General features: G+C 38.4%; 2 protein-coding genes and 1 pseudogene across 8 annotated transcripts; 2 read left to right on the top strand and 1 right to left on the bottom strand.

Moving 5' to 3' along the window:
• The first annotated feature begins 4,567 nt into the window (after positions 1–4,567).
• On the top strand, positions 4,568–4,972 carry LOC138875462 (uncharacterized). Its single transcript, XM_070154292.1, has one exon. The coding sequence runs from the start codon at positions 4,568–4,570 to the stop codon at positions 4,970–4,972; it is 405 nt and encodes a 134-aa protein (XP_070010393.1).
• Positions 4,973–49,650: 44,678 nt separating this feature from the next.
• On the top strand, positions 49,651–53,682 carry LOC138875461 (uncharacterized protein At4g15970-like; annotated as a pseudogene).
• Positions 53,683–62,981: 9,299 nt separating this feature from the next.
• On the bottom strand, positions 62,982–98,563 carry LOC104239904 (TATA-binding protein-associated factor BTAF1). 7 transcript variants are annotated; one of them, XR_011401646.1, is made up of 30 exons: positions 98,432–98,563; positions 97,981–98,176; positions 97,730–97,824; positions 94,168–94,382; positions 93,895–93,949; positions 90,820–90,901; positions 88,208–88,545; positions 86,041–86,149; positions 85,352–85,958; positions 84,847–84,979; positions 83,811–83,879; positions 82,782–82,993; positions 77,555–77,780; positions 77,191–77,361; positions 74,343–74,768; positions 73,750–74,193; positions 73,530–73,649; positions 72,973–73,455; positions 70,940–71,478; positions 69,180–69,672; positions 69,022–69,090; positions 68,621–68,725; positions 68,310–68,534; positions 67,985–68,245; positions 67,854–67,903; positions 66,740–66,849; positions 66,585–66,667; positions 64,473–64,682; positions 64,021–64,326; positions 62,982–63,587 (listed from the first exon to the last, which is right to left on the bottom strand). XR_011401646.1 is itself a non-coding variant. In XM_009794641.2 (29 exons), the coding sequence occupies exons 2-29, from the start codon at positions 98,030–98,032 to the stop codon at positions 64,156–64,158; spliced, it is 6,153 nt and encodes a 2,050-aa protein (XP_009792943.1). In that variant the 5' UTR covers positions 98,033–98,176; positions 98,432–98,563; the 3' UTR covers positions 63,786–64,155. The 7 variants fall into 7 exon arrangements, 6 of the variants coding, with proteins under 6 accessions (XP_009792943.1, XP_009792944.1, XP_009792946.1 ...); XM_009794641.2 differs by lacking the exon at positions 62,982–63,587 and having other exon boundaries at positions 63,786–64,326; XM_009794642.2 differs by lacking the exon at positions 62,982–63,587 and having other exon boundaries at positions 63,786–64,326; positions 97,981–98,186; positions 98,432–98,548.
• Between the last annotated feature and the right edge of the window lie 45,616 nt (positions 98,564–144,179).

The following is a 144,179-nucleotide window of genomic DNA, read 5'->3' as shown; positions in this document are numbered from 1 at the left end:
TATAGTATAGTATAGTATATTATAGTATTTATATATAAGCTATATAAAAAAATATATATATATATACATATATAGATATGTATATATAGTATAGTATAATATATATACTATGTGTATAGTATATAAGCTATATTCGATATAACATTAGCTATATTAAGATGTCTATATCTATATATAGTATTGTATAGTATAGTATAGAATAAATACTACCTAAATGTACAGTATAGTCAACCAAATACTGTACATTTAGGTAGTGTGATTATGAATTTAGAATAAATCATCGGCCAACCGACTTATGCTTAGTGTAATTATCAATTTATATAAGCTAATTGTCACTAATACACTTCTACGAAATGCAATTATCAATTTACGGTCGAATCGAACCTAACATTACCTAAGGATACTACTAAAGGACTTATACTTAGTGTAATATCAATATATAAGTTAATTACAACTAATACACTTACTAATTACTATAAGTGACCGGAAAAAGCCTGTCGGTAAACAACTGTTTTTTAGTAGTGTGTATAGTATATATAATATAACAATATATATATATATGTATATATATATATATATATAGATATGTATATATAGTATAGTATAATATATATACTATGTGTATAGTATATAAGCTATATTCGATATAACATTAGCTATATTAAGATGTCTATATAGTATAGTATAGTATATCGAATTATAGTATAATCTATACTATATAATACTATATATATATATATATATATATATATATATATATATATATATATATATATATATATATATATATATATATATATATATATTATTTATTTAAATCCTCTTTATTATTTACACACACAAATATTATTAAATTTATATTTTAATTTGCATAAAAGCATTTTTCCGACCGAATTCGGTCGGAAATTTGGAAAACTTTTAATAAATAATTAGTTTTGTACATAATATGCAAGTATGACCAAATATTTGACCAATTTTTGACCGAAATCGATCGGATTTTTTTTGGTTGGTATAAGTATTAAATATTGTTTATTTAAAACCTCTTTATTATTTACCTATACAAATATTATTAAATTTATATAAAAGCATTTTTCCTACTGAATTCGGTCGGAAATATTGAATTATAATTATTTCAGTTGGTTAATTAAATATATATAATTTTTGTCTTGTGTGGAAATGAAAAATTCAAAATTTCCGACCGAATTCGGTCGAAAATTTGGAAAATTATTAATAAATAATTATTTTGGTACATTATATACAAGTTTGACAAAATATTTGATCAATTTCCGACCGTATTCGGTCGGAAATTTGGTCAATATTTATTAAATAATTATTTTTGTGCCTAATTTATAAGTATGACCATATATTTGACCAATTTCCGGTCGAAATCGGTTGGAAATTTTATTTTTTGTTGTCAGGGAATTTTTGTTGACTTTTGCGACCAAATACTCTAATTTCTGACCGATTTCGATCGGAAATTGTTCCGACCGAAATCGGTCGGAAAGCCTTGGACGGAAATCACCTGATTTCTAGTAGTGAAAGCCATTTACCTGATAGTTAAATGCGAGGGGTATTATGTGAAAAGGGTCAAGCAAGATGGTGGTTCTGGGGTAGATATTTGCCCTCTCCCGACTCTGCAATGAATGGAAATCGGTACTGAGAGAATCAGACCCAAAAACGTATGTGTGCGTGCCTTTGATGGCATAAAGAGAGATACAATAGGCGAGATTGATTTGATTATGACTATCGGCCTGGTGAATTTCGAGGTGACGTTTCAGGTCTTGGACATGGATACTTCCTATAATTTCCTCTTGGGAAGACCTTGGATTCACGCAGCAGGGGTTGTGCCTTCTACTCTCCACCGAATGGTGAAATTCAAACATGAAGACCAAAAGATTGTAGTTCACAGAGAAGATGAGCAGTCGATCTATCGGGACCCGTCAATCTCGTGTCTTGAAGCTAGAGAAGGAAGTGAACATATAGTCTATCAGGCTTTTGAGATTATGGTCGCGGACCAATGTGAAGAAGGAAACACGTGCCCTCAACCCTTTTCTCTCAAATGCATCAATTATGGTTGTCAAAGAAATGGTCAGGCACGGTTACAAACCTGGGAAGGGGCTCGGGACTTCATTGCAAGGAATTACTGAACCTATCACCCTAGCTGCTAGTGAGAAGTTCTTTAGGGTAGGTTTCCAACCCATGCCAGCTGATGGAAAATGGGCAGATGAACGAAAGAACAATGGTTGGGTCTTGCCTCAGCCGATTCCGCCTCTTTATAGAACATTTGTCAGGCCTAAATATAATGAGGAAGAGGAAGATGAGGCCTTCACGGCCGAGGAAATTGAATAAATCTATGGGGCTATGAGGCAGATGCTGTATGAAACCCACATGGTCCAACCAGGGGAAGGCTCAAGCACCGCTGAGGTGATATACATGGGACCTAGTGCCAGACTGCAAAATTGGAAGGCTACTCCATTCCCAATCAGGCGGGAATCCCGGTAGTCCAGTCTTGCCACTTTTTCTGCATCACGAGTTATTTCAGGGTGTAACTCGGATGTTTTCTTTAGTTTCATGTCTTTAATTTTCAATGTAAACCCTGTTATCTTCAAATTCAATGAAATGAAATCAATATTTCATCGTTCATCTCTCTACTCTTTCTGATTTTTGTTATTTTTCTCTTATTTCAATTCTAATAATGCAGCTTTAAATAATATGATATGCTTGCGGACTTCATGCCCAGATCCAAACATGTTGTCTAATTGTGAAATAATGAACCAAGAACCGGAATATGATGAAGAAGAGGCTTTTAAGGAAATAAATCTAGAATTGGAACAATTTGAGAATAAACCTAAGCCGAACTTAAATGATACTGAGCCGGTTAATTTGGGTAGTTTTGAAGAAGTCAAAGAAACCAAGATAAGCATTCACACAGATGAAACAACCTGGGACGCATTGATCCAACTTTTGTTCGAATTCAAATATGTGTTTGCTTGGTCATGCGACAACATGCCAGGACTAAGTGTCGATTTGGTGGTTCACAAGTTGCCAACCTAGCCTGATTATCCCCCTGTCCAGCAAAAGCAAAGAAAGTTCAAAACCGATATCAGTGAAAAGAATAAAGAAGAGGTCATAAAACAGTTAAAAGCGGGGGTGATCCAAGTGGTTCGATACACCACATGGTTAGCCAATTTAGTTCCAGTGCCAAAAAAAGACAACAAAACTCGAATGTGTGTGGATTATAAAGATCTGAACAAAGCAAGTCCTAAGGATAATTTCCCTTTGCCGAACATCCACATCCTTGTTGATAACTGCGCCAAACATGAGATACAGTCCTTCGTGGATTGTTACGCAGGATATCACCAGGTGTTGATGGATGAAGAAGATGCAGAAAAGACATCTTTTACCACATCCTAGGGAACATACTGTTACAGGGTCATGCCTTTTGGTCTCAAGAACGCCGGGCAACTTATATGAGGGCCATGACTACCATTTTTCATGACATGATACACCAAGAGATAGAGGTGTATGTGGACGATGTGATCATCAAATCTAGGACCCAGGACGACCATGTTCGGGACCTGAGAAAATTCTTCGAGCGGCTGCATAAATATGATTTGAAGCTAAATCCGGCCAAATGTGCATTCGGGGTTTCGTCTGGCAAACTTTTGGGATTTATAGTCAGTCAAAGGGGCATCGAGTTAGACACAACAAAGATAAAGTCTATTAGAGATTTGCCTCCTCCAAGAACTAAGAAAAAGGTTATGAGACTGCTGGGAAGGTTGAACTACATTAGCCGATTCATTGCTCAGTTGACTTCCACCTGTGAACCCATCTTCAAGCTGTTAAAGAAAGATGCAACGATTAAATGGATGGATGAGTGTCAAGAAGCCTTTGACAAAATCAAAGAATATTTGTCAAACCTGCCAATCTTGGTCCCACTTGAACAGGAAGGCCTCTGTTCTTGTATCTAACAGTTTTGGAAAACTCTTTCGGTTGTGTCCTCGGGCAACACGATGTGACTGGAAAGAAAGAGCAGGCAATCTATGATCTGAGCAAAAAGTTCACAAGTTATGAAGCCAAATACACTTTGTTGGAAAGAACTTGTTGCGCTTTAACTTGGGTCGCTCAAAAGCTTAGGCATTACTTGTTGGCCTACACCACTTACCTCATTACCAGGTTGGACCCTCTGAAGTACATATTCCAGAAGCCGATGCCCACAGGGAGGTTAGCAAAATGGTAGAGCCTGCTTATTGAATTTGATAGAGTCTATGGCACGACAATGAAGGCCTAGGCTCTAGCAGATCACCTAGCTGAAAACCTTGTTGATGATTAATACCAACCTTTGAGTACCTACTTCCCGAATGAAGAGGTAAATTCAATTGAGGTAATATTCGAAGATACCAATGCTTGGAAAATGTTCTTTGATGGAGTTGTGAATGCAAAAGGTGTCGGGATTGGGGCAATTTTGATCTCACCCACTGGTTAACACTATCCAGCCATAACCCGCCTTCAATTTTTTTGCACAAACAACACTGCCGAGTATGAAGCCTGTATTATAGGTATGAATATGGCAATCGACCAAGATGTCGAAGAATTGTTGATCATGGGAGATTCAGATCTGATTATCTGCCAAGCTCAAGGAGAATGGGAAACTCGAGATGTCAAACTTATTCCTTACAGGCAACATGTGGAAGATCTTATCAGGCGGTTCAAGTCAGTTAAGTTCAGGTACATTCCTCGTTTTCGCAATGAATTAGCTGATGCGCTCGCTACTTTGGTCTCGATGCTGCCATACCCAGGCAATGCCCATATTCACCCGTTGGAAATCCAAATCTGGGAAAGGCACGGGTACTGTAATATGGTTGAAGCAGAACTGAATGTTCAACCATGGTATCATGATATCAAGAGATTTCTGAAAACTAAAGAATATCCCAATCAAGTCAGTGGAGACCAAAAGAGAACTATTAGATGATTTGCAAGCGATTTCTTCCTGAGCGGCGAGGTCTTGTACAAAAGGACTCCAGATCTCAACTTATTAAGATGTGTTGATGCCGAAGAGGCAGGAAGAATCATGTATGAAGTGCACGCAGGAGTGTGCGGACCCCACATGAATGGGTATGTTTTGGCAAAGAAAATCCTCTGAGCAGGCTATTACTAGATGACTATGGAAAAAGATTTCTTCCGTTTCGTCCGGAAATGTCATCAATGCCAGGTGCACGGTGACTTGATTCATGCACCGCCTACAGAACTGCATCGCATGTCAGCGCCTTGGCCATTTGTTGCCTGGGGTATGGACGTCAATGGGTCGATCGAGCCAAAAGCTTCAAATGGGCATAGATTCATATTGGTTGCTATCGACTACTTCACAAAGTGGGTGGAAGCAATTACTCTCAAATCTGTCACCAAGAAAGATGTGGTAGACTTCGTGCATTCTAACCTCATCTGCCGTTTTGGTATTCCTGCAACTATCATTACAGATAATGCTGCAAATTTGAGTAGTCATTTGATGAGGGAGATATGCGAATAATTCAAGATAACGCATCGGAATTCTACTCCTTATCAGCCCAAAGCCAATAGTGCCATCGAAGCAGCAAACAAGAACATCAAAAAGATTTTAAGAAAGATGATTCAAAGTTTCAGGCAGTGGCATGAAAAGTTACCATTTGCATTGTTGGGATATCACACTACTGTGCGCACATCAGTCGGAGCAACCCTGTATCTTTTGGTTTATGGAACTGAAGCCGTAATACCCGCAGAAGTTGAAATCCCTTCTCTTCGGATCATTGTTGAAGCTGAAATTGAAGACAGTGAGTGGGTCAAAACCCCTCTAGAATAATTAATCCTGATCGATGAAAAGCGAATGGCATCAGTCTGCCACGGGCAGTTGTTCCAACAAAGAATGGCTTGTGCATACAACAAGAAAGTGCGGCCTAGAAACTTTGAAGTGGGGCAACCGGCCTAGAAACTTTGAAGTGGGGCAACCTGTTTTAAGGCGTATTCTTCCCCATCATCAGGAAGCCAAAGGAAAGTTTGCTCCTAATTGGAAAGGCCCATACATTATAAGAAAATTGTTTCCAAAAGGGGCATTATATCTGGGAGACATTGAAGGAAATTACCCTAAAACAACTGTAAATGCAGACGCAGTCAAAAGGTACTATGTCTAATCCTTCTGCAGCAATAACATTACTTGATTGGGATGACGAAGGCTTTCATTCTCGCTACCCCAAACACTCCTACCCTTTGATCCGGTTACCTTTCTTTCATTACCTTATTTGGAACTTGAAGACGTTTGTTAAAAAAACAACAACAAAAACAAAGTGTTTCCCTGAACTACGTTCGACTTGATTCCGAAAGGATAGGTAGGCAGCCTCTCTCTAAGGTTCAGTCACACCAAAATAAAAATCCAATTTCCCCCAAAAAGTAAAACTGGGGCAGATGTTATAATGGTTCGGCGATGATCCCACCTGAACGGTTCCAAAGTTGTAATTCAATCCAAGTTCTTTTTACCCAAACCTTGTTCAAGTCCTTCCGATCAATCGATGAAAGGTTTTCAAAATCAAAGAATGTGTGGGATCCGATACAATCAAGATGAGAGAAATAAAATGAGAGAGTCTTATTGGTGAAAACCTACGGGCACCGTAAGGCGAGGGTGAGCAAAGAAACTGAAAAAATGAGAGAGCCTTGTTAGTGAAAACTTACAAAGAGCACTATAAGGCAACGATGAGAAGAGAAATGGGAGAGGTCGATTGGCGAAAACCTGCAAGGGCACCATTGATCGAAAAGAATAAATCCCTCACCGCCATTGGTATTGAAAGAGTCATGGCAAGGTTTCTCGGTTTTAAAACACGGGTCGCAATAGGTTTGTGAGAAGTTGGATAGTTGTGCAGATCAGGCATCCAGTCCAAGAAGCATGTCATGTCTATTGAAGTCTGCATGCACTCCAGATAAGTCCTTCTTTCCTCCCCGAAAGGGACACTTCTCCTTAAATTCACTTTCTTGTCCTTTGTTCACTTCCCTTTGAATCCCTTTTGGTCTAACTCTATTCTGAAACTAATACAAAGAAAAGGTGGAAAGATTGGTTTTACAGGTTTTTGTTTAATAAAAGCCAAGTCCAAAGAAAAGTACCCAGCCTCAGCGGATGCATCAAGTCGATCCCGACTGGCCATGATAGCTGATGCTCTGAAATCAGAGTTATTGAAAATGAAAAGAAATCCAAAAGCAGAATAAGGTGAAAGGGCCAAAGCCCCACACGGTTGAACCGTCATCTGAAAAGTTTGGAAAGTTGAGTTCCTCGGTTTTAGGAGAGAGATCAATCTTCAGAAAATCCAGCAAGCAGCAGAGGTTCTCACCAAAAGAGTTGGGCCAAGATCAAGTGATCAAAAATAATCAAGGCCACAAAACCAACCACTGTTTCAAACTACCAATTGTTCTTTGTTTGAAAAAATTGAAACAGGTGCAATCCAAAGCAACCGTACAAGAAGCAGGTCCAACCAAAAAGGAAAATAAATGCGCAAGTGCTAGAAACAGTTTTGCAGCAATAATCCATCCAAAAGGGAAGTCTCCTCCAAATTCTTTCCTACATTTTTACTAAAAAAATGACGAAAAAATGAAATGAAATGAAAAAAAAGTGATAAGAAGAAAATTCAAAAAATGGTAGATTAGGATCCCCAATCTCAATTTTTTACGTTTTTCCAACATAGGGTCTCCAATCCATAGTTGAAATTTTGTAGACATAGGGTCTCCATCCCCTAGTCGCCTTTTGCCAACATAGGGTCTCCAACCCTTAGTTAAGATTTTTAGACATAGGGTCTCCATCCCCTAGTCGCCTTTTGCCAACATAGGGTCTCCAACCCCTAGTTGAGATTTTTTAGACATAGGGTCTCCATCCCCTAGTCGCCTTTTGCCAACATAGGGTCTCCAACTCCTAGTTGAGATTTTTTAGACATAGGGTCTCCATACCCTAGTTGATCTTTGCCAACATAGGGTCTCCAACCGCTAGTTGAGATTTTTAGACATAGGGTTTTCGTCCCCTAGTTGCCTTTTGCCAACATAGGGTCTCCAACCCCTAGTTGAGATATTTAGACATAGGGTCTCCGTCCCCTAGTCGTCTTTTGCCAACATAGGGTCTCCAACCCCTAGTTGAGATTTTTAGACATAGGGTGTCCATCCCCCAGTCGCCTTTTGCCAACATAGGGTCTTCAACCCCTAGTTGAGATTTTTAGACATAGGGTTTCCATCCCCTAGTCGCATGTTGGCAACATAGGGTCTCCAACCCCTAGTTGAGATTTTTAGACATAGGGTCTCCATCCCCTAGTCGCCTTTTGCCAACATAGGGTCTCCAACCCCTAGTTGAGATTTTAGACATAAGGTCTCCATCCCCTAGTCGCCTTTTGCCAACACAGGGTCTCCAACCCCTAGTTGAGATTTTAGACATAGGGTCTCCATCCCCTAGTCGCCTTTTGCCAAATAGGGTCTCCAACCCCTAGTTGAGATTTTAGACATAGAGTCCCCATCCCCTTGTCGCCTTTTGCCAACATAGGGTCCCTAACCCCTTGTTGAAATTTTTAGACATAGGGTCTTCATCCCCTAGTCGCCTTTTGCCAACATAGGGTCTCCAACTCCTAGTTGAGATTTTTAGACATAGGGTTTCCATACCCTAGTCGCCTTTTGCCAACGTGGGGCCTCTAACCCCTAGTTGAGTTTTTTTAGACATAGGGTCCCCATCCCCTAATCGCCTTTTGCCAACATAGGGTCTCCAATCCCTAGTTGAGATTATTTTTAGACATAGGGTCCCCATCCCCTAGTCGCCTTTTGCCAACATATGGTCTCCAATCCCTGGTTGAGTTTTTATAGATATAGGGCTTCATTCCCTAATCTCTTTTTCCTAAGGACACACAATTCTTACTTTATTGCGTTCAAAAAAAAAAGAAGAAATAGTTTAGATTTTAGTTACAAATAACTCACGAAATTTTCCAAGTGAAAACTGGGGTAAAAAAATTTTGTTCGTTCATTTGTTTTGTGTCTGAGCGGGTTTGACCTCGAGGCACAGTGTTCGAGATGACCAAAAGAATGAGTCTCAATCCAAAATAAAGAAAACAAAAAAAGAGCAAAAAGAAATGAACTCAAAATGCAGAAGTGGAGAAGGATGCGGACTGCTCAAGATATGATTGAAGTCATAGGCTTCGCGCGCCCCACCTTGATCCAAAGCTGAAGAATGAACCAGCGGTTTACGGCTGATGAGCATCAAGATTCAGATCAGAGTCTGCATCAAGAACTAGATGAACCAGCGGTTTACGGCTGATGAGCATCAAGATTCAGATCAGAGTCTGCATCAAGAACTAGCTAAGACTCGAGATCACGCTCCAAGAGATTTATAGATAGGAATCTTGTAACTCGTAGTTGATAGGCTTAGCTAGTTTAGATTTTTACTTTCCATTTTGGTGTAATAAGGAGTTCAGCAATTAGTAGCAACAGCAGCAACAGTGAAATCACAGTTTTCCGGTAGTCTCAGCTACCAAAACTTCTAGAACTACACTGACCTGATTCCTTTATAGCCAAGGATATGTAGGCAACTTCTGAAGCAAGGTTCGGTCAGGCTTTTTCAAAATGCTTCTTATGGAGTTTCAAATGGGCAAAAATCTCTCATAATTGCTCATTTTATCTTTGCCCGAAAACCCTTCGTGTCTCCGAGCAAAGAGGGGCAGCTGTGAGCACGTGATTTCTGCCCCACATGAATTACTCCTACAGAATTCCAAGGAATTAGATTTTTCTTTTAAATGTTTGTTATTTTAGGAATTATTGTAGAATTTTCTAATTATTTTTGCATTTTCTGTGCATGTCTAATTTTATTTAAGTCATGAAAAATACCAAAAATACCATGCATCACATTTAGGCTTGTTTTTATATTTTTAGAATTAATCAGTAATTATTTGTTTTATAGAAATTTGAAAATCACAAAAATAGATCATTTTCACATTTTTTGTCTTTTAATTTTTAGTTTATTGATTTTTCTCTTTTAATTTAGAATTAAGTGATGTTTATAATTTTTGTAATTAGTCAATTAGTTTAATTTCACATTTTTAGATAATCAAGGATTTTAATTTCTAGGATTTTTAGTTAAAGAAAAACAAAAAGAAAAAAGAAAAATAGGAATAAGAAATTGAAAAGGCGGGTTTTTAATTTATGTATTTAGACTATTTCATTAAGCCAAAAACCAACCCAAAGTTTAATCTAAACCTATTCCCAAATCCAACCCAAAACCGGATCGACCCATTAACCCTTTCCTTCTTAATACCCTAAAACACACATTATCAGACTAGACCTAAGCGATATAAGCGGAGAACTTTAGACAAGAGCAAAACGGCGCACCCTCAGCCGAGTTCTTCTTCTTCTTCATTTTTCTCCAATCCACAACAAAAAAAAAATGAGACTCCCCTCCCAAATTCACATCGAATGAGACAAGATTAAGCACTCACCATCGGACCGAACTTTTGGTCCTTCGAAAGGCCAAGCCAAATAAAAAATGGAAAAACAGAACAAAAAGAAAAATCGAATGTTAAGATTGCTTCAATCTCTGCTCATTTTGATATATGTCGTGAGGATTTCAAGGCTCTTTTGATTCTAAAGATTATGCCTCCTTGCTGTATTGCTGCTGTTCAAGTTTGTTGGGCTTCTTCACTTTATCTTAGCCTTTATTTGGCTATTCAAGCTTGTATTTGCTGATGTTTAGAGGTATTTATCTCAAATCTCAAAAATATAAGTGTTGTTTGGATATTCATGTGCTAAAAAACTTGCTGAAATTGCAAGGAAATGATATAATTTTTTTGGTTAAAATCTGATTTTTTTTTACTTCTTTTAGTCTAGTTTAATTAAAAGAGAAAATCCTTAATTAAAAGGTTTAAACAAGAACAGAGCACCATTGGTCAAGTAGTTTATGTTTGGGCGATGCTATTCTTCTTGATATTTAAAAGGCTATTTGATTTTTGTTTTTCATATGAGAAGTCACGGGTGTTGCAAAATCTGAGATCCTGCTGAATACTGTTTGTTACTGATTAGCTTGAAATGGAAAGATGTTTTAGTTTAGAATGATGTAGAATTTGAGGCTCACAACTTTGAAAGCTACTCTTTGCCAGACAAACAGTTTGAAAAAAAAATGGGGTTGTTCTGTTGTGAATTTCATTTTAGTAGTAGGATGAATGAATCATGTATTGGTAATGGAAATTATTCAAAGCTTTTGTATGTAATCTGACTAAGTTTTTGATTTTGCTAAGATCTTTGTGCTTGTTGGATTTAATTCGGCTCAGCCCTGTGAGTAAGGCCTAATAGAGCCTCACTTTAGAATATTGATATAACCCAGTTGTTTTATTATTTTTACCACGTAACTGGACTAATTTGTTTGGGAGGCATCACATGACTAACTTGTTCCTACTTATTTAATTTGAATATGTTTGGAATTCTTTCAACCTGAAGGCTTTAACTTAATCACGCCCCATTGTAGGCTAGTGAATGTCCTAATTCTTTAAATAATCATACAAGTTAAAGTCTAGACCATTGTAATCCTACCAACGAAATCCTACTTCTTTAACCTTAACCATTAATCTCAAACATAGGAATTGAATAATTCAAACATCTAGTTTGCTTTAGGCGCTTAATAAAATTATCGTGGCTATGAGCACGGTTCCCGTGGCATAGTCGTGATACCTAATTCCCAAATTTGGGGGTGCATTTCATGTAACCCGATTATAACAACTTCAAATAATAAAACCCTTTGAAGCAAATTGAGGCGTGCCATGCCAAGAAAAATTTATAACCCATGGCCCTCATTTAATTAATACTAACTCTTTAAAGATGGAGGTGTTCCATTATTAAATTTTCCATGGCCCACGAAAACCTCTTATTAATTGGAACCATCATAGTTTGCTTTAGGCCCGATTTAGATTAGTATTGTGATTATATATACGTTCGCATAATATGATTGCAAATTTAACTCAAAAAAGACTCGAGGGATGCGTTCGCGCAACTTCAATAAATTGTTTCTTAAATAAATAAACAAGCACTATTAATCGTGGACACGTTCGCGTGACATGATTTTTGATGCGCCGAAGGAAAAGAGTATAAATACGCGTAACTCAATTCTTTAATTACGAATAGTCAAGTGATTTTAAAAGCGGTAAAAAGATAATTTCACATAGGTTTTAGAAATGAGTAGTTAAACCATTAAACCAAGTATAAATTCCTAAGCGACCGTGCTAGAACCACGGAACCCGGGAATGCCTAACACCTTCTCCCAGGTTAACAGAATTTCTTATCTAGAATTTCTGGTTTGCAGACATAAAAAGGGAAAGTCGACATTTCCTCGATTTGGGATTTAAAATAAAGCGGTGACTTGGGACACCATAATTTATTCCAAGTGGTGACTCTGATTAAAATAAATAATCTCATTTCGAATAATGTCACTTAAATTGGAAAAACTCCCTTATATACCCCTCGGGTGGTAAAAAGGAGGTATGACAAGTAGTACCATCCACCCTCCACCAGGTGATAAAATTCCCGACAAAGGACGGGATCAAAACCGTCTACGGGGAACAACACGCGGCAAGGGAAGTGTTCACTATACATGACATGGTACCAACGCTCATGCCTCCACCCCCGAATAAAACAACGAGCAAACCAGGTCTCGCCCCCGGTCGAACGTGACAAAACAGAGTAAAGATCCATGCCGCATCTCCGCCCCTGGGCAGTTATAATAGACCAATCCCAAGGCATCACCGACATATCTCGTTTCAAGGTACGACCATTCTTTTTTTATTATTATTTCAAATTTTGAATTAAGCTTCGTGCAAGCACCCAATCGAAGCTGTCGGGATGTTAGTACTATTGCAAGACCTCGAGGCCCCAAAAGTGCACCCGTTGCACTCTTTTCCTTCGACCGACTTTTTACCCCAGAAGAAGGGTTTTTACCGGCAAGGTTTTTAATGAGGCAACGTCTGCAAGCCGCTTAAGGGGGAACTCCGCAAAATAAAATATTCAAGACTATCCCTGCGGCCGACTTTTGAATAGGCGAGGGGAATTCCCCCCGAAAAGCTGCCCACTCGAAGGAGTTTTGAAAAACTCCAAGTAAGGTTTCCTGTAGGAAAACGATATATCGGACCAAATGGCCGATATAGTCAAGCCCCGTCGGCAAAAACATGTATTATTGTATCGAGCAATCAAAAAATACCTTTTGTCAAAAAAAGAGGGGGGAGGGAACTCCTTCTCAGAATAGGGTAACAAATCCTTTCACCAAAAACACCCCGAAAAACTCGGGAATGGGCCCCAGCAATTCAAACGCTCCAACAGCCTCCGAATCGAGGCTCTGAAATCACAAGAAATTTCAGGCAAGACAAACCTCCAAGTGATCGGCTTTGACCCGATATAGGTCAACTCAACAAAACAAAATATATTACGACAATGGATTGAAGGATGTATTCCAGCATCCCATTCTCCTAACAGGGAAATCACAGTATATTCCCGGCAGGGACCCCTTCGCCGGATGCATCCTAAAATGCTCGGAGACTTAGCATCAGCAATTCAGCACTCGCACAACCCCAGGGTTGGAACTCCGGACTCATAAAGCCCCTACAAGGCAACTCCGAGCTCACGAAAAGCGATCTTCATGCTTAAACAAATTCGATAAATCGGAGACTGTCATTCATCGCCAATCGCCATGCGCTGGAAAACCTAAAATTGTAAGACCCCTAGCGGGCAGACTCGGCGTAACCAGACCTATTCTACATTACAAAAACTGTAAGACCTCAACAGGCATGAAAAACTGTAAGACCTCAATAGGCATGACAAACTGTAAGAACTCAACGGGCATGAAAATCCCGAATTATAGGTTATACGTCGCATTTATAAGAGTCCCGAAAGGGCATACCCTCGGTGTAGACGCCTAAACTATCACTCAGGATAAAAAATGGCTCCGGCCAAATAAATATGACTACAATAAAAAACGGCTGATACAGCTAAACTAAGGTGGCTCGGGGATGCCCGACCGTCGCTAAACAAAAATCATAGGCCACTACTTCAAATATACTTCAGAAAGAACCGGTTAAAACATGCTTCCCTCAACAGGCAAAAACGAGCTTTGACCATGTCAGCTCCAAATCACAAGGCTTCGACCTACTCAGCCTACGAGCTATGAACCTTCCGAGGTGCTCAAACATTGCCGATAACGACTTGAAATCGAGGTTCTCCGGAACCGACGACGGGTCAGGGAAAACTATTTCAAAAGACCTTAACGAGCGGAAAACAAGCCTACAAATAGCCCGTGGGCAAAAACAGCGTAAGAGCCATTGTCACCAGCTAAGCAAGCCTCCGATCCACATATTAAAAAGGTCTCTACGGCCAAAACAGCGTAAGAGCCATTGTCACGAGCTTGAAAATATTGACAACTTGAGGATTAAAATAAGCTCGAATCGTAATCCGATTCGGAGACCGGATCCAAAATAGTTAACTATGCAAGCCTCCGGGCCACATATTAAAAGGTCTCAATGGCCAAAACAGCGTAAAAGACACGATCGCCTATCTAAAAATCAAAAGCACTTAAGGGTCAATTGAAGCTCGATTGAGGTCACTGCAACATGCACGACATAAATGCCACAGTCTCCGGCCGAGTAAGCCTCCGAGCCACGCACCTATGAGGTCACTTCGACCCGAAGAACAAGAGGTCACCATCGTCCGCCCATGCAGGCAGAAAGAGCTTAAGGGTCAATTGGAACTCGAGTCGCAATGCGACTTGGAGACTGGACTCAAAATAAGTAAACTACAACATGCTTAAGTGCACAGCATAAATGCCACTGTCGACCAGCCGAGCGAGCCTCCGAGCCACGCACCTGTAAGGTAACTTCAACCCAAAGCATAAAAGGTCATCGTCGACCGCCCACGCAGGCGAGAGAGAACTTAAGGGTCAAACTAAGCTCGAATCGCAATGCGACTCGGAGACTGGACCCAAAATAGTCGAAACAACAAGGTGCCCAAGGGCGAGAAATGAAGGCCACCATTGTCCGCTTATGCAGGCAGGAAAGAACTTAAAGTTCAGTTAAAACTCGAATCGCAACGCGACTCGGAGACTGGATCCAAAATAGCTGAAATAGCAAAATACCCAAAGGTAAGAAGTGAGAACAGTCACCATCCGCCCGCACGGGCACAAAAAGATTGAAGGGCAGGCAAGCTTAAATAAAGGCCTGACTCAGAGACCGAGCCTAAAACAGTTGAGCAACACATAGAGGCCCCAACACCTGGTCGCGTTAAGGATCGCGCTTGAAAGCCCCTGGGCCTGCCTGATCGGTTCTGAGTCCACGAGGATCCCGCCAAAGCATGGAAACCAGCCCACCAGATCGAAGGCGATACGGGAAGAAATACAAAAGAGGTAAAACTTCAAGATTTCTCTTATTTTATATATGTGCGAAAGGTCGTTTTCCATCTACAAACATGCTCTACATACAACAAAATACAAAGTGGCAAAATCTACACTCTACCCCTAAAGGGTTACGGCCTACCGGCCCCAGCCTCGCTCTTCGTGGCATCAGCAATAAGCAAACCGGGCATCACACCCTACCACCTTCGCTCTAACGAATCATGCTAGAAGGACAAAACCCTTGGCATGGGTCTCTTCAAAGCGTCCTGCCCAAAATATCTACGGCGAACGCATCCCTCGAAGGCTCATTCCAACCCGACTCAATTGTTGGTGACAAGTCGCCACTCCTTCATCATCCTCGGACCAGCTTAGTACAATACCAATCCGGGCACCGCTTGTTCTCAATCCGAAATTTTGAGGAATCAAGCTATAGCTTCACAATCATATCCACTCAGGTCGAAGCTCAAAGCCTGCATTTGATACTTCAGGTATTCCTATCTCTAACGGCTACGCTCCTAAGGTCGAAAGGCGAAATGCTTATAGCAAGAAGACTCATGCCTCACAAAAAGGTTTCTGTAATGCGAGCTCCGATATTTCCCGAATCGCTAGTGCACCGACTCATCCCTTTTATCCCCTCACCAAGAAGCCCAAGGGGCCTACCCTCATCCAGGGCCCTCCAAAGTATAGCCCCTTGACGGAATAGCTCAAAGTCTGGGTCTGTTGGAGCCTTACAGAGGGAAAACCCTATAAGAAAGGGAAGACCCAAGATATGGAGGAATCATGCTAAAAACTACCGTGAAGTGAAGCCGACAAACCTACCCGATGACCGAGCACCTTCCTGATGGCTTAACCCTTATTAGCCCAAAGGAACCGATGCTCGGGAACCAAGGACTCCAGGAACGCCAGGCTCGAATGATGCACTCTCCTCAGGAACACGGGCCTGTCTCGCCCCGATAAAAGCTCCTCCATGATTACAAAACACACATCTCAATTATCACTGTGCCCGGTCTTTGTCGTGCCCCAAATAAGTAGCTGCTAAGGGCATGACCTAGCACCACCATGAAATCAGCGACCCCCGAGGACCCTCGGGAAGCAGAAGCAACCTCACGACTACATCTAAAAAGGGAAAGAACGAGTCAACACCAATCAAAGGCATCGACCATCGGCACAGCCTCTAGTTTCGAGGTAATGCTCAACCCCGAAGACCTCCGCCATAGCAAGACAGCACCCCAACAGACCAACAATGCCTGCGACAAATTAGCGTATAGCTTCAAAGGCCTCCTCTAGGAAAGGATAGTTTACGAAGAAATGGGAATCACTAATAAACGCCCGTGCAAAATAGACTCCGAGTAATGACCAGGGCGGCCTGAAGCACGGTCAGGCCTCTATTCGGAGATTGCCTCTAAGAAGTCACCGGCATCCCGAGACCGCGAGTCCTCGGGCAGATCTCTTCTCGAAGGCCATTATAAGGCCCGAAGATGTTATCCACGCTCTCACACAGGTAAAGGGCCCTGGCGGCCCAAGGTTATTGGCCTAATTCGGGTCCGGTTCGAGAAATCGCAAAAAAACCACGCGAAGTTGTTTCATCAGCCAAAGGCCGGGAAGAATACTCAAGGCTAGTATCATAGGTGACGAAACAGGATCATGCACTCGAAGCTGCCAAAAATATAGAGAGATACAGCTAGTGTCGAAGGAAGAAATCAAGAAAATATCTTTGTATTTATACAAGTGTTCGCTTACAACGACCCTCGAGGGGTCCTTACATAAGATTACATTACATATGATTTCAAAAGCCCACAGGGGATCCTTACGAAAAAGTGAAGAAGTACAAGTGATATGCATACAATAGGAGCTTAAGGACCTAGCCTATTCATGTTGCGTCTCCGTCATCATCCTCTCAGGCATATGACCTTAAACACAATATCTTCCAAGTCCGACCCCCTTGGGGACCACATCCCAATCCTTCCAGAATGGCATCTTCAAAAGGGAGGGTATGGAAAAGGAAGGCAGGGGAGAAGAGCAAAATGACGAAGGAGAAGCCGGAAGAACATGGGAAGTGGCGGTGAAAAATTTGGCTAGTATGAAATCCACCAGTACTACCATTTTGAAGCCACTTCTCGAGACGTCACCTTGGGCCAGAAGGTAACAGCCGGCAGATCCGCCGACACACCCTCCTGGAATCCAAAAGGGGTGTAACACACCGAGCCGAGGGAGGAGGGTGAGTAGCGGTGTATAATTCGAGCTCCCTCTTGAGCAGCGGTGCATAATCCAAAGCATCCCCGGGGTCGGAGGAACTCGGTCCTCTACCTCATCACCCCGGGGCAACGACAACAATAACAACTACAACACCAACAACAGTATCACAGCGGCACAACTTCGCCCAATCAAAAGAGGATCGAGGATTGGGCCACGGTACATATGGTGTAATATCTTGAGGATACAAGCTTCAAACATGATGAGATGGCAGAAATTCAAGATAGTAGGAAAGGAAGAAAAGATGGGTGTCAAAGGGAATTTGGATAAAAAGTCAACCACGAAAAGTACCATTTATAGGGAGGGAAAAGTAACCGACGGTGCCATCACCGCCCTTGAAAAGCGTAACAGCAGGCGCAATCAATGCGTTCATAGAAGCTGAACCGATAACAATGAAGATCAAAGAATCGCGACGTTTTGAGTAATCCTGGAGAACCGGAAAGGCGAAGCGCCTTGACACCTGTAAAAAGAGGACTGCACCGTCAGCACGACGTCATAATGGGAGATTGAGAAGTGGGGTGTCAAAATCATTTCTTATCACTTCCCCCTAAAAATGTGGAGATTATCTGTGCACGGTGAAATTTGGGAGGCCGATTTCTCCTCGACTGAATACCTCGAGGGGTGATCTCAGAAGCCCGGGATCTCGAGCCAGTCACGCCCTCAAGATCTGTCGGTATCCTACCAAGGATAATGTCGACTAAAGCCCCGATGAACACAGGGATCTCCTGAGGAATACACCCGGGGTCAATCAGGTCTATTCAAGCGGCTCGACATCAGCCCATGCATACATCACAAAGTTATCCGGTTGTCCTAACCTATTTCTTTTATCATGTAACGTATCTTGTACGAAGATGGGACTTTCCACTTTCTATAAAAGGGGAGTCGCTAACACCCTGTAAAGTCAGAGCTCCAACTTTTATCCACAAGTGCAATAATATCTTCTCTCTCTTTCTCCTCTCTAACTCGCTTGCCCTCACTAGCTCGAAGCCACTTAGCTTTATTGCCTTCTTGTCTGTTCTTTGTTTATCACTTGGTATTAGCCCGAAGTCGCCTTAATCTCCATCGCTTTCTTACTTTTTCTTCACCATATAACTTAGTATTGTCCATAAAGAGCCTTATTTAATTATATCTTCAACTGTTATCCCATCCCCGATTATCCCCGATAGTTCGAATTCGACCCTGACGTCGACCGCGAGGTCCCCCATCGACCAGATCTACACCCGGGAGCAGGCCCTTTGGTTCGATTACTATCTCGCTTTAGCTTTCTTTTCGTTATTAAACTCCATATTATTAGCATCAACTGCTCTAACAACTAGCTCAAAAATAGATCACGTATTTTTAGAACCCCATTTACAAATTTAATTGTTGTTACCATTTTCATGGTAAACACACTACAAGGCGATGGTGAGAAGAGAAATGAGAGAGGTCAGCTCGTGAAAACCTGCAAAGGGCACCACTAATCAAAAAAGAGGATCTTCAGTCACTGACGTTGACACAGTCCTGGGCAAGGTTTCTCGGTTTCGAGGCAAAAATTGTGATGAACTTCTGAGAGTTGGACGGTTTACACAAATCAGGCATCTAGTCCAACAGACATGTCATGTTCATTGAAGTTCGCATGTACTCCAGACTAGTCCTTCTTTCCTTTCCCCGAAAGGGATACTTCTTGTTTTAAACGCATTCTTCATTCCATTTTTTGTTTTCTTTGAATCCCTTTTGGTCTAGCTCTGTTCCAAAACTAAGACAAAGAAAGGATGGTAAGACTCATTTACAGGGTTCTCATTTGATGCAAGCTAATATGCAAAAAGGCACCCAGCCTCGTCGGGGGCATCAAGTCAACCTCGACCGGCCATGGCGGCTGATGTTTTGAAATTAAAAAACTCCTGAAAAGAAAGGAAATCAAAGTCAAATGCCCACAAAGGCAAAATGAAGTTAAAAAGGTTGAGTCCCACGTGGCTAACCGTCTTGGCAAAGGTTTGAAAAGCCCAGGCACCCAAATGATCTTAAATTAAAGTTGGAAGAAAGAAGCTAGAAATGAAAGGCCTACGAAGGCGAAACAAAGTTAGAAAAGGTTAAGTCCCACGTGACTAGCCGTTGCAGCAAAGTTTGAGGAGCCAAAAGTTCCCCAATGCTCCGAAGTTAAAAAAAAGTCAAAAGGGAAAGGCCTACGAAGGAAACATAAAGTCGAAAAGGTTGAGTTCCACTGACCAACCATCATGGCAAAGTCTGGAAAAACCAGAGGTTCTCCAGGGCCTGAAATGAAATCGGTCCTCAGGGAACAAGTAGTTGCAGTTGAGACCTTCATCAAAGAAACTGGGCCGAGATCAAGTGATTGAAATGCTCAAGGCAACCAACCACCATTTCAAACTGACTAATTGTTCTTTGTTTGAAAAACAGGAAACAAGTGCAATCCAAAGCAACCTTGCAAGAAGCAGGTGCAACCAAAAGAAACTGCGCAAGGGCTAGAAACAGCTTTGAAGCAATAATCAATCCAAAAGGGAAGTCTCCTCCAAATTCTTTCTTGCATTTTTACTCATTTTCTTAAAATTAAAAAAATTTAAAAAAATTGAAATGAAAAGAAAGAAGAAGAAAAATTCAAAATCATGGTAGCATAGGGTCTCCAATCTCTAGCTACGTCTTTTCCAACATAGGGTCCCACTCCCTAGTGATGCCAGTATAACCTGGTAATCTTTTCCGACATAGGGTCCCACTATCTAGCTTATGCCAGCATAACTTGGTAATCTTTTTCAACATAGGGTCCCACCCCTAGTTGATCTCGGCATAACCCGATGACTTTCCCGTCATAACCCGAGGACCTTTCCGGCATAACCCAATGACTTCCCCGGTATAACCCGAGGACCTTTCCCGCATAACTCGATGACCTCCCCGGTATAACTCGAGGACCTTCCCGGCATAACCCGATGACTTCCCCGGTATAACCTGAGGACCTTCCCGGCTTAACCCGATGACTTCCCCGGCATAACCCGATGACTTCCCCGGCATAACCCGAGGACCTTTCTGGCATAACCTGATGACTTCCTCGGCATAACCCGAGGACCTTTCCGGCATAACCCGATGACTTCCCCGGCATAACCCGAGGACCTTTCCGGCATAACTCGATGACTTTCCCGACATAACTCGAGGACCTTTTCGGCATAACTCGATGACTTTCCTGGCATAACCTGAGGACTTTTCCAGCATAACTCAATAATTTTTCCAGCATAACCTGGTAATTTTTTCCAACATAGGGTCCCATTCCCTAGCTGATGCCAGCATAACCTGTTAATCTTTTCCGGCACAGGGTCTCATTCCTTTATTGATGCCAGCATAACCTAGTAATCTTTCCAACTTAGGGTCTCCGATCCCCATTTGATTTCATTTTAGATATAAGGATTCACTCCCTAATCTCTTTTTCCCAAGGATATACAATCTTGATTTTATTGCTTTTAATAAAGAAGTAGTTTAGATTTTGTTACAATAACTCACGAAATTTTCCTAGTGAAAACTGGGGCAAAAATATTTTATTCGTTTGTTTGTTTTGGTGCCTGAACAGGTTTTTACCGTGAGGCACAAAGTTTGATATGACCAAATGAAGAAATCTCAATCCACATAAAAGAAAATAATTGAACTCTAAGTGTAGAAGCGAAGAAAAAATGTGGACTGCTCAAGATTTGATTGAAGTCACAAGCTTTGCATGTCCCGCCTTGATCCGAGAAGTAGAAAAAGGAATGAACCAGCGGTTACAGCTAACGAGCATCAAGATTCAGATCAGAGTCTGCAGGAAAAACCAGCCAAGACTCAAGATCAAGCTTTAGAAGGTTTATAGATAGGAATCTTGTAACTCGTAGTTGATAAGCTTAGCTAGTTCAGCTTTTTATTTTTTTATTTTTGTGAAATAAGGAGCTCAGCAAGCAGAAACAGCAGCAACAGTAGTGAAATCACAGTTTCTCGGTAGTCCCAGCTACCAAAACTTCCATAACTACACCGACCTGATTCCTTTATAGCTAAGGATAAGTTGGCAACCTTCGAAGCAAGGGTCGGCCAAACTTTTTCAAAATGCTTCCAAATGGAGTTTCAAACGGGCAAAAATTACTCGTAGTTGCTTACTTTATCTTTGCCCGAAAACTCTTCATGTTTCTGAGCAAAGAGGGGCAGTAGTGAGCACCTAATGTTCGCCCCACATGGAAATAACTCCTAAAAATAGACCAAAAATAATCTTTAAGGGATTTTAGAAGTTTTTCTTTATTTAGTTGCATTTCATGCATTTTTAATATTTTAAACCATAGAAAAATCATAAAAATTGTCACGGTTTAACTTCATGCTATCTTAGGTTCAATTTGCATGTAGTAATTAATTTTATTAAGCAAAAATCACAAAAATGGTCATTTTTATATATTTAGATTTTAGCCTTTAACATTAGCATATTTTTCTTTAATTTTAAGTTAATTAGTTGTTTTAATGTTAAAAATAGATAAAGAATTTTAATTTCTACAAAAATAGATTGATTTAGGATTTTAATTAATTGGAGAAAAGAAAAAGGAAAAAAACAAAGAAATAGAAAATAAGAAGAATATATTTTGGTCTTGTTTCTTTTAAAATACTTGGCCTGGGCCAATTCCTAAAAAGGCCCAATTTTCCTCTTTTTTGCCCAACCCAATACCCTCCTAGCCCAAACTCTATTTTCATTAAAAAGCAAAACCTAGAGAAGAGAGAATCAGATTTTTAGACCTAAAAAGAGATCAGAGACTCTCCCCTCTTGAAAACTGAGAAACGGGCATCTACACCATCCCTCTTCTTCTTTTATTTTTCTCCAAACCTAAAAATCCAGAGATCAAATCTTCCTGTTCCCTAAGGCTAACGAGAGACAGTCGCACCTCTAAAAGGGAGCTTTCTTCTTCTTCAAACAAAAAATCATAGCAGCGATTAAAATTTTTATGACTCTTTTTATTTTGGAAAAGAGACACAAGCATGACTTAGGACAGAGAGAGAAGAAACGACTAGGTTCGGGGCTCCAAAAATGAGAGGTTTCAGGAGAAAAATAGGATAAAAAATTGAGAGGAAACTAAGGGTTCTACTGTTGTTGCTTATGTTGTATTGTTTAAGCTTGGTTGAGCTCCAGATTTCATTATTTTGACCGTTATTTGGTCATTGTTCTATTGTTCTCTGCTATAGGTATGTGGAAATTTACATGTTGTCATGTACTCTGATGTTTGTGAATGAAATCTGTGTTGTTCATGTTAAGCCTGTGATGGATCTCCAAGATTTAGTATGTTTAATTTCCAAATCTGCCTGAATTCTCCTTCTCTGATTAATATCTGATGCTATAATACATGTTTCAATTAAATGTCCAAGTTATTAGGTAATTGTTGGTTAAGTTGATACAGTTTGTTGACAAAATTCACTTCCTAAAAGCAATGATTCATGTTTAAAATGAGCTTAAGGATTAAACTGATTCCAATTGTCTTTAAGTTGTTTGATTAATGATAGTTGCTTCCGTGTAAATTGAAAATCTGCTTGGGGAAATGAAAGCCTGCGGAATAAGGAAATCCATTTTCATGGAACTTAGTTTAACTAGAGAACCTAACTCCCAAAATTCCAAAAAGCTAAGAGCTCACGGACGCTAGCTAATAGGATTATTTGTACAGTTAAGAAGGATATTACAAGGTATTATTCTTTGCTTATGACAAATCAAACACTTGTTGTTTATATTGGGAATTTAGTTGATAGTACTTATACTAGTGTTTACAATGTGAAACTTTTATTCACTTTCATCCTGCTGAAGAAAAACATAGTGATATTGAGCTGAATTCGGATTACTCTTATAAACCATTTGATTCTGGGGCTGATTTGATCTTACCCATTTTAACAATTTTGCCTTTAAATGATGGTTTGTGGTTTGGAAGGATGAGATATTTTGTTTGGATCTTTTGCAAGTTGGAAATTGAAAATTTTACCTTTTTGTCTTTCATGAGCTAAAAGACTCATAGGAGTGATGAATGCACTGTTGTCAATTCATGTCAATGCAAAGTTTTATTTGGTAGGCTTCTTTTCTTTATCTTGTACAATTACATTTTATCTATAAATTCGTGACATTTACAATTAATCTTAAACTTAGGAGTGGAACAAATTATGAACATCGTACCTTGCTTTAGGCATGATTAATAATAATTATCCTGGCTATGGGTACGGTTCACGTGGCATGGTCACCATATATAATCCCCAATTCAGGTGTGCATTTCATGTGACCCAATCAGAACAACTTCGAACAATAATAAAATAAACATGTCGCGAATCGCGGGTGCATTTCATGTAGTGTGGATTGTTGTGTGTTCCAAAACGGCAAGTGTACAACAATCGTAACTTTTTCAAGAAATAATTCTATAAATCTTAAAAGCGGTTAAAATAATTAAAAGCGGTTATAAAGTTAAAAATGCACATTAGGTTTAAAACATGTAGTAAATCAAATAATTAGGCCAATTATTAATAGTTAAGCGACCGTGCTCGAACCACAAAACCCGGGAATACCTAACACCTTCTCCTGGGTTAACAAAATTACTTACTTAGAATTTCTGGTTTCGCAGACTTTTTAATAAAGTCAAAAATTCTCCTCTATTTGGGATTTAAAATATACTAGTGACTTGGGACACCAAATAAATTATTCCATGTAGCAACTCTGAAATTAAATAAAATAATCCCATTTCAAATTATGTCACTTTAATTGGAAAAACTTCCTCATATACCCCTCTGATGGTAAAAAGGAGGTGTGACATGTGTCTCTATGCATTCCATTATAACTCTGTGCTTCTTATTCTAAATTTTGGGGTTTTGATTCTTCAAAATCAAACCAAGTCTGTTCGATTCTGGTTTTCTTTTAAGATTCTCCTCTCTACTTTATGTATCTTATTTTACTGCTGATTTTTTGGTTTTGCTGAAATTAAGGCTTTTGAAATCTTTTACTAAAACTCCAGACTTTCCTTTCCTGTACAATACTAATACTTTCTTATTTTGTTCGATTTACCTGTTCTTACCTTATTTGGACCAATGTCCGATTAATAATTTATGTTACTTCCCTTTGACTTAACCTTACTGCCAGATTTATGTTCTAGTTATTTAAGTCAACTTTTCATGTATTCCGGAATTATTCCTTACCTTATTTGGCTACTGATTGAGCCTACTAACTGATGCTAGCCTGATTTTACGCTTGATAATTGATCAAAAATGATTGTTAATTGATTTTCATTACCTTATTTGTGTGTGATCTGTTCATTACCTTGTGTGTTCTGCTCTATTACATGCAATAAAACCCTTTCCCTCCTGCCTTTTAGAGATAACTCGAACTCTCCTATTTTTTTCAAGACAAACTTAAGCGTTCTATCTTACTTCTATGCTAAGTAGCTATTATTTGGCCGATTGAAAGCCAAGGCCAAACTATTCTGGAACCTATCTATTTCTGCATATTTGCTTTCTCCTTTACTAGTATGTGTTAACTCCTGCTATCCTATCCTGTTCTATGTGCCTATTTGGTAGTTTATTTCAAACCTCAACATGTTTATGTGTGATCTATGATTCGTGTTTGCTCCATTCTCAATTGACCTGTTTCAGTTCCTATTACTTCATTCTGTCTTATTGTTTATTTCGACTTCAGCATGTTTTTTATTACTGCTTTTCTCAAATGGAATGCTTTAGTTATTCTACTCAACCCTATGTGCTTATTAGTTTAAGATTTCAGCATGATTCCGTTTGCTATTTAACTATGTGATTTCACTTAGTGACAATGTTAAACTAAGTTACCTTCAACATGAAACACAGACTAATTCAACTGCATGTTCCTTATTCTGACTATTGTTAGATACTCCAAGCATGTAATATGTGGCTAATCATGTCTGTTAGTTCGATCACCCTTGCTTTGTGATTGCTTTAAGTGTTAGTATGGGTATCTAGCCTGAATCAACATCAATTTAGTTGGATTATAGGCTGAACATGAGTTTGTTTGTGCAGTTTTGTTACTATCCTGTACACACTGGTTTCTGAATATGCTCCCTTACCCTTGCCTTTTGAAATTATCTGTCTTTCAAACTTGTTCTCCCTTTACCCTCTACATACTGGATTTCAAATTTCTACTCTTAGTTATCAATGTTCCTACTACTCCCAGTATGAGCACTGCCTTGGGTCCTTGACACTCCTCTGAACTCTGACATATTGGGGTTGGTCTTCCAATCTTTTATGAATTGTTTCTCTGAGTGTGGTCCTGGTGTGAGCATTTCCCGGGGTCCCTGAGGCCCTTGGAAATTTTGGCACACCAGGAGCCCAATTTTATATGCTATGGATGGATTACCATTATGCTCTAAAGTTGCTATGTTTGAAGGCCTGGTTCCCAGGTTCATATTGGGCCTATGAAGGCTCCCTATAGTACAATAGATATTGTTATGTAATTTATTCAATTTGGACTGTAATAATCTCTGTAATAAATAAATATGGGGTTATTAGTAAAAGATAGGGGGTCTATTCTTATATCTTTGTTGAGATTGGGTAGAAATCCTGCCTATAGGACTTAGCTATGTTAATGTGGATACTGTTATTGTGTTTAGAGATCCTACCTATAGGGATTTTATGATCAATGTGATTCTGTGCTGCACATCCACATGTTAGAAATCCTGCTTATAAGACTTTACATTTAATTCTGCACATTTAAAATTTTGTTTATAGGATCTGCAAGTATTTTCAATTCAATATGCATTACTAACCATATCTATAGGATCTTGTCTGTTTGAATAGTCATTTTCCTGACAATGTGCTTAAAGAATTCTGCCTACGCATAAGTAAAAGAGATCCTGGCTATAGGAACTAAAGTCACCTAGGTACCATGCCTATAGGAAATAAGATAATCAATTCTGCATATAGTTATCGTGCCTATAGGAAATATCAGTTTTGCGCTTAGATATCATGCTTGTAGGAAATACGCGTAAAATAGTTTCAACACTTAGATATCATGCCTAGTAGGTGTAAAAAATAGTTTTTGTGTTTAAGTATCATGTCTATAAGAAATAATGCTATAATCAGTTTCAGCACTTAGAAAGCATGCATGTAGGATTTGAAGATAAAAATCTGCCTGTTAAAATCAGCAATTGGTTCACAACTTAGATACCATGTCTAGAGTTCGGTCCAATTATCACTTAGGCAAGCCTGTAAGTTAATTAAAATTCTGGGTCTAAAACTATGATTGCTTGTTTGAAATATGCCCAGATTCAGAGTATTAACCAAATCAGTAGGCAAACCTATAGGTACTCGTCTACTCGCTTTAAGACTGCCGTATATTCTATTTTTGTGCTCATTTAAACATCCTGCCTATAGGATCCTAAAGTCACTTAAAATTGCTTGAACAACATACATTTGTTGTCTATTTGTGGAGGTTAACATGAGCCCACTTAATTGCTTCTCGTGTGACAGTCCTACTTGGCTTTTTTTTGTCGCTTAGTTTTCTCCTTTTAAACAACATAGGTGAGTCTAGAACTACCTTAAATAGAGGCCTTAAACACCTCCAGGGCCAGAGGTAAGGGACGGGTAGTGCACGCATTAGGAACGTACTGGATGTTATTAGAACGCTTAGGTAATAATAAAAAATGGGAGGGTAATTGGGTAATAAAAGGAAATAATGACTTGTGCGCTAATGCTATGCGTAGCACCCCAATTTGGGGACGACCAAGTATTGCCCAGAAGTGATTCTATAGGCTAAAAAGCCTAGGACCCCTTTTACTCCTTATTTTTAAAAGTAATATCTATTTGTTTATCTGCGTATAAGACTAATTCGCTTAAATTGAGTTTGGCCGGGACCCACCGTTATGGACCTCGAGGATGCCTAACACCTTCCCCTCAAGGTAATTTCGAGCCCTTACCCAATCTCTGGTAGTGTAAACCGATTTCTCAAGTTAGTTGTTCTAGGTGCCCTAACGCACCTTAATCTGTTAGGTGGCTACTCATCAAATCTCATACTCAATTCCCAAAAGGAAAGGAGTTGTTCCGAAATGTTGAAACTCGGACTCCGTGAGGAAAAAGGGGGCGTGACACCTGTCCAATATCGCCATCGATTCCTCAACATTAGATAGATCCTTGTCCAACTGGACTGAACTAAAATCCAACACGTGCGACGGATCACCGTGATACTTTCAGAGCATCCAAACATGAAGTACCGGATAAACTCCTGCCAAGATGGGAGGTAAGGCAAGCTCATAAGAAACCTCCCCAACACGACTCAATACCTCAAAGGACCAATAAACCTCGAACTCAATTTCCCCTTCTTTCTAAATCTCATAACGCCCTTTATAGGCGAGACCCGAAGCAAGACCCGCTCTCCAACCATATAGGAAATATCACGAACCTTCCGGTCAGCATAATTCTTTTGTCTGGACTGGGCTATGCGAAGTCTATCCCGAATCACCTTAACCCTCTCCAAGGCATCCTGAACCAAGTCTGTGCCCAACAATCTAGACTCACTCGACTCAAACCAACCCACCGGGGATCTACACCGCCTACCATACAAAGCCTCATACGGTGCCATCTGAATGCTGGACTGATAATTGTTGTTGTAGACAAACTCCGCTAGTGGAAAGAACTGATCCCAAGAATTTCCAAACTCTATCACACACGCACGGAGCATATCCTTAAGAATTTGAATAGTGCACTCGAACTGTCCATCCGTCTGGGGGTGAAATGTTGTGCTCAACTCCCCTCGAGTACCTAACTCGTGCTATACGGCCCTCCAGAACCCTGATGTGAACTGAGCACCTCTATCTGAAATAATAGAAACTGGAATACCATGCAGACAAACAATCTCCCGGATATAAATCTCCGCCAACCACTCCGAAGAATAGGTAGTACACACAGGAATAAAGTGCGTAGACTTGGTCATGCAGACAAACAATCTCCTGGATATAAATCTTCGCCAACCGCTCCAAAGAATAGGTAGTACACACAGGAATGAAGTGCGTAGACTTGATCAGCTGATCCACAATCACCCAAATGGCATTGAACTTCCTCAAATTCCGTGGAAGTCTAACTACGAAGTCCATGGTGATTCGCTCCCACTTCCACTCCGGAATCTCTATTTTCTAAAGCAAGCCACCCGGCCTCTGGTGCTCATACTTTACCTGCTGACAATTGAGGCACCGAGCTACAAACCCAACGATATCTTTCTTCATCTGCCGCCACCAATAGTGTTGTCTCAAATACTGATACATCTTCACGACAGCCGCATGGATGGAATACCGCAAACTATGGGCCTCCTCTAGAATCACTTCTCATAGCCCATCAACATTGGGTACACATATCCGATCCTGCATCTTCAATACCCCATCATCACCAATGGTCACATCTCTGGCATCACCATGCAAAACCTTGTCCTTGAGGACGAGCAAATGAGGGACATTATACTGACGCTCTCTGATACAATCAAACAAGGAAGACCGAGAAATCACGCAAGCTAGAACCTAACTAGGCTCCGAAAGATCCAATCTCACAAACTGGCTGGTTAAGTCCTGAACATCCATCGCCATGAGCCTCTCCGCTGCTGGTAAATAAGCCAAACTCTCTGCCCGACGACTCAAAACATCGACCACCACATTGGCCTTGCCCGAGTGATAAAAGATAGTTATATCATAGTCCTTCAGCAACTCTAACCACCTCCTCTGGCGCAAATTAAGATCCTTCTGCTTGAACAGATGCTGCAAACTCCGGTGATCGGTATAAATCTCACAAGGAACACCGTACAAATAATGATGCCAGATCTTCAAGGCATGAACAATAGCAGCTAACTCAAGATCATGGACAGGATAATTCTTCTCATGTACCTTCAACTGTCTGGACGTGTAGGCAATCACCCTACCGTCCTGCATCAATACCGCACCAAGGCCAATCCTCGAGGCATCACAATAGACAGTATAAGACCCCAAACTTGTAGGAAATATAAAAACTAGGGTTGTAGTCAAAGTTGTGTTGAGCTTCTGGAAGCTCTCCTCACACTCTTCCATCTACTAGAACAGAGCATCATTCTAGGTCGGTCTTGTTATAGGTGCTGCAATAGATGAAAATCCCTCAACAAATCGACGGTAATAACCCGCCAAGACAATAAAACTACAGATCTCTGTAGCTGAGGATAGTCTGGGACAACTCTGCATTGCTTCCACTTTCTTCGGATCCATCTTGATCCCTTCACTCGATACCACGTGACCCAAGAATGCCACGGAATCTAACCAAAACTCACATTTCGAGAACTATGCACATAATTTCTTTTCTCTTAAGGTCTGAAGCACTGTCCTCTAGTGCTGCTCATGATCTTCCCGACACCGGGAGTATACCAAAATATCATCAATAAAGACAATGATGAACGAGTCAAGATATGGTGGGAACACACTATGCATCAAATGCATAAAGGCTGATGGGGCATTGGTCAGCCCAAATGACATAACAAGGAACTCGTAATGACTATACCGACTCCTAAAAGTAGTCTTCGGGATATTTGGCTCCCGAATCTTAAATTGATGGTAACCTGAATGCAAGTCAATCGTAGAAAACACTCGAGCACCCTGTAACTGGTCAAACAAATCATCAATACGAGGCAAAGGATACTGGTTCTTCACCGTAACTTTGTTCAACTGGCGATAATCAATGCACATACGGATAGAACCATTTTTTCCTTCACAAACAAGACAGGAGCACCCCAAGGTGATACTCTAGGCCGAATAAAACCCTTATAAAGCAATTCATGTGACTGATCCTTCAATTCCTTCAACTTAGGAGGGGCCATATGATACGGAGGAATAGAAATGGGCTGAATGCCCGGCAACAAATCAATGTCGAAATCAATATCTCTGTCGAGTGGCATACCCGAAAGATCAACTGGAAACACATCAGGGAAATCTCGTACTACTGGGACTGAATCAACTGTAGAGGTATTAATACTGACATCTCTCACATAAGCTAGATACGCGTTACACCCCTTCTCAACCATTCGCGGAGCTTTAAGAAAGGAAATAACTCTACTAGGAGTGTGATCTAAGGTACCCCTCCACTCTACTCGCATTACACCTGGATAGCCAGTGTCACAGTTTTGGCGTGACAATCAAGAATAGCATAATGGGGTGACAACCAGTCCATGCCCAAGATAATATCGAAATCTACCATATTAAGCAATAATAAATCGGCTCTAGTCTCAAAACCACTAACAGCAACCAAACACAACTGATAAACGCAGTCCACAACAAGAGAATCTCACATAAGAGTAGAACATAAAAAAGGGAACTCAAAGAATCCCGAGATATGCCCAAATGTGGGGAAAAATAAAAGGACACATAAGAATAAGTGGAGCCTAGATCGAATAAAACCGATGCATCTCTATGAAAAACCAGGACAATACCTATGAAGACAGAATCGGAGGCGATAGCCTCAGTACGAATAGGAAGGGCATAATATCTGGCTTGGCCTCCCCCTCTAGGGCAACCTCTACCTCCCCGACCTCCACCTCTAGTTGGCTGAGCAGGTAGGGTAGCAACCGGTATTGTAATCATAGCTTGGGAACTCTACGGGGCATGTTGTGGCTGAGAAGTCTGTAGAGGTGCACCCCTCCTAAGTCTTGGGCAATCCCTCACCATATGGCGTGTGTCGCCACACTCAAAACAAGCTCTGGGAGAACGTGGCGGCTGTGATTGGCTCGGTCCAGGTTTGCTGGACTGACCACTGAAAGCACCCCGTGTAGGAGGCACACTAGATATTGGAGGTTCATAATAAGGCTCCTGAGGTCTAGGAGGAGCTGGAATACCATTGGCTTCTGGAAGAGCTGAATAAACGGGGCGACTCATATAACCCCTACCATGACGAACTACAGCTGGGGCACGGGCACTAGAATAATGACCCGACTCTCGAAACCTCTTGGCCTCCCTCTCCTCTCTATACCGATCATACATACCCTCTACTCTCCTAGCAATGCTCACCACCTGTTGATAAAAAATATCCATCTCCAACTCCCGAGCCATACTAGACCTGATGCAGGGAATGAGCCCCTCAATAAACTGGCAAACTCTCTCACGAACTATAGAAACCAAGGTTGGTGCATGCCTAACCAAGTCAGTGAAACCGATAGCATACTTCGAAAAAGTCATAGTACCCTGGTGCAAATGCTCAAACTCTGCGCACCATACGTCCCTGAGGCTCAAAGGAACATACTCCCTCAAAAACATATCTGAAAACTAGGTCCATGTAAGGGATGCTGCCTCAGCTGGACTGTCTAACTCAAAAGATAAACTGCTCCTCATAGCTGGAAGGCAGTGAAAGAAACCCCACTCGATCCCTGATATACCCATAGTGCTAAGGATACGGTAGCACTCTTCCAGAAATTCCAGAGCATCATCTGATGCTAGACCACTGAATATAGAAAGCTTGTACTTCTTGAACCTCTCAAACCTTCGCTGCTCATCATCTGAAGTTGCTGCCCTATCCTCGGGCTGAACTGGGGTTACAGGCGGTACCGGTATAACCTCTGGGATCTGATCAACCTGGACCCGCTGCTCTGGGGTGCGGGCGGTGGGAGTCTATGCTCCTCCCCCGGCCTGGGATGTGGCTGCAGCAAGGGGAATCAAACCTGCCTTAGCTAGAGTGGTGTACATGCTCACGAACGGTGCAAGGGTCTCCTGAAGAGCTGGAATAGGAGTAGCAGTAGGCGTATCAGGTGCCTAGGCTCCAGCTGGAGTTGTTGGTGGCTCCTATGTGGTAGCTTGCACGGGTTCTCTGGCCGCACCACATGCGCGTCCTCGGCCTCTACCCCGGCCCCAACCTCTGGCGGCTCTAGTAGGAGGCGCGGGTGCCTGGTCATCTTCGGTAGCACGTGTCCTCACCATCTGTGAGAGAATAGAAGATAGAAGTTTAGAATCTTGGTATCAAAAGTCTCGCACGACAAGGAAATCAAATAAAGTAGAATTTCTCCAAACAATTACATAGCATCTCGTAGATAAGTACAAACGTCTTCGTACAGATCCGCGAGACTCTAATAAACCGGCTTGTGATTCATAACTCCTATGAACCTGGAGATCTAATACCAACTTTTCATGATCCAAGTTCGCCCTCCGTGAACTGTCGTGACGGCTCCTAGTCTCTACGACTAGGTAAGCCTAACAAATTGCGGAAAAAGGGAACGAAATATGAAACTAGCAAAAACTGCAGATAAAACATAATAAAAACGTTTAAGATGTCGCTCGGCATATACAAATACTTACTCTAAAAAACAAAGCAACTCCCAAAATCCGGAATCTCATGAAATCACAAGCTATAGATACTACATAGTGTTCTAACTCCAGAATGTCTAGTCAAAAGAAAATACAGGAAGTCTAAAGCTGAGGGGAAGGATAGAGAGGGAGTTCTAGGTCTGCAGACGCGACAGATATACCTTGAAGTCTCTGATGTCGCCTGACCCACTGATAGAACGGCTGAGCAGAAGAACCTGGATCTGCACACGAAAAACATGTGCAGGAAAGGGCATGAGTACACCACAGCGGTACCCAGTAAGTGCCAAGCCTAACCTCGGTCGGGTAGTGACGAGGAAGGTCAGGGCCCTATTGGTTATATATATAAAACAAGGTAAAACAGTATGAAGTGCGACAGTATAATAAAAAAAAGCACTAACAGTCGATAAAGAGTAAAATCACAGACCGATTATACTCTATACATAGAGATAGCAATAGGGGATCTCCCAGGATATCGTCCTGTAGTCCCAAACATAAATGTACAGAGGATATCCCGGGATATCATCCCGTAATCCGAATCATAAATATGCAAGGAATCTCCCGGAATACCAATCCGTAGTCCCAAAGTAAATATCAAGTACAGGAGAATCTCCCGGGTATCATCCCGTAGTCCCAAATGTAAACGTGCAGGGGAATCTCCCGAGATATCGTCCCGTAATCCCAAAGTAAACACTAAAAATCTCAAGAAAGAATCTACAGTTCTATTCGAGAATAAAACAGGAATTCTACTCTAAACATGTTGCACAGAATACAAGTAAGCAGTTAAAGCACGTAAGGCAATTAGATCACATAGGCATGCTTTTCCTAAACTAAACAACAGGCTTCAAGTACAGGTATTACTCAATTACAAGAAAACATAGAGATTTACTTAATGAAAATGGGATTTTTCAACAATTAGTGCATGTACGCACTCGTCACCTCACGTACACGGCACTCATATAACAACAGTATCAAATCCTAAGGGGAGTTCCCCCACACAAGGTTAGGCAAGTCACTTACCTCGAACAAGCTCAAAATCAATCCGAAACCACGCTCTTGCTACGAGTATCCAACTCTGAGTGGCCCAAATCTAATCAAATAAACTTCATAATGTAAATATAAATACAAACAACGAATTTAACTAAAGGAATCGAAGCTAAGGTAAGAAAATAGAAAAACGTCCAAAAATCCTCCTTAGGCCCACGTCTCGGATTCGGGTAAAAATCACAAATTATGAACACTCATCCACTCACGAGTCTAATAATACCAAAATCACTCAAATTCGATACCAAAACATCGATCAAAATCCCAAAATTAGGCCTAAGAACTTTTCTCAACTTTTCCCCAATTTTTCATCCAAATCCCAAAATTAAATGATAAAACTAACAATAGATTAATGTATTAGAACAAAATTAGAGTTAGGATTCATTACCCAATCTTCCTCCTTCAAAATCTCTCTAGAAATTTCCTTTACCGAGCTCCAATTTGATTTTCCAAGTTATGAACTCAAACCCTCGACTTTTATATTTCTGCCCAGTGATTTCCGCTTCTGCGATCATGGGACCGCACCTGCAGTCCCTCTTCCGCGGCTGGGGACTCGCACCTGTGAGATTTCATTAAATGGGCGGATACCGCACCTGCACTCCTTTCTCCGCAGATGCGGTCCACTTCTGCGGCCCTATAACCGTATCTGCGGTCACTGGCCAACAGTGCCCAAATCACGCCTGCGACCTTCTTCCTCACATCTGCGGGCCGCACCTTCGGGCTCCTCACCGCAGGTGCGAAAATACCAAAAGTAGCACTCCAGAAAATAGCCTAAGTCCAAATTCCAATCCGTTAAGCATCTGAAACCCACCCGAGGCCCCCGGGACCTCAACCAAAAATGCCAACCAAAACATCATACAAACTCAGTCCAACTCTCGAATCACATCAAACAACGCTAAAACCACGAATCGCCCTCCAATCCAAACCTAAAGAACTTGAAATTTCAAGAACCCTACAACTGATGCCGAAACCGACCAAACCAAGTCGGATTTACCCCACAATTTTGCACACAAGTCACATTCAACACTACGGAGCTATTCCAACTTTTAGAATTGGATTCCGACCCCGATATCAAAATTTCACTATCAATTCGGAAACTTCAAAAATTCAATTTTCGGCATTTCAAGCCTAAATAAGCTACGGACCTCCAAAACACAATCCGAACATGCCCCTAAGCCCAAAATCACCCAATGGAGCTAACGGAATTGATGGAATTCCATTCCGAGGCCGTCTTCACACTGCTCCGACTACAGTCCAAGTTCTATAGCTTAAGCTCTCATTTAGGGACTAAGTGTCCCAAAACACTCCGAAACTCAAAACGAATCTTCCCAGCAACTCACAATAGCAGAAACAAACATGGGGAAAGCAGTTATTAGGGGATCGGGGCGTTAATTCTTAAAATGATCGGTCGGGTCGTTACATAGGATCTTGTATTTTTCTTTATTTTGCTGTAATTTTTCCTTTTATCTTTGATATAACGGCAGGAACCGCGGACCGAAACCTCGACGGCACCTCAATCGGCTCTCCACCTTGGTACACTCCTTCGCTCTTCTAACTTCTGAACTACACGTGGCCTGATTCCTTTATAGCCAGGGATATGTAGGCACCTCAGGTCATAAATCAATTACGTTGCTTATTTTTCTTTGCTCAAAAAACTCTTCGAGTTTTCGAGCAAAGAGGTACAGCTGTAAGCACGTAATTTTTGACCCAGGCAACTTCTAAAAGTAGTATTTTTAAAATATTTACTTATTTTTTATTTTTGATAGGATTTAGCCTATTTTTCACTTTTAATCTAATAGTAGAACATAAAATTCGAAAACACAAAAATAGTTTCACTTTGTTTTCAAGACTATCAGTATTTTTGGTAGTAATATTATTTTAATTTTGCGACGATATTAATTACTTTTATTTTTAGTATGATATTTGAAAATACCAAAAATAGTTTTGTTTTAACGGTTAGTTATTTTAATAGTTATTTCTACTTAAGTAGGGCTAGTTATTATTTTGGTAGTGTTTTTATCTTTGTTTTATAATTTAATAGGCAAGAGTTGATGTTGGATGGATAGATTCTTGGTTAATTAGGCCAACTTTAAGCACAAATCTGGCCATAAAGGCCCAAATTCAAATACTCATTCTTCCCAACCTATTAGCGCACTCTCCACTTAAATGCATGATCTAATCTTAGCCATCGATTCGACTATAATTCAATGGTCATCATCTATTCCTATCTCTATATAAAATACTCAATTATGGAAACCCTAGGGACAAGAAAAAATGTTGGCCGAACCTAATTCCTTCATTTCAAAAACATCCTGCACATTCATCCAAACATTTTCCTGTCAATCTCAACGATACCAACTTTCCATCCACTTCCCTTCCTAATTTAGCCTTTGATCTTTATTCCTTTTCCTTTTTCAAATTTACTCTATTTTTTTATTTCCTTGTCCGATGTCAATTATTAAAATTTTTAATTATTGTGGCATAATCTCTTTAAGACCCACCCAAAAAGACACAGCAAAGAGGAGAAATGAGAATTAAAAGAAATCAGAGAACGAACAACGAGTAGAGACGGGGGAGTCACAAGAACAGAGAAAAATACAAAAACATTAGGAAATTAAAGATTCAGTTGAGAGAGAGGAGACTAGAACCTGTCACACTTAAATTTTTGCCCAAAGTTTGCTCCTCCTTCTAGTGTTGTGGAAACTGACGTGAGAGAGCAGCAACAAGAAGTATTGTCTGCGAATTTTGGTTCTATAATGAAGGTCATCGAGGTTGTCCGTTCAAAGGTTCCGGCGCTTGTGTTTCAAAGTTACCGCACAATTAAACTTCATGATTATTGAGGTTGATTTCTCATTTCCTCCTACTTCTTGTTTGCTAAACATCGTGCTCTTATTATTTTGTTAATCTATCATTGCTTTGTTTTTTAATATCATTTTTTTTGTTGTTGTTAGTTTAATCTGTTTGGATGGGTTTTGACAGTTAAAGTGAGTTTTCGATTCCATGTTTAATTACTTTATTAATAGATAATTGTTCAATGCCTCACAGTTGCTACGTAGATGACAAAAGAATTAATTTAGCATATTTAAGTAGATTAACTGGAGTTTTCGCTGCTTTGAATATGGGGGTTTTGGACATCTAGAATAATAATTGAATTTATCATGTTAATTGTTTTACCTTACTTCCTCGAATCGCTAGGAGTATGCTAGGCCAACCACATTTGGGTAGGCAAATTTTTAGGGCGTTTGTGTTTTAGTTTCCGTTGAGGTGAGAAGTCGCCCCCTTTAGTTAAATTTGTTCGGGGAATGTCCCGAGGGATTTGTAAATATTTTATGCCAGGGAATGCCCCGAAGAACTTTGTAAATATTTTGGAGGCCTTGACGAGCATTGTGGAGAAGTCATAGTATAGATTAGTTTAGGATTTTTCTTTTCTTTTCATTTTCTCTTATTTGGTGGGGACGGCCTCGAGCCTCTTGTGTGTTTAGTTTTCTTTTTCTATATATTTTACCTCAATTTGAATATTTTAAAAGCCAACTATATCGGATATACAACCGTACTAGTTACGGGACTCGGGGAGTGCCTAACACCTTCTCCCCGAGTCAAATGAACCCTCTTACCTAAAATCTTTGGTGCAAACTGGTTTAAGAGTCAAATGTGTTTTGAAGGAAATCTTATTTTTTTTTTTAAATGGTGACCTGGCACACCGAAACCAAATGTCAGGTGATGACTCTGAGAATCCTTCGAAACATAATTTTTGTCACGTTCTAATTGAAACACCCTTTTGAACCTTAAAATCACTTTATTTATATATTTTAAGGGGTTAGTGAGGTAGGAAAAAGGGGTGTGACTTCTGTTAGTAGAACATGTCATCATCGCAGTATGTATTAGGCTTACCTAGTTTTTAGATACTAGGTGGCATCACGACTCCTTCGGAGGAATTTTGGGTCGTGACAGATATTGATATTGTTCCTTGGTGAACCCATGTACTGAGGAGTTAGAGGTTTGTGGAAAACAATTTGTAAGGACAACTGTTGTATTCTCAACCTGAACACAAGAAGCAGACTTCTTATATCTGGTGAACTTGAAATCTGGTGGGAACCCATGGAGTCTGTAGCACTTACCACACTGTGACCTGGTTTATTGCAGTACTTGCAAGTAAGAGATGCAGTACCCTTCCCAGTCTCAAAATTGACTTTCTGAGTTAAGTTCCTATTAGTGATGGAGGATGCTGGAGAGACCAGGAAGGAGGCTGTATCACCAGAGAAATTTGGTGCATCAGATTGGGCTTCCTTTTGGCTTTTTCATTGTGTTGCAAGAGTGAGTAGGCTTTACTAATTGGTGGAAGAGTGTTCATCAATATAATAGCACTCTTGACAGTGGAATAGGAATCATTTAGACCATTGAGGAACTGAAATAACTGTTGATCCTCAATGAATTTAGGTAGGGCCCCATAAGAAAAGACAGGCCCTACATAGGAGGAGTTCAATTCATCCCATAAACTCCTCATTTTAGTGAAATTGAAAGCTACATCAAATGAACCCTGAGTGGTTGAGCTGATTTTTCTTTGGATTTGAATATATTTAGAGCCATTCGACTGACCAAATCTCTCATTGATGTCCTTCCATACTTCCTTGGCAATCTTGAAGCACATAACACTGATGGCTATTTTCCTGGATACAGAGTTTGTTATCTAGGCCTTCACCATATCATTATACTGTTCCTAGTATGGAAAATAAGGTGATTCAGGGGAAGGTTGCGAAACTCTCCCATCCAACATACTAAGTTTATTCTTTGCATAGAGAGAGAGAGACAGAGAGAGAGAGAGATGATCATACTACTACGCCAAAGGACAAATTCATACCCATTGAATGGCACATATACTAACTAACTGCCAAGATTATCAGATGGGTAGATATAAAAGGGGTGAGAAGATCTAGGGTAAATGGAGTAAAACCGTTGGAGGTAGATGAAGGTTCAGTGTTATCCATGAGGCTACCCATAATGTGGACCACAATAACAACAAAAGACTAAAGTTCAACGATTACGTCACCCTAAACTTGCAGGCAAAAATTGTTGACCATATATCAACTGCTTGCAAGCCATAATCTACAAAATGTCGGAGAATATAGACTAGAAAGATGTTATCAGCCTTCTTCTAGAACCCGAAGAAGGGAGAGCACACAAACCCTAGAAAATGATTGAACCCACAAAATTGCCAAAAATCTTTGAGCAATTGAAAATTCCCACTGGAATGAGTTGTCCGAAGTCAGAACTGGAGTAATCCTCAATTTTTATCGGCTAAAATCGAAGGTCGGCACGTCCGCTGTGGGTATCGATCAAGTACTGAAACTGACAGAGTTTTTGAGGAAGAATACCATCGAAGTAAAGCTCACCACGAGAGGAATTGAAATTCCCGCTCTGATACCATGTTAACTTGAAATTTGTGCGAGCTATGGCGGATTAAAGAAAAAGAAAACTCTAGACGAAAGAGAGAAGAAGAGAGAGATGAAGAGGAGAGAATGAGTCGGTCAAATCTGTTTTGACCAATCTGTCTTATTATTTGCAAATATGGGCCTCTATATACATGTACAAATGTGAACCAATTGAACTGAAAATAAGAAAAGATATGTACAGACTAAAAATACAAAGAATCTAAGCCGCCTCTCTTAATGGACCTGCTGCTTTCCTTAATCAGATTTGTCCGGAGACACATGTGGGTTAACACAAAATCAGTATTTCTCTATTTTCAGGCGATACTTTAATGGACTAATACTTTAGGAGATGAAAATTTGGTAATACTTACTAAAACTATAAAGTATTGGCAGAATATGGTAATGTATACCTTATAATTAACCATAATTATGACATTATTTGGCTAATTGATTTTGAACCTTTAATATTTAAATAGAACTAGTGTCAAATCTAAATAAAAACTTGAAAAATGGATTCATTGAACTACTTTATTTTATGACCATGACCGTGTCTGAGCTGTTGTATAAAACTTATTGTTCAATACTCTTATATTTCCTGACAATAATAATGATAATTATAAAAATAATAAAACCAATCAACTGCAAAATGGTGTCTATTTCTAATAAAAAATGTGTAACACATCTTATATACAAATGAATAGGTGAAACGTGTCTTACAAACCCTTTTTTATAAAAATTTTGTCTGAACCTTTTTATTTTTTATTTTTGGAAAAATTAAAAGTCAACAGCGACATATACTCCCCATACGAAATACTACTAAATTCACAGCTTTAATTCCCATTTAATAGTTATATCGGATCAATATGAACTATAGAAAGAGGACAAAATGTATAATACTTTTGTTATTTAGTATCGGAGAAAGATCAAATTTATCCTCTGCGTTCGAGTTTCAACTATATATATTTTAAAATTATATATTCCATGTTATACTTTTCACTTTTCAGCCGTACAAATATATTTGTCGTCAGCAACTTCTCTTGTATTTGTCTGTATATAGTACTAACAGAGCATTGTGGAGGAGCTTTCAATCGGTTAAAATCTTGAAAAAGCGAATTCCGATCCACGGATCAAAATATTTTGAAAAAATCCTATTTTTTCCCTCTATTAATATTATACTATGGTTAAAATTTGTTTTTTATTCGTTAAATTTCTTGGGAAGTTAGTTTGGTGCATGTTTCGTAGATAGTGATTTCCTTTCACTTGCCTAAACATGAGTAGAGTTAATCGTGACCTGCTTGCGGAAGAGATATTATATATGTAAAGAATTAGATGAGGTCCACGCAAAATGTCCAAATGGCACTATTAAATAAAGGGAAAAGGTTCAAATATATCTATGTACTATGAAAAAAGGTTTAAATATACTATTCGTTATACTTTGGGTTCAAATATATCCCTATCGTTACACTATTGATTCAAATATACCCCTCTTCCATTAAGTTTGGCCAAGGTGGACATCCAATCCTACGTGGCACTAACATTTGATGAGGTGGATGCCACGTGGCATGCCACCTCAGTGCCCCTAACCTATTTTACCCCTCCCTTGTATTTTTTTTTTCACCACTAAAATTCCCTTCCTCTCCACTACCATTACCACCATTATCGCCACCATCGGCAATGTATTCCCAATATGTTTGCTCTTAGAAGAGTATGGGGCTCGTGGTGGTGGTAGTAAATCTTAATGTCAAACTTCTTTACACCAAAATTAACTCAAATCAAATCATGGATATCCTCCAAAAATCTAAGGTTTTGATACCATGTGAACACCGAGCCTTGATAGCAGCATACTTACTGATTGTTCTTATGTTCTCCAAATGAATGGTCAAAAAATTATGCAAGCACTAGAGTAAGACATTCTACATCTACTGATTAGTTAGAGAGAAGAGCAAATAGCTATATTCATTGTCACCGAGGCCACCATTTGTTTTTTCTTTAATGTCATTTGCAAGATTCTTTACTTTTCTAGAACCAGCATTTCCACTTTAAAATGATCTTTGTCATTTGCATTGCTGGTAGTTCTGGTGGACATATAGTCGAACATGGAATGTTGTGAGTAGACTTTCAGATGAGGATCTTGAGATTGATGAGTTGCTTCCAAATGAGGATTTTGAGATTGATGAGTGGCTTTGTATAAATTCAATATTATTTATGGTGGCGATAATGGTGACGATGGTGATGGAGGGGATCGGAGGAGAATTTTAGTGGTGAAAAAAAAATAGAAGGGAGGGATAAAATGGGTAGGGGTGCTGAGGTAGCATGCCACGTGGCATCCACCTCATTCAATGTTAGTGTCACGTAGGATTGGATGTCCACCTTGGCTAAACTTAACGGAAGAGGGGTATATTTGAACCAATAGTATAACGACTGGCGTATATTTGGACTCAAAGTATAACAATGGGTATATTTAAACCTTTTCTCATAGTACATGTGTTACATTTCGCGTTTTCATACGTTAAAGTTTCGTCATCAGTTAATCGACGTAGACTCGGGAATGATATTTTCTTGAGGTTATAAGCATTTATATTATTTATAACAGGCGATAAGTAAATTCGTGAAAGTGAGAAGATAAGCGAATCGCAGAAAGTGAGTTTCGTCGAAGTTTGTCAATATGGAATAGAATACGGTTCGAGATATAACACCCGATATTTATGGATTAATGCCATACAAGGTACCTCATGACCGCGATAGTCGGGTATACAAAGTGTGTTAAAAGTGAGTAGTATTTTAAGTAATTTAAGATAATTTTTAATTATATGGATAATTGGTTAATTATTGGTTAATGGAGGAATTAACAAGTTAATTAAGGATTAGTGGGTGATTAATTAGTGATGTGTGGCTATAATTCATGGTTTTTGCACACTATATGATTTGTGTTTTACAAGCTTTAATGTTTAAATACACTTTGTTTGAGCGTAATAGAGTCTATTTTATGTGTAGGTGCATCGGAAATGAAAGTAGAGCTAAAGGGATGGTTAAACGTCAAAAGTGTACTCAAAAATAGTGAAAAGGAGAACCGGGCAAAAGCCAACTCGACCAGGCTTTAGCCTGGCGAGGCCAGCTTAAAGTCAGGCCAAGCGAGACACCATCCAGGCGAAGCCAGCTTAAAGCCAAGCCTAGGCTGGCGTTATCTAGGCGAAGCCAGCTTAAAGCCACACCTAGGCTGGCGTTATCCAGGCCACGCCAGACCTAAGGCCAGGCCAAGTCCGAGTTTTGAAGGTTTTAATTGTTTCCCGGCTTGACTAGAAGTTGTCCTACACGTTTAGGGCTTGTCCCAAACATATAAATAGACCCAAAAACACTACTTTGAAGGACTTTTGCAACTGGAGGCAAGAATAGCTCGTGGAACACTACTTGGGAGTTTAAATCATTGATTTCTACATCCCTCTATCTTTACTCTGTAATTTAATTATGTAAATTACTTTGGATATTGTTACTTTGAGTATGAGTAGCTAAACTCATAATCTAGGGCTTTGATGGAACCTGTTGAAGGATGATTTTCTCGTTATGTTAATATAGATTTGCCATAGTATTATCTCTATTTGCTCAACTATATGATTATTGTTGTTGATTGAAAGGCACTCAATTAGCTGTTCCTATTTAGTGTGCATTACGCGGGAGAGAGTGCATATTTAGGTAGTTGTTGAACATCATCACTCCTAATGTATATGAGGGATCAATACGAAGGGTTTAAAGGTGGGATTAGGGATAACAAAACCTTTGGTGCGATCTAAGTGAGTTGTACTTAAAGCTATCCATCGTAATTCGGGAGAATATGTATAATATATTGTTGTAATTACTAGGGAGAGAATTACGACAGTCAGAGTGCTCATGATCGATGGAGAAGACTTAGACAAATTTATAGCAAACATAACAGAAAGGATTCCGACAATAGGGGAAATCAGACCCTTAGATCATTCCTATTCTTACTTACAACCCATTTATAGTTAGTTCTTAATTACTGCATTTTCATTACGTAATATTTAATTAGTAAACATCTAACCTATTACTTAAATATCTCTGAAGATTGAATACGTGAATTTGTGTAAGTCCAATAATTGTGATTGATAAGTTAATTCTATGGGATTCGACTCCAGACTTGTTAACCGGAATATATTTTCAGCGACCGCTTTATCCTTTTTATAAGGCATAGTTGGGTGTGATCAAATTTTGGTGTCGTTCCCGAAAAACTAACGGTATAGTTGTAGGTGTACATATTTCTAGGTTGCAATTTTGAGCTTTTATTTTTGTTTTCTTGTATTTGATTTTTTTTTTTTTTGACTTGAGAGACATGGCATCTTGGAATTATGAGAATTTTGATTTTGGTAATTCTACTTTTGATCCTCCTTATGCATATTACGGAGGAAACCACCCAGGGCAAAATTATCAAAATATTCTCGAGAGCGAGTTATGTGCACCAACTCAATCTTATGTGTGGAATGTGTGTGACATATGTGGTGGTCAAGATGGTCACTTTCATGGTTGTGCTTATATTTCTTATCTTCCCCCAACCCCTTACTATGATGGTTCTACTTTTTCTTGTGAGGATAACAGGAACAAAGAACCTATGGAAGCTAACCTAAAGGAGATCAAAGATATATTAAAGTGCCATGTGGAACAATATGATGAGAAACCACGGCAGATACAAAGGCAAGTGGCAATTATTCACAACTTGGAGGCTCAAGCAAATAAATTAATTGAACCTTGTAAAACGCAACAAGTTGACATTGTGGATAGTAGCCAATATGAGTATGGATTGGCTGCAGAAATTGTCATTATACTGGAGGAATTAAAACAGTACAGGGAGGATCTAGAGGAGAAGGCCAGAGTAGAACACCAACAATCAATCGAACTAGATTTTGAGGATGCCGGCATCATAGAAGAGATACTAGAGTCAACCAAGGATATTGAGGATACATATTTAGTTGACTCTAGTGTCATTAGTGTTGAGGATGTTAACAATCCCAATGTTTATGTAGTTGAGCGCATTGGTCCACACTCCAAGCATTTTTTTCACATTGTGTTTGGATGATAATATGGAAATAGAGTCGCCCGAGCCACTTGAGGAGTCAAGGAGTAAGGAACAAGATGCGTACATTCTGGAATTATTCGTGCCAGAAAGTCGAGAATACACATCTCATCCAAAGGAAAAGAAGTACAGAATACTATATTGTTTTATTGGGCCAGTCAGATTCGTTCTACCACTCCAGGAGCATGATCACAAAGCAGAGTCAAAACTTGGGGTCCAATTCATAAGTTCAAAGTGGAGGCAGAAAGTGATTCGCATCGTGCCGCAACGTTAAATCAAGTGCTTGTTGGGAGGCAACCTAGCTTTACTGCTTTCTTTTATTTTTTATTTTTTTATTATTTTAATTGTGTTATTTTTGTAATGTAGATTTTTTATTTTCTAGGAGCATGAAAAGCAAAGCTATTGGAAGGATGCAACAACAAACCAGATGGTTGGAACTAAGTGTAAGGTACCCACACGAAGGACCGGACCTAGGAGAAGTCTGAGTACCCCATGAGCTGCTAGTGTTTCGGTCTTTGGCCTACCAGGGAGTTTCTTTTACCCTCTTATTAGTTATGGTATGCATTGGGGACAATGCACAACTTTAAGTTTGGGGTGAGGAGATTGTCTGGGTGACTTTCTATGCTATTTTAGTGGTATTAGTTTAATTGAATAATTCTTTTGTATTAAAAAAAGATTGGACTGTTCCCGACGATGGATCTATTAGACAATTTTCTTGAGGAATTTTAGCCTAAAAAGGAAGATTTTCTTTGTAGGTAGTGTAGTAATTCCTCCTTGGTTTTTCTTTGTACCGCGGTTCTTTTCCAAGGGTTTTGTTTGAACCGGGTGTAGTTAGTTTTATTTTTTTAGGAGTAGGAGCTAGTGTGCGATGAATTGAATTGCAACAATATCTCTTAACTTTGTTATGCCTTGAGAATAGTTAGTACTTTGGTTGTGACGCTTAGGCTCAATTTTTGACTCTTGTAGAAGTACCTTAAATTGTATGACCTTAACTTTGCTTAACTGCTTTGACTAGAGTGTCTTGATGATCCAATCTTGAGTAAGTCATGTGTCATATTTGTGTGAGGTTTGCATGTATTCTATGCATTGCATTTGATATCTAGAACTTGCCCCGTGTATGTGCAAAGCGAAATAGTTGTCTTGTTCAGTCTGAAAAGTGATATAGGCAGTTCTTTGTTAAGCCAGATACATATAAAGTACCCACCTAAATGTTATGTATCGTAGTTAACCCCTTTGACCCTATAATCATGTTTCTTTAGTAACCACATTACAAGTCGTACCCCTTTGTTTGAATCAATCGTATATTTGAACCTTGTCACCTCTCATAAGCACTTGAATTGTGATGAATTATGGAAAAGTTAAAGTGTGGGGTGGTGGGTTGGCTTTTGAGTGGAACAATAAAATCTAGAGAAAGGTGCACCGGATGAAAAGAAAAATGTGTCAATAAAAACCATTTGGATAGAAAAGAATATATATATATAAGTCTTGATGGTGTGGCTTTTGACGTATTGGTGCTTAAAGAAGTAGGGGTAAAATATATTGAAGTTAAGGAGGAATCTTAGTTTGACATAAGTAGGGGATTGAAGGTTGAAGTATTTGTATTAAAGTGCTTAAGGGAGGTGTAGTCACTTATACCCAAATGTATCCTACCTGACCCGCAGCCTACAATACAACCAATGAAAGTCATATTTGATCTTAGACTGAATGAACTCGATTACTGAAGTATTACACTAAGGGCAAGCTTATGGTACGTCATTTGGGGAATATGAATATTATTTCTGAGACCGAGTGAATTTATCCTATATTGAGTTCCTACGTTATTAAAAATTCATGGTGTGTGGAACTAAGCTCTGTGATTGGGTGAGGGCACATGATTCATTAAGAAAAGGTAATTTAATTTACCTCCGTTTTAGAGTAAGTAAGTAAATTATGAATAAAACATGGTATCTGTGAGTCGATTATTGAGGCAAGGATGTCATGCCTTTGTGCTTAAACTATTTTAAAGATTCTTGGTATAATAAGTCAAGGGAATTGCTTAATAGGTTGTGTCCATAAGTGTATCTTGATTGCTCGAGGACGAGCAAATATTTAAGTGTGGAGTATTGATGTGTAGCTATAATTCATGGTTTTTGCACATTATATGCTTTGCGGTTTACATGCTTTAATGTTAAAATACACTTTTTTTAGAGTAATGGAGTCTATTTTATGTGTAGGTGCATCGAAAATGAAAGTAGAGCTAAAAGGATGTTTAAACATCGAAAGTGTGCTCGAAAACGGTGAAAAAGAGAAGCCGAGCAAAAGCCAGCTCGACTAGGCTTTAGCCTGGCAATGCCAGCTTAAAGCCAGGCCAAGCCTGGCGTTATCCAGGCGAAGCCAGCTTAAAGCCAGGCCTAGGCTGGCGTTATCCAGGCGAAGCCAGCTTAAAGTCAGGCCTAGGCTAGTATCTAGGCGACGCCAGGCCTAAAGCCAGGCCCAGTCCGAGTTTTAAAGGTTTTAACTGTTTCCCAGCTTGACTAGAAGTTGACCTACACGTTTAGGGCTTATCCCAAGCATATAAATAGACCCAAAAACGCCACTTTGAAGGACTTTTGCAACCTGAGGCAAGAATAGCTCGTGGAATACTACTTGGGAGTTCAAATCATTGATTTCTACATCCCTTTATCTTTATTCTATAATTTAATTATGCAAATTACTTTGGATATTGTTACTATGAGTATGAGTAGCTAAACTCATAATCTAGGGCTTTGATGGAACCTGTTAAAGGATGATTTTCTCGTTATGTTAATATAGATTTGCCATAGTATTATCTCTAATTGTTCAAATATATGCTTATTGCTATTGATTGAAGGGCCCTCAATTAGTTATTCCTATTTAGTGTGCATTACTCGGGAGATAGTGCATATTAGGTAGTTGTTGAACATCATCACTTCTAACATATATGAGGGATCAATACGAAAGGTTTAAAGGCGGGATTAGGGATAACGAAACCTTGTGTGCAATCTAAGTGAGTTGTACTTAAAGCTAGCCAGCGTAATTCGGGAGAATATGTCTAGTATATTGTTATAACTACTCGGGAGAGAGTTACGACAGTCAGAGTGCTCATGATTGATAGAGAAGACTTAGGCAAATTTATGGCAAACATAGCGAAAAGGATTCCGACAATAGGGAAAATCAGAACCTTAGATCATTCCCATTCTTGCTTACAATCCACTTATAGTTAGTTCTTAATTACTGCATTTTCATTACGTAATATTTTGTTAGTAAATATCCTACCTATTACTTAAATATCTCTAAAGATTGAATACGTGAATTTGTGTAAGTCCAATAGCTGTGAGTGATATGTTAATTCCCTGTGGGATTCGAATCCGAACTTGTTAACCAGAATATATTTTTAGCGATCGCTTTATCCTTTTTATAACGCATAGTTGGGCGTGATCAATTAGGATCTTGGATAAAGCCTAAAAGGCCTTAGCGTGGCAGCCAAGAAAGCTAAGGATTTTGACTCATTAAATTCATATATAGGTGGCACATATGTGACTTAGTCATCTAGTATGCGGGTCCACACCCACCAAGCTTTAAAAAACATCTCTAATTCACTTTAAGAGATGTTGATGCCTCTATCATATGATAAAGGAAGGCTTCAGCAAACTCAAACAACAATTTGCAACTTAGTATCTTAAGTAACGTGATTTTTTTTTAAATAAATTCAAGCAAGATCTCATAGCATCTTAGCAACATGAGATATTGAAATTTTAAGGGAGTACGGTGAAATATTTCTCAATAATATCATACGAATTTTTTCCTACTCTGATCCACCATTACGTGTTTTGTAGCAATTGACGTATGCGAAAGATTGTAAAGAAAATCGGCTCAAGTATGTTAAGGCTATCTCTTCTTTCTTTTTGGCATAATTCAAATGATACAAACGAAACGAGCAAACGCACATCTTTCTTAAATGACTCTATTTATAGAAGTACTAGGGTTGTCTATGTTCTTAATTCCCCATGTGACATATTATTATATCTTCTGTTCATAGGCCTCAGAAAAATACATAGTTGATAAAGTTTATCTAAAAGGTATATTGATCTTATTAACATATTTTTATGCATTTCATTCATTTATATATTCACATTGATCCATGACCAGATGGCGTGATATAAGCGTATATTATATGTATATGGGATATGGGGAAAGGTTACGACGTTATATACGCACCACCACCTGATCAGCTGGTATATGTTGATGATTTTGCCTACAGTGGCCGAGATGATATGATGGGATACCCTCAGAGGCTTGATGATGTTACGTACACCTATACATATGCATGATACAACATTTATACGCACGTGCATGACATTATAAATGTTTCAGGATTTACAAAGTTATTTAGACTTACATGCAGAGTCTTTATTCCATGTTTCATCTATGTCTCTTATGTACTGATTTTCATGTCTTACATACTCAGTGCATTATTTGTACTGACGCCCTATTTCCCTGGGCCTGCGTTTCATGCCCGCAGGTGCAGGTAAACAAGCTAACGGTCCCCCTTCTTAGGATCCTTGATCAGCAAGAGTTGGTGTACTCCATTTGATCCGGAGCTGCTTTGGATTTTGGTACGATATGTTTGTATACATATATGGGTATGACGGAGCCCAACCCCTTCCTTGTACAGTTGTATATTCTGTTAGAGGTCTGTACAAAGTCATGTATAGTTAAATAGTATGTGGCATTGTCGGCTTCTAGTTTTGGATGTATAGTTGTCTATAGCAGCCTTGTCAGCTCGCCCTACCATATTCCGCAAGTATATGTATATATGTCTTTTGGACACGTTTCCTCACGTATGTTATTCACGTAATTCAGTAGTTTATTGACAGATGATATTCATGACCTGCCCTTAATTCGTATTTATATCTTAGACGCATACTTAGGGGTGTTCGATAGTCGGACTCGAACACTCGTCATGGCCCATCGGTTTGGGTCGTGACAACAAGAGTATATTTTGACCTTTTCCGTTAAAAAAAAAAAGGAAAGAAAGGTTGACTAAGCTTAACTAATTACTCAGAAAGAGAATAAGTGAGAGTTGACTTGGACATGTTAGCAAGTACGGGAAGACACATCCAAGTTTATTTAAATGAGAGAATTAAGGGGAATAGTTCATTTGTATTGCTAAGAATTAAAAAGATGGCAGATTTAGAAGGAGGAAGCAACAAAAAGTTAGACGATGACTACCAAAAATTTACTTCACGTAATGTTGTCAAAATTCTTGTTTTATTCTCAGCAGTTGCTCTTTTAATTCTCGTTCTTTATCACTCTTCTTCTTATCCTCTTCAATTCTTTCCCAATTCCTCCTACAAACCAGTACTTTACTTATTATCTGGAAAAACAACTCCGTCATCAAATGGCTCCATTGCTGGAAATTTACTTGATATCGTGAATGTTTCTGCACAAGAAACCCAGCTTTGAATAGTAAGTTTCAAATTCATTTTTCCCATGCACATGAAGTTTGTTCTTCTTTTTCCTTTTTCTTTTGAGTTTAACTTCTATACACTAATAATAAAAATAATTTTAACACTGCAAGTTACTTAAAAGATAATTTAAGGTAACGATCTATAAAAGATTTGGACTAGCAAGATGGAAAATAAGGCACGTCTTACATGTTATAACAAGTTAAAATATATTGATATATATATAAAGTGAAAAAAATTTACACCGTCCGCTTGTATAAATTAATCCTTTTTATTTACTAATTTTTATTTTCATTCTTCCCCAGAATCTTTTATATGATTTTATCGGCCAACATCTATATTGAGGAAAAAAATAGTTTGTGGGAAAAAAAGTTTTTGGATACATAGTTGTAGTCTCTCCTAATTTTCTCTTTTTGGAGATTTTTGAGTGTTTTATAAGTGAATGAAGAATTTTCAATTACAGAACAATCTCAAACATTTCTTCAGTGAGAAAACCTCTTCCGAAAATAATAAATGTAAAACTTGTTGAACAAATCTCATACAATCATGAGGTCCGAAAAAAGATTCAGAAATTTGAAAAGATCCAACAAGCAATAGATAATCTATGTGGTACTTTTATGGTTAGTTACAGGAGCTGTCTTAACCTTCAATTGTAATCCTTAAATTCTTTACTATACTGATTGATTATTCACTCTTTGTATATCTATATATGTGGTACTTTTATTGGTTGACAATGTCCTACATTTAAAAAAATATTATTTTATAGTATATTATTGTGTATAATTGAATGTAATCCGTCGAAATCAGACGTTTTGAAAATTAAAGTGAGACTTTTTAGGCACATTGTTTTTTGTTTTAAGTATAAATGTTACATCTGTTAAATCTGCCAAATACACTCTTCAATAAGTCACAAAAGATGTCTTCTAAGAATGATAATCTTTCACGCTTTCTATAAGAAGAATAATATATGTAGGAAATTAGACTTTTCAATGTGATCCAAGTTGCTAATATTCTAGATGCATGGAGTGACCATATTAATAACCTCATATGTTCCGGGTTTTTTTAATGTTATAGTGAAATGCTATTATAGAGAACATATATTATATCTTAATATGAAAAGTAGTTCCATAAGAAACTTGACTTTTATAGTAAATAATTATATATACAGCGAGATGCTATTATAGACACATCTGACGGTAATTCATTAATTATGCATAAGGTTTGTTAGGGGATAGTAGAATTTCATCAACAGAAAATTGCATGATTGACTTTCTCAATATATATGCAAAAGATAAAATAAATAAATAAAACATTCTCTCTGTCTAGCTGTTTATTAATTTACTCTAAACCCTAACTTTTAATTTAAGAGGAATATAGTTCCTTTCTTTCTTAACGGCATAAAATTCAACCAGCTACTTTATTGTTGTACCATAATTCTATCACTAACGAGTCAAATAATAATTACAATTCAGTTCCAAACAAGCTAACCAAATAAGATAGAAGTGGAAAATAAGTTGTAATAATAATAATAATAATAATAATAATAATAATAATAATAATAGAAGTTTTATAACAAGTAGTCTAGAGCCTATTAATTTCACGTATTGATTAAACTATGAGAAACGTCAATCTCACCGTGTGACTTTCCCATAAAAGCAAAAGGTTTGAATTCTCCCAACTATTTAGGAAAATGTCCATTTATATACAAAAAGTAGAGGAAGAAATTTCAAGCCAAATTTGATTAATTAGAAAATGGAATAATAACAAAATATAGGTGGCCCTACGGATTTTTTAATTGCCATCTTCAAGTACAACTATGATTTTGTTTCACACTCATCATCCTAAATCTTGACGACGTAATGTTTCTTATGCAAATTTAACCACAATATTAGAGAGTACATTTTAGAATAATTCTTTAGAACGGCAATAGATTCCATCAGTTAAACAAATTTGGAACCCATAATAACACAGGTAATATGAAGCCACTGTATGGTTGTGCAATTATTTAATTAAAAATTGATGTAATTTATCAGGTGAGCTGATTAATTAATACTTAAAAGGACCAATAAAAAAAACTTAAATTACTTTTTCTTTTCAATCTGTCATTTGTTAAATATTCAGCGTCTATACTGTCAGGTAATCTATCTTATTTTTTTAAGTTGTTAGTTTAGTGTTTATGGAGGGTTAACTAGAGTTATATTTGAAGTGGCCTAATAATATTACAAAAAATTCTTTTACACTATTAATTAGTTTACAAAAGCTAAACTCTTCTTTAAATGAAATCATTACCAAATTTAATATGTACGTAATGTACATTTTCAGGACACGAAGAAGTTAGAGGAAGTGTTAGAAAAAGCAGCAATGGAAGACAAAACAGTGATAATAACAACCTTAAATGCAGCATGGACAGCTCCAAACTCCATATTTGATATATTCTTGGACAGCTTTACTATTGGGAACCAAACGAAACCTCTGTTGAGACATATATATATATATATATATATATGTGTGTGTGTTTTAGTTGTAGCTTTGGATCAAACTGCCTATTCTCGTTGCTTGGAAAAACACTACCTTCACTGCTAGCTATGCTCGGACTACAGAAGGTGTTGATTTCTCCGGTGAGGCGTATTTTCTGAGCGATGATTATTTGAAAATTAAATGATTTGGAGAAGGATTGATTTTTTGCCTACTCTTCTCCAGACGGGATATAACTTTATTTTCACGGTACTCCGATCCTCCTTCACTCTATAATAAATGTTATACGTATAACCCGGAGTCATGTTCCATGAAAAATGTTCAATTAAAGTATTGTTAATGTTTGATTGGTGGGAGAAAACTATTTTCAACAATATTGATAATAAAAATGTTGGCAAATCGGTTACTGTTACGATAAAATATTGAAAACTGTTTTTGGTAATCAAATAACATAAAATAGTTATCTCATTACGAAAAATATTTTACCGGAAAATAATTTTTGTCGTACCGAATACACCCAAAATATTTCCCCATCCATTTTCTGATTTTCGGTGGCTCTTCATTACTCTTGACCGTGCATAGAATATTTGGAAAAAAAAATTAAGAAAAATTAATTATATATATCCTGATCTTGAATGTGATTTTCAATGTGGTGTCTATTAATGATCACTATTTCATCCCTTATATTTCTACTTTGAATATATTTATATATTGTGCTTTCTAGCTATAAATTGTATTTATATATATATATATATATATATATATATATATATATATATATATATATATATATATTGTGGTTTCGACAACCATTTGCACATTTTTATCCTGACACTGATTTCCAAATAGCTTGCGACCATTATTGGTATGATTCTTTTGACTTGGACAACTCACCAAATGGAGGTTTAATTTCAATTTTGTGAAAGCAAATAATCGTAGCATACAATTTTACAAGTATTGGTGTGATGCAAGAGAGGCTCATCCAGGAAAAATGGATCAAGATGTACTAAACATGATAAAACACGACCCTTTTGTTAAAGAAATTGGATTGAAAATAAGGTTTTTGGACACTGCTCTTTTTGGAGGATTTTGTGAGCCTAGTAAAGATCTCAATATTGTTTGCACAATGCATGCAAATTGTTGTATAGGACTTGAAAATAAAATACATGACCTAACAATGGCCATTGATGATTGGAAAACGTTTATCGCTTTGCCTGCTGATGAAAGGATGTCACAGCCACAGACTTGGACTGTTCCAAGAATCTGTGGTTAAAAGTTTGATAAATTAGAAGAAGAATCTTTTTTTCTTCTATTTTTGGTCCACGCAGGTATAAAATCTCTCATGTTACCTTTTTTCTCTGTATTTCGTTTTTCCTTTTATTAATTTCCTTTTTAGTATCCTTCAGACGCCGGATTTGAACATTACTGGTCCGGATTTGGTATTTTGCGAAACCTCATTTGATTTACTGGGTTCGAACTCTATTATTTAGTGAACTGTTTAATACATATACAGCTTTAAGCAAAGCTTTATAAGTCCTTAATCATATGCGGTTGTATCGTAATCCATTTTTGTCATAAATATTTGAATGGCGGAGTTAATTCATCTGAGATGGACTATCGTTATCGTTGTACCAATTAGAAAATGTACAGTAGCTCCAGAATACTACTAGAATCTTAATCATTTATTTTCCACTAATAGAACAAGTGAATAGCCGTTTAATACGGTACATGTTTGTAAATACTCCATTGCGTACAAAAATTCCTCCAAACTAAAGTTTGAATCCATAAGGGTTTTTTTTCTTTCTTTCTTTTTTTGGCACGCCGAGTCCTTTTTGAAAGATTGTATATAATTAGGATGTTGTAAACATATAGTGAAAGCAAATAAACAATCCTGTAAATTTCAAGAAGGCTTTTTTTTTTTTTTGGGGGGGGGGGGGGGGGGTGGGGGACAAAACCTTACAATTATATGTGTTGAAGAAGACGCACGCGTCGTCATGCATATTGCTATATATGATAGTAATTCAGTCTCGTCAAAGTTGTTGTTGGAGTGAGAGAGTGGCTTATTATATTATTGACTACGGATAATAAATTTGCTACGTATTATCATCAATCGATGAAGCATTAAACGTTGTTAGAGAGCTGCCAATATTAATGCTGCTACGTACTTTTTATCAAAAACTCCGTGGACTTTTCTTCAGAAACATTCTGATGACGTTGCAAATGAAATTAGCTTCAAGCATTGCATCCATCTGTTTGCTTGTCGTCTTCTTCATATGGATATCATTAATTTCAGCTTCAGTTTCCATTTGTCTCTTCCAATCCAACCTTGTATTTTCCAATGATCGATCCATTTTTTGTTTCCATGAACTCATAATTGGAACCAACCATTTCTCAAGGCGAGTTACACAGTCGGCCAAAATAATTACACCCCCCAACCAAAGAGACAAATAAAAATATCTACTCTCTCCGTTTCAAAAAGAATGAATCTATTGCTATTTGGTGAGTCAAATAAAGTTTTCATTGACCATACTTTTTGCAAATTATTTTTAAATATTTTAACTATTTTGATTTATAGTACTTTTTATGTAGTATCTAAATATGTAAATTTTATTCCAGAAAACATTAAAGACTCAATTTTTAAATTCACAGTGAAAATTAGGCAATTTGATCATCATACTCCGAGAAGGTTCAAACAAATTGAAACAAAGGAAGCATATTAAAAGTATACATTTTGCTAGATATTTTTTTCAAACGGTTGTACGGTATAGTTTTGTTGGAATAAACCCTCACAGAAATAATATTCACGGTAATAAAAGCGGAATAATAATGTAGCACCGAGATACGGTAATTAACAAGAATAAAAGAGTAACAACGACACCAAAATTTTCACATGGAAAACCCTTTTAATAAGGGAAAAAACCACGGCCCCGAGAGGAGCAACTGATATCACTATAGTAAGGAATTTTACACTTTGTAGGTCGGAGTAAAATACTCCAAAGACCACTATAACACTCAAAAGAAATAACCCTCTTTTGATATTCCCACCTCACTACAATATCGCTCACTCTCTATTTTCCTCACAGACTATTTTCTTATACCCTGTCTGTGAAACCTCACTCTTTCTTTCTCTCTTTGTTGGTGTGAAGAAATGAGAGTTGAAGCTCTCCTTTTATAGCCAAAGCTTCACTCTCTAAAGCCTACAATATTTGACAATTTACACACACTTTTCACAATTCAACAAAGTTGGCTACCAAACCAAAGAAATTCAACAAGGTTGGCTACCAAACCAAACTAATTCAACAAGGTTGGCTACCAACCAAACCAAGTCAACAAGGTTGGCTACCAAACCAAAGAAAACTCTTATTAGGCACATGCCTAATACTTCTTCAATGAGATGGACATCATCAATCTCCCCCTCCAGTCTCATTCATCTAGAGGAGGTAGCACTGTCTTCTAGTTTGAGTGCATGCCGACAAGTTCTTTGCATAGCTCGAACTTGTTCCTTGGTACCACCTTGGTCAGCATATCTGCGGGATTCTCACTTGTAGAAATCTTCAAGACTTTTAGAGATTCATCATCTACCATTTCTCGAATCCAATGATATCTCACATCAATGTGTTTGGTCCTTGCATGGTACATAGAGTTCTTGCTAAGGTCTATTGCACTTTGACTGTCACAATAGACGACATACTCCTTCTGATGCAATCCAAGCTCTTGAAGGAATCGCTTGAGCCATATCATCTCCTTGCCAGTTTCTGTAGCGGCAATGTACTCTGCTTCAGTTGTTGAAAGTGCAACGCACTTCTGCAACTTAGACTGCCATGATATAGCTCCCCCTGAAAATGTAAATAAATATCCAGTAGTAGATTTTCTGTTGTCAATGTCACCTGCCATATCAGCATCTGTATAGCCCTTCAAGATTGGATCAGATCCTCCAAAGCACAAACAATCTCCCGTGGTACCTCTCAGGTACCTGAGTATCCACTTGACTGCTTCCCAATGTTCCTTTCCAGGATTTTCAAGAAACCTGCTGACAACACCAACTGCGTGAGCAATATCAGGTCTAGTACATACCATTGCATACATCAAGCTTCCGACTGCTGAAGAATAAGGAACTTTAGCCATGTTCCCTTTCTCTTCCACTGTTGTAGGACACATCTTTTTACTCAACTTTAGATGACCAGCAAGAGGTGTGCTGACTGGCTTAGCATTCTTCATGTTGAAGCGTTCTAGTACACGTTCAATGTACTTCTCCTGAGATAGCCACAACTTTCTACTTGTTCTCTCTCGAACTATCTTCATCCCTAGAATTTGTTGTGCTGGGCCCAAGTCCTTCATATCAAATGACTTGGACAGATCTCCTTTCAACTTTGCTATCAACCCCTTGTCTTTTCCTACAATTAACATGTCATCCACATACAACAACAATATAATAAAGTTATTCTCAGAAAATCTTTTGAAGTATACACATGGATCAGAATAGGTCTTTAGGTATGTTTGACTTTTCATGAATGAGTCAAACTTCATGTACCACTGCCTTGGTGCCTGCTTCAATCCATAAAGACTCTTATTCAATTTGCACACCATGTGTTTCTTTCCAGCTACTTCAAATCCTTCTGGCTGCTCCATATAAATCTCCTCTTCCAAATCTCCATGAAGAAATGCAGTTTTCACATCCAACTGCTCCACTTCAAGATCTAGGCTAGCTGCTAAGCTCAAAATTGTTCGAATAGAAGTCATTTTGACAACAGGTGAGAAAATTTCGTCAAAATCAATACCTTTCTTTTGTTCGAAGCCTTTAACCACCAATCGAGCTTTGTATCTGACCAGCTTGCCATTTCCATCTTTCTTGAGTTTAAAGACCCATTTGCATTTGAGTGGTCTTTTACCCTTTGGAAGTTCAACCAGCTTGTATGTGCCATTTTTCTGTAGAGATTCCATCTCTTCTTGCATAGCTTTCATCCACTGGTTCTTTTCTGGATGGGACAACACCTCCTTAAGACTTTCTGGCTCCCCCTCATCACTGATGAGGACATACTCTGTGGAAGGGTACCTGCATGACTCTACCCTTGGCCTCTCTGATCTCCTCAGAGGTTGAGGTTGTTCTTCTCCCTGAGTGGGGTGCTCCACTTCCTCGACACCTTCATCAAGTTGCTCCCCCTGCTCAATAACCTCACCAGGTTGCTCCCCCTGCTCGGCAACCTCGTCGGTCGTACTTTCTGCACTTGTGGGATTGTTAGAAGTAGAAGGAATAGTAACAAAGTTAGGAATTATACCATTCTTCGCCTTTTCTGACATATCAGCAGCAGTTCCAACTTCACTTTCTCGGAAGACTACATCTCTGCTTCTGATGACCTTCTTCTTTACAGGATCCCACAGTCTGTACCCGAACTCTTCATCTCCATATCCGATAAATATGCAGGGAACAGATTTATCATCCAGCTTTGTTCTCTGCTCTTTTGGTACATGTGCAAAAGCTCTGCAACCGAACACCTTCAGATGCGAGTAGGACACCTCCTTGTTGGTCCAAACTCTCTCTGGGATTTCAAACGCCAACGGAACTGATGGACTCCTATTGATCAGGTAACAGGCTGTCTGAACTGCTTCACCCCAGAATGACTTAGGCAGTTTAGCCATTCTGAGCATGCTTCTCACCTTCTCCACAATGGTGCGGTTCATCCTCTCGGCTACGCCATTGTGCTGTGGGGTTCCAGGAACTGTCTTTTCATGTCTGATCCCATGACTTGAACAATACTCTTCAAATTCCCTTGAAGTGTACTCACCTCCATTGTCACTTCGGAGACGCTTTAGCTTTCGACCCGTCTCCCTTTCTACTAGAGCATGAAACTTCTGGAAAACTTGAAACACCTGATCTTTGGTTTTCAAAATATAAACCCATAATTTTCGTGAAGCATCATCAATAAAAGTAACAAAATATTTGTTACCGCCCATTGATTCAATTTCCATTGGGCCGCAAACATCAGAATATACTAAATCAAGTATATTCAATTTTCTTTCAGATCATGTCTGAAATGAAACTCTATGTTGCTTACCAAATAAACAGTAGTCACAAGGTTTTACCGTTGTACCTTTGGCATAAGAAATAAGTGATTTCTTGGCAAGAATCTGCAATCCCTTCTCGCTCATATGACCCATTCTTTTGTGCCACAAATCTGCAGAAATGTAATCTTGTGCCGCGTTCAATTCGTCTTGGCATATTTCTGCATTTGTCCTGTATAACGTGCCACGAGCAACTCCCTTTGAAATCACCAATGATCCCTTAGTGAGTCTCCACTTTTGATATGCAAAATAGCTCTCGTATCCATCTCGGTCTAAAGCAATTCCCGAGAACAAGTTCATCTGCAAATCAGGTACATGTCGCACATCCTTTAGAACCAATGTGCATCCGACATTTGTCTTGATACAAATGTCACCAATCCCGCAATCTTTGAGTAACTTGTGTTACCCATTCTCACTGTGCCAAAATCACCTACTACATATCTATAAAAAAGATCTCTTACCGGTGTGGCATGGTAAGATGCCGTTGTGTCAATCACCCATTCTGACTATGGACCTGACAGGTGCATGCATTCCTCTTCCTCATATATAACGAGGACAACATTATCATTGTTTTGCACAATGGCGGTTGTGTTGTCGTCATTCTTCTGGCTACTGGTTTTACCTTTGCCCTTCCTTGGATTTGGGCAATCTCTTTTGAAGTGACCTAGTTGATCACAGTTGTAGCAATTTCTGGCTCTTGATTTGGATCGGTTCTTTGACTTCCCACAAGCTCCGAATCTACCATAGTTGTTCGAACTCCTTTGATAACTTCTGCCTCTACCTTCTGTGATGAGAGCATGTCCTTGATTTTCAGGATTCTTTCTCATCTTCTCATTGAGTAAAAGAGTCGATGTGACATCTTTCAACTCAATAGTAGTCTTACCGTGCAGGATGGTTGTTGCCAAATTATCGTACGAAGATGGCAACGAGTTCAATAGCAAGATGGCTTTATCTTCTTCCTCGATTTTCATTCCGAGGTTTGCAAGCTGTGTGATTAGTCCGTTAAACACATTTAAATGTGACAAAAAATTCATACCTTCACCCATGTGTAGGGCGTATAACTGCTTCTTCAGGTACAATTTATTTGTCAGCGTTTTGGACATGTATAGGCTTTCCAACCTTGTCCAAATTTCACGTGCAGTGTCTTCATCAATGATGTTATTTACCACATCATCTGATAAGTGCAACCTGATTGCACTAGCAGCTCTTTCATCCAAGTCAGCTCAATCCTCAGCTTTCAGGGTATCAGGCTTTTTAGCATCAGCATCTAGTATTTTGTGTAATCCTTGTTGGATGAGCAGATCCCTCATCCTTCTTTGCCATGTTGAGAAACCATTATCTCCGTTAAATTTTTCTACCTCGTACTTTACTCCGGACATTTTTATTTTTTACCGAGTAGTACTACCGATAGTGAATAGTGTTTCAGTGAACGAGCAGAACTTGTACTCTGATACCAGTTGTTGGGAATAAACCATCACAGAAATAATATTCACGGTAATAAAAGCGGAATAATAATGTAGCACCGAGATACGGTAATTAACAAGAATAAAAGAGTAACAACGACACCAAGATTTTTACGTGGAAAACTCTTTTAATAAGGGAAAAAACCACGGCCCCGAGAGGAGCAACTGATATCACTATAGTAAGAAATTTTACACTTTGTAGGTCGGAGTAAAATACTCTAAAGACCACTACAACACTCAAAAGAAATAACCCTCTTTTGATATTCTCACCTCACTACAATATCGCTCACTCTCTATTTTCCTCACAGACTATTTTCTTATACCCTGTCTGTGAAACGCCACTCTTTCTTTCTCTCTTTGTTGGTGTGGAGAAATGAGAGTTGAAGCTCTCCTTTTATAGCCAAAGCTTCACTCTCTAAAGCCTACAATATTTGACAATTTACACACACTTTTCACAATTCAACAAAGTTGGCTACCAAACCAAAGAAATTCAACAAGGTTGGCTACCAAACCAAACTAATTCAACAAGGTTGGCTACCAACCAAACCAAGTCAACAAGGTTGGCTACCAAACCAAAGAAAACTCTTATTAGGCACATGCCTAATACTTCTTCAATGAGATGGACATCATCAATCTCCCCCTCCAGTCTCATTCATCTAGAGGAGGTAGCACTGTCTTCTAGTTTGAGTGCATGCCGACAAGTTCTTTGCATAGCTCGAACTTGTTCCTTGGTACCACCTTGGTCAGCATATCTGCGGGATTCTCACTTGTAGAAATCTTCAAGACTTTTAGAGATTCATCATCTACCATTTCTCGAATCCAATGATATCTCACATCAATGTGTTTGGTCCTTGCATGGTACATAGAGTTCTTGCTAAGGTCTATTGCACTTTGACTGTCACAATAGACGACATACTCCTTCTGATGCAATCCAAGCTCTTGAAGGAATCGCTTGAGCCATATCATCTCCTTGCCAGTTTCTGTAGCGGCAATGTACTCTGCTTCAGTTGTTGAAAGTGCAACGCACTTCTGCAACTTAGACTGCCATGATATAGCTCCCCCTGAAAATGTAAATAAATATCCAGTAGTAGATTTTCTGTTGTCAATGTCACCTGCCATATCAGCATCTGTATAGCCCTTCAAGATTGGATCAGATCCTCCAAAGCACAAACAATCTCCCGTGGTACCTCTCAGGTACCTGAGTATCCACTTGACTGCTTCCCAATGTTCCTTTCCAGGATTTTCAAGAAACCTGCTGACAACACCAACTGCGTGAGCAATATCAGGTCTAGTACATACCATTGCATACATCAAGCTTTTATCAATAGACCAAATAACTGACGTCTTGTAGCCATGATATATATTGAAATACCAAGAACAATGGATTACCAACCAAAGAGAATAGATTATAAACCAATACATAAGTTGATATCAGTACACTAGCAATACACAATATAAACAGATCATAATACTATGCTTAACCAAATTATCACTGTAGCAAATCATTACATAACCATTTCATTGTACACAGTACCAAATCATGACAAATACCAATAGATTGAAGAAAAATAAATCAGTTATAATTTTCTGCCAAAAATTGACAGGTGGTTTTCTTGTGGCCATTCTTCTTGCAAATTGACCATTTGTTTGTTCTCCCTTCTTGGACCCAAATGATTTTCCAAATAAATGTTATACGCTTAATTATTTTGAACATAATTTGTCATGTGGATTGACTTTTGCATCCTTGTCTTGTCCGAGGACACTAAACTCATTAAGTTGTCCGTTTAAGTCATAGACCAGCAAGGAATTTCCTTTTTCCATAATTTTCTTTTTCCAGCAGAAGGCACAAATATAGTAATTATCTTGCTGATTTTTGCCTTCCTCTGCTTGAATTTTTTCAGCGAACCTTCGACCAATACAGTTAAACAGGAAATTTTCTTTCTTCCCGGAATATTGTGTTAATGTTTGTGGTCATCACTTTGTACTTGTTTCCTGGAAAATGAGACCTGGTCCATCTGTGAAATCCAACCTCAAGCTCAAGACATCTAGTTGCAGTGGGGAACATTTCAAAGTTGCTGAAAATGGTCAAAGAATTTATGTTTACTGTACGCCTCTGCTACAAAGTTGCTCAAGCTCACCATACTAGTCTGTTAAAAAAGTTTCATTAACAGCTAAATCCTTGGTCATGTTCAAAAAATCTCTGATGCAAGCTTCATATGCTACGAAAAGTATAAGAACCTCCCTGCTGCATCAAGTTTTCACTTTCAAGACGATATGCATTTAAAATGTGTCAGCAAGAACACCCCCTTCTAGCCCTTGATAGCCCTTCGCCATTAGCAAAGTCATTCATCACGAAACTAGCAATGACAAATGGATGTGGGCTCGTGAGATTTTAAACACTACACCTGTGCTTATTATGATACTTAACTAATATAATACATATCCCCTTTGACGTACTTCACTGCCTGCAACGATGTTATGATTCTCTGGCACATCGTCATCTGCTGGAATATCGATATTCATTGGATATTTTCCATTATGATCCAACGGATGAATATATTAATTATCCCATCCTTCATTATTATTTATCTCTTCATCAACTACTTGTTGTGATTGTGTGGTGATGGTGAAGCTTGTTGACACCTGTCAACCACATTTATCCTTACAATAATCCTAGCACCATCACTAGAATATCAAGAAGATACAGTTCCACATGTTGATCGTTCAAGATGAAAGAAGGAGCTATTTGTACCTTGCTAGGCACAAAATTAATCATATAGCTAACTGAAACATCACTAGTTTACATTTTAATTGACCACATTTAATTATGCTCTCAACCTTGTTAAAGGAATCGCTATGAGGAACAATAATAGTTAATGTTGACATCAACTTAGAGTGCCATTTTCAATATCTTACGGTCTCCACCCACTCACCCATATAATCACCACCTACAACGATATTGTCCCCCATATTTGGCAAATAGAATCAACCTAATAAATTAAAAATGGTCGATGACCAGTTATAACAGAATTAAATCTAGGAAAATGTCTAAGCAACGATAGAAAGCTTTTTACCACTTATGAACAAATCGAAAAATATATTACTTACAATGAACGGCCAACATAATGTACTCACAAAATGATCGACAAATTGAATCTTGGGTAGGATGGAGGAAGCTTGGGGAACTGAGATTTGCTACCTATGGAGCAAAATCAGAGCTCAATCAAGCAAGAAATTTGACTGGAAGCATTGCTAAGGCACGCCGAAAGCATGGGATTTATGGAGGGAACTGACTCGATTTCTTTTCATTTTTTGGCAAAATATAGTTATTTATATTTTCGGTGAGTAAATAAACCTTTCAGTTTGCTAATCCTAATTCTCCCTAACCTTAAAAATGGGTCATTTTGCAAAGAATAATAACTAACGGGTCAGTTCACCAATTGAGCTTGTATGACTGCATAAATTTATATACTAACCGACTCTTAATATCTGATAATAACTAACCTACGAATTACTTTTACTGCCCAGGTGATTCCTTTCAAATGCTATATTCCTACTTCACATCGAGCTCAATCCAAATAATTTTGAAGTTCTAATCCAGTTCTCCACCTTGTATACAGATTGACCAAACTTTCCAACTCATGGTCAGCTTCACCTAAACGAAAGGAGAGTGACTGATGGGGATTAGCAAGTGTCACTTACATTACCTACTTGAATAAAACTTTAACATTAAAATATTTGAAAATAATCAACCATGCAGTCAGTTGAAACAGAAATCGCAAAATGTTGGAGAAACGAGCAAGCATTCGAAAACGAGATTAACAGAAAAATAGAAGAAAGCACGGGTCATAACTTCATAATGAAACCGATATTCATCTCGATTGCATTAATTTAGAAAAGTTGAATGTATGTACATAATCCAATTTACAATATCTCAGCTATCCTAACGGGGGGCATCATCAGCTCCATCCCACAACTGTGCTCCGCTATAAACTATTCTATGTTAATGGCGTCCAAGAATATAATTGCCTGTCTAGAATTATCACGAGAAGAAAATGAAACAAAATAAAGAGGGAAAAGGGAACTACCTCTAATCGACAAAATTTGGGCTGACTCAAAGAATGTACACTTTGTACATGGAATGCAGAGCTGCATCTCATCCCCTCCCTGCTCTGCATACTCCAATCCAATGTATGCAGAAGCATTGCAAGAAGCTCAGATAATTAACCATTAAGCTTTGCTAAGAAGTGGCTCAGGTTATACTCTTCCGTGTATTGTGATTGATCCCACAGCTCCTCCAGTCCTCCGAGAATGGCTTTTAATCCCTTCCCGCTACGTGGCAAGATTGAGTCCACATCAGATTTTTCATCGGTTCTTCTGGATCTACTGGCCCCCTGAGAATAACCAGCATTTGTAAGTTGTTGAGTCCCACATTGGTTGAGGATCCATTTCTTAACACAATTTAAACAGCATACATGCATCTCAAATTCTAAAGATATCAAGAGAGACACTACAGATCCAAAGCTGAAAGTTAAATCACCTTTTTGCTTTCAGCCGAAGTAAATAGATCAAGTAACTGGTCTGTATTCATCGTTTTCAGACTTGCATTCTCTGCATTGATTACTGCATTGGCAACTGACACTTTAAACCTTTGGAGACTCATCACTTTTTCTTCCAATGTTCCTCGCATAATGAGACGATGAACATTTACAACTTTTCGCTGGCCCAATCTGTGAGCTCTATCCATAGCCTACAAAAGGATATAAAGAAGTTATCCTGCCTTTCTATATCATCATCTTGAGCAAGCAGGACATGAGAAGATTCAACAACAATGGTTGACTAAAATCAAATCAGCAGAACACCAACTACTGCAATATCAATACAACACATCTAACGGCTCAACACAGATAGGTATTATCTCCACGAAGTAAATCAAAATACCCAAAATTATCTTGCTGTCTCAAAATTTAGAATCAACAAGTACTAGATCCTCTAAAGTAACACCAAAAAGTTATCAGCACCATATAAAACTAATTTTATAGTAACTACAAAAGAAACATCTTATAGTGCCTGCTAGGTCATAAATTTTAACAGGTGATTAAAATTGGATGGTCAAGCAACAATATTCCCAGGCTATGGTAAATTTTTAAGCTTTTACGTATACTATCTAAGGCATTCTTCTGGCTTCGAAAAGTAGGGATATGGATGCATAGTCAAATAAACATGCCTCTTCATACTTTAACAGACTTAGTCCTGCCTACTAAGAAGCAGAACACCTAAATAAGTACAAACTTTGCCTCCCATCAATCATCCAGAGATATTGATGACAACTAAAACGCTAAAAAACAAAGCAAGAGGCAAGAAACATATAACCTCTATAAAAGATTCAATGGAGGGAGGTCATAGTAGACAAGTACGATTTCACAAGAGGGGGTTGGAGGACCAAGGCAATCACAACACCTGTCGGTGTGGCATGTGGAGGAGCATCATCATGAAGAATTGGGAATCCTTAAGCGGCAACATCTCTTATAGGGTGGGAGATGGAGGGAGAATCAGCTTTTGGAATCATAGGTGGTGTGGAGTGTGTCTCCTTCCCCCACGTCTTCAGAGTTTCAAACCAGAAGGAATTGATGGTCCAACAGGAGCATGATGGGGGAGTAGTATGGAACCTCTCATTTAGAAGGAACATGCAAGATTGGGAGATTGCGGAGCTCCAAGATTTATTGACACTGCTATATGGGCAAGACAGGCCTCAGCCATCTTGTGATTCTTGGAGATGGGGTTTGTGTGGCGATGGTTTGTTCACCGTAAAGTCCTTTTACCAGAGTATGTTGGTGAGAGAGGAGGCCTCTTTTCCATACTCCTCGATCTGGATTCCTAAGGCGCCCACGAAGATGTGCTTTTTTGCATGGCTAGCGGCGAGGGGAGTGATTTTGACTGCTGAGAATCTTCGAAAGAGGAGAATTACACTTGTTAGTTGGTGCTATATGTGTAAAAGCTCAGGGGAAGAAGTTGATCATCTTTTGTTGCATTGCCCTGTGTCGGCTTTGTGGAGGGCGATCCTGAACCTTTTTGGTGTTCAATGGGTGATGTCAAGCACTGTAAAGGAAATGCTATATAGCTGGGCCGGTTTCCGTAGAAGAAGAAAGCAGAAGGCGTGGAAGTTCGCCTCGTTAGCTCTCAAGTGGATAGTTTGGGGGGAGAGAAATAGGAGAGCTTTTGAGGGGATTGAGTCTCCTTTTTCACATCTTAAGAATAGTCTTTTATCTTTGATTGCTTTTTGGTGCACTCATATAGCCCCTATTTGTATAGAAGATTGGGCGTCTTTTGTAGAGAATCATGTTCTGATCTAAATTCTTTACTTTTTGGTATACTTCTTGTATACGGGAGTTTCTCTCCCTTTTGATTAATACAATTTACCTTATAAAAAAAAATTCAAAAGAAGTTGGCGAGAGACTTCCCCCACCCCTACCCACCATGCAAATTCCCCTCCACCCCCTGCCCCCCAAAAACACACAGAGGGCAACTAATACCAAAAGATTATCATTGCATTTTTACTTTAACAGGGCTAAAAATAAGCCAAAAAAATTATGAGGATGGTTCTGGACCATATTCAAAAGAAAACCTGCAAGGAAAGACTAATTTTCTATACCTGGTGATCTCGCATTGGATTCCAGTCATGCTCCATAAACACAAGGGTATCAGCTGATGTCAGGTTCAAACCAAGCCCACCAACTGCAAGAAGTATTCGTACATGAGCACAGGTCTTCTACTCTAGAGAAACCATGCAAAAATGTAGAATCATACCATGTGTTGTAAGCAGCAAAACATCTATGGTAGGATCTGAATTGAAGGCTTTCACAATGTCAAAGCGCTTTTCTGGTTCAACTGATCCATCCAGCCTCAAGTAAGTAACACTGCTCAAAAAAGGAGTAAAATCTCGTTAGCTACTGAATGTCAAACCAAAGGAACGGGCTCAAGTACTTCAAGACAACCTTTGATTAACATAGGTGCATTACTGGTCCTCTAACATCTGTTTTTTCCGGTTCTAAATCGTTCACATGTGCACTAGCAAACTTTTTTTTGGTTGAGAAGGTAACATTTGTTGCATATATATTAACTGTATCAAAACAGGTACAGCTATCCATAATTACAAGGGAAACTATTAATTGTGAAAGTTAAGATTTAACATACGAAGTCCATTTATATCCCGAGACAATCTCAAGCGTCCAAAATGATTGCAAATTAACAAGAAAATTTCCAGGTGCGATACAAAGAAGTGATGAAAAAAATTGTGTATCCTAAAAATTCTGGGGCTACAAAACAGTTGAGAACATATTCAACTCTCTTTGTCCATACTTGTAGAGGCAACATATTATGTAGCCTATAATTTGATAGTTTGTGTGCAGAAATTTAGAGAATCGGTAGATTGCAAGTTCCAAAAAATAATGTCAAACAAAGAGTAGCTCAATGTACTAAAATCAAACTGAAACCAATTCTAAAAGGTGAAATGTGAAAGAACTAAAGAATGAAAACCACAGCCTTCCCTCCCTTTATGCCCCTTCCAAGATATGCCTGCAGCTAAACAGGTCAAAGTACTGTGCCATACAAACATGGAGACTCCAAAAGGTATTTCCTATGTCTTGCTTTCTCAACAGAAAAAGGTTTAGTCAAATCAAGACCGCCGCCATAAACTGCTGCAGAATTAATGGTTAACAACACACTAGCCCCTAATATCAGAAAACCTAATTATGACAACCAAGAGTTGACCCACACGATAAACCAAGAAGTACATTAAAAGATGCCTCAACCTCCATATAAAAGTCACAGATACGTCAATGGCAATGGAAATATTGGCAGGCTATTTAGTTTACTTCAAAAGGAAGTTTGAAAGTTAAAAACAAGAAAGAACTATCCTTACCTCTTCATATGAGTGTGAAACAGGTCTCTCTCAATGATATCCAAAAGGGCCTGCACAACTCAAAGTTGAATTCCAGGTTAAGACAGGAACAGAATCAATCAAAATATAACTTCAGAAGCTAGAGGCATTACCTTATGCTGTGCAAATATCAGGACTCTGTGCTGTCCCACACAAATAGTGCCTTCAGAACCTGAGTCAACACCAATTCCACACTCCGAAAGGATCTCCTGCAAGGCGACTAATTTGGGAGAATGGTGAAGTTGATGGAGTTCTGAAACAATGTCAGAACCAGGAGGGAAGAGCTCTGACACAACAGATGAGAGTGATTCTGCAACTCTCTCCCCAAACACGAGCAAAGGATGACTACAAAGTTTAAGCAAGTACTGAAGTGCCTGAAACAAGAGAGATATTAGACCACAACCACAAAAGATATAATCATGACTATTCTCAACTTACCTGGAATACATGAGAAGATGCTTTTGGCAAATCATTTTTTTGGCTTGCATCTGATTCATTGTGCTTCACAATGCTGGAAATTTCTTGCCTCACATGTGAACCAGAAAATTGTTCGTAGAGTTTTAGCTGAACAGGACTCAGGACGCAGTACCTATCCTGAATAATTTTCTCTGGCAGATCAGATAAGACTTCATCTTTAGTCCGGCGAAGGAGAAAAGGCATCACCTGTCAAGGAAAACCATTTTCAGTTTGAGTCTAGATCAACAGTGACAAGAACAGAGGAGGCCAGATGCAAGTAGAAATGAACCCACCTGCTTGTGCAATGCTTCCATAGCAAGCACACCTGCTTCAGCATCTTTCGCTGAACATTTGGGATCTCTGGCAGCTAGTAGTGGTTTACCATAGGAGGCATGAAACTGTAAAATTAACATATAAGGTAAGTATCATATAACAACTTTTGATCAAAAGAAGTTTGTAACTAGCCAGCTCAGTTTCACTAAGCATCCACATTAGATGCTGAAAGAAATTCATGATACCCACAATCAACATGAAAGGAAATTCCCACCAACAGCTTCCCTGTGCGTACCTCTCAACCCAAATACAACTTTTAGGAAACAACAAATCGGAACAAAATCACTCAATTATTAGGCACATTGAACAACGTAAGAACTACAAAAAGTGCAATTTTAACTTAGCAAATGGTGTAACTCACTTGTCTTTCAGTTCCAAGAAACCCTGGCATAAGGAAGTCAAAAAGTGACCACAGATCCAACACATTATTCTGCAATTTGAGACAGATTAACTGTTAAGCACCCATTGAACTGTTATAAATATTCAGTTCTGGCTGAATTGCTAACAATATTAACACACCTGTATCGGTGTTCCACTCAGAATGAGTCGGTGTTGTGCCTTTAATTGTTTAACAGCAACTGTTATTTTCGACTTAGAATTCTTTATGATATGTCCCTCATCTAGAATGCAATAGTTCCAAAACAGCTGTCTAAGATAATCAACATCTTTGCGGATAACATCATATGATGTCACGATAACATTATGCTCACTAAACTGAGACCGTAGCGAAATGCGCTCTTGCGCAGAACCAACATACTGGAGGGTAGTAAGCAAAGAACCATCAATAAACTTCTCTATTTCATAAACCCAGTGGCCGACAAGGGTTGAGGGGCATATTATCAAGGATGGAGGTAAATCCTGGGAACTATTTAGAGCAATGTGCTCTGCTACATCAGAAGCCACAATTGCTGATGCTTGAAGGGTTTTACCAAGGCCCATGTCATCACATAAAATCCCGTGAAGATTAAAGCGCTTCAAAAATGCCAACCAGTTTATACCTTCTTGTTGGTACCTGAAAGCATAAGAGAAAAAATCTTAGACCAAAAAACAAACTAGCAAAAGGCTCTTCATGGATAAATTGAAATCCCCTTTCTTTTTACCCCCTCTTTTTTCAGTCTGGGGGAAGGGGGAATAGCTTAAAGAAAAGTAAATGCATTTCAAATAAGGCACCAAGGTTAAATGACTGCCCCACAAGGAGACAAATAAAAATAAAGAGAAATCAAGCTGAAATAAGAAATCTCCTCTCCTCTGCTTGAATTTGAGAGAAAAGGGGGAAGTCATCATTTTTATGTCCACTTTCACCAACAGGGGTCCACGAAAAGCAATTTTCTTCCTCTTTATTTTCTTTTCAGAGGCAAACCAAACAAGAAAGATCAACAATATTAGACCTTGTATTTCTTGCATTTCTTCCCTAGTTTCCATGCAGATGTAGGAGCAGCAGTGACTAGAAACTAGCTGACATCACGTTTCTCAAAAAAACACATCTCGCATGACATAGTTATGCTTTTCTGCAACTATGCAATTAAGCAGTTGTCTGGCTGTTTAGAAACAGATGGACTGTGGACAATATGGATTAGAAGAAACTGTATAAGCACATATTTAAGAGTAATATGCTGTCCTTTATATTTCGTCAATTTTCCTCTTTATCGCTTAGCCTGGACTTTGTATGCTGGGCTGAAAACTTAGCAGATGGTCACTTCCAATAGCATGTCTTAAGTGTACAAAAGAATTCCGGGAACGGTAAGCTTGCCAAACAAAATGTTCAATTAGTTCTTTCCAGAGGGTAATTTAGGTAGCATGAATTATCTTGTATTGGGCTCAATAGCTTAGTAAATATAAAAGCAGGTACAGAGAGACCATCTAGATGTGCTTGTGTTTCCAATAGTGTGGTTCATGTATACGCCCCCCCCCCCCCACCCCCCAAAACTCCTCATATTGTATGTTACCAATATTCATGCTCATGATATACTTTTAAACCAATTCTTTTGGCACATCCAAATGTCTAATCATCTCACAACAAGAAAATGCACCTTACAGCATGACGATAGATGGTCATTTTGGTCCCACCATCCCTTGTTATATGGACAGAGAGAAACTGAAACAAGGAAAAAAAGAGTAGGAGAAAGAGGAACGTAGGATAGGCCTATGTGATGGGAACACTGTGATTTAGGCAGCGAGAGACCGAGATATTAGTTTTAAAGAAAAAGTCAGCTCAGCACAGGGATGTAGGCATCACATGCAGACACTTGAGAGATAATCAGTGGTTCTGGAGGAGTTACCTTCTCAATGTCACCTTTAGTTCAGTTGAGAGCTTGTAATCATCAATGTGAGAGTTGTCAACTAGCTGCTCCAAAAATTTAACATCTTCTTGACTTCGTGATAGGTGTTCGCTAAGACCAACAGGAGGAGAAACACCACGTGCTAATGGAAGTAGAGGCACAAGGGTGGCAAAACTATGTGTCACACTCTGTCTGACAGAATGATCTGAATCACTCATACACCTCAGGAGGGGAACTACTAAAAGGGGAGCATAAGGAACCAGCTCGATACCAAGTCCTTGGACAAGCAAACTAACAAGCATGCCAGCTCCTTGTTTAGAATGTACAGATGTAATGTCACCTAACATAGGCACAACATTCTGAATTACAGAACCCATCACATCCAATGTCATTGACTTGGCCATGGTTGTAATACATCTAGATGCAGCTAATCTCACGGCAATATGTGAATGACGAACACATCTGAAGATGCATGGAAGAAGAGTGAGAAGTTTTGGTCTTAACGTCTCGTCCAGCATTGGTGCAATGGAACGGACCACCTGCCACTCAAAGGAAAAAAGAATAAGAAGACATAGACAATGCTGAAGTCAAGGAGTCATGGAAGCAAGAGAACATCCAACTGAATTAGAGCACTGAAACTAATCACGTCTTTCTGAATAATTTATGAAACAATAACAAGCAAAGTGGTGGACAATGCTACCTGTCATATACACTTCTGATGAATTTGTTTCTTGCTAAAACTTGCAGTTGCTGCTTCCGACAGGAAACAAATATATAATGTCTTAGGTGTACAATTCATTTGCAACTACACCCCTAGCCAATATCAGTTAAGCAACAACACTTGTAAATTTGTTTTTGTAAACATGCGATCAAACTGCTTCACCTTAAGGGATAGACCAGTTACACCTCTGTTACTGTTCTCTGTATGGGCAACTTGCACTCATTCCATCACGAAAGTAATGACATGATTCAATCTTAGCAAATGAAATAAGCAATTTTTCTGTAGATTCAAACATTTATCAATTTAAGTTTTTTAAAAAATGATAAAACTCAGGAGATATGTGAAAGATACTAGCAAACATATAAAGGAACTTTGATCAGAGAAGAATTTTGGTTGTTGTTCAGATAGTAAGCAGGAAAAACAAAAGGAGGAAACAAAGGCCTTCAAGGAACAGAGAATGTGTAAGAGCTTATTTTTAAGATAAGAACTCCATTTCCTTCTTCACTTCTAATATTGAGCTTCACTGTTGGTCCCCCTCCTTTCTATTCCTAATGGGTTCTTTTGGGGGCTTATTAAAATAGATATCCTTCAGGAGTTGATGAAGGGGAAATGAATAATCAGATCAGAATCAACGCAGAGAAACTAAAAACCTCCTAGAAATCCCAAGCCAACGAATTTTTCTTACTTTGATTATTGAAGCTCAACATTCGTAACAAATTCGTACCACCCAAGAAGATAATTGTGAGGCATACCCATAATAATCTACTAAAAAGAGAAACTCCCAGAAGGAATTAGGTATTCAATTTTGTTTATGATAACCTAAAAAACAATATCTGCTTTCTATAGGTATTAACATCAACAAAGGGTTGTTAATCTTTTCTTCACAAAGAGGACTCATCATGGCATCATTACCTAACAGAAGGCGCAGAGGACTGAGACCAGAATAAAAGGTAGCTTCACAAAGAGAGTCATTTCCTACTACAAAAGCAACAAAACATTACAAGTATCCCCTCTGGCCCTCGGGAAAGATCTCCCAATGTAGCAAATAAAAGAGAAAAAAATAGAGCATGGTAGGTGGCTTCATTGGCACTTGTGCACCATTCAAGAGTAAGAACGAAACTTATGTATTTTGTCCATAGAACGCAGAACGTCAGATCAATCACCCATCCACCAAGTGGATGACAACAACTTTCATGGAAAGCAATTTTTTACTTCTTGTGTACCAGATTTAGTCCCTTCTTGGATGCATTTGCAATAAACATGTAATTATCAAAAGTGCAAGAAACGAAGAATTACGACCATTGGGACTGACCTGGATATTGTTAATCAAGTTCTGATAATCTTTAACCAACTCAATAGCTCGAGTAATAAGTTTTTCATCTTCTTCAGTCATGCCTTCAAGACTACAAGGCTTAAGAACTTCAACTAAGCAGTCCCACAGCTTAGGAAGCTTTTCAAACAAAGATCCACCCAATTTTTCACATAAGTACTTCAAGGCAAGTTCAGATCCACGTCTACTGATGAAGCCCTCAACCTTTAAACGATCTTCACCAGGGGAGAGCATATGAACTTTCGATTTGTGTCTATTACTGCTACTAACTGAGGATAGAAGATCTTGCTCTTCAATTATTTCGATAGAATTCAAAACTCCGGCTTGAGGTGTCTCACAAGGATCCATGCATGTCAAACTACAGAGGTTCTTAATTAACTTGTCATTTGGTCCAGGCTTCCGTCCCATACAACGATAGATAAGTTCTGCAAGAGCCTCAGCAGCCTTACATTGTAATATCTCCTCCTTCAAAAATGAACAATTATGACATGCAAATAGCAAGTGCTCTCTTTTCAGGAAATATCACATTGAACACTTACCTGTTCTCTCTTAATAGAAGCCATCAAAGGTAAAATAATTGGATTCAGTTTCACTGGAAGTTCATTCATCCAGACAACAGCAGCGGCCAGTAAAGAAGAGACGGTAATATGCAAATTATTCTGCGAGTTGTCAAAGGAAAAACTGGAAGTTAGAAAATGATGTAATAAACTTATCCAGTTAATAAGACTCCAGGTTTAGAGATTCACCCCCAAAAGTTACCTGGACGCATTTCAAATACCCAGAAGTGGTCAAAAGCCTCTGTTTGAATGTTTCTAATTCGTCCAAGCTGTTCAGCTCGGCAGATTCCTCCCCCATAGAATTAATACTTAAGAATTGAAGTTTAGATGCAAAATTTATTGCATCATCGGCGCTAAGATTTTCTAGATCAACCTGAATGGATGACAACAAATCTTTAAACATGCCAGCTGCCTCAGTCTCATAGTAGAGCTGACGAGCTTCATTGCGCATTTTATCGTACGTTCTTGAGAGTTCAATGTAAGGAAAAAGAGAATCTTTCGTAGGAAAAGCAGGGTTAATGCAGGCTAACAAATCCATCAATTGGCTCCTAAAATTACTTGAGATGCCAGCAATAACCCTGTCCATATCCATGATGCTCCTGGTTTTCAGTTCTTTAAACCAAGAAATAAGCACCATTGAAGCTACCTGATTCACCATCAAAACTCCAGTTTAAATATGGCATCTAGAAAGTATTCTCAGGAAAAAAAAAAATCATTCTCAAAAAATTGGCATATAGAAGGGGAAATATAAAGGAAATGAAGATCAATGCTAAACACTTGTTTAAGATTATGCACCTGGCGTTGAACTCCAGATAGAGAGGTAAGCGCCTTCCATAAGGGGTCGATAAAAAACTGCAAAGAACCTTCACGTAACCTAGCAGCTAAAATGCCCAAGACTGTGGCAGTAACGACACGTGTATATGTAACCGACATGTCGACATCAGCACCAACCACAATCTTTCCGCTGCTGGTGGAAGCCTCTGTACTTTTCTCCAGCACAGTAGAGCCTTCACCTGAATCTGAGCATATACTTTGAAGGGAATCGTTTTCTGGTTTCACAGCTCTCATCTTTGCAGCTGCTTTGAAGTGGCTTTTGCGGGGAAGAGCTACAGGCCAAAACATTTTTGCAGTATCCAATGATGAACCATATGGAGTAGTTGCTAACTCCAGCCAAGAAGGAAAATATGCCTTTGAAGCATCTTCCAAGTCTTCTACTGGGCACTAACAGCAATTGAAATAGATATCTCATCAAACATAAGAAGATCAAATAACTAAGAAACAATTTTCTCGGCTAACTACAAAAATATTTGCTCAAGGTTAATGATTAAGAAACGGCAATCCGGTCTCCATTATATAACATCATTTTATAGTAAATAATTTATTAATGATGGGGAAAAAAACGTACACAAGAAGTATACCAAAAAACACAGAACCTTCACTCCATTAAATAACAACATTGTTGTTCTAATTTATCTTATAGCCAATTATTTGAAGCTAGCATAATTTTTTTCCTGGATAAGCTGGCATAAAGTTCCCCCTACAACAATATATTTTTATTGAAGATCGAGAAAACCGTCTAGGGCGAACCCTTGGAACAAACCGCAGCCTACAAAACTCGGGGATAATAAGCCCGCCACTCTACCTATCTCCACTTACATAAGTGGCTTAGTTAAAATGGCACATGGCTCGACCCTGTGACCTAAATCACAAGTCCATCAACCTTTGCCACTTGAACTAAGCCCTGGGCACAATGCTGCTACCATAATATTATCATCGTCCTCTACCAAAGTGTACACTCCCACTTCACCCAACTAAAGCAACTCACTTGTGGTAGTCTAGTTCAGGGTTATATCAATTTGTTACCGGGTTATTCCTATTGCTACTCCTTTGAGTGGAACATCACATTTCTCCTTCACTTTTTTCCCATCGCCCTTTTTCCTACTTTCCAAACACATTTTATCATGAAGAAAAACATAAGAACCTACCCAAAATACTCCTTATGGGATGAAGTGACCAACCCGCTCATCAAAAACAACAAGAACAACAATATACCCAATATTATCCCACATGACCAACCCGCTCATCCTTTCTCCTTTATTTCCTTGAAGATCATCTTTTAAAGTTTCCGATGATTTAAGGGTTTTATTGTAATTGATGTCTTCAATTTAATAATCCAATTGAAAAACGCTGTAGTGCCAAACTGTTTGAAACGTACAGCATTATAACCTGCCTGGATTAAAAATCCACTGTCAGAGCCTTCCCCCGCACTACAAAACCCTCCTAGTAAGAGGACCCAAGAACAATGGATCAATGACATGGACGAAAAAAAGTCAAAAGATGACCACAACTAAGCATTTGCTTTGTTCTTTTGCTTACGTTCAGGACAAGGAGAAAAAGCAAATAGATAACACATTGCCACACAGGACCTAAATCACTTGAAGAGACTTCCACCTCTCCCCATGTCTCCCTCGGACACAATGAAACAAAAGCCAAAGACACCTTGTGGGACATATGCATATCACCTTGTCAAGCTTATTCCCCAAAAGGCCCAAACCCTCCTTCCCGAAGAACAATAAAGAAAATCCATAGGTAGCAAGTCTCTGGTCATCACTTGACTTGGAAGGTTCACTTGAACGAGAAAGGAAGAAGATTCAAATTAGATAAAGAAGGTTCAGATGAAATTCGATTAATAGCTTGTTTGGCCAAGCTTCTAAAATCAGCTTATATTTTGAAAAGTACTTTTCAAAAAAGTACTTTTGGTGAGAAGCAGTTTGTGTTTGGCTAATTAATTTAAAAAGCACTTTTGAGCAGTAATTAGTATTTGGTCAAGCTTTTAAAAACTGCTTCTAAGTATAATTTTTCTCAAAAGTACTTCTCAGAAAAGTGCTTTTGGAGAAAAGCTACTTTTTTCTGCTTCTCCTCAAAAACACTTTTTTTCCTTCTAAAAGCTTGGCCAAACACATCAATATTTGGCCAAAAAAGCACTTTTAGCCCAAAAAGAAGCTTGGCCAAACGGGCTATAAAACCATCATATGAATCCTAACCTTTCCCCAAAAAACCATCAAATGAGTGACTCCACTATCTAAGGGAAGAAATAAAATATCCATCCACTTCATTCATAAAATATCCATCCACTTCATTCTTCTATCCAACTAAATACAACCTACCAGTATCTCTAGAAAATAACTAAATAGCTGAATACCAGACCTTTTTTTTATAGAAGTAGTGTTATAAATGGCATCAAGAAGATGCATGAAAGCAGAATAAGTACGAAAGTAGTGAGTTTGTTAGCTCTTTTACAATGATCCTATGCGAAGGCTAAAGAGCTAACAAAGTCCAGCTGAATACCAGACTTATAATCACCTCCAGATATGTAATCTTAGAAAAGTCTCTTCAACTAACATAGGATAGTATCCCTCTCAATCCCAATCACCAAATAGGATATCCATAAAATAATATTTTTAGAGAATGCTCCTTTTCTGCTAGTACACTCTGATTCAAATATCAGATATCGATTAAGACGATAATGCATTATCATAGCCATTCACAGGATGTTTCTGTTGATCCAATTAAATATAGCACTATGAAAAGTGGAACGCTGATCTGGGGGTTTACTTGGGAAGGACAGGTATAAACAACAAACCTGGAGAAAGATCCTCCAAACCCTGCCTGAACACTGCACGATCTCCTCATTTGATTCAAGTAGCAAATTCTGGAAAACAATCCTGAGAGTATCACCCAAAATAAATGAAGGCCAGAAAGAGCTAGATGATTCAGCAATGCTCCTCTTATATTCGGCTTCAAGCAATCGTTCCTGCATAAGAAAATTTAAGAATCAGCTTTTTATCTTCTATACTTATGTGCACTTGCATTGTGTAAAACCAATTCATGCGAAGACAAATCAACCAAAATACAAGCGATAAGACATTGCAACTGTGATGTACACAACTAACAGCAGTCCGTTATGTTAACAGCAAATAAAAAGAGGATCAGATAAGGTAGGCTACCAAAGTCCGAATAGCTGAATAACGGACTGAAGTGATACTATGTCTCATGAAAGGCCATAATCTTGGTGCCAATGTTGATAGCATGTAAGGATTTTCTGAAGACCATGTCCCTTCCCCAGGGTCATCTTGTCGATCAATTTCATTGAGATCAAATTTCTTTTTCTCCCCAAACGTTTTTGGAATCATTTGCTCTTGAGAGTAGATCTCTGCCAACAGATTCATCACACTGCAATACCAAAGACATGGAGAAGATCAAGATTCATTGGGAACAAGTCACCAACAAATCACCAAGAGCTATAATTGGGGACAAGATAGCAACATAAAATAAATACGCAAAATTCTTGTAATAGTAGACACCAGTGTATGACAGCTAATTTTCATTTTTTATCTAATAATAACTTTATTAATAATTAATATTCTAATTAATAAACTGAGAAATAAACTGCTATAATTCAGAGTGGAAAATGGAGAGGTGATTAATACAGAAGATAATGGGCTAAAGAGTGAGAGGATGGAATTTTGGTGAGAGACCTAGACAATCATCCTTTTTCAAAAAAAAATAATAGAATAAATATTGAGAAAGCCTAAATCTTGTAAGAGAGACAGTTTTTTATAAAGTCACTGCCCATCTTTCACCCACGCCTCCACACCCCGAAAACCCCGACTATTTTTTTATTTTAGAAAGGAGGAAGGGAAATATAAATTTCAACCTAGATATGGTCGATGTCGAAAGTCAAGAAAATAGAAGTACGCATCCAGGTCAATAGTATAAAAATCTCCTTTCATTTTCGATAAAGAAGTAATTTTATAGCCTGTTTGGCGCTTTTTTCTTGGCCAAAAATGATTTTTTTGTCAAAAGTCCTCTTTTTTTCAAAGTTAAGGTGTTTTGCTAAGATGTTTGAAGGAAAAAAAGTGCTTTTGAGTAGAAGCAGAAGCAGTTTCTGAGAAGCGTTTTTCTTCTCCCCAGAACTACCTTTTTGAAAAGACTTTTGAGAAAAATACACTTAGAAGCACTAAAAGCTTGGCCAAACACTAATTGCTACTCAAAAGTGCTTTTCAAATTGATGAGCCAAACACAGACTGATTTTCACCAAAAGTACTTTTGAAAAAAGCACTTCTCAAAATAAACATATTTTAGAAGCTTGGCCAAACAGGCTATTAATAATATGAAAAAATCTATGTATACAATTGTATGGGACAGTAGAGAACCTACATAAAAAAGGAAGATGGTTCTCCACAAAACACACTCTAACTTCTATACATACAAGAACCTCGGGGTTTTTTTATAATGGAGAAAAAAAAATTGGTCTAGTGGCGCAAAGCTCGAAGCTCAACGGATAATGGACGTGCCCCTCTACTCATCTCCGCTTAAATACCAAGCTTTTATCTAAGGCAAGGTTCAAACTCGTGACGTGTGCCTAACGCACACATTACGTGTTGCACTCCTACCAATAGACCAAAGCCTTAGAGGTGACAGGAATCTCAAGAGTTCACCCGAATAAAACTAGAAACTCAAATGTAAAAGATCATTCTCAACATCACGAGAGCTCACATATTCCACTCTAATGATCGTGCCCACATTACAGCAAGTGAAGCGAGTTCCATGATTGTGCCTTCTCATTCCTTTTCTGTAGGCTCGGCATTGTCCCTAGCACTGTCCAAAGTTTAACCAATTCATCACCGCCGATAATAAAGGTGTTGACACCTTGACACCTCACAATGGAATAGCAGGTAGTCCACATCTTCACTCAAACCCTCATGAAGTTGGCAAGATATATGGTTTCGCCGCTCTCCTTTGAAGGATACCTTTCCTGTACTTTCAAATGTACATCGTGCCTTGACTCTAACTCAAAAGCAAGAGTCAAGGTTGTTTATTCCTCGTAGGAGATCACAATGAATAGGAACTTGAAGGTTATAGTGAGTTCACTCTATTCTGCAACGGTGTCCCACCTATCCCTCTCTCGATAATATCTTTTGGAATCCTCCTTTTTCTAGGAAGAGTTGTTACTCATTTTTTTATAAGATCTCAACACCCTCTTACACTATGACCATTGGAAATCTATTTGGAAGAACAAGGCTCTAAACAAACTCAAATACTTCTCCTGATCAGTTGTAAAAAGAAAATGTCCCTCTCTTAATAACCTTCAATAAAGAGGCCATGCACTAGATGCTCTCTTTGCGAAGAAAATGTTGAAGACGTCAACCATCTTTTAATAACCTTCAATAAAGAGGCTATGCAATAGATGCTCTCTTTGCGAAGAAAATGTTGAAGATGTCAACCATCTTTTCCTTCACAGTAAACTTTCAAGTCAAATACTGTACTTCTTAAATGTCCAAGGCATCAAGTGTTTGTTCCCCAGATACACTAAACTATTTACTTGCTAGGCAAAGGAGGAGAATGTCCAAATATTCTTCCTTTATTTGGAATACCATCCTTGCAGTCGTTTAGGGGTCATTTGGATGGAGACAAATACTAGAATCTCTGAAGACAACAAGAACAATATTGATAGACCGGAAAATATATATATATATATATATATATATATATATATATATACACACACACACACATATAATCTTCGCTTAACTTTTTGTATAAGTTGGCCGAGGACAATGTTTTCGAACTTGAGGTCGTAACAGATTTTTTGAGCTCATTATACATTGCAAAGTTCTACTCTTTTGGATCTAATCTCCATCTCTTTGCTGACATACCTCAATGATACAACACTATTACTTACCAAAACGTCTTCCCAACCTTTTATTATAACTCTTCAATGGCCACAACTGAAAGGTAGTTCAGCTCCTAGTCTTTCCTAGTCTTCTCCTTCATCACCGATCCACGGTTCCGTTCTTGTCCGCATGCCTCGCCCTCTATAACGAATGTCTCTCAATCTTAAACCTTTGCATCTTTCAGTGTGGATCCTAAGGGCAACCTAGAAAGGTGTGCTCCTTTGCAGGGTCAACAAAAACAAGAGTAACAGATAAATATTTGAAGAGGAAACTCATACATCTTAGCTGGTGCAATATGTGTAATTGCTGAGAAGATGATCCAATCCCGATGCATTGTTACTAGCACGTTTGTAATGGGTGGTCTTGAATTGGTTCAAAGTACAATGGGTAATGTCCAGCACAGTAATGGAGACATCGCTTAGATGGGGTTTAGGATGAAGAAAGAGAAGACCCACGCCTTTAGATGTTTCACCCTAGCTCATAAGTGGGTTATATGAAAAAAGAGAAATAAGATAGCTTTTGAGGGAGTTGAGAATGACATTACACCTTTGAGGGGTAGTTGTGTCTAGTTTTTTTTTTTGTGCACCAATGAGGTCCCTATTTGTAAAGCTGATTGCATGAGCTTTGTAAAAAATATGTTTTATTGTAGGTTCTCAACTTTTTGGTATATTGCATGTACACGAGGATTTTCTTGCAAATATAAAACTAATTTACCTATCGAAAAATGATCTTACAAATGTTCCATCACGATTAATTGACATGTAATCCTTAAGGTTTGTTGTCGCCTTCTCTTTTTGGCGTGATGGCAATAAAAGGTACATTGATTGGGTGAGTACTAACCGTATTTTATTGTAGGTTCTAGACTTTCTAGTATATTGCATGTATACGAGGATTTCACAAGAAATATACAATTATTTAACTTATCACAAAACGATCTTATAAATGCTCCAACTAGACTATAAGGCTTGTAATCCTTAAGGTTCATCGCCCCTTCTCTTTCCGGCGTGATGGCAGTAAATGATACATTGAGTCATTGAGTCTTTTCTGGATTTTTGGATTTCTACGATGCTGCTACAGTCTTCATCAACTCTCCCTTCACCATGTTCCAACTTACCTTTTTCCTAGTGTTTGAACTCCCATACAAGGAGCACTTGTACAAGTCTCTCGACTTTTCTTCTTATTTTCACATAGTAGCAAAGCCTCTGCGATCTTGGATCTAAATAGCTTACATTCACTGGTGAACAGACTTATGCTGCCTCCTTAATCAAAGGCTTACATTCTTTAATAATTATACCGGTCTTGTTTTATAAGCTTATACAACAACAACAATGCTTCAATCCCAAATAAAGGGCCGGCTATATGAATCCTCAAATCCATCACTAATATGTTACTCCATTTAATCTAATCTTAGGCCAATATTATATAAAAAAAAATTAATAAATATAAATAATACTAGAAGTTCTTTATATTTTATACTCCCTCAGTTTCAATTTATGTGAACCCATTTGACTGGGCAGAGAGTTTAAGAAAAATGAGAAGACTTTTGAACTTGTGGTGTAAAATGAGGCAGATATATTTTGTGTGGTTATAAATCATTGCATAAAGGTAAATTATTTCCAAATAGGGAAATGAGTCATTCTTTTTAGCACGGACTAAAAAGGAAATAGGTTCACATAATTTAAAACGGAGGGAGTAATTTTTTTTGAAAAGTTAAGCTTACAATTTTACTAATCTTGCTTTTAAGCTAAAAAAGCTTACTAATGATATTAATCTTTGTCTCTTTCGGGTGACTAGATCGGCGGTACTAATCTTTCCCGTCTCTTCCTATCATTGTTCCATTGTTTCGGCGTCATGAGCCATGTTACAAACAGTCCACATCAACCCAAGCAAATATCACCAATCCACATATGTCCACCTATCAAGTCAACAAGTCATATATATCCCATCATTGTCCAGTTAGCATCTCATTGGATTGCCACCGTCAAGCGACACATCAAAGTCGCCAACTAGCAAATATCATCTACGGTCAGTGCCACATCATCATCCACTAGCAGGTTTCTAGGCAGCGCAAATGAGTGCTATATCACCATCCGGTGACATGTTTATAGACAGCATGTCACTGTCAGCACCGCAGTTTGTCAATAATCAGGACAAGCTGGCAGCATACTTGCTTTAGTTCAGTTATATAATCAAACTGACAGCATAAATATCCTCATAACTAGTCTTACTGATTCATGATAACATCACCTCCAAATCAGTTTTATTTCATGATACTGCAAATTATTTTTTTTATATCCAACTTGTCTTTTCCGTTATGATTTGCAAATTTAATCTGATACATTTTGTTGAGTTTGAGTTAACCTGTAGAAACGTCAAGAGAATTAACAGTAATGTGTTGGAATATTTCAAGGTTAATGCTCCTCTGGGATAATTAGAAATCTTGGTATTTAAATATTTGTTTAATTTTAAGTACCAAAGTTGCCTTGTAAAGACTTACCTGCTCGTAGATGGACTGAGGTCATCCAAGTCAAGCAAAATATCCCAGAGCAGCATGATTATTGAATGCAACAGTTGGCCGTTTAAAGAAACAACAGACGCTGCAGTAGGTATTAAAGCATCTGCCGCAACAGCTCTCACATCATCATCAGGATCTTCAAGCCCAGCTTTACATGCCGGGAGGACACAGCCAAGCAACTCTGGAAGCATCTCCTGTTATCATTGGAGAATCAAATTAGCAACAAAAACATCATAGTCTGAAGAATGTACATAGCAAGAGGAATACTAAGATGAGTAAACAAAAGCAGTTGAGCTTGGAAACTTCAGCAGGTAACATATGAGACCATACTGCCAACTCTGCAGGACTAAAACAATTTATCAAGTAACAGTTCTTCAACCCCCTGATTGTATTTAACATATCCACCCTCAAAGAAAACGAAGGAGACAAAAGATCAAACTGCAATGTTGTCAAGGTAGTGTGTAATCAATCTCGGAAAATACCATTCAAACCCCATCATCAAAGCAACTTTAGATCCAACTAATAGAAAGCAAAAGCAAGTGCTGGAGACTGAGTTGGTTTATTTTCTGACTCTCTTAAAAGGGCATAGAAAACAGCATCGATACATCTTCTCTGTACAAATCATAATACCTACTAAAAAGGATAAAAGAAACTAATAGAAAGAAATAACTTTCTTTGACCATCCTAGGTATTTCATTGGCCAAGATAAGCTTAACTACAGCAAAAATAGCAACGAACAATCCAACTTCATCCTTTCATTCCTCTATACACTCATACATATGATTTTCCAAGTAGGAGCATTGTTTTCTGTTTGTAAGCTCCCTCTTAACCATGTTTCTAGGTGACCATAATCGAATAATGAAAATTCTGAGTCAAAAACTTGAGCACAAACAACTTCACTACACAAAGTTCGAAGTCAAATTGCATACAACACTTATATTTATTAAGGCAAGAAGCCAGCAGAATTCAGAAAGATTCAGCAAGCACACCATCCAATAGATTAAGATTTACCTGCCGTACGGCAACCAGATACTTGATCCCCAAAAGACTCCCGTGACGAATCTCCCATTCCGGTCTACGCTGAAAAACCCAGAACAGCTAATTAAAACAGATGTCAAAAACTGTTCTGAGAGGGACACAAATCAACCATGTGTCGGTCCCAAATTGAAAACCATTGTTAGAACTTGAAATACGAAACTTCAGATGATATTAAACCTTAAAATCTTAAACTGTTTAATAGAGGGGAGACTTAATAGTTTTTGATACGGTAGAGGAGAGACTTATACAGGTCTTTTAGCACACCCTCAAGCATGCCAGATTCCTTCCTCAGCCAAGTACATTGAAAAATACTTTGACAGTGGGTGGCAACAAAGACTCAAAATCACTCTCTATGCCATTGAACTATTGAGTCCACAACACCTGTTTAGGCAAACCTCAAGGGAGGTACGTATGATTAACCTCAAATAGTTAGGTCTGTAGCAATTAGCATGATCGACGAAGATCAATCCTGTGTTGTCTAATACTAGATGGGCCCACATGTTGGAGCATAAAAGTATTTTGCCTCAGGATAAAAAAGAGAAAAAGAAGTCACTTTGCAAAAGCAAGACTGATATTTTTTCTTACATCCCCCCTCTTCACGCAACTGTCTTTACTTATATGACAAGAGATCATGACATTAAGCTGCTGATGCTATTGCTTTATTTCACATGGCAAAAGGAATGATTGACATTTTCGGTTCAAAGTTAGTACAATAGGAAATGTGTATAAAACTCTGTATCTCTTCACCTAAGTCAAACATTTTTAGCATTCCTACACAGTGGATCGGATAAATGGAGCGAAGGGAGTAATATAAGATATGGTAAGGCTTTAAAATTCTCAGTAATTGATTCAAATGAAAGTGAATTGTAAGAAGAACAACACGCATATTAGTCCATCTCGATAGGAGATTACTAGCTAGAGCGAAAGGAGTATCAACTACTATGCAAGTTAAAAATCTTAAAAGCCATACTCAGTGTGCAACGAAAGGCTGAGCTTGGTTCATATTTACCTGCATCTGCAGTAAGATATTCAGTGTCTCATGAACTAGAGTAGGATGCATGTACTTCAGCACAGCGCCTAAAGCTTGTGCACAAGTCTCACGAACAGGAGCCACAACTTGATCCGACACATAGTCACCAAAACTGTCAATGGAAAGAAAAAAAAACAAAGAATTGGGGGGTGAGGTGGGGTGTATGTCTGTAACCTAGAGAAAAATAACCACTTATCAGTAATTATGAAATCAAGGGGGAAGCCCAGCAGTAGTACAGCAAAGTTGCATTCCGTAACTGTCAACAGCAAAAGAGCAGAAATTTTTTTGGGGGAGGGGGAGCAGAAAAAGAATAATCTTTTATGCAGCTTCTGTTCCTGTTTGGTATTCTCAAATGTTTTATATAGACTAATAAATTGCTTCTTCCTTTTCCTTTCTTTCATTTTTTTGTGGTGGGTTTGGGTGGGAGCTGTTTGAGAACAAAACTAAGCTCAAAGATACCAAATCAAGGGAGGAAAGACCATACCGATCCAATGATAAGACACACAAGAAACGAATAGCACAATCTTGAAGAAATTCACAATTCTTAAGCCAAGAATGCCTAGCCAATTTAACCAAGTTCATCAGCTCACAATTCTCAGGAAGGTTTTCTAGAATATCCATCTTTTCCAACGAAGCCTTATCCACGCCACCTTCCTTCTCCGTGGATATATCATTACCCAGGCTTCCACCACTGAGATGAGATTGAGTCTCCAACTTAACAGAACCAATGCTAAATTCACCATTAGCCTGTTCAATAGCCAAACTCAATCCAGCATCTTCCACTTTCACATTAACACCACCAGGATCACCATCCCTGCTGGTACAGACCATTGTATCCATCGCCAAATAAGATGCACCTTCAGGTTCAACCTTCAGTTTCTTTGAAACTGACTCTAACTCATCAAGTGGAACTTGCATATTCAGATCAATTGGTCTTTCCCTTTTGATAGTATTCTCGTCTACCCTATCTTCCATTTTAATATTTAATGCACTATCACATCTCAAGTCTGGAATGATAACTCCTGCATTAGCACCTTGATGGGTTAAGATCTCTCTCATAGCCATGACACTGCCATGACGAACCTCCCATACTGGAGAAGAAATCAGAAACAATTATCACACAAGAAAACCATGAAAAGAATTAAGTGCAACTGCATAATGGAAGTTGCTTACAAGGATCAAACATATCAAGGATCAGTTGCTCAACAAAACTCTGAAATGGCCAAATCTTATCTCCGTCACTCTCTAATCCATCTTCATCAGAGATGTTTTCACCAAGTAGCTGCAGAAACAATAATTCAAGATTTTGATATTTACAGTTTATAATATAGAGAAAATTTGATAATTACTTGAGCACATGCTTTTGAATGCAGAAGGATGTGAAATGATATACACAAATTTACCAAGAATACTAAACCGGAAATTTAACAGTTGATGATTGGCCATTGCCATGAAAAAAAAATTCGTTTGAAACTGAGGCATAGTTGATTAAATGATTGAAACAAAACATCTTATCCGATCCACAAGATGATTTCGATTGATCTTTAAGGGAATACTAGAGCCGTAACTCTATTGATCATTAAAACTGTTTCTTCCTTGCTTGGATGAAGTAATACTGATTGTTAAAACGGAAAAGTACCTCTTTCTTCATCATACCATCAATTCTATACAACACCCAAACTCTCTGTAGGTCATATTGTTAATGAAGAAAACTCTGTTAGTTGTACATCCATACCTTCAATTCTAAACGACTGAACACCTAAAATTTATCCGCTAATACAGCTTCAAAACTACATTACACCTCCCAACAAACCACTAACAGTTAAAATTTTAGACAATGGTGCCACAACTTGCATATATGACCTCAACTTAAACTAACCAATAAACAACTAATTCACCCCGCCAGCTTTAATGTCAAATTTTCAAGGCAGTTATAAAGTTTAATGTCAATTAACCATACCTTCAATTCTATACCAACTAGAACAGTTTAAAGTACCCATTTCTACTGTTTCAAAACTCTCCTAAACTACCGAAATAATCAATAGCTCAAATTCAACAGTGGTGCCAACTTTTGCATATATGATCTCAACTGTAATTAATAGCTAACCAACTTACTCCACCCACGACCTTTAATTACATTTTCACAGGACAACGTAACTCCCAGATTCACTGCACCATACTAGCTTTAGGTGGCTCTCCAACTTATCAGCTCCACATCAACATCCTCTACTTTTGATGTCACTCCAACTCTAAACAAGTTTATGTCCTGTTTGTCTCGAGTTTACATTGCAGGCAGGAATCATGAAGCCTAAACAGGCTTCCAGATATCAAGAAATATGAGCTCCTTTTGCAGCAGCACTGCAAAGCCTGAATAGGACATCAGGGCAAAGGAAAGAGCAGCATAGGTTCCTAGCAAAGGGAGCACCTAAAGTCTTCCAGAAATCACAGAGAAAATTATCTAAGAACAGCCTGCATTCCTAAACTTAATCCTGAAGTAACTGCTCACAGGAAAAGATTGCAAGTTGCACTTCGATATTAATTCACTAGCAATGTATATCAATTTGTAAAAGAAACGATGCACCAAACAGATGGACTTACTAGAAGCAAGGCAAAGCAGCTAAGGATAACTAATCGAAGGAAAGGTCCAACTAAAAGTAGATACAGTTATGCTGCCAAAGTATAATCCTGGACAGAGACCTCGAGACCTAGACTTTTCTCAGACTAATGAACTAACTTAGGTTCGACAGCAATTGTACAAAGACGACCAAGGAATTTCAAAGTTCCCAGACTATCAAATTTATTAAGAATCTAAAAGCAAGATAACATCACGAAAACACCACAACATAGCATTCATTGACAGTGAAAAGATAAAACAAATCCCCGAGTACGATGCGCATAGCCGCATATAAGATTCACCCTTCAAGACTGCACTGAAATCAATCCACAAATGAAATAAGAAAAAAGAAAACTAAAATATATCAATAGAAAACAATACAATCATCTACTAGTTAGGATATCCGATATCCTGTAAACACTAAAAGTTCATGAACAAAAAATTAACAGGACTCTTTTAATATGAAGAAATTTCCCCTCCATTACACGCATTGATATCTTTCTCCAACATACAATGTATGATAGGAGAGCGAGCAAATACGAATTTTGAATCTCAAACGACAAAGAAAAACAAGAAAAAGAGATTATAGGAGAACCCAAAAAGATGAAGATACTAGAAGAAAATAAAATTTCAGTATGTGAATGAAAATACACATGCATATTGATGTCAGTAGCACCTTGTATCTGAATTATTTAAGCGTACAGCAAAGTTAGGATATCTTGTAACCTTATTAGAGCTCGATATATCGGGACACATGCCCCTAGGAGATATTATATCTTGTGATTGTGGAGCTTCTGTATCTCCATCCTTATTCCATCCTTTTGTTTGGTCCTTTGAACTTATTTTTGCTTTCCGCTTCAGCAAATTTAGTTCCCTTGCACTGGGCCTCCGAGATCTGACACTTGGTACCATTTTTGCAACAAAATGCCGGATATTGCCGACAGGCCTTGATGAATAATATTGAGTAGCAACACCATTTCCTGGAGAATTAGCTCTCTGCACGATCAGGTCCTCATCCCTTATCATTTCATTGACATCCATGAACTGCTCACACACATCTAATCCTGATTACGAGAATGACTACCTGTTAGTTTGCAAATAATTTATTTATTTAGCCACATGGGAGAGAGAATAAGAATCACACTGCTACATTAACTAACATAGAAGAGAGAGAGCCAAGGTCTAGATTTCTCATGTGAGAAGAAAATAGTTATCATCTAAAAATTGGTTATAATAAAGTCAATCAAGAAAAATGAGAGATGAAATTGAAGTAGCAAGCACGTTCCCTATGAGAACTTATTTCCACTAGCGAATTCTAGTTAATTGGACTAAGTAGAACCATGGAGCAGTTCTTCTAACTTAGATGCAGCATTTACAATTTAGTATGCTAACATGCACTTAGACAGCGCAGGCTCCAGAGCCCAGCAGTACCAATAACTGAACCAGTAAATGTTGAGGCTACTACACGCTGCTATATCTACCTTTTACTGATGTATAGAAACAAGAGTTCGGATTGATGCGAACAATTTGACCTAAATGATCCAAAGAACTATCCTCATCGGCATGCTCGCACATGCACTTATGGGTGATTAAGTATGTAACTGAAAATCAGGAAATTAGTTATTAAACTCACACAGCTTTGCTTCTTTCTCCCACATGCAGGTGGTCAGGTGCGTAACTGAAATTCATTCTATGAAGTACTTCGTAATAAACTCAGATAGATGCATAACTTCTTCCTCCCACTGTTGCCCAAATCTAATCACACAAGAGAAATAATAACTATCATCGACCACCCATAAAGAAATATTTTCTAGCGGTTTCTACGAAATTTACATGGTAATCGCGGTCACAAATACAGAAAACTGCAACAAGTTCTAAAAATTGGCATTCGATTGGTTGGAAAAAAAATAAATGACAGCATCAATTTCATTTGTTTCGTCTCCAACATGCGTGGAAGTCCAAGGATAACAGTAAGGAATGGCTACCTAAGAAATTTCCAATTTACTCCCTAACAACCCCCCCCCCCTCAAGTTTTACTACAATTACTTGAAATGCATTTGGATAACATCCTTTTTCGATTGGGTATGGCTTCAACTATTCCCGCAACCCGTCAATTAGTCAACCATCGACATATTTTAGTCCCCCCCCCAAAAAAAAAAAAAAAGAACGTAATCAGCAAAAGGTGATTCTAGATACGCAAATGTTGACGTGGAAACCAGCATTAGGGTTAAGATTACTCTCAGTGAATCCAGAGAGTTTTGAAGGCAGCAGGTGAAGCAATAGAAAAGGAGGCAAACAATGGAAAAGATGCTTGCGTCGCTACCATTTTCAACAATGTCAACAAGATAATCCTTGGGTAGTGTCTCAAAAACCTCAGGTTTATTAACTGACAAGCGCTCATTTCGGGTTTATCTCAAAATTGCGTCCAATTTTCTAAAAGAGAAACCAATTCTCCACAAAATTCAATATTCTTTTACTTTTAATTGTCAAGAAGGTACTTTTTTAAATAGACTTTTGTATCCACTTTCATCCAAACACAGTAAAACTCGAATTCTTATCTTAGTAACACTATGCAAGCAATGGGACCCCAAACTTAAGAGAAGAGAGTAGGTGAACATATTACTGCACAAATGAAATCCACAACTTAACTTCGGAAACTACGCAATCAATCTTGAGTAGAAATCCGTTTGTGATCAACTGCAACTACGCACCCAGAACAATCTGCCAACGTGCCAGACCTACTTATCCAAGGAGAATTGCTAAACCATACACAATAGATTTGTCATTCTCCCTGACTGATTATAGCACTCAATGTCACCTTCATATCACAAATCCTAGATCTTCTGAATCTTCTCCAATCAACCCATGGCATGCATTCACCTTCTCCCAACACTTGCTTTTTTTCCCATACTGTAGGCTTATCTCAATAAAACCAGGACAATGATAAGGTAAAATAAACCAAGACAGATTTTTAATGGCAGGTCTAATTAGAGCGTCTCTTCGAACATAGTTTGTACCATTTGACAACACTTCCCTACAGCCTGCAAAGTTTTCAGGCCCGTTTTACACTCAACCAATTTTAGTAGTTTCCATACCACAAACACACAAGCAGCCTATGTTGCTCGGACTCTTCGAAAATGTGGCAGGATACGTGTCGGATCCTCCAATAGTAGTGCATCCGACACGGGTGCGGCTACATTTTGGAGAGTCCGTGCAACATAGCAAGCAGCACTTCAATCTGAAATCTTTTTATTTTATTATAAAGTGGTTTTAATGGCATACAAATAATTAGCTATCAACAGCCTTGGTCAGCTAACCAGCTATTGATGTGAACTCACCCAATCGACGTCGCAGGTTTTGTTTCTGGCGGGCCAATCGCTCCCTTGAATTCTTGCTATTGTCCATCGGAATATCATACTCCTGAATGAAGACAATATAAAGCATCTGAGTAATGCACTTGCACACAATTCCAATATCGTACAAAAGAACAAAATTCAAAAAAGAAAAAGAGCACAAAGAATTCACTAGAACAAGTAGGGCACACATTCCGGAATCCAGGACATTGGCTTTCAATTTGTGCATTTGTCTTCAGATAAATGCAAACATTATGTAGGATCAATTCTACCTCCTCATAAATGAAGGATCAACTGTCTCCTAATCCTCCCATAAGGATTTCAATCAATCAATTACTGCTACCAAGACATGATAGAATCGGCATCACCACCTTGTACCTCATTTTCTTCCATAGATGATAGATGTAGTCCTTAACGAATTAACAATTTTGATTAAGAATATATAAGTATACCAACTAAGAGTCTACTCTTTGATGAGATTTTTCTGAGCTGAAACATCATTCTCAAAGACAACAACACCGCAAAGTCTTAACTTACAAAGCTTGCAGTTCTTCCTCATCTTTTAAAATAGCTAATTCCTCCCCCTAGATTATTGGTGGAAGCTCGAGTATTAATTCTGGTCCAGGAACAAATTTACCATATAATTCAAATTAGAAGGATATTCTTAGAAAGGAAATAAAGCAGAAGCAAAAAAGAAAACCAATAATTAGTGTAAATTTCTCAGTAAAGGAGACATTTCCCGTTATGTCAAAGAAGAAACTCTGGCATTAAGTAGTGCGGAACTCAATTCCAAGACATTAAAAATATGTACACCTTTTGCATATTATCCCCTTTCGATATTAGTGACTTGAACTCACCTCTGTGCAATAGGGAAATGGATTAACCACCCTCCTACGGTCAAAAATGTCTTGTGAATTACCACCCCCACACTGACACTCCTAAGTTGTGCTTAACCCAATAAGCTTAGGAATAGGCTAACCATCCGTTAGCTGTCTAAAAACTACTCGTCAACATTAACTTGTGCTTAACTCATTATATTCTTTCATCTTTCTCAAAAAATACTATTAGTCTTTCTTTTAAAAATATTGGAATACTTCCACATTTGCATGTTAAGATATTATCTCAATATATATATATATTATAAATGGTATTACAACACTAAACAGTGTGTTAAAAATTACAAAATGTGCATCCTCGATCATATCTAACATGGAATCTACCCATGTAAAGGCGAAAAGCTCTAAAAAGCGTTGTAGGTCTATTAGGGCTTTAAGCGCAAAGCACGCTTAAAGTGTTCCTACATTGCAAGATAACTTATCATATTTGGAGCTTGTTTTTGCTATTTCGGGCATATCATGGACAATGCGTCACTCCACTCTGGATTTCTTACATAGCTGGAGAAGAGATGGTTTCAATAGGAAGACACACAAGCTTTCGAACACTATTCCCATGGTTTGATGGACAATTTGGACCGAGAAACAATAGAATTTTTTAAGGCAAACTTAGCAACATACATAGCCTTAAACACAAATATATTTCTTTGGTAGCTATTGGTGCAACATGGCCTTTGTAAATGATGTAGATTCCAATGTTATCAAAGGCTGAATTAACGAACCCTGAAGCTCAGAAAAGCTCAGGGAGATTGCTTCGCCTCGCTTAAGCTGCGCTTCAATGTAAGACAGGTACTAAGACATGCGCCTCATCCCATGAGTTTTATCGTGAATCAAGTGGCACTAAACAACAAATATAATCAGAAAATAAATGTATTAGCTGTTAAGGAAAACATTATAAAGTTTTTCCACCCTTATATAAAGCTTGCATATTGCAAGGTAGTCAAGCGATTTTTCACTTCTTTGTGGGAGAGCATGGTTCTAGTTTAGAGCACTATATCCGCTCCCTCTTCTCCTTATTATTATTATTATTATTATTATTATTATTATTATTATTATTATTATTATTATTATTATCTTATTCTTTAATTTTATTACTTCTGTTGTTTCTTTTGCTTTAATTATCTTTCTATTTCTGCTGTCAATATTTTTTTTCTTCAGTATTTTCATCATAGCTTCTTTACTCTTGTATTTTCCAAACATGTTTTCAAAATGTTTTATTTGAGCCGAGGGTCTATCGGAAATAGCCTCTCTACCTCACACAAGGTAGGGATAAGGTCCGCGTACACTTTATCCTCCTAGACACCACTATCACACTGGTTATGTTGCTGTATATAAAGCTTGCATGTCCCTCTCTCCAAAATGCATGTGTAAGAGCCAAAGGTACAATCAATGCTTTGTACCTCCTCCTACTCCTTAGGCCTAGGTAAGCCCCAAGGGCTCAATTGTTGCAAGCATTCGCTAGTACATTTCGAAGACATTTAACACGTCCAACACAGTAGGTAGTGGTAACTGCAGCCAGGAACCTTCTGCATGCACCAATAGTTAACCTAAAACAAAACACATGCCTCAATTGTACAAATTCATGTTCCAACCCTCACAACTCTCATGTTCCTCTTTCTCCTAAGTATTCATGTACATGCCAAAAGAGCTCCACCCCCGTGATTAGTTATAACAAGATACAAGATTATAAACTGACCTTGAAGTGCTCAGAAATTTTTTATAAGATCATTAAGATGCACCTCTAAGATGACATGCTGTCAGTACCATCTGCAATCTAGTAATTGCAGAAATAAGCTTTCAATTGAATCATGGGTTAAATTTTAACCTGTCTAACTTTTGTATTTTCATTCTATCAATTTCGGTCAGGTAAAATAGCATGATGGGGTAGTCCTCATTACTGAATTTAATAAGATGCATTCACAAATGTCATCTTTTCTAAGAATTAGGTGGCATGCTACAAGCTTCACGCAATCAGAAGACGACAACCAAAATAAATTGAGAAAATAACTGTTTTTTAATGTCTCATTGACAGACCCCATTAATAAACAACCATAGAATCCAACAAAGAAACTCAATAACTATAAGCAACATTTTATCAAAAGTTTCCTAATGCATTCCCACTGAGGAAGCATGACAGCTGCCAAGGTCAAAAGGAACAAAAGAGTACCTGTCCTGCAGACGCCAATAGAGCCCCAAACTCTAGTACTTTGTTCAAGTCAAAACTGCAGGCATAAAATACAAAACTCAGTGATCTAACAATGCAAGAATACCATACCTTTCTCGGCCTTTTAGCTAAGATCAAGTGTAGTAACAATGCAAGAATACCAATGAACTATATAAAAGAGCAATCAAATACTACATCTCTGAAGCCAAATAGCTTCAAAAGAAAATATGGAGTATATGATGTTGTATCAAGAAAGATAAATACAGAATGTGCAACCTTCTAAATGAGGTCCCTCCTATTTTAGGATAACATTTAGGCCAAGCTACCAATTCTGCAACATTGCTTGAGATCCCTGCTTCAGACATTTTCACCTCTACAGATGAACAGACTTCAGCCAGAGATGTATGTTTAACATTTTCGGCAATTGATCCAATGGCATGAGCAGCAGCAACTCTGGTGTCCCACTTTTTACTCCTAAGATATTGCGAAACCTACACTCAAAAGGGAATTATCGTGACTCAATGTTATACATCAACATCAAGACCATATTTTTTCAACAAATAGAATAACCTGAGAATACAAGAGAAAGAACATGTTCAAGTTGAATCAATACACAGCAGTTCACCATCCAGGTAAAAGGAAAGTTTTGCAACGAAAATAGCTCGTAATTTACAGACCAAAGCTTGGGCAGAAGACACTTAACAAGCAAAGAAGCTACAAATGTCATTGTTTATTGAAATCCCTAAGTGATGAGCGACTCAAGCTACAAGAATAACACAAGAGTAGAAGCCGGTCTCTGTGTGTTTTTTCCTTGGCCTTTAAATATAGTGTCCCACAAACGTCAATGGACCTAGCCGTATAAGGTGGTTCATAAAGGACTCAAAATGTTGAGAGTTGATTGTGTAGTGGATCCCTCGCCAACAGGTAATTCCTCCTCTCTTCCAATCTTTGTTGCCCTCTCTCACTTAATATTCTACTCGTCATTTTGTCTACACTTCTCTGACTCCACTACACTCTTGGTACCCGATCTTCTTCCCGCTGTTCTACTGAAGAATGAGCAAATAACCAACCTGATGACCCGCTGTTACGCAATAACCATCTCGCAAGTCCACTATTTTCTCGGAAAATTTCTTCTTGAATATTTCTAAATTTTGTTCCACCAGAGGTTGATCACAATTCCTCTGTGCTTTCATCCTTTTGAAGAAAAAAATGAGCGACAATCTCAATCCGAACAGCATTTGATAAGGGAGGCAAAAGGAGAAAAGAAGAGAAAATCATTTCTGTTATACGAGCCAGCCATTAAAGCATCTATAAATGGTTTTAGGTTTAGGGTGTGTTTGTAGGGAGGAAAACATTTTCCGGAAAATGTTTTTCAATTTTCCCATGTTTGGTTGGCTTAAATATTTTGGAAAATATCCTCTCATGAATTTATTTTCCTCCAATTGAAAGAAAATATTTTCCCTACCAAGAGAAGGGATCCAAAACTCTTTCTCAACCTTCCCCACTGTATTCCCCATCCCCACCAACCCACCCTCACCCTACCCACCCCCACCCCCGCCCCCGCCCCATCTTTTTTATGTTCAAACTATAATGCCTAGCCTCCCGTTGATAAACTTGAAAACACAAAACTACAAAAGACAATTAATAACATTAAATTACTATCACGGCAGTGAGAGAAAACACTAAAATTGAGAAGTAATTTGCTTTTAGTATTAAGTTTGCTTTATAATTTATGATGTAGTAAAAAGTATTTTTGCTTATGTTGCTCGGACTCTTCAAAAGTGTTGCCGCACCCATGTCGGATCCTCCAAAAATGCACTAAATTTGGAGGATCCGACACGCACCCAACAACATTTTTGAAGAGTCAGAGTAACATAGATTTTTGCTTTATAATTTATGATGTAGTAAAAAGTATTTTCTTTCTTTTCAACAAAATGAGTATTTTCTTTTCATGATGTAGAAGAAGTATTTTTTTACATTTCAACAAAATGAGTATTTTACTTTTATGTTATAGAAAAAGTACTTTCTTTTTCAACAAAAAAAAAAGAGTATTTTCTTTTTAGTTATGGAGCACAAATTTCAACGTTATTTTTGCATAAAAAGTAAAGCAGCACATTTGTTCCTTTGGGTTTATGTGAATTGTTAGAAGAATAATTAAATTCTTTGAAAAAAATAGAATCCTAAAAACGTTTGGGGGGGGGGGGGGGAAGGGGGGGAACACATGAAACATGGGGACTTGGGGAAGGGGGTGAAGAGAGTAGCATAAAAAATATTTTCTACTCTCTAACCCAGCACTAGAAAATATTTTCCGGAAAAAGTTTCACTCAAAAACCAAACAAGGAAAAATAAGTGATAAAACTACTCATTTTCCATGAAAACATTTTCCTTCGTACCAAACACACCCTTAGTCTTGTGTTTTATTTTCAATTTGTGGATTGCTTTCAAGTCAAGTTTAATTCAGTATAATTTGCGTTTTTAGCAAATTATACCGAGAATATTGTTAAGGTACTTTCTTATTGTTCCCTATAATTTTTAGGTTATAACTGTTTTGGGTAGGAAAACGGGTTATTTATGTAATCTGGATAAATTTTCTTAACAGGTTTAGAAGAGCTCTTTAAGTCCAAAAACACTCCCGTAATTTTCGAGATTCAATAGTTATAAATAATACGAGAATCAATCCTTTCTGGATTGCTTCTTTAGAACTTGTGCAACCTCACATTAGGAGGTACCTAACGCATTCTAGGTGGAATTCTAATATCATTTCATTCTTAGCTACTACTCACCTGGCTACAGTACACATCTCTATTTATTTCTTCTTTGCTTTTTTTGTAATATAAATCATCACCATCCTCTGGCTACCCTACAGGCCTTAACGACCAAGTTTTTTTCTAAATGTTTCACTTCAGCCACAAAACCCTACAAATCTAGCCTAAGTTGGTTATTGTTCCACCACTAGTATTGTTGGGTGATGGGTCTCATATTTTGGATCTAGTGATCTCCTTTCTTATTCTACATCACCCTTTCGCTTCATTTATTTAGTAGGTTCAACTACCTATCATGTCAAGTTGACGCATAAACAATTCAATATCCAAGACCTGCTACAAGATCAAAGAGCCAAAAGGCTAGACCATCCATTTATGTGCAATATTGCATGACGACTAACATTCTAGTGAGAACCACACAAACCTTCTCTTATATCACCGAGAGGCTATGCAACAGGAACAAAGCTTTTTTCTGCCTCTAGCTGAGGTTTTATGCCCAATTGTTCACTAAAAGGAAACATTACAAAATCTTCTCGATTTGTGTAAGGGTAGTCTTATTGGTAGAACAAATGAGTATATGGATTTCTTGGATTTGCTAAGGGTCAGACAATAGATGCAGTTTTGATGTACTGATCTGCATTCCCTTTGTTATTGTACTACCGGTACCATCTTGGTACCTTATATCAATAAAACTTTTCCCATTTCAAAAAAAGAAAGAAAATTTTGAAAATCAAGCTGCAATTCGACCAGCAAAGTACTCGTTTAATTAAACACCACGTATCATTACGTAAAGTCCTGTAGAATTACTTCCTGTCAGAAATAAATATGTTGTTGAGCCAAGTGCACTCACTATCTAACATTTATGGACTACTCTAAAAACGTACATATCTCATAGATTTGCTGCAGATGAACTCGGGGAGAGGAGGATTTTTAATTAGAAGGCTTCCATCTTCCAACAGATAAATGTTACCACTTCTGACTCAAAGACACTTTACCAGTGTTTGGCCGCAACAACAGAGAGACAAGAAATGGAAATTTTGATATAATTAGATAACAAACTACAGATAAAGACGTACCTTACTCAACAAAGAGTTCAGGTCCTGAGGATGTGATTTGGCTATTTCACCAATCTGCCTAGCAGCTGTCAATCTTGTTGCTTGGGTCGAGCCAGCTTAATTTTGGTTAAAGCTAACACATGCATACAAGTTAAATTCTATAGCTAAAAATATAAGCTAGCAAACAAAAAAACTAAATTTCCATTCTTTCCGTATTAAGAGATCAATGCATGTGTATATCATTAAGCATGCAACAAAATGCAAAAGGATACTGTCTAATAAAGTGAGCAGGCGATTAAGCCGTGATGATTGCTGCTGAGCCATACTGCCCCTGCTATGCCCGACTCTTACACCACGCCAGTTCTCAATTCAACAATCAGCCACCATCATCACATATCATTCCCTGACAATTCTCTCAAGTTCCCTTCACACCCTTGCATGTGTCACTCATGCAACGATCATACTCTCCTACAAGCAACTTTAGCATCATTAATTCAAATTTTAATTCTCATGTACTCGCTACAACATCAAAATACTACCATAAAAAAAATCGTAAGATTAACATGCAAAATTGAATTACCAGATTCATTTAACAGGAACTCTAGAGTAAAACGAAGAAATTATAATTACATATAAGAAATGGAAGAATGCTACTGATCCAATTTTCATATAGAAAAATTAATAGATAGAGAAATGTAGATATATAGAGAATGAGGAGCGTACCTGGGAAAGGATCTTCTAGACTGACCTATTATTCTTCCTTGCTCTTCTTGTTGTTGTGGATTAGGTTGTGGTAAAGTGTGAGAAGAACGAGGGTTTCGATTTATGATAACAGAAGAGAGGAAGGCAAAGGCATCGCATCTTTTTATAAAAGAGAAAAAAAAAAAACTAAAATTCCGCGATTCTGGTGTATTGACCCGACCCGTATAATTGATTAATAATCTACCAAATTTCCGAATCCTAACTCGGCATGGCGCCTACTCGGTGCATTTGGGCTGTAGCCCAATGGACTTAGATGACTAGCCCTAACGATGATGTTACAATTATCCACAAAAATAAAATTATTTACCTTTACTTATTCATTTATTTTTCTACCTATCAAACTAATTACATTTACTATCTATAGTAATTTTTGTGGGAATTTTCTCTTTTTTCTCCAATTCTTTTTTATTTCTATACTTCTTTTCTTTTTTTCCTTTTTTTCTTTTTTTCTCCTTTTCTTTTTTTTCGTTTTCTTCTTCTTCTTTTTCTTTTTTCTCTTTTTCTATTCATTTATTTTTGCCCAAATCGTATTATTGTTATTTTTACCATAACTTATTACACGCTTAATTTTGACTCCTTCTTTATTTCTTTCTTTATTTCTGGTTCCTTTTCTAATTCCATTTAACTCTTTTTTTCTTTTTTTTTCTTTAGTTCTTGTTCCTTTTCTAATTTTATTTAACTTCTTTTTTTATATTTTTTTCTCTTTATAATCTAATTTCATTTACTATTTTTATTATATTTTATTATTTATTTTTTTATAAAATAAAAAAAAATGATATAATAAATATTTGTTCACCTTTTTAAATATAACTAGTATAATATTCCTTTTGTATTTTTTCTCATTTTTTAATTCATTTATTAAGCTGAAATAATTGTTGTTTTCACTTGATCTAATTTACTGAATATCACACTGACAGCTCTTGAGCACCATAAATTACATAATCAGATTCCAAGAATCAACACGTGATTGCAATGCAAACATTGATCTCATTCCCTATAAATATCAGTACACACTCTACTATTAGCAGTAACACAACCACTTATGGAGCAAGAAAATATAATCTACGACCACCAAATCTCTATATATACTAGTTAGAATAGAAATGATAATAAAATATCATTATTATCAATATGTATAAGTAGCAAAAAAGACTTCTAGTACCGCATGATACCAATATGGTATACATGGATACCAATATGGTATACCAACAGAGTATATGATTGCTCTAGAATATTGCTACAACTATATGCGACAATACTATTGTATCAAAACATTAAAGGATGCAATAAAGTATGAGAAAATTACATGCTCGTATTGCAAGCTAAACATTCGCAAAGCAACTTGCCCATTCCGTATAACAACAGGGTATATAGTTATGTTGGGTCGTTCCAACAATTGCCTATAACTATAAAAACTATTACATAATGCACATAATCTATGTCCATCAGCAAACAAAAATCCCAGTAGTGCAAATCATATTCATATAAACAATTTTAGAATAGAATTCACTTAAAAATACAATTAAAACAATCAAAAAAATGCTCAAACTATCATATGACACTAATATGGCATATAACTATACCAACAAGGTATATAATTTTACTGCTAATTTCCGACAACTATATGACTATACTACTATTACATAACACACCTTCATAAAGAGAAAAAAAAAATAGTGTACCACATATTAATATAATAAAATATTTCAAGATATTGTACTATAATACTATTATTAAAAGAAAATCAAATATTGTATCAATTAAATGCAGCTAATACAACCAAAAAATGATTCAACTAGCATATGATACCAATATAGTATATAGCTATACAAATAGGGCATATAGTTTGTATGGGGTCGTTCCAACAACTGCATATAACTATAAAAACTATTACATAATACACAAAATCTATTTCCATAGGTACAAGAAAATCCAACACAGGAAAACATGATCATATAAATCATTTCATAATAGAATTCACTTAAAAATGCAGCTATACGACCAAAAAATATTCTAACTACCATGTGATACCAATATGACATATAATTATACCAATAGGATATACAATTCTACTAATTAATTCCAGGCAACTATATATGACTATACTAATATTATATAATACACATGCATAAATAGAAAAATAAAAAATAGTGTACCACATATTAATATAATAATGTATTTCAAGATATTGTACTATAATACTATTATATAAAACAAACACATAAAAAAATCAAAATGATTACATAATACACATGTATAAAGGAAAATTTAAAAAAAAATCAAGATATTGTACTATTCTATTATTACTAAAGAAAAATCAAATAGTGTACCAATTAAATGTAGCCAATACAAACAAAAAATATTTCAACTAACATATGATACTAGTATAGTATATAGATATACCAATAGGATCTACAATTGTATGCAACGAGTTTAAAAAAGATTCTTTTAATTCAATTATTAAACTGAAATAATATCAGTTGTCAATAAAAAAAATTAAAAATTCTAAAAAGACCCAATTGTAAGAGTATATTGTTACATTATGTAGTATACTATAACAGTATATCATTGGAATGAACTAATTACCAAAATAGTATATAGTATATCATTTTGGTATATCGTACAAATTCTTCTTCGCCAGTTCAACGCAATTGTCACGGCCCAAGTTCTCCCTCCGTGAACTGTCGTGATGGCACCTAGTCTCTACGACTAGGTAAGCCAACAATTTGCCGAAATGAAACAAAGATATAAAAACTAACAATTTAACAGGTAAATCTAGTAAAGAAGTTTAAAATGTCGCTCGGCATATACAATAAAACACTCTCGAACTGAACATAAGCACTCCTAAAACCCGGAATCTCATGAATCACAAGCTACAGAAGTACATAGTGTTTCTAAACTCCAGAAATCTATCAGCAAAGAAAATACAGGAAGTCTATAACTTGAAGAAGAACAGAGAGGGACTTCTAGGTCTGCGGACGCGGCAGATATACCTCAAAATCTCCAAGATCGCCTCGCCTCACTGGAAGTATGGCTGAGAAGAGGTACATGGATCTGCACACGAAAAATATGTGTAGGAAAGGGCATGAGTACACCACAGCAGTACCTAGTAATTGCCAAGCCTAACTTCGGTCGAGTACCGACGAGATCAGGTCAGGGCCCTACTGATTTTAATATAATAAAATTTAACAGAAAGAAATATTGCAGTAAGGAAGTAGATACTAAAGTTTTAACCAGGAATAAGCACAGAAGAACACCATCTCAAAACCCAACAATAGCAACAGGGGATCTCCTGGGATATCGTCCCATAGTCCCAAATGTAAATATGCAGGGAGGGATTTCCCGGAATACCGTTCCGTAGTCCCAAAGTAAATATGTAGTGCTGGGGGATCTCCCGGAATATCGATCCGTAGTCCCAAAGTAAATATGCAGTACAAGGCCTGGAATACTGTTCCGTAGTCCCAAAGTAAATATGCAGCACAGTCAATACGAACAACAGTTATATCAAGAAATTTGCAGTTTAAACTAAGTTTACATTTAAGGAAAACAAGACATTTCACTAGAACATGCTGCACAGAGTTCAAATAGATAGTTTAACACGTAAACATTCTTTTCTAACCTAATCAAGGCAATAACATATGATAATGTAGTTCAACAAGGAAAAACAGGTTAAGACTTAGTAAAAAAATGGAGTTTTACAACAAATAGCCCGTGTACGCACTCGTCACCTCACTTACACGGCTAAGTTTGTATGCTACGGACCTCAAAAAATGAAGTTTTACAACAAATAGCCCGTGTACGCACTCGTCGGTCAAACAATACCAAAATCCTAAGGGGAGTTCCCCCCCCCCACAAGGTTAGGCAAGCCACTTACCTCGAACCAAGCTCAAATCAATCTGAAATCACGCTCTTGCCACGAGTATCCAACTCCGAGTGGACCAAATCTAGTCAAATCAATTACATAACGTAAATATAACTATAAACAACTAATTTAGCTAATGATATCGAAGCTAAGGCAAGAAAATAGAAAAATGCCCAAAAATTCTCCTCGGACCAAAGTCTCGGAATCGGGTAAATGAGCACTCATGCACTCACGAGTTCACTCGAATAAAAATCATGCAAATCCGACGTCTAATTCCCATTCAAACCTCAGATTTTCTATTTGGGAACCCTTTTCCAATTTCCAAACTTCTACCCTCATATTCCTTAATTAGATGAGGAAAACAACAATAGATTAATGTAATATGATCAAAATAGAGTTATAATTAGTTACCCAATAGTTCTCCCTCAAAATCCCTCGAGAAATCGCCTCCCTCCGAGCTCTACATTAAATTTGTGTTATGAAATTTCAAACCCTTGAAATGCTCTTTTCTTCTTTTCTGCCCAGCGATTTCCACATCTGCAGTCCCGCACCTGTGAAAAAATCATCGCAGGTGCGAAGGTCACTTATTCGGGCTGGGGCCTCATCTGCGGTCTCACACTTGCGGTCCCCAGCCGCACCTGCGGTCCCTGTTGCGTAGGTCCATTTCTGCTTCTGCAGCTACCCAACCACTTCTGCGGCACCGCACCTGCGGTCCAATATCTGTAGGTGCGAAAACAACAGGTATAGTAAAGCTTCAGCAACATGCCTAAGTCCCAAACCGAGGCCCCCAGGACCTCAACCAAACCTAACAACTAATCCTAAAGCATCATACGAACTTAGTTGAGCCCACAAATCACATCAAACAACACTAAAACCACGAATCACCCTCCAATCCAACCTTAATGAACTTGAAATCTCAAAATTCTACAATCGATGCCGAAACCAACCAAACCATGTTCGATTGACCCCAAATTTTGTATAAGTCACATTCACCACTACAGACTTATTCCAACTTCTAGAATCGGATTCTGACCCCGATATCAAAAATTCCACTATCAACCTGAAACTTCAAAAATTCAACTTTTGTCATTTCAAGCCTAAATTAGCTGCAGACCTCAAAAATACAATCCGGACACGTTCCTAAGCCCGAAATTACCCGACGGAGCTAACGAAATCGACGGAATTTCATTCTGGAGCCGTGTTCATATTGTTTCGATTACGGTCCAAATTCTAAGACTTAAACTCTCATTTAGAGACTAAGTATCCCAAAACATTCCAAAACTCAAGATGAATCATCCCGGCAAATCACAATAGCAGAAAAAGATACGAGAAAAATAGTTAATAGGGGATCAGGGCGTTAATTCTCAAAACGACCATTCGGGTCATTATATCAATAAATTATACACTATTGAATTAACCAAATGGTATATAATATCTTATTTTACTATATAGAGGATTGGTTCATTCCTTCAAAAAAAAGTTAGCAGCAAAATATTGTAGTTAATTATATACTCTCGAATTAATTATTGTATACCAATACAGTATCCAATATACCCTTTTGGTATACAGTACGAATCTGTCTTCTCTGATAGTTCAACTCAATTTCAACCCAAAATTTTAAAAAATGACCCAATGGAAAAGTTTAAAAAGGAGCAAATTATAACAATATACTATTATATTATATTGTATACTGTAATAGTATATGTTGGAATGAATTATATACCAGAATGATATATTTATATACTATTTGGGTATACAATACAAATTCATCTTCTTCTCTAGTTCAACTATATTTCAAACCAAATTTCTATAATCTACTACAAAATCTCTACCAAATTGAGTAAAACTTTAGCTACAACCTCCAATCAACTTTCTAAACAAACCCATGCAGGATTGGATCAAAATAATTAAAAACTCAAACGAACCAAGTTATGAGTTTCAAGTTTCAAGGTCCTTCAATGGTGGATTTAAACTTTTGTATAATAAATCTCCAAAAACTAACATCAAAGGTACAATCTACACATTAAAGAACAATAACTAATGAATTTCAATAGTAAAACACTATAAACCATCAGATATGGCATTTTGAACTCATTCATATGGAGTTTCATTTTTTTCAGATTTGAAATTACATCCATTATTTTTATGTGATAATGAATAATAATCAATTGAAAAGAAGATTATCACGGTGTAGTACTCATGGCAACGTTGATGGAGGTTTATGATGGCATTTACATGATTGTGGATCTTTCAAATAGAAAGGAAAGATTATCAGATGGTTAAGAAAAACTGGGGATGAGTTGGCTGGCAATTAGTTTTAGTTAGAAATGTATATATTATAATAAGTTTAACAATGAGTAAAGACGGGTAACTACTTTAATTTTAATAGGTAGATTATGTAGTTTCCTTTTATATCTATGGCCCAATTTTTTACAATGAATGTGTTGATAAATTAGCTAGGATTGCTACTTTTTGGCCGGTTATTAGAATTAAGCCATATTTTAAATTGTATCGGTAAAGTAATTACTCTTTAATGCAAAAATAAAACCTGAACATAAATACTCCTCTCTGAAACACGGAAAAACTCAAACGAGTACTGGAGTTTGAACATTTAGTAGTCTAAACTTCATGAATTGTACATGAGTTTGAAAACATCTTATATATGGAAATTTGGTATATTATGCTGGAGTTTTGAATTTTTCAAGTAAAACTCCAACGCACGATACTAGATTGTGCTTACAACCCACTCATATGAATACTCCATTGAAATAACATCAATATTGGTAATTTCATCGAACACGTTGCCTACATCATCCAATTTTTTCTTGTTGAGGATGGATTAAAGAGTTTAGATCTTTATGTTTTAAAGTACTTCGCGTTGAATCATCTTGTTTCTACATTTTGTTAATGAGGTTTGTAGTTATTCTCCTTTTTGTTGTGGTGGGTGGAGGTCATTTGGTTCGATGAAGTTTATGGGCATTAGCTGTTAATCTATATGAACATGAAATCAACTTTTTATCATTGTTAGATCATAAAGAAAAGATAAAGATACCGTAAATAATTACCATCCATCATCTGTGCTACTTACGGGTTTAGGGAAAAGAATATAAATTTAGAGCCAAGTTTGCACTCTAATAATCATTGTTGGACTTTGATATTGCAAATGTGTGAATTCCTTGAATCGTTCTTAGAGTTTGAACTTATAAAGGATTGAACACCATGAATTGTTCATGGGGTTTGAAATTAGGAGTAATGTAACGACTCGACCAGTTATTTTGAGCATTAGCATTTCATTCGGCGGTGCAAGATCTTAAGTAGCTTTATAAGATGTATTATGACTTATGTATATGGTTGGGTTCGATATTCGAGAGGTTTGGGAAGATTTGAAAAAGTAATACTCAATTTGAAAGCCTTAAGTTGGAAGAATTGACTAAGGTTTGACTTTTGAGTAAACGATCTCAAAATTGAAATTTGATGGTTTAAATGGGTTTGTATGGTGATTTTAGACTTGGATGTAAGTTCGTATTTGAATTTGGATGTTCCTAAAAAGTTTTGGCTCTATTTGTCGAAAGTTGGCAATTCGAAGAATTAGAGAGTTCATAGGTTTGACTGAGAGTTGACTTTGATGTTATCGGGGTCCGGTCAGTATTTTGGGACTTTGGTTAGATTCATTTGGTGCATTAAAACTTGTTTATAAAGTTCGATTGTGATTCGAAATGCCTAAGTGTGATTCAAATGAGTTCGACGAAGTTGCATGGTTAAAACTTAAGAGAATGATTTCGATCATTGATTCGTGGTTTTGATATTATTTGCAGTATTTTGAGATCTTTGATAAGTTTGGTTATTCTATCTGAACTTGTTGGTATGATTATAAGGGGTCCCGAGTGCTCGGGTATGATCCGAGTTGATTTCAGACTATTTCTATGTGTTTTGAAGCATCTCAGTTGCTTGTGTTTTACAGCGCATCGCGATCACAAAGCTAGGCTCGCGATCATAGAGCTAGGATCGCGGAGAAGAATCTTGGCTAGCTGGATTTTTTGCTTCGTGTTCGCGTAGTAGTGGTAAGCTTGGCCTCCGTGTTCACATATAAGAGATTGTGTTCGCGTAGAGTCGGAACAGGCTGGGGGCTCGTTTGCTTTCGCATTCGCAAGATGAAGCTCGCGTTAGCGATCTTTTAGCTCGTTGGCTTTCATGATCGCGGGCTTCAGAAACAATCGCATAGACTATTTTCTGGGGCAACAACATTTGTGCCACGTGAACACGAGGCTTGTGTCGCTTTCGCGAAGGGTATTTCTGGGCAGATTATTTAAGAAGACATTTTGGGATTTTTATCCATTCTTTCATATTTTGAGCCCTAGACTTGGAGAAGGGAGATTTTTCATGGATAGTTTCATACAAGGCAAGAGGGTAAGTGATTTTTACCTATTTGTGATTATATTTCAAGAAGGCACATGAATTTCTATACCTAAAACATAAGAATTTAAAAGGAAATTTAGTTTTAATATACACTTTAAGAGAGTGTATTTTGGGGTTTTGATCATCCATTTGGAACCAAATTTATGGACTCGACAGGTTATGGGTAATAGGATTTTTGTATTGGTTTTGGGGTGGCGAACGTATATGCACATACCAAGTTTTTATCATGTCCGGGGTAAAATTGAGATACATTATGCCTTGTTTTGATAATATGCTCAACTTGATTCATGATTTATATGGCTTATATGACTACACTCGCTCTCTTATTTATGCTAGAGATCATGTCTAGGTTTTTTATTATTTATAAAGGCATGGAAGCTTATTTGTGATATATTGAATTGCTTGAATCATCCGTAATCATATAGAAATTAAATGAGTGTATATCCGCATGATTATTATTAAGTTTTGTGCATTTTTTATCCATTAATTCTGTCACGACCCCAAATAGGACCCGGTCGTAATGGTGCCTCTCATGAAGACAAGGCCAACCGACACAATCCCTAAGTTCATTTCAAAAGTTTTAATAAGTCAATTTAAGCCTTTTTATTTAATCAGGTATTGCATAATGTAAGTTTAAAAGAACAGTGCAGAAATAGATATAGCCCGACATCGGGGTGTCACAAGTCACGAGCATCTACTAATGTCTAAAATACAACGAAAATTCTGAAAATGTACTAAATACAATCTAATGACATCAAAGGGAGAAAAGCAGTGTTGCGGACGTCGAGCAGCTACCTTGATAAACTCCAAAGACTCTGCCTCTGATCAACTAATACCCGCGACCGGGTGCAGAAATACATGAATCTACACACAAGGTGCAGGAAGTAAAGTGAGTACTCCAACTCAGTGAGTAATAATCATAAATAAAAACTGAGTGATAAAAAATCACGAAAAGTACATCAACGTACTGTATAGAAGCAGTACAAAACCAGTAAGAAAGCAATGAAGCTGTGAGATCTCATAAAGCATCTTAGCTCAGTTTAAACTTCTTTAAAAATGACTTTTTAATAGTTAAGCAACTAAATGTAAAGCAACTAGAGTAGATAAGCACAGAAAATCCGCCCCTCGGACACAAATACCAACAGAAACAGCCCCTCGGGCAACAACATGGAACAACACCAACCCCTCGGGCTATATCTTACATCACAATGGGTACCCGCGCTCACTGGAGGTATGCAGACTCCTGGAGGGGCCCCTTACGGCCCAAGCGCAATATCAAGTCATCTCATGGCATCATCACTAGGCTCTCGACCTCATATCAATAAGACATCTCGTGGCGTACAAAACTCAGGCCATCGGCCTCACACCGCTGCGGCGTGCAGCCCGACCCAAAAGTATCCTCACAACACAGCCTCTCGGCGTTACTCAGTCAAAATCACATAAGCCACTCGGGCAATAGTAAAACATGATACTCAACCCAAAATTTTATTTGAAATATCATTTAGTATGTTAACATGGTTGAGTTATAAAAATAGTAGAATATAACATGACTAAGTACAAGTTTAAAGTCAAAACAATGAGGAAATATTAGTAAAAATCCCATAAGAGTCCAAATAGTTGGCACTAGGCCCAAATATGGCATTCCGCCCAAAGAAATATGAAAGCAGACAGTTTTCAATCAAATACGTGGTAAAACAAATCATTCGGGATGGACTAGGTCACAATCCCCAATAGTGCGTGACCCCACGCTCGTCGTCTAGCGTGTGTGTCACCTCAATATACAACGATGTGCAATCTAGGGTTTCATACCCTCAGGACAACATTTACAATCATTACTCACCTCGATCCGGTCCAAACTCTAGCACGTTATGCATTTGCCCTCACGAATCGACCTCCGAATGCTCCAAATCTAGCCACAATCAATATATAACTATTAAAATATGCTAAAGGAACAAAGCCCACTCGAAAATATCCAACTAACATAAAAAATTCTGAAATTGCTCAAACCTGATCCCCGATCCCCGAGCCCACGTCTTGGATTCCGATAAAATTTACATCAATATGTTCCTTATCTCCCCACGAGTTCATACATATCAAAAGTACCAAAATCCAACCACAAACGACCCCTCAAATCCCAAATCTTAGGTCTCCAATTACAAGTCCTAGTTCTTCAATACTAGGCTTAAATTCCATGATTAATTAGGTAGAATTCACACAAGAATCGAGTATTAAGTTCAAAAATCTTACCTCCAGGTGTTATCTCTTGAATCCCTCTTCAAATCCTCTCAAAAAGCTTCAAAATCGCCCAAAAATGGTGAAAGTTAGCCCCAAAATTGCGGACAATGGCTATTTAAACATTCTACCCAGGCATCAAAAACCTTCTTCGCGAATGCGGTCAAAGCCTCGCGTTCGCGAAGCACAAACTCAAGTTGACCATATCTTCCTTCATCGCGATCACGACAATCACTACGTGAACGCGAAAGCTTGACTTTCTAACTCACTACGAACGCGACACCACCATCGCGAACGCGAAGAACAAACACCCTGGACCCAACTGCTCATCTTCCTTCTATGCGAACGTGGCATGAACCTTGCGAACGTGATGCACAAGACTCTAGACCTTCGCAAACGCGATGGCTAATTCCTCAGCCTCACCAGCTTACCCTTCGTGAACGCGAGGACCTACTCGCGAACGCGAAGGTCAATTTTCCTGAAATTGTTCAGCAGTTTTCTACAACTTTTCAAAATATGAAATGGCCCGATTGACCACCCGAAACTCACCCGAGGCCCTTGGGACCTCAACCAAACATGCCAACATATATTATAACATCATTCAAACTTGTTCCAACCTTCGGAACGCTCAAAACAACATTAAAACACCAAATTTGCATCGAATTCAAGCCTAAGAATTCCAAAATCTTCCGAATTACGCTTTTAATAAAAAATCCAACCAATCCAAGTCCGAATGACCTGAAATTTTGCACACACGTCACAAATGACACAACTAAGCTACTACAACTTCTGGAATTCCGTTTCGTCCCCTATATCAAAATCTCACCTATCAACCGGAAAAAGCCAAAATCTCAATTTCGCCAATTCAAGCCTAAACCTTCCATAGACTTCCAAAATGTATTCCGATCACGCTCCTAAGTCCCAAATCATCTAATGTAGCTAAGCAAATCATAAAAATTCCGATTCGAGATCATATACAAACAAGTCAAATATTTGTCAAACCCCTTCAAATTTCAAGCTTCAACATGAGATCTGTTCTTCCAAATTCATTCCGATTACCCTGAAAACCAAAACCAACGATTTACATAAGTCATAATACATCCCACGGGGCAAGTCATGCCCGAGAACTGGTGAGGGAAGTGAAAAAGCTCATAACGACCATTCGGTCATTACATCCTCCCCCACTTAAACATACGTTCGTCCTCGAACGTGCCCAGAGTTGTTTCAAAAACCATCAAATCGCTGTGTAACCTTACCATGCACATACACGGGGGTGATCCCATGTCACCCTATCTCATATAGTTCTAATAACACAATGTAACTGAAATTTTCACAATCCAACCTAGCCCATAAACCTTAGAACCACATTTTCACTCTTGAAATCATCCACCAGATCAGAATCTCACATCTATACTTTGAATAAGTCCGAACAAGCTATAATAACCCATACCTGCAACCTCAGGTGCAACTACATGATATACCACATAACTCAAACACTTGTAGCGATAAATTCTAATCACAGCAGTTGCACACAACACCTGAATACCGATAGAAAACCTCTTATCAACTAAAGTCTCATTCCAACACTTTCATATACTACCAATGATAAATGAAACACGCAGTAAACCATAACCATCTCTCAGATCAACCATTCATGAAGTCGCTTCTCCTTGGCAAAGACCATAGCAAAATTTCTAAGTCGAACCTCAATATTATCCTTCCCACATGCTGAAATCGAATTCGTTCGTATTCATTAAAGACCCCAACGATCTCATCTAATCCGACACAATTACTCCGGTGACATGACACATCAATGCAGGCTAAAGCAACAACTTGTGCAATCGGCGCACCAATAAGCAGCAATCCGAACATACCCAAATCATGAAAAATGGCTCAAATGAAAAAGTTGTACTGCAAGCTCACCAGAATCACCACACACAATGTTGAGAACCCGTCACACATCATAGAAATAGAATGCACGAATCCAACTCTAAGGGTCATACCTCCACATAACTCCGCTGCAATGCGTGACCCTATCTAGACACTGGTCCACATGAATCACCTAAAGTCACTCTGCTCAAAATTGACGACCACACGCAATTGATGTCTAGAACTAAGGCAAATCATCATACCTACGGTGAAGCAAATACATAACACCACACAACCTGAAAGGACATAACTAATATGCCATCCGCCAAGAAGTATCCAATGCCCCTCCTGCTCGAATTTCACTGAGAGATTCCAATAACACCACACCACATGTGCTTATAACCAACAAATCCCAACGCCTCGCGACACGGAAAGGTAACTCATAGATCTCCCCAGATTACTAATAAGCTCAATAACAATCGAATCAACACATCCCTCAACAATACAACCGGAGCCAACCAAGACGACTCAAGTTAGAACACTCATCCACATTGGCCTGCCAACGAACCCCTTATCAAGGAAACCCTAAAGCTGCTCCTTCAACTCCTTTAACTCTGCCGGTGTCGTACAATATAGTTCCCGGTATCAAATCAATACCAAAATCAACAACCTTGCCCGGTGACATGTCCGGCCACAAGAAACACATCCAAAAAGTCCCTCACTACCGGAACTGAATCAATGGTAGGAGTCTCTGCACTAACATCCATCACGAAAGCCCAAATAAGAAAGACACTCCTTCCCAGCCATCCACTGGGTCTTCAAAATATAAAACTACCCTACTAAGAACATAATCCGTCAAACCTCGCCACTCAATCCGTGGCATTCCTAGCATAGCCAACATCACCGCCTTAGCGCAATAGTCCAGCATAACACGACACGAAGACAACCAGTCTTTACCCAATATTACATCAGAATCTAATATACCACGCAACAAAAGATCCATTCGGGTCTCCAAACCCCAATAGTTACTAAACAGTGCCAATACACACGACCCACAACCACAACATAGCATGAATATGAGAACTCCTAGTCTCCAACTCCATATAGCACACGAATCACCATACCTGATCCCAATTCCCTGTCTAAATACATACCACACCTCTAATACTTAATCATTCCACGAGAGATACTCTAAAATTCTTCTGTGCCACCAAGCAAACTCGAATATCAACAGTCGATCTAACAAGAGAGTGACACAATACTACCGAAGTACCATCAACTTAATCATATTGCCTTTTTCTAAAACATATACCCTCGTCAAATCACCCCAATCAGCAATATCATTTCCTTAATCATCTGAAGATCATTCCCCTAATCATCTGAAGCTCATTTCTCTAATTATCTTAAGCTCATTTCTCTAATTATCTGAAGTTGCCGCTGCTTAAGGATGTTATGATCTTTCTTTCAGAACTGAACTGAGACCTTACACATGCAAATCTCAAGCCTACACCATATACCGCATAAACCATACCATCTGAGGGTAACCACGAGGACTTCATATCCCTTCCGAGCCACAAGCAACTATGTACTCAACCAATCAAGAACTTTCCATTGAGCCTATCTGGAAGAAAACCATTATACATCTCATACTCCTCATGCCAGAAGAAAATATACACCTCCAAACCGTAGTAGAAATCATCAAGAACTCTCCGACTCCCCTTTGCACATAACCAAACCTGTTAGGATTGAATCCTTATAACTCATCCAAGCTACACAAGCCACTAAAACCCAAGAACATTGACGCGAAATACCTGTAGAAACTCATTACCCCGTACACACCCAAGGAACTAATCATATCCTTACCATACCAATCCGGTCTACTACCAAGCTATCCCATCTATCCGAGTTTCCTTCTGATTTACCTTTAACTTGATACTCCCTCTTGCTGTAACACCACAATTCCTCAACCCAGACTCCCTACACGAGACCCAAGCATAAACTACATCGACTAAGGCTCATAAGCTGCTGAATACTCTCTTAAACATCCCAAAAGCGCCACATTCGAAATACTTTACTCTGAAAAGACTTCCTGTGAATCTAAATCTGTTACCTTCACCTTTTTATGCTGATAAATAGGATCCCATAGTTGATATAGAAATGCCACAAGTTTTGACACCCTCTAATGCAAACCTCAATTTCTATCCAAAAGTACAACTTGAAGATCTCCAATTATTATATGTAGAAATGTGAACCCATTAGAACCATTCTCGAGAGTCATGCACTCTACTCAAACCGCAATTAGACTAATCAAATGAACCAAACAACATGTACCCCATTAGCACTTTGACACCACAGAATGTAACCTCGCCTACGACCAATCAACTTCCTGCTCTATGCACCGAGCATCCTTCAGTAATAACCACTCAAGACACTCCGTGATTCTCATACACCTTATGAAGCATAATATAACCTTTGTAAAAATTTTCCTTTACTCGAGCCATCCTCGTTCTCAATCTCCGTAAGTCATAACTGATTCACCCGTACGTCTCAAACTAGAACCAACATAGCACATAACCGTACAACCAACTAATCAATAGTAGACTCCCCCACTTGGCTCGAAGCCATAGATCAAAACGCACACAATAACTCATAACGAATATACTCTATTGCTGCCATAATATCATAGTGAGATTAACTCAATCCTTCATAAACTCGTGAAACACCGACCATCTAGTACTTTAAATCTTCTGCAAATCTCACATTCACTCTCATAACAGTTAAACCCACTCTCTTAAGTGACCCAAATTTAAATTTCAACACATATATTTCACTTGTAAATGAGATCTTCTAACAGGCAACATAAGGATCATACAACTTCAGAACACTCCGCAGGAGATAACCCACATGCTTCACCTCAAACTGTCATTTCTGTATACCTTCCACTATCACAAACATTACGCAGTCACTTAATCTTCCTGAGTCTGAACTTGTATCGCAACATGGAATTTACTTCACTCCCCAACTAGAAAACATGAAAAGATTCTTCACACTCCCCATAACTCGAGGCTATGCCTCAAATCAAGATGAAAATCAAATACCTAATAGTTCTTCCATCCTCCAGCAGACCCTTCTTGTCGTTTCCAAATCATATGAATACACCTCGCAATCATAACATACTCATCAAGTAGCTATCCAGTCATTACTCCCCTTAATAGGGACACAACAAAACATGTAGATCTAGAAGCATGCGCTCACGCAATCATTAGTTCAGAGCTCAAGCTATAGGCAAAAGTCCGGCCTCAAGTCTTCCAGACTGGCCCAACATCAACACACAAGGATCACATCTCGCCCCTCGATTAAGGAATTACAAGCCATCAATGCACATCTGGTATCGAGCGCTCATGCACGCATGTGAACACATGGAAGGAATTCAAAAAGTCACATTTCAAGCTGAATCAAGGACGCACGATAAGAATTCAAGAATGTGAAGTTTTCCTAAAGGTTCTGCAGCCTCTCGAGGATAAATACAAACGTCTCCGTACCGATCCGCGAGACTCTACTAAACCTACTCATGACTCGTGAGACCTATGTAACCTAGGCTCTAATACCAACTTGTCACGACCCTAAACCGGACCCGGTTATGATGACGCCTTTCGTGAAGACAAGGCCAGCCGACACAATCCCCAAGTTCATTTCAAAAATTTTAATAAGTCAATTTAAGCCTTTTTAGTTAATCAGGTATTGCATAATGTAAGTTTAAAAGAACAATGCAGAAATAGATATAGCCCGACATTGGGTGTCACAAGTCACGAGCATCTACTAAGGTCTAAAATACAACAAAAATTCTGAAAATGTACCTAATACAGTCTAATGATATCAAAGGGAGAAAAGCAGTACTGCGGACGTCGAGCAGCTACCTTGCTAAACTCCAAAGACTCTGCCTCTAATCAACCAATACCCGCTACCGAGTGCAGAAATACCTGAATTTGCGCACAAGGTGCAGAGAGTAAAGTGAATACTCCAATAATAATCATAAATAAAGACTGCGTGATAAGAAATCACGAAAAGTACATCAACATGTTGTATAGAAGCAGTACAAAACCAGTAAGAAAGCAATGAAGTTGTGAAATCTCTTAAAGCATCTTAGCTCAGTTTAAACTTCTTTAAAAATGACTTTTTAATAGTTAAAAAATTAAATGCAAAACAACTAGAACAGATAAGCATAGAAAATCTGCCTCTCGGGCACAAATACCAATAGAAACAGCTCCTCGGGCAACATGGAACAACACCAACCCCTCGGGCTATATCTCACATCACAATGGGTACCCACGCTCACTGGGGGTGTGCAGACTCCTGGAAGGGCCCCTTACGGCCCAAGTAGAATATCAAGCCATCTCGTGGCATCATCACTAGGCTCTCGGCCTCATATCAACAAGCCACCTCGTGGCGTACAAAACTCAGGCCCTCAGCTTCATAATCATAATTAGTATATCACCGATGCGGCGTGCAACCCGACCAAAGGTATCCTCACAACACAGGCCCACGACCTTACTCAGTCAAAATCACATAAGCCACTCGGGCAATAGTAAAACATGATACTCAGCCCAAAATTTTATTTGAAATATCATTTAGTATGTTAAAACAGAGTAAACATGGCTGAGTTATGAAAATAGTAGAATATAACATGACTAAGTACAAGTTTAAAGTCAAAACAGTGAGAAAATATCAGTAAAAATTACATAAGGGTCCAAATAGTTAGCACTAGGCCCAAATATGGCATTCCGCCCAAAGCAAGATGATAGCAAACAGTTTTAAATCAAATACGTGGTAAAACAAATCATTCGGGATGGACTAGGTCACAATCCCCAACAGTGCGCGACCCCACGCTCGTCATCTAGCGTGTGCGTCACCTCAATATAGCACAACGATGTGCAATCCGAGGTTTCATACCCCCAGGACAATATTTACAATCATTACTCACCTCGATCCAATCTAAACTCTAGCCCGCGATACCTTTGCCCTCACGAATCGACCTCCAGATGCTCCAAATCTAGCCATAATCAGTATATAACTATTAAAATATGCTAAGGGAACAAAGCCCACTCGAAAATATCCAACTAACATCAAAAATCTCGAAATTGCTCAAACCCAGCTCCCGGGACCACGTCTCGGATTTCGATAAAATTTACATCAATATGTTCCTTATCTCCCCACTAGTTCATACATATCAAAAGTACCAAAATCCAACCACAAACAACCCCTCAAATCCCAAATCTTAGGTCTCCAATTACAAGCCCTAGTTCTTCAATACTAGGCTTAAATTCCATGATTAATTAGGTAAAATTCACACAAGAATCGAGTATTGAGTTCAAAAATCTTACCTCCAGGTGTTATATCTTGAATCCCTCTTCAAATCCTATCAAAAAACTCCAAAATCTCCCAAAAATGGTGAAAGTTAGCCCAAAAATCGCCGACAATGGCTATTTGAACATTCTACCCAAGCATCAAAAACCTTCTTCGCGAACGCGGTCAAAGTCTCGCGTTCGCGAAACACAAACTCAAGTTGACCAATTCTTCCTTTATCGCGATCGCGACAATCACTACGCGAACGCGAAAATTTGACTTTCTAACTCACTGCGAATGCGACACCACCTCCGCGAACACGAAGAACAAACACCCTGGACCCAACTGCTCACCTTCCTTCAATGCGAACGCTGCATGAACCTCGCAAACGCGATGCACAAGACTCCAGCCCTTCGCGACGTGGAGCCTTCATCGCGAACGCGAAGGCTAATTCCTCAGCCTCACCAGCTTACCCTTTGCGAACGCGAGGACCTACTTGCGAACGCGAAGGTCAAATTTCCTGAAATCCTTCAGCAGTTTTCTGCAACATTTCAAAATATGAAATGACCTGATTGACCACCCGAAACTCACCCGAGGCCCTCGGGACCTCAACCAAACACGCCAACATATCCCAGAACATCATTCAAACTTTTTTCAACCTTCTAAACACTCAAAACAATATTAAAACACCAAATTTGCATCGAATTCAAGCCTAAGAGTTCCAAAATCTTCCGAATTACCCTTTTGATAAAAAACCCAGCCAATCCACATCCGAATGACCTAAAATTTTGCGCACGCATCACAAATGATACAACAGAGCTACTGCAACTTCTGAAATTTCATTATGACCCCTATATCAAAATCTTACCTATCAACCGGAAAATGCCAAAATCTCAGTTTCGCCAATTCAAACCTAAACCTTCCACAGACTTCCAAAATGCATTCCGATCACGCTGCTAAGTCCCAGATTATCTAACGGAGCTAACCAAATCATAAAAATTCCAATCCGAGATCATATACAAACAAGTTAAATCTTGGTCAAACCCCTTCAAATTTCAAGCTTCAACCTGAGAACTGTTCTTCCAAATTTATTCTGATTACCTTGAAAACCAAAACCAACAATTTACATAAGTCATAATACATCACACGGGGTAAGTCATGCCCGAGAACTAGCGAGCGAAGTGCAAAATCTCAAAACGACCGGTCGGGTCATTACAAATTTTTGGGCACATACATATGTATTGTAATTGGATACTTGATTTGGAATGAGATTGCGGTATGAAAGGAAGATTATGCGGTTAAAATACAGTTATGGCATAGGACATGATAAACAACAATAACAACAACAACCTAGTAAAATCCCACTAGTGGGGTCTGGGGAGGGTAGTGTGTACACAGACCTTACCCCTACCCTGAAGGAGTAGAGAGGTTGTTTCCGAAAGACCCTCGACTCAAGAAATGAAAAAGACAAAAGGAGACAATATTAGTATCACTACAGAAATCATATGAAGAATAGGAACAACATGAAATCCAGAAAAAAGATACAAAGTATAAGCGATAGCTAGTAAATATGTCCTGCTTTGAAAACCGAAATAGCAAATAAAATAATAAATAAATAAATAAATAAAAACCTACCAGACTAGTCTCACAAAGATACAAAGGCAAGACTCAACTACCTTCTAACCTATAACCTTAATACTCGACCTCCACATTTTCCTATCAAATGTCATGTCCTCGGAAATCTGAAGCCTTGCCATATCCTACCTGATCACTTCTCCCCAATACTTCTTATGCCGCCCTCTACCTCTTATCATGATGAACAACAACAACAACAACAACAACAACAACCCAGTAAAATTCCACTAGTAGGGTCTGGGGAGGGTAGTATGTATGCAGACCTTACCTCTACCCTGATGGAGTAGAGAGGCTGCACATGACATGATGAACATATACTTAATTATATGCGAGTTATCAAACTTCTTTTTGCGCTTGGGTTTTGTACCATCCCTCTACAATCAAGTTATTACTCATGTTACTTTGGGCCCTGTAAGTATGGTCGTTACATGGATTGTGTGGTAAAAGATCCCGTACAATCATTGAAAAGTATACTTTTCGAGACTACGGGATATTAGCAACGTATAACAGTGTTTCGACTCTGTTACTTATTGAACGTATACTTTTCAATAATTTATACTTTTTCGAGGTTAGACTTGATACTTATTGGGTACTGACGGTGGTATACTCATACAAAGCTTTTGTACATCTTTTTGTACAGATCCTCAAGTGGGTTCTAGCTAGGAGCCTCTTGTTGAGCCTAGGAAATTATTTAGAGACTTAGGGCGAGTTGCACCTCACGGATTCGTTTCGCAGTGCCCGAGTCCATATTTTTATTTATCTTCTATCTATTTTTCTTCCTCTTAGACAATTTTGATTATTTATTCAAATTTATACTTATTGAGTAGTTGCTCGTGTACTTATATCACCTAGTGCTTTGGGGGGGGGGTTGTACTGTTTGGTCATGTTTAGACCATGTTATGATTGTATAAGATGTTGTACTATTTAAATTTATGATATAACTTTGTTAATTAAAGAAATCTAGACTATATTCTGTTGATTGTGAGTTGGCTTGCTTAGCAAGGACGGCTAGGCGCCATCACGACCTGAGCTAGGACTTTGGATTGTGATTAATTGGTATTAGAGATCTAGGTTCTAAGGGTCTCACGAGTCATGAGAAGGTCTAGCAGAGTCTTGTGTAACAATACGAAAACATCTGTACTTATCTCCGAGAGACTACGGGATATTAGGAAATTTCCCTTTCTTGATTCCTTATCGTGCGACTTTATCTTAGCTATATCTTCAGTTCCCTCCTACGTGTTCATACGCAATGTTGAGCACTATCAGTTGAGGTCTGGAGATTTGTGGTGATGTTGCACATGTGGTGTGCGATATTTTTTCCCTGTGTTAAGGGTTGACTACTATCATTGCTTTGTGGAGGGATTTTCATCAATAGCCCCCCTAGTGTTGGTATTACCCACGTGTTTGGGACCTTACATAGCATATCGTGATGCTTCACATGTTGGTTTTGTTGTGGTGTTAGTGCAGAGTGGTAGAGTGATTGCCTACATATCACGACACTTAAGGCCCTGCGAGGAGAATTATCTGGTTCATGATTTGGAGTTTGGCATTTGTTCTAGTAGAGGAGAGGCTTTTGGGCTATGGAAGTTCCGACCTTGGTTTATAAATTTGTGAGTTTGGGCATCTCTGAACATAGTGTGAGCATGTGATTTTTGCCCTGTAAGAGATACTCCTACAAAATCCCAAGAAAAAATAGATTTTTTGTTAATTGTTTGACATTTTAGGAATTTTTGTAGAATTTTCTTAATTGTTTGCATTTTTCTGTGCATGTTTAATTTTTATTTAGATCATGAAAAATACCAAAAATGTCATGCATCGCATTTAGGATTTTATTTTTACATTTTTAGAATTAGTCAGTAATTATTTGCTTTATAAATTGAAAATCACAAAATAGCTCATTTTTACACTTTTGTTTTAATTTTTAGTTTATTGAGTTTTTCCTTTTAATTTAGAATTAATTGATATTTATAATTTTTATAATTAACTAATTATTTTATTTCATCCTTTAGATAATTTTGGATTTTTAATAATTAGGATTTTTTTAAATTTAAAAAAAAGAAAGAAAGAAAGAAAAAGAACAGAATTTGAAAAAAGAAGAAGAGAATTATAAGGGAGTTAATTTTCTGAATTGGACCAATTTCAATCTCCCAAAATCAGTCCAAATTTTACCCAAAACCGAGGCCCAATCCCTGCCAAACCCGATCCAGCCTTCCCATGCCCTCAAACGACCCTGTTTTGATAACACCACATCACAGCCGTTGGATTTTAATCATCCAACGGCTCGCAACTCACAACCCAATAATTATAAAATTGTCCGAAAACCATACCCCCCAGTTGAACCCTTTCACTTTCCATCTCTCTCTGTAAATCACCCAAACCCTAGCCTCCCTTTAATCCCATGCCGCTTCCATCGTAAACCACCGCCGAAAATCACCTCACGGCGGTTCTGGTAGTCCAATCGTCCCCAAAATAACACCACAAACTCCCCTTCACCTCCCCATTCCAAATCTCCACTCCCTTTCCCTCGAACCACTGTCGATTTCTTCGAATCTTAAATTGAAAGACACGGCCAAAACCCTAGTTATTCCAAATCCCAACAAATTAACACCCTACAATCCTTAACCCTTTCTAAGCCATAAATTACCTTTAGCCCCTTCCAAATCGCCCCTAATTTGCCCGAATTTTAGATCTTAAATTCATAAGCCCTAAAAAACCTTTGCCTGAATTGATTCCGGGTTTTAATGGCTCTATTCTGCATGAGTCAAACTGTTTTGATGAGAGCAGTTGACTCATGTGGTTTGGACCTATTGTTCAAAGTGTCCTGACTCCGACCAAGTCCTTCGGCTCCAATTGTTTTATTATAGGTAATTTTTCAAGTTTTTTCTTTCTATCTTATTCTACTTTTTCTTTTCTCCTGGCCACTTCTTTCTCTTTTTTTTTTTTGTTTGATTTTCCTTTGAGTTTTGTTCTGTCTGCAAATTGCATGTTCTAGTTTTCTTGTTTTGCATTTGGCCATTAGGAACTGATAGTGTTATTTTAGGTTTTGTTTTTAGTTTGGCTTGTTTTGTTACTCAGTTTCCTCCGTAATTTCATTATTTTCTTCTAATTTCTTTTCCTTTCTCCTAATTACATTTCTGACTAGTGCATGTTTAGGCTAATTTCAGATTTCGTTCACATGTTCAGTTGTTTATTTGTTTTCGATTGATTAAAAGCATGTTTGAATCTTGAATACTCAAATTGCATGATTTTGAATCGGTTCCACTGTTTTTCTTTGAATATTTTCCTGCTATCTCCTTGTCTTTTCCTTCTCTTTTTAGATGTCATGACTCAGTTTTTGGTTTAGAGAACTTCTTCTTTTAGGGAATAATTTAGATTTTAATTCTAGATGGTAGTCTCATGATCCTTTTAAGCTTTTGATTTAGATTTTTGATCTTCTTTAGGTTGGTTTATGTTGGACCTGATGTGAAAATCAGTAAAAACTTTAGGGACCCATTTGAATTAGAAAAGTTTAGGTTAAGACTGAAATAAGTAGTAACCTAAAGGGTAAAAAGAGATTTTTACTTAAGCTAAAAATAAGAAATTTCTAGAAAATGTACAGCTGTCCTAGCTGTTATAAAAATATGCTGAAATATAGGACAGTTGTACCAAGGGCTGTACTATTATTCCTTAGGATAAGGAATATGCTTAAAATATACCTTCCCCATAGGCAACCTATATATAGGCTCAATTATCCTGAAAAAATACAGATTTGGATATAGATTTTTCATACGGATTCAACTTCAATATTCTGCAAAAAATCCCTAAAATCACAACATATTTTTTAGAAATCTTAAAACTCCTCATTTTACTTCTGAAATTGAGAATGGTTTGAAATAGGGAGTTTCTTGGTTCAGTTGGTCATTTTCTGGGTTCAAGTGTTTGATTTTGGGTCTGAAACTTGGTTTTTGGTCTGCTGTGGCTCATGTCCTATTGTTGCTCTTTCTGGTTAAAGTTTCAGCCAGCTCTTGCACTTTTTAGTTGTTGTGTTGTTGCTGTTGTGCAAGGTACTGAATTTTATTCTCCCCATGTAATGTTTGTTATTAAAGAAATGTGAAATCAGTTGCATGTAAATGATGTTTGGTGCAAATGAATGTCTTTTTTATTATAGTATTTAGCCTTAATGATATGAATATAGTTGAATCTTGAACATGTGAGTTTAGATTTTGAGCATGAGCAAGTTGATCTATGTCTGAATGTTTTATGAGTTCCGATCCTGCAAAGTTAACCATTAGGGCTGATTTTGAGTTTTTTAGTCAGTTTCTAACCTTTTGTTTGGACCTATAACTCTCTATTTTATTTAAATCCTTTTGTTTGTACTTTGTTTGTTCTGTTATAAGCTGATACCTGCGGATTTAGCTATTTATTGGCCAAATCAGCAGGTGTAAAGGCTAGAAATTGGAGTTTACGCCATGCTAACACAAGAGGGGACCAAGTTCTAATGGACAAACCATGTCCAAAAGAGGAGGGATTCTTCAGGATATCAGTTATCCAAGATCTGTAATAGATTAGCTTTAGTACAGCTTAGTTTATGTATTCCATTGGTATTAATGTAATTTGAGAGTTTTCTTAATTTATTTAAAGAATGTAATGGTTATGTTTTTTCATGTTTTGATTAACTGTATTTAGGAATTCAGTTATGTGTTTCTCATGCCTTACAAAACAGTAGTGATGTAGAGGAGCTGGACTTCAAGCCCACTTAATGGAACTAATTTTTTTTTGTTTGTTCAATAAGAAAGAAAGGGGCTGAACCTGCAGCCCAATCGAAAGACTAACCTCAAATGGTTTGGGCCTAGTCTATAGGTCCAAAGCTTTGAGTCAGTCTCATAAGTCATCCTTTCCTCCTTAAATCGCAATTCTTTTATTACATTGCAAAAATCAGTTGATTAATTTTCTTTAAAATTAGAATCGGGTTGGTAAAAATGAGTCTTCGAATTTGGATTAAATTTTTGTTTGTTTTGTTTTCTGATTGAAGTGAATCGTTTTTCCTTGCAATTTTTCTAGCAGTTTGGGTAAGTTCAGAATACAAAGGTAGATAGGCCCATGCGTTAAATGAGGCCCGCCTGGATAAGCCCAATGTGAGTGAATTTGTTCGAAATTCAGACTTGGGCAGAAACTTGAGGTTTCCTTCTCCATTGGGCCAATTCACGAGCGTAAATACAGCCTTTACAGCTGATTCATCCAAGTGAGGAGCTATAGCTGGCCCATTCCTTTTGTCCAAAACAATTAAAAACCTTTCATAATTATTTAGCCTTTGTTAAGCTTAAGTTAGTCTCAAATAGGAATATCCTAGATGGCCTTAATTAAATAAGTTTCTTCTAATACCATTTGAGGTGTGCCATGTTTAAAACCTATAATATATGGCCCCCATGAACTTAATTAAAACTTGTAAAATTGAGGTGTGCCATGTTAAATAAAATTCCTAAGCCCATGGCCCTCATAAAACTAGTTAGCTTTTATAGAAAAATGTGAGGTGTGCCATTTTCATTAAATAACCCATGGCCCTCATGTAATTAATTCAAACCTTTTTAAAATCGGGGCGTGCCATCAATTAAATTTTCCATGGCCCTCGCAAACATTGTTTGTAATTTGAACTTTTGTAGTTGCTTTAGGCACATTCTTTAAAATAATTTTTAATTACTAAATCCGGGAATGCATTTCATGTGACCCGATTCTAATTTCCAACTAGGTTAAATAGATTGTATCGTGAACTGCGGGTGCATTTTATGTAGTGTGGCTACGATGTGTTTTAAATAACCTTGAGGTTTCCCGAAATATTAAAAACGACTAAAAAGTTAAAAATGCACAATAGGTTTAAAAGTGTTTTAAAATTAGATAAATAGGCCAATAATAATAGTTGAGCAACCATGCTAGAACCACGGAACCCGAAAATGCCTAACACCTTCTCCCGGATTAACAGAATTCCTTATCTAGAATTTCTGGTTCGCAGACTTTAAAATGAAAGTCGAATTTCCTCGATTTAGGATTTAAAATAAACTGGTGGCTTGGGACACCAAATAAAATATTCCAAGTGGCGACTCTGATAAATAAATAATCTCATTTCGAATAATGTCACTTTAATTGGAAAAACTCCTATATACCCTCGGGTGGTAAAAAGGAGGTGTGACAGCTCTAGCGACTCCGCTGGGGATCCAAACCCAGAACTTTGGTTCAGGGTTCAAGAATTCGAGCTTAGAATAACTGTTATAGTTGGCTTGTTTTTATCTGATTTTTACATGTTGAGCCTAATGTACTAACTGCCGCTTTTTACCGTATTGATATTGTTTGGACGGTATATAAAATTTCTACGAAACCCTCTTCTCTCTGAGTCTTCTAATTCATCTGGGAAGTGTACACTTCGTGTAACTTCTTTTCTGTTATAGTCATATCCCAAATATAGAACGAGGTTCGGACAAGTTGCAAAGCCAGTGAAGCTTCTGTATTCCCGACACGCTGCCTCCCCCCCCTCGAGCTGTCCGCTTGGGTAAGCCAGATCTAGAACAATACACCCAGGTTTTTAAACCTAGTATAACAAAGCCTCATGCCGAATCCCTAGTAGGAATATTTGTTTGCATCACGTGTATTTGACTTTAGTGACTCAACACAGGGGTTGGGTCTGTCTAGGACAGGTGTACCTGAAATGAAAAGACCATCCTGATGCATTCTACTAACTACTTGTGCATTTATTTACTTCGGATTGCATGTTGACCGGCTTTTGAATAATAAAGAAAAGTTGGAGAGAGAAAAATCAATTTGAGGGCCGAGAGTGATAATTACTTATTTTGAAAAATCCGATGTCAAAAAAATTCCGAAACTCTGCCGAATTTTTGAAAAAAAGGAGAGAAGAAAAATTTGTTTCATAAAAATATTTGGTATTATTTTTATTATGTCAAAACTGACCGAATTACGCAAGTTTGGTTCTCACCGAATGTGGGATACACAGGCAACCCTCACCGGGCCCAACTCTATTTTTGCAAAAATAACCCAAAAAGAACAAAAATTTTATTGTTTTGTCATAAATAAGTTAGGTGATGTCATTCTTGTCTAAATAACCAAATATCCCCAAAAGAGCGCCAGAAGGCTGCTTTTGCAATAACAACTACCTATGGTTTGTTTTTTAAATTTTTGGTCGATTAGCAAACACAACCTTAAAATCTTCTTTTCTGAAGTGCTGAAGGGTCGTACTTGCAAGGCCAGGTTTTTGTTTTGAAATCAATTTTTTTGAAAAATTGATAATTTTCTTTTGAGTCAAAATAAATCATGATCTTTTAACCAAATCACCCTAATAAATGTGCAGGATGAGCATAATTAAAAATGAAACCTTCACAGTTCTTGAGAAAATCCCATTACAGCTCCATATGTGGTGGAAAGACTTAGGAAAAGTCAGCAGAGAGACTGTGGTAAAAGTTTTGGGCGGTCTTGTCGGTTTTCTGAAAATCAAACCAAGGTTGGATGTAATTGAGGCTCTGATACCTTTTTGGGACCCGACGCATAATGTGTTTCATTTTTCTGATTTTGAGCTCACCCCCACGCTGGAGGAAATAACGGGTTGTGCCAGTCTTAGTGGGAATCTTAGAAGTCGGTACCCGGTGGTGCCAAGAACAATGACTCCTCACAAGTTTCTAGATCTGTTGAGCATTAGTCGGGAAGTTCAAGATGGAAATCTATCCGAAGGATTTTGCACATTCCACTTCTTGTACCAGCACTATGGCAATCCCCATGGTTTTGAGGCACCATATACTGGCCTAACTCATTCAGGAAACAAAGATAAATAGGAGGCACAGCGGGGTTTGGCTTTTATAGTGGCATTCTTGGGTGTCTTAATCTGCCCAAGAAAAGATGGAAACATAGAATTGGGTCTTGTAGGAATGGCCGACGTCATTATTAAAAAAGCTAATGGCACCCTTGTTCCAATGATATTAGCGAAGATTTACCAAGCTTTAACCATCTGCCGAGAATGGGGAAAATTCTTCGAAGGCTGTAACTTGCTCCTACAACTTTAGATACAAGAACATCTTTGTCACCGCTTGGGGTACATGAACTACGGCATGACTGGTCTGAATTACATTGAAGAGTATGAAAACCGAGTGGTGGGTTGTGAATTTCCAAAAGGTACAAAGGCCTGATTTGCGCATTTGAGTTCCTTAACTTCGGACAAAATTGAGTGGACTTTCAGTTAGCTCCCTGTCACTGAAGTCATTTACATGTCCGCCGAGGTATGTTATATTCTCTTAATGGGTCTTCGGAGCATTCAGCCGTATGCTCCTACAGGGTGCTGCACCAACTAGGCAGGTTTAAAGCTATCCCACATGACGAAGATCTGAGCCGACAAGTCATCGAATTGGGTCCAAAAGCTGTATTCCTAGAAGGAAAAGTTCGTCAGATTTGGAATGAGTGTAGATTTCTAGAGCCAAAGACTCGGGTGCGGGTTCTATCTAAAGGCGAGTTAGACCCTAATTACATGATTTGGTATGGTAAAAGGTTTCAAGTCCCTCGGGAGCCCGAACGGCCTGCTAAAAGACCCCACGTCCAGCAATTCACTAACGATTCGCTGGGGCAATGTGATTGGTTGGCGAAAGAGGCTAGCTACAGGGCCAAGATAAGCAAATTGGAGGGACAAATTAGGGATCTCAAATTTGACAATAGTGTACAAGCTATTGCCGATGAAGGGGAAAAGAAGAAGCTGGCTCAAGAAAACAAAGCCCTTCGAGCCCAGATCCAAAAAATGAAAATAGCTGCTGAGAATCAGGAAGAAGCCGAGCAGATGAAAGGCTCATAAGTGGTCTTAGAAGGAAAGTATCGGAGTATCAGGATGACTTAGAAAAATCTGAGGTTAATCTAGCAAGAGCCCGGGCACATTTGACAAAGAACACAGAGGGGCGGGCGGAGTTTGTACGACAATTGAAAAGGAAATATGAGGGAACGGTCACAAAGTTGAAAAAAAAGCTAACTACCCTCGAAAATGAGATGTCCAAACAAGCTAAGAACTTTAAAGCAGAAAGGGAATATTGCTATGCATTAATGTCCCAGCTAGAGGAAGATATGCAATAGCTACAGGGTCAAAACCATCATGACACCCAAGTGCTAGAAGCTAGGTCTCAGCAAATCGGGTTTTTGCTCCAAGAAAAGGGTATCATCAGGGAGAGGGTTCGAGCAATTGCTGATTACATCACCATGAAGTGCCATGAATGTGAAGACATGACTAGAATGACCTTCTTTGCTGCGGTAATGACCTTTGTTCGTCAAATAATGAGTGACCTGGAGGTCTTCAAGGGGATCTTGCACACAGGCCCGTGGCAAGACCGATTGATGTCCTACAGGCCCCTGGAGTAGAAGCACTTATGTACTCTTGATTTTCATTTTGGAGTCTGTACTTCAGTTTTTAGTTTTAAACTGTTTGTAGTTTTAAATTCCTAGAAAGAGTATGATGGAGTCTTGTAATAGAGAACAATAGAGTTTTTATTAATGAAAATTGGAAAATCCCAAAAATTGTTTCCTTATTTTTTGCATTTATTTTCTTGAACTACATGATGATCTGATTCACGCGGCGTCATGATATGTAGGCAATCCTTATCGGATCCGCTCATGATTTTGTAAATAACTCAAATAAAAGAAAAGAAAGAGCCAATGAAAAACCAAAAGAAAAGCGAGAAAAGCAAGAAAAGAGAGAAAACAAGAAAAGAAATGAGAGGAAAACAGGAATAAGAGGAGAAACATTAAAGAGCCAAGGTGGAAAGAAAGAAAAATTGGGGAGATAAACAAAAGCCGGGATGAAACACGCAACCATTGCAAAACATATAGAAAACACACTTAGTTGTATAGGTGCATCACACCCCCAACGTGTGATTACCTATGCATTAATTGTCTTACACTAACCGGTTTGTTGTGTTTGCTATCGAATAGGTTCTATATTAAGGTGGTTGGTTTTGTGGTAATCTGGCTTCACATCCTTACTTTACAAGATCAAAAGGAAGTGTTGAAATGTCATCATAAAGGTCATCCACCAACGATTCCCATCTTAGAGGATAGCCCACTATCGGTTATCCCAACCTCAGAGTCAGCGGCAGCTGAAGAGAATAGGGCACTGTGCCTCCGCGTGCTAGAAATGCGGGACACTTGGTCCAATGGAAGAGAGTCGCCGAGTTCCATACCCGGTTTCCCCGAGTTGCTTCACAGAGCAATTGGAAATTCCAATGTCCCAATAAATTACCTGAATACCCCACTTAGATACCCACCATCTCAGCTCACTTTACCGGAACACCTTCTGAGGTTCGCCCCCAGGTGGTTTCAGGAGTGGCCTCCAACATATTTACCGCACCACCAACTTCGGCTGCAGTGCCACCCACTTTTTCCAGATCCATCATCATTCACTTTCCAAGTACCATCTTTTCTACCAGAGCCTACCCAGTTCACCACCAATTCTTACCCTCAACAACCCCGGTACGAGTTTACCGCGGGATGGGAGAAAACTACCAAGAACCCCGAGTAGGAGAAAATCACTCGGAAGATGAGGAGCATGGAACAAAGCCTTAAGAATATACAAGGTTTGAGCGGACAAAAGAGCATATCTTACGCTGATCTATATATGTTCCCGCATGTGCATTTGCCTTTGGGTTTCAAGACCCCAAAGTTCGAAAAGTATGACGGGCATGGGGATCCCATTGCCCACCTCAAGAGGTACTACAATCAACTGAGAGGAGCAGGTGGAAAAGAGGAGCTTCTCATGGCTTATTTTGGAGAGAGTCTAGTGGGCATTGCTTCCGAGTGGTACATGGATTAGGACATGTCTCGTTGGCATATTTGTGATGATCTGGCCCGAGATTTTGTCAGGCAGTTTCAATATAACATAGACATAGCTCCCGACAGGAATTCTCTGTCGAATCTCAAGAAGAAGTCATCGAAAAGTTTCCGAGAATATGTTGTTAAATGGCGCGAACAAGCGGCCAGGGTCAAACCCCCGATAGATGAAACGGAAATGGTGAGTGTCTTCCTACAAGCCCAAGAGGCTAACTACTTTCAGAACATGATGTCTGCAATGGGAAACCGTTTGTTGAGGCCATCAATATTGGTGAGATGGACGAGAATGATCTGAAAATAGGGTGCATATTGAGCAATCTGCCATAAGAGTTACATCCCAAGCAATTCAAGGCGGCTCCGGAGGTGTAGAAAATAGAAAGAAGAAAGAATAGGTGGCAATGGCAGCCTCAAGTTTGAGAAACCCCTGTCCACCCAGAGGTTACTTCCCTCCAAGCACCCCACAACATTATTATCCCCATAAGGATGTGGCCTATGCTATGGCTCCTCAGCCGCATGCAGTAATGAACGCTCAGCCATATGCTCGGCCATAACAGCAGTTTAACCAAAACAGAGCTCCACCTCCTAGAAATAACCCTCCCAACCAAATTCAGTATAATCCTCGACCTCCACAAAATAATTTCCCCTACAATGCCCGTTCTCGGGAGCCACCTAGGAGAACAAACTTCACGCCTATTGGTGAGTAATATTCTAGCCTTTTCCCTAAACCGGTCCAAATGGGTTTGCTACAACCCGGAACCCCCAATAGGCAAAACCTAGAGTCACCTTCTTACCGACCTGGCACCCAATGTGCCTACTATTCTGGGGTGAAAGGACATGACACTGAAGACTATTGGACTCTAAAAAGGGCTATTGAAAACCTCATAGAGCAAAAACAGATAGTGCTGAAAGATGAAGAAATTCCTAATGTGACCAACAACCCATTACCGGCTCACAACAACAGGCCCGTTATTGGGATGATTTGTGAAGATAAAGAGTTTGATCCTGCCTTGAAAGCCATCATTGCAATCGCTGACATCGAGAAAAAGGCAAAGGCTGATGCAAAGCAAGAAAAGGGGGAGAAGAAGAGTAAGCCTACCCCTCAAAACATAGAAAAGGCAGTGGAAACCAAAACTGAGGCAGTACCCTTGAAAGATGCCATTCTTTATGTTACCCGGGGTCACAGGAAAGAACAAATGACATTGAGCCCTCCAAGAAGGTTCGAGCTGAACAAGGGATCTAAGATGTACGTTCCTAAAGGGACCTATGTGGTACGGGGGCCAGTAATTTTGACCAAGGATGAATGAGCCCGTAGTTATTCGCCGCGCACCATAGAGGCCCATGACAGACCCCATTGTTGTCCCGTGGAATTTTAACAAGGCGGTAGTAACCTACAAAGGAAAAGAGGTCCTGGGAGAAGCAAATGAAACTAACCCAGCTGAGAAATACCTTAACATGGGAGAAGTGAACAATGCCAAGCAGAAACGCTTCCCGATCAAAAAGCTAGTTAATGCCGAAGAAGCAGAAGAATTCTTTCGAAAAATGAAAACTGCGGACTATGAGGTAATAGACCAACTTCGGAAGTCTCCTTCACAAGTTTCACTCTTGTGTATACTGGTAAGCTCAACCGAGCATCAGGAAGTGTTGATAAAACCCTCAACAAAGCTTATGTTCCAATTGAAACCACTGTTGAACAACTGGAGAGGATGGCGAAAAGATTCTTCGCAGTCAATCATATTTCCTTTAGCAAGAATGATTTTCCCCCATAAGGGGCCGCCCTCCATCTGACTATTAAATATGAGGGGTACTATATGAAGAGAGTCATGCTGGATGGCGGATCCGGAGTTGATATCTGTCCTCTCTCAACTTTGCAAAGAATGGAGATTGGGACTGAGAGAATCAGGCCTAACAATGTCTGTGTGCTTGCCTTTGATGGCATCAAGAGAGATACCATATGAGAGATCGATTTGATTTTGACTATTGGTCCTGTGGATTTCAAGGTGACCTTTCAGGTCCTAGACATGGACACTTCTTACAATTTCCTCTTGGGAAGACCTTGGATTCATGCGGCGGGGGCCGTACCTTCCACTCTCCACCAGATGGTGAAATTTGAATATGAAGATCAGGAGATTGTAGTCCATGGAGAGGACGAGCAGTCGATTTAGCGGGACCCGTCAGTCCCATGTCTCGAAGCTAGAGAAGGTAGTGAACATATAGTTTATCAAGCTTTTGAGGTGGTGGTCGTAGATCAATATGAGGAGGGAAGCCCTTGGCCTCAGCCTTTTCTGTCAAATGCATCCATCATGGTCGCTACTGAAATGATCAAGCATGGTTATAAACCTGGGAAGGGACTCGGGGCATCATTGCAAGGCATCACAGAACCTATCATTTTGCCTACCAGCGAGAAGTTTTTCGGTGCGGGTTTTCATGCCACAAGAGCTGATGTGACATGGGCAGATGAATGAAAGAGCAATGATTGGGTCTTACCTCAACCGGTTCCACATCTTTACAAAACATTCGTCAGGCCCGAGTATGATGAAGAAGATGAAGATGAGGCCTTCACGGCCGAGGAAATTGAAGAAATATGTAGGGCTATAAGGCAGATGTTGTATGAAACCCATATGGTTCAGTCGGGAGAAGGCTCGAGCACCGCTGAGGTGCTGTATATGGGGCCCAATGCCAAGTTGCAAAACTGGAAGGCTACTCCGTTCCCAGTCAGGCGGGAATCCCGGTAGTCCAGTCTTGCCACCTTTTCTACATCACGAGTTATTTCAGGGTGTAACTCAGATGTTTTCTTTTAGTTTATTTTCTTTAAATTTCAATGTAAACCCTATTATCTTCAAAATTCAATGAAATCAATATTTCATCGCTCATCTCTCTTTATTCTTCCTGATTTTTGTTACTTTTTCTTATTTCTTCTTTTAGTTCTAATAATGTGGCTTTAAATACATGCTTGTGGACTTCATGCCCAGATCCAAACATGCTGTCTCATTGTAAAATAATGAACCAAGAACCGGAATACGATGAAGAAGAGGCTTTTAGAGAAATAAACCGAGAATTGGAATAATTTGAGAATAAATCTAAGTCGAACTTAAATGAAACTGGACGGTTAATTTGGATAGTTCTAAAGAAGTCCAAAAAACTATGGTAAGCATTCACACGAATGAAAGAACCAGGGATGCATTGATCCAACTTTTGTTCGAATTCAAAGATGTGTTTGCTTGGTCCTATGATGACATGCCAGGATTAAGTGTCGATTTGGTAGTCCATAAGTTGCCGACTTACCCCGATTGTCCCCCTGTCCAGCAAAAGCAGAGGAAGTTTAAAACTGATATCAATGACAAGATCAAAGAAGAGGTCACAAAAACAGTTGAAGGCGAGAGTGATCTGAGTGGTCCGATACACCACATGGCTGGCCAATGTAGTTTCCGTGCCAAAGAAAGACGGGAAAACCCGAGTGTGAGTTGACTATCGAGATTTGAACAAAGCAAGTCCCAAGGACAATTTCCCTTTGCTAAACATTCACATCCTTGTTGATAACTGTGCCAAACATGAGATACAGTCTTTTGTGGATTGTTATGCAGGATATCATCAGGTGTTGATGGATGAAGAGGATGCTGAAAAGACAACCTTCACTACACCCTGGGGCACCTATTGTTACAGGGTCATGCCTTTTGGTTTGAAGAATGCCGGGGCAACTTATATGAGGGACCTGATTGCCATCTTTCATGACATGATGCATTAAGAAATCGAGGTGTATGTGGACGATGTGATCATCAAATCCAGAACACAGGACAACCATGTTCGGGACCTGAGAAAGTTCTTTGAGCGGCTGCGTAAGTATGATTTGAAGCTAAATCCAGCTAAATATGCATTTGGGGTTCCATCTGGCAAACTCTTGGGATTTATAGTCAGTCGAAGGGGCATCGAGCTAGACCCAACAAAGATAAAGTCTATTTGGGATTTGCCTCCTCCAAGAACCAAGAAAGAGGTTATGAGCCTGCTGGGAAGATTGAACTACATCAGCCAGTTCATTGCTCAGTTGACATCCACATGTGAGCCCATATTCAAGCCGTTGAAGAAAGATGCGGCAATTAAATGGACAAATGAGTATCAAGAAGCCTTTGACAAAATCAAAGAATATTTGTCGAACCCGCCAGTCTTGGTCCTACCTGAACTGGGGAGGCCTTTGTTTTTGTACCTGACAGTCTTGAAAAATTCCTTCGGCTGTGTCCTCGGGCAACACGATGTGACAGGGAAGAAAGAACAGGCAATCTACTATTTGAGCAAAAAGTTCACAAGTTATGAAGCCAATTATGCCCTGTTGGAAAAGACTTGTTGCGCCCTAACTTGGGTCGCTCAGAAGCTTAGGCATTACCTGTTAGCCTATACCACTTACCTCATCACTAGGCTGGATCCTTTAAAGTATATATTCCAAAAGCCGATGCCCACAGGGAGGTTAGCAAAATGGCAGATCCTGCTCACTGAATTTGACATAGTCTATGTCACCCGCACGACAATGAAAGCCTAGGCTTTAGTAGATCACCTAGCTGAAAACCTTTTTGATGATAAATATCAACCTCTGAGTACTTACTTTCCGGATGAGGAGGTGAATTCAATTGAGGTAACTTCAAGACACCAATACTTGGAAAATGTTCTTCGATGGAGCTGTAAACGCAAAAGGTGTCGGGATTGGGGCAATTTTGATCTCACCCACTGGTGAACACTATCCAGCCACAACCCGACTTCGATTTTTCTACACAAACAACACCGATGAGTATGAAGCCTGAATTATGGGTATGAATATGGCAATCAACCAAGATGTGGAAGAATTGTTGATCATGAGAGATTCAGACTTGATTATCCGACAAGCTCAGGTGGATGGGAAACTCGGGATGTCAAACTTATTCCCTACAGACAACATTTGGAAAATCTTAGCAAGCGGTTCAAGTCAGTTGAGTTCAGGTACATTCCTTGCTTTCACAATGAGTTAGCCGATGCACTTGCTACTTTGGCCTCGATGTTACCGTATCCGGGCAATCTCTAAAATGACCCTTTGGAAATCTAAATCTGAGAAAGGCATGGTTACTGCAATACGGTCAAGGCGGAACCAAATGATCAGCTATGGTATCATGATATCAAGAGATTTTTGAAAACTAAAGAATACCCCAAGCAAGCCAATGGAGACCAAAAGAGAACCATTAGACGGCTCGCAAGCGGTTTCTTCTTGAGCGGTGAGGTCTTGTACAAAAGGACTAGAGATCTCAATTTGTTAAGATGTGTCGACGCCGAAGAGGCTGGAAGAATCATGCATGAAGTGCACATAGGAGTTTGTGGACCCCACATGAATGGGTACGTCTTGGCAAAGAAAATCCTCCGAGAAGGCTATTACTGAATGACTATGGAAAAAGATTGCTTCAGTTTTGTCTAGAAATGTCATCAATATCAGGTGCACGGTGATCTGATTCATGCACTACCTACAGAATTGCATCCTATGTCAGCGTCGTGGCCGTTAGTTTGTTGGGGTATGAACGTCATTGGGCCGATCGAGCCAAAAGCTTCAAATGGGAATAGATTCATATTGGTCGCCATCGACTACTTCACAAAGTGGGTCGAAGCAATTACTCTCAAAGTTGTCACTAAGAAAGCTGTGGTAGACTTCGTGCACTTTACTATCATCTTTTGGTATTCCTGCAACTATCATTACTGATAATGCTGCAAACTTAAATAGTAACTTGATGAGGGAGATATGTGAGCAGTTTAAAATCACACATCGGAGCTCTACCTCTTATCGGCCCAAAGCTAATGGTGTTGTTGAAGCAGCAAACAAGAACATCAAGAAGATTCTGAGAAAGATGATCCAAAGTTCCAGGCAATTGCATGAAAAGTTGTCGTTTGCATTGTTGGGATATCACACTACTGTGCGCACATCAGTCAGAGCAACCCCATATCTATTGGTTTATGGCACTGAAATCGTAATACCCGCCGAGGTTGAAATTCCATCTCTTCGAATCATTGTTGAGTCTGAAATTGAGGATAGTGAGTGGGTCAAGACTCGTCTAGAATAGTTAATCCTTATTGATGAAAAGTGAATAGCCGCAGTCTGCTACGGGCAGTCGTATCAACAAAGAATGGCCCGTGCCTACAACAAGAAAGTACGGCCTAGGAACTTTAAAGTGGGGAAACTCATTTTGAGGCGCATTCTCCCTCACCACCAGGAAGCAAAGGGAAAATTCGCTCCCAACTGGAAAGGCCCGTACATTATAAGGAATGTGTTGCCAAAAGGGGCATTGTACTTGGGCGACAATGAAGGAAATGATCTCGAAATAGCAGTAAATGCAGACGCGGTCAAAAGATACTACGTTTAACTCGTTTGTGGTACCAATATTATCTGATTGGGATGACGGAAGCTTTCATTCACACTACCCCAAACACTCCAATCCTTTGCTAAAACTTTGAGCCGGTTACCTTTCTTTTAGTACCCTCTTTGGAACCTGAAAACGTTTGTCTGAAAAAAAATTAAAACAAAAGAAAAGAAAAAACAACAAAACAAAATATTCCCTAAACTACGTTTGACTTGATTCCGAAAGGATACATACGCAGCCTCTCTCTAGGGTTCAGTCACACCAAAACAAAAATCCAATTTCCCCCAAAAGTGAAACTAGGGCAGATGTTATAATGGTTCGGCGATGGTTCTCCATAAAGGTTCCAAAGTTGTAATTCAATCCAAACTCTTTTTACCCTAAACCCTGTTCAAGTCCTGTCGACCAATCAATGAGAATGTTCAAGAATCATAGAACACTACTATTTGGATCTGATGCAATCAAGATGAGAGAAATAAAATGAGAGAGTCTTATTGGTGAAAACCCATACGAGCACCGTAAGGCGATGATGAGTAGAGAAACTAAAAAATGAGAGAGTCTTGTTAGTGAAAACTCGCAAAGAGCACTATAAGGCGACAGTGAGAAGAGAAATGAGAGAGGTCAATTGGCGAAAACCCGAAAAGGGTGCCGTTGATCGAAAAGAAGGACTCCCTTACAACCATTGGCACTGAAAGAATCCTAGTAAGGTTTCCCGTTTTTAAAACACGGGTCATAATGGGTTTATGAGAAGTTGGATAGTTGCACAGATCGGGTATCCAGTCCAAGAAGCATGTCATGTCTATTGAAGTCTGCGTGAACTCGAGATAAGTCCTTCTTTCCTTCCCCGAAAGGGACACTTCTCTTTAATTCATTATCCTATACTTTCTTTACTTTTCTTTGAATCCCTTTAGGTTTAATCCTCTTTCGAAACTAATCGAAAGAAAACATGGCAAGATTGGTTTTATAGGTTTCTGTTCAACAAAATCTAAAATTCAAGGAAAAGCACACAGCCTCAGCAGGTGCATCAAGTCGATCTCGACTGGCCTTGATGACCGATGCACCAGAGTCAAAAACTCTTGAAAAGGAAATAAACCCAAAGTCAGGTTACCATAAAGGCAAAATAAGAAAGGCCAAGGCCCCACACGGGTTAACCGTCATGCAAAATCTTGGGAAAAGTCAAGATACCCCGTTTTGGAAGAGAAATCAGTCTCCATAAAACAAGCAAGCGGTAAAGGATTTCAACGAAAGAGTTGGGCCGAGATCAAGTGATCAAAACAATCAAGGCCATAAAACCAACCACCGTTTCAAACTGACAAATTGTTCTTTGATTTGAAAACAGGTGAAATCTAAGAAAACCTCGCAAGAAACAGGTGCAATCTAAGAAAAACTCGCAAGAAGCAGGTGCAATAAAAGCAAAGAGCGCAGAGACCAGAATGGTCCCCCATGCAGAAGTTAACCCGAAAAGGAAAGTCCCTTCCAAACTCTTCATGCATTCTCTTGAATAAAGTATTAAAAGTGAAATGAAAATAGGAAGAAGAAAAATTCCAAAATCATGGTAGCCTAGGGTCCCCAATCTCTAGCTACGTCTTTTCCAACATAGGGTCCCACTCCCTAGTTGATTCCCGACATAACCCGTGGATCTTTTCCTTTTCCGGCATAACCCGATGACCTTTCCCGGCATAACCCGTGGACCTTTTCTTTTCCGGCATAACCCGATGACCTTTCCTGGCATAACCCATGGACCTCCCAGCATAACCCGAGGACCTTTTCTAGCATAACCCAATGACCTTTTCCGGCATAACCCGTGGACCTCCCCGGCATAACCCGAGGTCTTTTTTATTTTTTGGCATAACCCGATGACTTTTCCAGCATAACCCATGGACCTCCCTGGCATAACCCGATGACCTTTTTATTTTCCAGCATAACCCGATGACTTTCCCAGCATAACCCGTGGACCCCCCTCCCCCCCGGCATAACCCGAGGACATTTTTATTTTCTAGCATAACCCGATAACTTTTCCGGCATAACCTGTGGACCTCCCCGACATAACCCGAGGACCTTTTCTTTTCCGGCATAACCCGATGACTTTCCTGCCATAACCCATGGACCTCATCGGCATAACCCTATGATCTTTTCTTTTCTGGCATTACCTGGTCATCTTTCCAGCATAACCTGGCGACCTTTCCAATTTAGGGCCCCAATCCCTAGTTGAGGTCATTATAGATATAGGGCTCCACTCCTTAATCTCTTATCCTAAGGATACACAATCCTGATTTAACTGCTTCCAATAAAAAAATAGTTTAGATTTTGTTACAATAACTCACGATTTTTTTTAGTGAAAACTAGGGCAGAAAAATTTCATTCGTTTGTTTGTTTTGGTGCCTGGATAGTTTTTTTTACCGTGAGGCACAAGGTTTGAGATGACCAAAAGAAGAAGTCTCGACCCAAATAAAAAGAAGAAACAAGAAAAGAAATTGGACTCTAAGCGCAGGAGCAGAGAAAAGATGCAGACCGCACAGGATAAGATTTGCATTGTCCCGCCTTGATCCGAAAAGCTGAAGAAGAGTGAACCAACAATTGCAGCTAATGAGCATTAAGATTCAGATCAGAGCCTGCAGGAAGAACCAGCCAAGACTTAAGATCAAGTTTTAGAAGGTTATAGATAGGAATCTTGTAACTCGTAGTTGATAGGCTTAGCTAGGTTAGCTTTTCATCTTTCATTTTGGTATAATAAGGAGCTCAGCAAGCGGAAACAACAACAACAGTGAAATCACAGTTTTTCGGTAGTCCCAGCTACCAAAAACTTTCAGAACTACACTGACCTGATTCCTTTATAGCCAAAGATATGTAGGCAACCTCTGAAGCAAGGTTCGGTCAGGCTCTTTTCAAAAATGATTCCTATGGAGTTTCAAACGGGCAAAAATCCCTTATAATTACTCATTTTGTCTTTGCCCGAAAACCCATCGCGTTTCCGAGCAAACAGGGGCAGCTGTGAGCATGTGATTTTTGCCCTGTAAGAGATACTCCTATAAAATCCCAAGAAAAAATAGATTTTTTGTTAATTGTTTGCCATTTTAGGATTTTTTGTAGAATTTTTTTAATTGTTTGCATTTTTCTGTGCATGTTTAATTTTTATTTAGATCATGAAAAATACCAAAAATGTCATGCATCACATTTAGGATTTTGTTTTTACATTTTTAGAATTAGTCAGTAATTATTTGCTTTATAAAATTTGAAAATCACAAAAAATACCTCATTTTTACATTTTTGTTTTAATTTTTAGTTTATTGAGTTTTCCCCTTTTAATTTAGAATTACTTGATGATTACAATTTTTATAATTAGCTAATTATTTTAGTTTCACCCTTTAGATAATTTAGGATTTTTAATTATTAGAATATTTTTATTTAAAAAAAAAAGAAAGAAAAAGAAAAGAATTTGAAAATAAAAGTAGAGAATTATAAGAGAGTTAATTTTCTGAATTGGACCAATTTCAATCTCCCAAATCAGCCGAAATTTTGCCCAAAACCCAGGCCCAACCCCTGCCAAACCTGGTCCAGCCTTCCCTTGCCCTCAAACGACCACATTTTGATTACACCACGTCACATCCGTTGGATTTTGATCATCCAACGACTCGGAACTCACAATTCAATAATTATAAAACTGTCCGAAAACCATACCCCCCAGTTGAACCCTTTCACTTTCCATCTCTCTCTATAAAACACCCAAACCTTAGTTGTCCTTTAATCCCACGCCGCCTCCACCGTAAACTACCGCCGAAAATCGCCTCACGGCGGTTCCGATGGTCCAATCGTCCCCAAAATAACACCAAGAACTTCCCTTTACCTCCCCATTCCAAATCTCCACTCCTTTTCTCTCGAACCACTGCCAATTTCTTCGAATCTTAAATCGAAAGACACGGCCAAAACCCTAGTTATTCCAAATCCTACCAAATTAACACCCTACAACCCTTACTCCTCTCTAAGCCCTAAATTACCTTTATCCCCTTCCAAATCGCCCCCAATTTGCCCGAATTTTAGATCTTAAATTCATAAGCCCTAAAAAACCTTTGCCTAAATTGATTCCGGGTTTTAATGGATCTATTCTGCATGAGTCAAATTGCTTTTGATGAGAGCAGTTGACTCATGTGGTTTGGACCTATTGTTCGAAGTGGCTTGACTCCGACCAAGTCCTCCGGCTCCAATTGTTTTATTATAGGTAATTTTCCAAGTTTTTCTTTCTATCTTATTCTCCTTTTTCTTTTCTCCTGGCCACTTCTTTCTCTTTTCTTTTGTATGATTTTCCTTTGAGTTTTGTTCTGTCTGCAAATTGCATGTTCTAGTTTTCTTGTTTTGCATTTGGCCATTAGGAATTGATAGTGTTTGTTTTAGGTTTTGTTTTTAGTTTGGCTTGTTTTGTTACTCAGTTTCCTCAGTAATTTTATTTTTTCTTCTAGTTTCTTTTCCTTTCTCCTAATTACATTTCTGACTAGTGCATGTTTAGGCTAATTTCAGATTTTGTTCACATGTTCAGTTGTTTATTTGTTTTCGATTGGTTAAAAGCATGTTTGAATCTTGAATACTCAAATTGCATGATTTTGAATCGGTTCCACTATTTTTCTTTGAATATTTTCCTGCTATCTCCTTGTCTTTTCCTTCTCTTTTTAGATGCCATAACTCGGTTTTTTGTTTAGAGAACTTCTTCTTTTAGGGAATAATATAGATTTTAATTCTAGATGGTAGTCTCATGATCCTTCTAGTCTTTTGATTTAGATTTTTGATCTTCTTTAGGTTTGTTTATATTGGCCCTGATGTGAAAATTAGTAGAAACTTTAGGGACCCATTTGAATTAGAAAAGTATAGGTTAAGACAGAAATAAGTAGTAACCTAAAGGGTAAAAAGGGTTTTACTTAAGCTGAAATAAGAAATTTCTAGAAAATGTATAGTTGTCCTAGCTGTTATAAAAATGTGCTAAAATATAGGACAACTATACTAAGGGCTGTTAAAAGAACTGCACTATTATTCCTTAGGATAAAGAATATGCTTAAAAGATACCTTCCCCATAGGCAACCTATATATAGGCTCAATCATTCTGAAAAAATACAGATTTGGATATAGATTTTTTCATACGGATTCAGCTTCAATATTCTGCAAAAAATCCCTCAAATCACAACATATTTTTCAGAAATCTTAAAACTCTAAAACTCCTCATTTTGCTTCTGAAGTTGGGAATGGTTTGAAATTGGGAGTTTCTTGGTTCAGTTGGTCATTTTTTGGGTTCAAGTGTTTGATTTTGGGTCTGAAACTTGGTTTTTGGTCTGTTGTGGCTCCTGTCCTGTTGTTGCTCCTTCTGGTTAAAGTTTTAGCCAGTTCTTGCACCTTTTAGTTGTTGTGTTGTTGCTATTGTGCAAGGTACTGAATTTCATTCTCCCCATGCAATATTTGTTATTAAAGAAATGTGAAATCAGTTGCATGTAAATGATGTTTGGTGCAAATGAATGTCTTTTTTTATGATAGTATTTAGCCTTAATGATATGAATATAGTTGAATCTTGAACACGTGAGTTTAGATTTTGAGCATGAGCAAGTTGATCTATGTCTGAATGTTTTATGAGTTTCGATCCTGCAAAGTTAACCATTAGGGCTGATTTTGAGTTTTTAGTCAGTTTCTTACCTTTTGTTTTTAAATATAACTCTCCCTTTTATTTAAATCCTTTTGTTTGTCCTTTGTTTGTTCTGTTATAAGCTGATACCAACAGATTTGGCTATTTATTGGCCAAATCAGCAGGTGTAAAGGCTAGAAATTGGAGTTTACGCCATGCTAACACAAGAGGGGACCAAGCTCTAATGGACAAACCATGTCCAAAAGAGGAGGGATTCTTCAGGATATTAGTTATCTAAGATCTGTAATAGATTAGCTTTAGTACAACTTAGTTTATGTATTCCATAGGTATTAATGTAATTTTAGAGTTTTCTTAATTTATTTGAAGAATGTAATGGTTATGTTTAGTTTTCATGTTTTGATTAACTATATTTAGGAATTCAGTTATGTATTTCTTATGCCTTACAAAACAGTAGTGATGTAGAGGAGCTGGGCTTCAAGCCCACTTAGTGGAACTAATTTTTTTTGTTTGTTCAATAAGAAAGAATGGGGCTGAACCTGCAGCCCAATCGAAAGACCAACCTCAAATGGTTTGGGCCTAGTCTATAGGTCCAAAGCTTTGAGTCAGTCTCATAAGCCATCCTTTCCTCCTTAAATCGCAATTCTTTTATTACATTGCAAATATCAGTTGATTAATTTTCTTTAAAATTAGAATCAGGTTGGTAAAAATGAGTCTTCTAATTATGATTGCATTTTTGTTTGTTTTGTTTTCTGATTGAAGTGAATCATTTTTCCTTGTAATTTCTCTAGCAGTTTGGGTAAGTTCAGAACACAAAGGTAGATAGGCCCAGGCGTTAACTGAGGCCCGCCTGGATAAGCCCAATGTGGGTGAATTTGTTCGAAATTCAGACTTGGGCAGAAACTTGAGGTTTCCTTCTCCACTAGGCTAATTCACGAGCCCAAATACAGCCTTTACAGCTGATTCGTCCAAGTGAGGAGCTATAGCTGGCCCATTCCTTTTGTCCAAAATAATTAAAAACCTTTCATAATCATTTAGCCTTTGTTAAGCTTAAGTTAGTCTCAAATAGGAATATCCTAGATGGCCTTAATTAAATAAGTTTCTTCAAAAATCATTTGAGGTGTGCCATGTTTAAAACTCATAATATATGGCCCTCATGAACTTAATTAAAACTTGTAAAATTGAGGTGTGCCATGTTAAATAAAACTCCTAAGCCTGTGGTCCTCATAAAACTAGTTAGCTTTTATAGAAAAATGTGAGGTGTTCCATTTTAATTAAGTAACTCATGGCCCTCATGTAATTAATTCAAACTTTTTTAAAATCGGGGCGTGCCATCAATTAATTTTCCATGACCCTCGCAAACATTGTTTGTAATTTGAACCTTCGTAGTTGCTTTAGACATGTTCTTTAAATTGATTTTTAATTACTAAATCCGGGTGTGCATTTCATGTGACCCGATTCTAATTTACAACAAGGTTAAATAGAACGTGCCGTGAACCGCGGGTGCTATTCATGTAGAGTGGCTTACGATGTGTTTTAAATAACCTTGAGGTTTCCTAAAATATTAAAAGCGGCTAAAAAGTAAAAAATGCACAATAGGTTTAAAAGTGTTTTAAAATCATATAAATAGGCTAATAATAATAGTTGAGCGACTGTGCTAGAACCACGGAACCCGGGAATAACTAACACCTTCCCCCGGGTTTATAGAATTCCTTATCTAGAATTTCTGGTTCGCAGACTTTAAAATGAAAGTCAAATTTCCTCGATTTGGGATTTAAAATAAATCGATGGCTTGGGACACCAAATAAAATATTCCAGGTGGCGACTCTGATAAATAAATAATACCATTTCGAATAATGTCACTTTAATTGGAAAAACTACTATATACCCTCGGGTGGTAAAAAGGAGGTGTGACACATAGTGGAGGTCTTACTTTTGTGGTTGTGCAGTTGTCTTTGTTTATGCGCATCAAAGCTTGTTAGTGTGATGATTTACATTTGCTTATCCTTACAGACATGGTGTGTTGGGTGGTGCTAAGGAGGTGGTCCTTAATGAATCAGTGTGTTGTAACTTCAAGGTCGGATTTGTATTTCCAGTGTTGATGGTTCGACAGAGATGATCCTTGAGGAGGCTTGTAGTTTGTGGTATTTTGTTCATACGGATAATACAGAGATGTATCGTGTTTCGATGCAGCATTATGGGTGGCGAAGGATGAAGAAGGGCAATATTAGGCATGTCTCGTGGTGTTGATTATCAGTATGTCGAAAATGAGCATTAGAGACTGAGTTGTTTACTTGAGAAGGTAAGCTACACCCGTATAGAAGTGGGGGTGTATCGTTATGGACTTTGTGGTTGGGTAACCACATGCTTTGAGGAAGGTTGGTGCGATTTGGGTCATTGTAGACAAATGACTAAGTCTGTGCATTTCATTTTGGTAATGAATTCTTATAATATTTGGAGGAGTTTGAATTTGACAAGAAGGGTTTGCTTGAGCTACAAAGGGAACGTGAATGCTTAATTGTCATCTTTGTGTACTATGCAGTCTTGAATTTTGAATGTGTTGATGGATCTTTCGATTTTTCATTGACGAAAAAAATAAATTTTTATTTATTGTGTACGAGTGTAGATTGGGGAGAATTAATTGATTACATAGTAGTGGTGCTCATGGAAAGGTCATAGAAATATTTGAGGCTACGTAGGTGAGGCTATCTCCTATGAGAAGGTTAGAGGTACGTGTGACACCCTAGGCGAATCCCACATTAACAAAATACATAAGAGATGCTAGGTATATAAGTAGACACGCCTTAGACTCTAGTAATGCATTTTAAAGCCGTGCGGTATTAGGCCCAAAACGTACAATATCACTAGTGGGATGGGCTATTACATATGGTATCAGAGCCACTCCACGTGTAACCTTGAACAACGGTGAGGCAAACCTCAGTGAGGACGGTGAGTTCCTAAGGGGGTGTATATGATACCCTAGGCGAATCCTACATCGATAAAGCCGTGCGGACCTAGGCCCAAAGCGGACAATATCACTAGTGAAATGGGTTGTTATAGTAAATATTGTTATGAGGTTGCTATGAAGATTTGTACCTTCTATACAATGGGATATAAGTACTATAGTGTGAATCTAGATTGCTTGAGGTAGATGGCACGACTGTCACGAGGTTGAGTAAGCATTTGGTATGATAATATGGGGTGTGTTATGGTTAGGCAACATGAGCTTATGAGAAATTCGGTTGAGTAACACTATGAGGTTATGGTAACTGAGGAAGAAGGGTTATTGTGAGTTCTTGGGTTATGTGATTGTGGTTTAAAGCTAGGTGGGGGAGCCTACCATTGACGATTAGATCACATGGTCATATATGGTTGTAGTCCTGGACTTTGGTGCGCTTATGGGTTAGTTATGGCTTGAGGAGAATGAATTCGAGAATAATTCAGGCAAGGAATTTGCTGGAGGCGTGTTATATTCACCTTATTGTTATTTAGAGGTCGTGGAATGGCTCAAGTTGGATAGTACTCCTTTGTGGATATAATATG

This window comes from Nicotiana sylvestris, chromosome 8 (genome assembly GCF_000393655.2).
Source record: "Nicotiana sylvestris chromosome 8, ASM39365v2, whole genome shotgun sequence".
Taxonomy (NCBI): Eukaryota; Viridiplantae; Streptophyta; class Magnoliopsida; order Solanales; family Solanaceae; genus Nicotiana; species Nicotiana sylvestris.
The sequence above is the reverse complement of the archived record's forward strand: the minus strand, read 5'-3'. Positions and strand labels throughout refer to the sequence as shown.

What these genes read in the sequence shown, in the direction of transcription:
- LOC138875462 (XM_070154292.1), top strand. Translation starts at nt 4,568, where the DNA reads ATGGCAATCGACCAAGATGTCGAAGAATTGTTGATCATGGGAGATTCA.
- LOC104239904 (XM_009794641.2), bottom strand. Translation starts at nt 98,032, where the DNA reads ATGGCTCAGCAGCAATCATCACGGCTTAATCGCCTGCTCACTTTATTA. An exon ending in AAACCTGCGACGTCGATTGG is followed by an intron (nt 88,546 to 90,819) that starts GTGAGTTCACAT and finishes TCTCGTAATCAG; the next exon opens with GATTAGATGTGTGTGAGCAG. An exon ending in TGGAAGCATTGCACAAGCAG is followed by an intron (nt 68,535 to 68,620) that starts GTGGGTTCATTT and finishes TTTCCTTGACAG; the next exon opens with GTGATGCCTTTTCTCCTTCG.